The sequence below is a fragment of the Pleurodeles waltl genome, chromosome 10, assembly GCF_031143425.1.
Source record: "Pleurodeles waltl isolate 20211129_DDA chromosome 10, aPleWal1.hap1.20221129, whole genome shotgun sequence".
NCBI classification, from domain to species: Eukaryota; Metazoa; Chordata; class Amphibia; order Caudata; family Salamandridae; genus Pleurodeles; species Pleurodeles waltl.
This window is the reverse complement of record NC_090449.1, coordinates 970,902,343-971,046,521: the sequence shown is the minus strand read 5'-3', so window position 1 is coordinate 971,046,521 and position 144,179 is coordinate 970,902,343.

Genomic DNA, 144,179 nt, shown 5'->3' with positions numbered 1-144,179 from the left:
AGGGTCCGGAGCCTGTTTATTCACTACAGTTTATTCCATTTGGTAAAGCGAACAAGAACTTTGTTATTGGGCTCATTTAAACTGGGAGCATTCAAGGCTTTCGCAGTTGGTGAAGGATATTTGCACATGGCATTTATATTGCGTGGGGAATTAAGATTTTTACATGCTCATAGGGACGATGTTTTGAGACTGTTTGAGTTTGGAAGATGATTTTTTATATCAGCAAGTATGCTATGAGCATGAATATTCCCGGATTTATCAACATATATGACTGTTTTCAAATCAGCTACGTGTGAGTAATTAATGGGAGAAATTGCCTTGATTGCATACAGGTGAAAAGTGAACTATAAATACCAGAATGCCGCTTACCTAATCATGACGGCAGAGTTCTAGCAGGAAGGCGTGCAGGAAGTGTTTCACGGAGTGTATGTATTGAAGGCATGGAGGGCCTGAAAGACGGATTAAGCTCGGATGCCAAGATTTCGGAGAAGGTGATTCCACAGATCTTTTTTGAAAAACAATGACTTTTTGGGTCAGATTGACACGCATATATGACACCAAAGTTGGAATAATGCCTCACTTATTGGTAAATGGAGAAACTCTGTGGATTTCATATGCCGCCAGTTTATGAAAGCGATAACCACTTGAAAAAGAAAGATAATTCGAAACGCGTCGTGGTGCTGGACTGAACTTTAAACTAACATGAAGATTACCTTATCATTGTGAATAAATGATGAGTTTATTTGCAGACTCTGGGAGTGCAGCGTTTTTGCTTTCTTCGTGACATATAGGGTTTGGTCCTTTACCCTGACGCAGCACCAGCAGTTAGGCACGCCGCTGTGTAGGACCACATTTTTTTAATTATATATATATATATATATATATATGAAAGAAAAGATGTCCTGATCTGCGTGTTACGGCGCACTTAATTCTCCGGTGGTGCTGGTTTGAGGCAGGACAACCATATTTTCAAAAAACAAGATTCTCTTTCTTGTTTTAGCAAGAGAAAACCGCACTCTGTCGTTGTGCCAAAAATACCTTAACTTTTAATACATTAGTGAGATCATAAACAAACAAACAGGAATCCCCTATCATAAACAAACAAACAGGAATCCCCTATCATTCCTGTATGTATTAAAAGTTAAGGTATTTTTGGCACAACGACAGAGTGCGGTTTTCTCTTGCTAAAACAGAAAGAGAATCTTGTTTTTTGAATATATATATATATATATATATATATATATATATATATATATATAAAACACGTCCCTGTAACCTCTGGTTTTGTAAGTGAATATGTATATGTATATATTCACTTACAAAACCAAAGGGTTACAGGGACGCTATAGTTAGGTTCTGAATTTACTAATAAAAAACCAAAGAAATTCAGCAGAGTTCTTTCAAGTAACTACTATAACTCGCGCCCTGAGGCCACCATGCACAGTTATCTGATCAATAATTTTACTGCAAGTGTTACAGTGCCACTATCAATAATGATGTTATCAAAGATGTCATGAGTGCGACCACCCACTTTATTATTCAAAACACATTCTGTGGTCTCTTACACAGAATAAACAGGACCACACTCATGTCAGAGTATTCTTATTTATTAAAAGATAGCAGTGAGGAAAAAACATACAAGGCGTTTCAAACAAGAGCCATACACAACCCCAGGGGATGTGATCCTCGAGGTTGTACTATGGTTCAGAGAGAGTCACACAGCCCCTCCAAAACCTGAACAAATTGTCTCCAGGGGATGGTGTCCCCAGTGACTGTATAAGGTTAGAAGGATCAGGGAAGGGGCCCATGCGCCCCCTCCCCTAAATAAAATAATCAGCACCAGAAAATGGGGTCCTCAGGCCTCTAGAATGGTCAGGGTGTGTGTGTGCCCCTCCCTTAAAACAAAATCCCATCAACTACCTCGGCATGACCCTCCCCCTTAAAGCTCCAAAAAGTGGAAAAGTGGGAAACCTGTCACTTTTTATCTTCATGTCAGGAGTCCGTCAGCCCTCCGAAGATCGACCGTACCTTAAAAAAAGAAAAAAGAAAAACATTATTGGCTCTGACCCAGGGGGTGGGGTGGGGTTGGGATGGGGTGGATTCCCTCTGGGAGCCTCCCACCAGGCCCAGGGGGACTGGGTATACTTATTCTGTTCCCTATATGTTTTTAACTTATTTTTTCAGTACAGGCAGCTAAATCCCTGAGTCCTAATTGGCTTCCACCACATCTTTGTTGATGCGGTGGCAGACAATCACATCTTATCATTAGATCTATCAGCTGTACGCATCCATTGTTGCATGATACATAGATGCATTTTTAAATGTAATTTCTCAAAGACTGTTTAAAGGATTCAGCCCAAATCACAAAAATCCCACTTTCTTGGCCAAAATCGAGCTTTCTGCCAATTTGGTGTAATTCTCTTTAACTATTTTGACTGTAGCTATGTCTAATTTTCAGATGGAAAATTCCCTGGAAAATCTGCTGTGGGGCCCCCTGATGATGGATCTCCCCAAAACCTTCCTGGAATAGCTGAGGTGAATTAACATTTCTTTTGTAAAGATTTATGAATGTTTGTCAATTGATGCCAAAGTTATAAGCAAACCAAAAAAACAATGTCCTATGGAAACAAGGGCCTAACTATAACTAACCAATGTCAACCAGCCCTCAGGTGTGTGCCAACTGCGTCTGGAGCCTCAATGCCCCCACCCCCTTTTGGAAAATCGACCTGGCCCAGGGGAGTGGTTGTAACCGGGGCCGTAAAAGCCCTGGGAGGTGGGTCCCAGGATGTTAGTATGCCAATTATGGAGCAATGCAGGTTATCCAGCCTCCATAGGTCCCTTTTTCCTTTCTCCATAAGTAGGGCTAAATTGGTTTCTACTATTTGGTCTATGTTAGAAATGGGGTCTTTGGTTGACAGTCAGGTTACCCCCTGTTCAAGCAAGGACCCTCACTCTAGTCAGGGTAAAAGAGAATCAACCTCAGCTAACCCCTGCTTACCCCCTTGGTAGCTTGGCAGAGCAGTAGGCTTAACTTCAGAGCGCTAGGTGTAAAGTATTTGTACCAACACACACAGCAACTTAATGAAAACACTACAAAATGACACAACACCGGTTTAGAAAAATAGGAAATATTTATCTAAACAAAACAAGACCAAAACTACAAAAATCCGACATACACAAGTCAAGTTATGAATTTTTAAAGATTAAACTCAAAAATAGCACTTAGAAACCAAAATGCTTCAATGAGATGTTAACACGGCGTCGTGACGGAGTCGTTCCCAACAAGCCGACACCAGCGGTGCCGGACACGGAGTCGTGTAGACCCCCAAGTACAGTACCTTTGGTGTAGAGTGAAAACAAGCCGAGGCGCGAAGTCAGGAATCGCGGCGTCAGTGCAAAACGTTGAATCCGTGAACTTCAAGCGGCGTCAGTCACGAGGTGGTGCGGCGACTTCCACGGAGTCGCGGACTTCAGCGGGGCTGCTGCAGCGACGGGCCTGCGAAGAGCGTCGCGTTCCAGCGAAGGTCACGGCGTCCGGTGCAGGCGGCGTTACCGGATTCAGCAGCGGCGGCGGTCCGAAGTCGTCCGAAGTCGATTTCCTTGGATTTCCACCAGCTTTCCTTTCAAGGGCCCAGGGACTGGATAGGGCACCACTTGTCAGAGCAGGAGTCTCTCCAGAGACTCCAGGTGCTGGCAGAGAGAAGTCTTTGCTGTCCCTGAGACTTCAAACAACAGGAGGCAAGCTCTAAATCAAGCCCTTGGAGATTTCTTCACAAGATGGAAGGCACACAAAGTCCAGTCTTTGCCCTCTTACTCTGGCAGTAGCAGCACTGCAGGAAAGCTCCACAAAGCACAGTCACAGGCAGGGCAGCACTTCTTCCTCAGCTATCAGCGCTTCTCCAGGCAGAGGTTCCTCTTGGTTCCAGAAGTGTTTCTAAAGTCTGTAGATTTGGGTGCCCTTCTTATACCCATTTTAGTCTTTGAAGTCACCTTTCTTCAAAGGGGACTCACACCTACTTGTGAAATCCTGCCTTGCCCAGGCAAGTCATCAGACACACAGCAGGGGGTTGGAGCCGGCATTGTCAGAGGCAGGCACAGTCCTTTCAGATGAGAGTGACCACTCCACCCCTCCCTCCTAGCAGAGATGGCTAATCAGGAAATGCAGGTTACACCCCAGCCCCCTTTGTGTCACTGTCTGGTGTGAGGTGAAAAACAACCCAACTGTCAAACTGACCCAGACAGGGAATCCACAAACACGGCAGAGTCACAGAATGGTTTAAGCAAGGAAATGCTCACTTTCTAAAAGTGGCATTTTCAAACGCACAATCTTAAAATCAACTTTACTAAAAGATGTATTTTTAAATTGTGAGTTCAGGGACCCCAAACTCCACATGTCCATCTACTCTCTAGGGGAATCTACACTTTAATCATATTTAAAGGTAGCCCCCATATTATCCTATGAGAGAGACAGGCCTTGCAACAGTGAAAAACGAAATTGGCAGTATTTCACTGTCAGGATATATAAACCACATTATTATATGTCCTACCTTATCCATACACTGCACCCTGCCCTTGGGGCTACCTAGGGCCTTCCTTAGGGGTGCCGTACATGTAAGGGAAGGTTTAGGCCTGGCAAGTGGGTACACTTGCCAAGTCGAATTTACAGTGTAAAAATACACACACAGACACTGCAGTGGCAGGTCTGAGACATGATTACAGAGCTACTTATGTGGGTGGCACAACCAGTGCTGCAGGCCCACTAGTAGCATTTGATTTACAGGCCCTGGCACCTCTAGTGCACCTTACTAGGGACTTACTAGTAAATCAAATATGCCAATCATGGATAAACCAATTACATACAATTTACACGGAGAGCATATGCACTTTAGCACTGGTTAGCAGTGGTAAAGTGCTCAGAGTTGAAAAGCCAACAGCAACAGGTCAGAAACAAATAGGAGGCAAAAAGACTGGGGATGACCCTGCATAAGCAAAAGTCCAACACGACCCCCTACCAGCCTAAAGCCAGGGGAGAACAATCAATACCTTGATGTACTTCCCTGATTGGGGCGATAGAACAAGGACCCAGGCCCACAACAGCAGGGGAATGTTCCAGTTCTACGCCTTCCTGACTCCAGTTGGATCCCTCTGTCCATACTCTCAGGGCCCACTAAGCTAACCCATGGGGAACCCTTCTCCACATCTGCAGACACCATCTGTGCAGCGCCTAACTTTACTTTGCTCACAGATGTATTGCAATGGGCAGATAGTACCACCAGGGCCAACACAGTGGTGTTTCCCACTCCACCCCTGGGGTGTAACTCTTGTTCCCCCCCCAGGGGCAGCTCTGTCCACCAGGACAGCAAGCCACAGTGACCCCTGACAACTGTCAGGGATGAGAGCCTGACCTCAGGCCTCTCCAACCACTGTCACTGTGGAGAGTGGGGGGCGGTAGCCCCAGGTGCCTGACACCCTTTGACCACTCTACCTTCCACCAGGTCAGAGAAGATAACCTGACCCTGGCCCTCCCCTCTGGGGCTCTGTACCCTCCCTGCAGAAGCGGCACCCCTAGAGTCAAAAACTGTCAGGGTGCTTGTAGAAGCAGTCCTGCACAATTCTTCCACCAGTGTAGGGCTGGTAACCTGCAACTGGTCCGCCAAACTGGGGTCTGTACCTTCAGGTTGGACCAGGGTCAAGGGTGAGGCTTCCCTCCCCCTGCCCTCCCTTCTGGGGTCCTGCACCCCCCAACTAGGAGTGGCCCCCTCAGAAGGCAACATGGGATGGGCACTGTTAGCAGTAGCCCCTTCTTCCAGGTCAGGGGGGACACCCTGAACCTGATCCTCCAGTCCAGGGTCTGTACCTACAGACTGGACCACCTCCTGGCAACCCAGGACTTCCTGGGGGGCATACCTACCCCCCACCAGGTCAGAGTTTACCCTCTGAACCTGGTCACCCAACCTAGAGTCACCACCCTGCGGTTGAACCACTGTCTGGCACACCAGGACTTCCTTGGGAGCACACTTACCCCCCATCAGGTCAGAGTTTACCCCCTGAACCTGATCATTCAAACCAGAGTCACCACCCTGTGGTTGAACCTTTGCCTGGCACACCAGGACTTCCAGGGGGGCACACTTACCCCCCTCTAGGGACACACTGTCCCCAAGGGCCACACAAGAGTCTGGCTGGCGCAGGTCCCCTGACCTCTGCCCATCTGACAGAGTCTGGATTCCCCCCAACCCAGAAATGGTCTCACCAAGGTCATTCCTGGGGGGCTCTGCTCTCAGAGCTGACCACTGGCCCTCCAGGTTCTCCACTGGGGTCCTCAACCCCCTCTCAACCCTCTGTCTGGAGTTCTGCACCCCCTCACTAGGAGTGGTACGGCCAGACACCAGAACTGGTGGGACGCTGGCTACAGCCGCCCCCCCAAGTTCTCCTGACACTGTGGGGTCTCCCTCAACAGATGGCCCTATGGTACAGGCTAGGCTCCCCTCCTGGTGTTCCCTCATGGAACCCTCCAGGACCTGGGACCGGATCTCGGGCACCTTGGGCCTCAGCCCATCCCCATTCCCTCTCCTCTGAGACTGGACATGGGGTCCCTCACCCATCCCACTACACTGGGACCTACCTGGGACACTACAATCCTTCCCTACCTCACCTGGTTGGGAACTACCTAGACCACTCCTCTCAGGAGCACCCCCAAATGCTTCATCAGACTCTCTGGTACTCACCCAGAAGTCTGCCTCCATTGTAAGCTCCCTGGGGTCAGAGAACTCACACTCCACCTGGTGTTGGCATAGCTCTGGAAAATAAGGACAAGACATATGCTCTCCAGCAATTACATCACTCAGCCCCTTACATGAATTAACCAAAGTACCCTTCACCCAACCATCCAGTGACTCTGCCTTGAAAAAGCATCCCACATCACCCTCCTGAGACTGGTGAGACAGTACCTGACTGTCCCTGACACTCAACCCACACTCTTCTGGGATGTCTTCACACTCCATAACCAGTACTTCTACCTTGGGTGAACCCCTCTCCCTGTCACTCTCACCTAGAGTCAGTAGAGTGTCCCTCCCACCAGTAGGAATATGAGTCCCCATGCCAGTTCCCCAATCCACCTCAGGGACCCTGTGCATCACTGGAGCTACCTCATACCCCTGAACCTCCTGGCGTGTGTTAACTCCCTCCTTCAAGTAGGGCACCACATCTCTGGGCATGTGCACTTCTTCAGCAGTACTGGATACAAGATTGTTGCTGCCACCATTCCAGCTGGATTCAGCCCTCATGACTTCCTGCTCCTTCATTTTGAGCTCATAATCCCAAATCCTCTTTTTGATCTCTAAGTCCCTCCTCCTTTCTTCCAACTCCTTCTCCCTTTGCATCCTCAACTCCTTGAACCGGCGAGCCCTCTCTGCCTGTCTGTCCTGTAACTCTTCAGAAGTCAGACCCTTGGATGACACCCTGCTACCCCTCTTGGGGACCCTCCCCCCAGGCGTAACAGGTACCTCCACTACACCACTGTGTATCCTCTGCACTACCCCACCCATATCCTCCTCCTCTGTGTGCCCTCCAGCCTCCTTGACTGTAACCCAGGCCCTGTGTGCCTTTTGCAGCTCCCCCTCCCTGGTGGAGCTCTCAGTGGGAAAGTCAAGATCTTTAAGGAACTGTTTCAATTGAGCAACTGGGTACTCCTTCAGTTTCTCTATTTCAAACACAGCTCCAGCTGTTGCATCTCCAGATTGAGACATGATGGTCACAAGTGCAAAGTTCCAAAGGCAGGAAATAAGTTCCCAAAGAAGTAAAAAGAATCAGTCAAGGGATCAGCAAAATCATGGAAGTAGAATAAAAAGGAGTCCTTAAGAGAAAAAGCAAAAGATCACCAAACAAGTAGTATGTGGTCACGTAGTGGTCTGAACTCAAACAGTAGTGTACACTTAATTACTGTATGTCAAGTACAAATACAAGTCCAATCCCAACCGCTGATCACCAATGTTAGAAATGGGGTCTTTGGTTGACAGTCAGGTTACCCCCTGTTCAAGCAAGGACTCTCACTCTAGTCAGGGTAAAAGAGAATCACCCTCAGCTAACCCCTGCTTACCCCCTTGGTAGCTTGGCAGAGCAGTAGGCTTAACTTCAGAGCGCTAGGTGTAAAGTATTTGTACCAACACACACAGCAACTTAATGAAAACACTACAAAATGACACAACACCGGTTTAGAAAAATAGGAAATATTTATCTAAACAAAACAAGACCAAAACTACAAAAATCCGACATACACAAGTCAAGTTATGAATTTTTAAAGATTAAACTCAAAAATAGCGCTTAGAAACCAAAATGCTTCAATGAGATGTTAACACGGCGTCGTGACGGAGTCGTTCCCAACAAGCCGACACCAGCGGCGCCTGACACGGAGTCGTGTAGACCCCCAAGTACAGTACCTTTGGTGTAGAGTGAAAACAAGCCGAGGCGCGAAGTCAGGAATCGCGCCGTCTGTGCAAAACGTTGAATCCGTGCACTTCAAGCGGCGTCAGTCACGACGTGGTGCGGCGACTTCCACGGAGTCGCGGACTTCAGCGGGGCTGCTGCAGCGACGGGCCTGCGAAGAGCGTCACGTTCCAGCGAAGGTCACGACGTCCGGTACAGGCGGCGTTACCGGATTCAGCAGCGGCGTCGGTCCGAAGTCGTCCGAAGTCGATTTCCTTGGATTTCCACCAGCTTTCCTTTTAAGGGCCCAGGGACTGGATAGGGCACCACTTGTCAGAGCAGGAGTCTCTCCAGAGACTCCAGGTGCTGGCAGAGAGAAGTCTTTGCTGTCCCTGAGACTTCAAACAACAGGAGGCAAGCTCTAAATCAAGCCCTTGGAGATTTCTTCACAAGATGGAAGGCACACAAAGTCCAGTCTTTGCCCTCTTACTCTGGCAGAAGCAGCCCTGCAGGAAAGCTCCACAAAGCACAGTCACAGGCAGGGCAGCACTTCTTCCTCAGCTATCAGCTCTTCTCCAGGCAGAGGTTCCTCTTGGTTCCAGAAGTGTTTCTAAAGTCTGTAGATTTGGGTGCCCTTCTTATACCCATTTTAGTCTTTGAAGTCACCTTTCTTCAAAGGGGACTCACACCTACTTGTGAAATCCTGCCTTGCCCAGGCAAGTCATCAGACACACAGCAGGGGGTTGGAGCCGGCATTGTCAGAGGCAGGCACAGTCCTTTCAGATGAGAGTGACCACTCCACCCCTCCCTCCTAGCAGAGATGGCTAATCAGGAAATGCAGGTTACACCCCAGCCCCCTTTGTGTCACTGTCTGGTGTGAGGTGAAAAACAACCCAACTGTCAAACTGACCCAGACAGGGAATCCACAAACACGGCAGAGTCACAGAATGGTTTAAGCAAGGAAATGCTCACTTTCTAAAAGTGGCATTTTCAAACGCACAATCTTAAAATCAACTTTACTAAAAGATGTATTTTTAAATTGTGAGTTCAGGGACCCCAAACTCCACATGTCCATCTACTCTCTAGGGGAATCTACACTTTAATCATATTTAAAGGTAGCCCCCATATTATCCTATGAGAGAGACAGGCCTTGCAACAGTGAAAAACGAAATTGGCAGTATTTCACTGTCAGGATATATAAACCACATTATTATATGTCCTACCTTATCCATACACTGCACCCTGCCCTTGGGGCTACCTAGGGCCTTCCTTAGGGGTGCCGTACATGTAAGAAAAGGGAAGGTTTAGGCCTGGCAAGTGGGTACACTTGCCAAGTCGAATTTACAGTGTAAAAATACACACACAGACACTGCAGTGGCAGGTCTGAGACATGATTACAGAGCTACTTATGTGGGTGGCACAACCAGTGCTGCAGGCCCACTAGTAGCATTTGTTTTACAGGCCCTGGCACCTCTAGTGCACCTTACTAGGGACTTACTAGTAAATCAAATATGCCAATCATGGATAAACCAATTACATACAATTTACACGGAGAGCATATGCACTTTAGCACTGGTTAGCAGTGGTAAAGTGCTCAGAGTTGAAAAGCCAACAGCAACAGGTCAGAAAAAAATAGGAGGCAGGAGGCAAAAAGACTGGACCCTGCATAAGCAAAAGTCCAACGGTCTACATTAGCAACCATATTAACACCCAGATACGCAGCTTCTTTGACAAACCGAATATCACTGAATTGTGTGCCTCTATTTATAACTATCTGGGTTTTGCTCTAGCCAGAGAATTTCCTGAAGACCCAGGCCTCCTTTCCAACCTCACTCAATGCTTCCCTGGATTGGGCATAACCACAGCGATATCATTCGCATAGACAAGGGCTTTAGTGTCCCAGCCATGATATCACAATGGTACTATTGAGAAATTAGTATCAAGCTCACAATTTAGGGGATTGATATAGAGAGCATAAAGCAGAGGGAGCAGGGACACCCAGCCTTGTATCCCTTTGAATTTGTATTTACTCAGCCTGGCCCTCCCATAATCTGAAGCCTAGCAGTAGGGCTACGATAAACTGCATGTACAGCATTAATGTAACCGGGCCAATTTCCAAACCAGCTCGTGGTTGGCCATAGATACCTCCAGGAGACCCTATCAAACACTTAATCCATGTCTAATAAAATCAAAGCCATAGGGTCCCCATAGACAACAGAAGCATCAAAAACTGTAATAACCCGGTGGGAATGATCCATGGTCCTTCGCCCTGGTATAAATCTGTGTTGTCTGGGCGAGACAACCTTGCCAATAATTTGTCTCAGTCGCATGGCCAATACTTTGGTATATATCTTGGTGTCACTTGTAATCAGGGTGACTGGTCAATATAAACCAGACTCTTGTGAAGGTTTGCTTTTTTTCAGAAACACTACTATATTTGTGGAAGATTACGACTCTGGATCCAAATGCCCCTCTGGTATATGCAAGAATATCTCCATCAAAACTGAGCCTAGGAGGGACGGAGCAAGATGTCGCACCCATAATGGTGAAGGGGTGAAGAGGGCTATGCATGTGAAGTTACCCCTGTTGGAGGCGCGATCAACCTGGCAGATCACCTGTGAAGTGAAGGTCCGGGTGCTGATTCTGTCAGCTGTTTTGGTTTCCCAGGCTGCACGCTAGGCAGTCGAAGCCTTAGTTTGCACCTTGCTACGGAGTCCTGCGGTGAGGAATATGCCACTGAAGAGTGCAAGGGTGGTCCAAGATTGGAATGAGGCTTCAGTGCCTGCGCAGCATGAAGTCAGACAAGCTCGCTTGAAGGCAGACTGCAGCAGTGCGGGAGCGAGGAGAACGGAGGCAAGTGTCCATAAGGACTCAGAAGCTCATGTTCGAGTCTCAGAATTAAGGAAAGCTCCTCCTACCAGGAAAACCATCAGTGGGGGCAGTGGGGCTCAGCCTCTCAGCCACTGCCTTCAATTGTTGACTTTCTTGCCATGGTGCCAGCACCCGGGGATACTCGTGTGGTGGCAGAGCTGGTGTCCATCACTGAGAAGGAACAAGTGTTACGGGTTATGGACGCTCACGAGACTACCCCCGATCTGTATGAGGGAGTGATCTCTACAGATGCAGCCTCATTGTCATGTTCCCATGGTGGAGAAGGACATGAATTGCCTATTGAGGTGTCTGATGGACTCTGGGGCAAGAACCAGTGGCTGGTATGCAAGATTCAACACAGGTGGGAGAGGGGCACTTGGTAGTGGAGGGATGCTCTCTGAATTCTGAAGTGGCAGGCTAGAATGTGGCCCCATTTGATGGAATGGAATACACTGCTCAGGGGGACAGTAACTCTGGGAAAGTTCAGGGGGCACACTCCCATGAAACAGCACCCACACCAACTGTTGCCATTCCTGTCCCTCCTAAGCCTGATAAGGCGAGAAAGAGTACTAAGCTGAGAGTGGCAGCCTTGGGCCCTTTGATATCTGCCCCCCCGATGTTGAGTTATGATCCCTTGATGAAAGTGTCAGAAGGGTCAAAACTATGGAGGACACCCCTGATCATGGGGATTAATTATTTTCACTCACCGGCAAATCAGAATCCTCTTGACCACTATTTGCACTCTTCTGCCTCAGGTACTAGTTCAAGTAGCACACCCAATGTGCCATGCGCTATTGCAAGGTGAGTGAAATATCGGAAAAAGGGGAAAGAGGCGAAACGAACTGGAGGGGTTGAAGTAGATGAAGTTGATAACAATTCTTCTGGAGGGCAAACACTCAATCCCTGTGGCAGGATCAGAAGAACTCTTGCTTAGGCTCATTTATAATTCCATAAAACAACTTCAGGAGGAAAGTTGTAATGACAGCCACAGGGCCTGGTTAGCTACAAATTAATTGCCAGGGGTGATCAGGAAGGTCAACAAAACTTGTGCAGAAATAGGAAATAGGACCTCCTCAGTAGAACAGTGCGCTACAGCATTGGAACTAGGTGTAGGAGCACTTAAAGGTAAGTCTGCTGTTTATGAGTCCCGGATGACAGACATATTCTGGGAAATGGCAGACTCTGAGAATTGACAGCGGCGGAACAATTTCAGATTTTTATGGACAGTAGAAGGTGCGGAAGGTTGCCATATCAGGGCCTTCATGCTGAATCTTCTCAAGGGGGCTTTTCCTGAGCTGACAACATGGATCAGGGATTTGGAGGTCCAGCACATTAAGGGGCATATTTATACTCTGTTTGCGCCGAACGAGTGTCAAAAATTTTGACGCACAATCGGCGCAAACCCTGCCCCATATTTATACTTTGACGTCCGACCCTGCAGGCGTCAAAATTCCGCCATGTGCGTCATTTTTTGGAAGGGGGAACCAGCCGTGCGTTAATTATATGCAAGGTAGGCATTCCCTTCCAAAAAATGACTTTAAGGCCTGTGCCCCATATTTATACTCTGACGTCATTTTGACGCACAGGAGGGGGTGGGCCTTAAAAAACGACGCACAGCCTGATGGGCACAGTTTTTTAACGCCTGGGTCAGGGCAGGCGTTGAGGGACCTGTGGGCTCGGAAGGAGCCCAGAGGTGCCCTTGCCTGCCCCCAGGGACACCCCCTGCCACCCTTGCCCACCCCAGGAGGACACCCAAGGATGGAGGGACCCATCCCAGGGAAGTAAAGGTAAGTTCGGGTAAGTATTTATTTCAGATTTTTTTTGTGGCATAGGGGGGCCTGATTTGGGCCCCCCTACATGCCACTATACCCAATGACCATGCCCAGGGGACCTAAGTCCCCTGGGCATGGCCATTGGGCAAGGGGGCATGACTCCTGTCTTTGCTAAGACAGGAGTCATGTCAATGGAGGTTGGGCGTAAAAAAAAATGGCGCAAATCCGGTTTGAGGCCTGAGTTTTGCCTCAGACCTGACTTGCCCCATTTTTTTACGCACAACCCCCATTTTCCCATACGCCGGCGCTGCCTGGTGTGAGTCATCTTTTTTTTACGCACACCAGTCCGCAGCGCCGGGTAACATCATTCCATAAATAAGGCGCCCGCATGGCGCGTTGGAATGGCGTTAGCCGGCGTAAAAAAAAATTACGCACAACTGCGTTGGCGCAGTTGTGCGTCAAAAAGTATAAATATGGGCCTAATTGCTCCCCATTGAGGCTTTAAAAATACATCACAAAGAGCAGGCTGGCAGACCCAGAGCTATTGTGGTGTACTTTGGGAGCTACAAATGCAAGAAATCTTTGAAAAGGCTTGACCTGATGCCAAACTGAGTCAAAATGGGAATACCTATTTTTCCGGCCTGACTTCTGTCATGCTACGGTGGAGAGGAGATTGAGGCTCAGACAGCTCATCAAGCCATTTCATGATCTCGGTGGTGAAGCATTTTTGATGAACCCTGCCTGGCTGAAGGTCAATTTTAAGGGCAAGACTCAGTCCTTCACTTCTGAGGTTAAGGCTAAAGAGTATTTGAATGATCTTGCTCCTGGGAGCTGAAAGCTCTATTAGTTGGGGGAATTTTCTTAAGTTGATGATGTACCTTTATCTTTATCTTGAACGTTAACTGTGTAAGTGTTTAGAATGAAATCATTTTGTGGGGTTTAGTAGTTGTTTGGATGTTATTGTTGGTAGGAATTCTTGCACAGAGGCGGGTGGCTTGGTGTGCCTCTATACCTTTTCTTTTATCTGGAGGGAGAATTAGTTTTTCCTGTGTCTTTTCCTCTTGCACAGTTCTGGTGGTAGCTGGGGAAGTGCATAGACATTGGTCTCAGGAACCATCACTCAGGCGATGGATGGCCTGACTGCTTCTTGGTTTTGGTGTGGAGGAGGGAGATAGTGAGGTGAGAGTGGGGAAGGGTGAAAGAGGGGTGGGTTCTGGTGTGGGAGTTCGGGGTCTATGTTGGGGGAGTTGGGTGATTGGTGGGGGGTTCAACACAAGAGACAAATCAAGATATATGCATGTTTGGCAACAGAAGGAGTTGGGGAGGTTAATTTGTGAAAAGGAGTAGACCAGCCATGAGTAAGCTCTGCATTGCAACACTGAATATTTGTGGGCTGAATGACAGTTGTAAAAGACATAATGTGGCACAGGACCTAAAGGTACTACAGGCTGCCATACTTTGCCTACAGGAGATGCACATTGAGGGGACAAGGAGGCACCTGCTAGAATCTCTGTGCTTCCCATTTGTGGGATGTATGGCCCAAGGCACAAGGACCCGGGGATTGGCTATAATGACACAGAGAAATATATGTAGTTTTAAACTGTTCCTGGTCTACAAGTTTGGCAGGTGAGTGATCACTGAATGCCATCACTCCCGGGGATCATTTACTCTGTGTTCTGTGTATGGCTCCATTATTGACGTTCCTGCAGTCTTTGATTGGCTGGATACTGAACTGGTGTTCTGGCCTATCTCAATCATAGTTTGTAGTGACTTCAACATCAATGTAGTGGGAGGGCTGCTTGAAGTTGGTGTTGACTCCTCTTCTGGTCGGTCGCACAAAGTATTTAGATCTCTGTTCTGTCTGGGGAAGGATCATGGGCTAGTCAATTCTTGGCATAAGATAAAAATGCCAGACCCTGGCTTCACCTTTTTTCTGCTCCGCATGGGGCACATGCTTGCCTGGATTATTTGTTCATCTCTGATAGCCTGCACCAAGGATGTAAAATTGAAAAATTTCCCCAGGTCATGTCCGGCCACAACCCACTGTTCTTAGAGGTCATAGTGGCTGGCCTGGGCAGGAACGTGCAGAATTGGTCTTTTGAGCGGGCCTTTCTTACCGACAAATATTATATTCAGCATCTGAGTAATTCGATCATAGAATTTTTTTTGCAGAATAGAAAGAGCGCCCGAGTTGTGGCAGTGTAGGATGCTTTTAAAGCTGGCGTGGGGGAGAGAAACTAAGCTTTAGCCTAAACAGCAAACAACCCCACAATTTGCAGTTCATGGAGCTGTAGAGGGCACTGGGGAAGCCAAATCCCAATTAATTGTGTCTGCGTCGGAGGGGGCTTGTCTTGAGAGGGCTCAACACAAGGGGGCACTAGCCAAAGCTGTGATTAACAATATATCTGCAAAAAAAGCAGTGGATGAATACCCTTCCTGGAAGTGGGAATGTTTTGATTACACTGAACAGGTGGGTCATCTGTTGGCTGTCCACATTAGACATAAAAGACATGGAAGGCGAGAGAACCGAACTGAGGGATATCGAGCATGGCCTAATCACTGACTCAGAGGGAATTAGAGAGGTCTTTTGGGGGTATTGTGAGGGTCTATCTAGAGAAGAAGAGGAGCAGGATGATGATGATATATTGCAGTATCTGGAGTCAATCCCAGCAAGGAAGGTGAGTGCCGAAGATCATGAATTCTTGGACACTCCCTTCTCCCGGGAGGAAATCCTGGCTGCTCTTCAAAGCCTGCCCTCAGGGAAAGCTGTAAAGGTGGATAGGATCTCTGGAAGCATACAGTTTTGATGCATTACCAGGTTTACACAGCTTTGTAAATCTGGGTATGCATCAAAACCTGTGGGTTTTGCATGGGGAAACCCATCACAATGACCATGGGCGCCCCCCGATGCAGTGTGGGGCAATGCATTGTGTTGCCTTGCACCATAACTAAGAGGCCATGGAAAGCCTCGCCAAGTGGCTTTGCAGTGCCTTTTAGATATGGGGCTGCACTCTGTGCTTCAGGAGCATCAAAAAAGTGCTGCACCGGCAGTGAAAAGGGCTTGTAAATATGTTCCTAGGTGATCCAGTGGGTTAAATGCCTATGTTTGCATCATGAGAAAATCTATCGCGCTTGACACAGATTTAAGAAAAGTGACACTTCACATCTTGAAGCGCCACTTTTCTTGCGCTGCCCTGTTCCCCCCTAATGCCACAATGTGTGCACCGTATTTAAGATATGGTGCACCATGGTGGTATTAGGAACAATAGCGTCAAAATGTTTGCCGCTATTGTGGCGCTTTGCTCCACTAGCGTCTAACATTCTGAAGCTAGTAGAGCAAAGTGCATGGAGGCCCATTGATTCTAATGACTGCATCAAAGGCAGCAGGCATAAGAAATGATGCCAAAAATGGCGCAATGAAATCTTGTAGATTTCATTGCGCCATTTTTGCCGGCATCCTTGCGCCTGAACACCCCTTTTGCATACATTATGCATGGCGCATGCATAATGTGGCACAAAGGGTTGCAAAGTGGCGCAGTGCATGCATTGCGCCACTTTGTAGATATGGCGCAACATTTTTGGCAATTTAGGGCCATATTTATACTTTTTGATGCAAAACTGCGCTAACGCAGTTTTGCGTAAAAAAAATTAGCGCCGGCTAACGCCATTCTGAAGCACCATGCGAGCGCCGTATTTAATCAATGACGTTAGCCGGCGTAGGGGGATATGGAGCTTGGGCGTCAAAAAATGGGGCAAGTCAGGCTGAGGCAAATTTTTCGCCTCAACCCGATTTGCGCAGTTTTTTTCGACTCCCAACCCCCATAGAAATGACTCCTGTCTTAGCAAAGACAGGAGTCATGCCCCCTTGCCCAATGGCCATGCCCAGGGGACTTCTGTCCCCTGGGCATGGTCATTGGGCATAGTGGCATGTAGGGGGGCACAAATCAGGCCCCCCTATGCCACAAAAAAAACAACAAAAAAAAACCTACCTGAACTTACCTTAATGTCCCTGGGATGGGTCCCTCCAGCCTTGGGTGTTCTCCTGGGGTGGGCAAGGGTGACAGGGGGTGTCCCTGGGGGCATGGGAGGGCACCTCTGGGCTCCTTCAGAGCCCACAGGTCCCTTAACGCCTGCCTTTTCCAGGCGCTAAAAAACGGCGCAAAAGCGGCCGTACGTCATTTTTTTTGACCCGCCCACTCCCAGGCGTGAATTTTGCCCGGGAGTGTAAATACGGCGCACATGCCTCGGAGTCGATTTTTTAGACGGGAACGCCTACCTTGCATGTCATTAACGCAAAGTAGGTGTCCACGCTAAAAAATTACGCAAACTCCATGGACTTTGGCGCTAGACGCGTCTAACGCCAAAGTATAAATATGGAGTTGGATTTGCACCGGAATTGCGTAAAAAAAAACAACGCAATTCCGGCGCAAACAGAGTATAAATATGCCCCTTAACGTCACATTAGCATCAAAACAATGATGCTAATGTGGCATTACATGGCACAAGGCCATCCTTAAATTTGTGCCTTGATGTGCTGAAGACAAAGGTTTTCATGGAGGGGATTCACATGCCTATTAAACAAGTGACACGAGCACGGCGCTGCCTGCATAAGGAACAGGGACTGACTGGTCCCCTATCCTAGGCAAGTCCTTCCCTTTAGCCTGTAGTACACGGTCTAGCACATTAAAAAGAAACAGAAACGGGGGTTAAAATACATCTATTATCTAAACCCCTTGTTGTCCTTAAAGAGAGGCGTAAATTCCCCATTAGGGATGTAACATACTTGACCCAGTGCAGACACTGAAAGGGTTCAATGAGAGAAATGTCTACCCCTGCTTTACTCATTAGAGCTCACCACCCGCCCCTGTAAACCAGGTCAAACCAGGTCAAACACACTGGAAAGGTCCATGAAAGCTATATGTAATGAGCCTTCCTTGGCCCTAAAGTATTTTCTAGTGATCAGGAGCAGGTTGAGGGACTGCTCTACTGTACCCTCCCCGGGACAAAAACCAAACTGAACTTCAGAAAGAAAACCTTTATCGTCTTTTCAAACTTCCAATTTCTGAAGATTTTGATGGACGAGTCCAGAAGGATCATCAGGCTATAGCATGTAGGGTTCCCTCTGTCAGCTTTCTTGAAAATAGGGAATATTGCTGATTTTTTCCAGGAGCTGTGAATTTCGGCTATAATAGCAGCAGGAAACACATTCAAAAGCAGGGCAGCCAAAAATGGTTGGCTTTTGCCTAAATGCATCGATGAGGACCCCATCTGGGCCCAGAGTCATGCCCTGGATGCTTTTTAAAATGGCCAAGGTTACGTCACTAACATCAATTGAATGGGCAAGGGAGTACCTGCCTCTCATAGGGGGTACAAAGAAGTTGTTACTAGCTAGGGAGAAATTGAAACAACCTGGGACAGTTAGATTAGGAGACTTCTCTTTGAAAATGCTTTAAAAATGGACAACCAGCCTTCAGAGAGACATGGCATTCAACTTTAGAATTTTTATTTTCAACAAAAAAGGATGATTTATCACATCCCAGAAGGCTTTAGAGTTTCTAAATCGTACAGCTACTTGTAAATACTCCAAAGGCCATCTCTCTAGTTTCTGTTTTTCTAGATTCGAGAATCATCTTCCTTGCTTACCTAATTTCCTCAATGTTTCTGGGGATAGTTCCAACTGCCCGCTTTAAGTTCTTGTAGGCAGCCAAACATGCATTGTTGATTCAACGGTGGATAGGGGGTTCATCCGTTGTTCTTTTAGAAACCATCAAACTGGACATTAATTTACAAAGGCCATTGAACCTACCCAAAACTGCTTGCAGTTCAGCTAGATCAGATAAGCAACACACCACGTCCTCCCTCCTCTCCTTAACTAAATCAAAACAAAACTTATTGTGATCCAATTTTTCACATTTCATGCATATTCCTTTATTTTTGGTGTGTGACGGGACATACAGGGACAGGTGTTTCAATAGCTGGGCAGGATACACAAAACACAAGTGGATTATGATCACTAGTATTTGATGACAGGATTGTTGATTCCAAAACCAGGAGAGACAAAAGGGGAGAAAAAAGGATAGAATCAATGGTGGACCCTCCACCTCTTGGGTGAGGCACCTCACCATTGTTGATTAAATCCAGATTACACAATCTTTTTGTACTTGAGGATGATCTGATTCAGTGTGTGTCCCCATAGGGATAATGCTAAAAATGGGATAGACCCTCGCACTGCCAGTCATTTAGATGTTGCCACCTGATAATGAACATTGTTATATTAACCCCTTAGCTGCTGGGCCTTTTCCCCCCCCAGTGCTGAGCCCTTTTTTGGCTATTTGGGGTAGTTCGCGCTTAGGGCTTCATAACTTTTTGTTCACATAAGCTAACCACGCCAAATTTGCGTCCTTTTTTTCCAACATCCTAGGGATTCTAATGGTACCCAGAGTTGGTGGTTTCCCCTGGAGGAGACCAAGAAAATAGCCAAAATACAGTGTAAATTTTGTTTTTTCCAAAAAAATGGGAAAAAAGGGCTGCCGAAGAAGGCTTGTGGTTTTTTCCCTGAAAATGCCATCAACAAAGGGTTTCTGGTGCTGAAATCACTATCTTCCCACCTTTCAGGAACGGGCAGACTTGAATCAGAAAACCAAATTTTTCAACACAAATTTGGCATTTTACTGGGACATACCCCATTTCTACTATATTTGGTGCTTTCAGCCTCCTTCCAGTTAGTGACAGGAATGGGTGTGAAACCAATGCTGGATGCCGGAATGCTAAACATTTCTGAAAACTAGACAAAATTCTGAATTCAGCAAGGGGTCATTTGTGTAGATCCTACAAGGTTTTCCTGCAGAAAATAACAGCTGAAATAAAAAAATATTGAAATTGAGCTGAAAACAACTGCCATTTTTCTTTATGTTTTACTCTGTAACTTTTTCCTGCGATGTCAGATTTCTGAAAGCAATATACCGTTTTGTCTGCTGGACTCTTCTGGTTGCGGGGATATAAAGGGCTTGTAGGTTCATCAAGAACCCTAGGTACCCAGAGCCAATAAATGAGCTGCACCCTGCAGTTGGTTTTCATTCTATACTGGGTATACAGCAATTCATTTGCTGAAATATGAAGAGTGAAAAAGAGATATCAAGAAAACCTTTGCATTTCCAAAATGGGATCAAGATAAGGTTTTGAGGAGCAGTGGTTATTTGCACATCGCTGAATTCCGAGGTGCCCATACTAGCATGTGAATTGCAGGGCATTTCTCAAATAGACGTCTTTTTTACACACTCTCTTATATTTGGAAGGAAAAAATGTAGAGAAAGATAAGGGGCAATAACACTTGTTTTGCTATTCTATGTTCCCCCAAGTCTCCCGATAAAAATGATACCTCACTTGTGTGGGTAGGCCTAGCGCCCGCGACAGGAGACGCCCCAAAGCGCAACGTTGACACATCCAAATTTTTTGAAGAAAACAGAGGTGTTTTTTGCGAAGTGCCTACCTGTAGATTTTGGCCTCTAGCTCAGCCGGCACCTAGGGAAACCTACCAAACCTGTGCATTGCTGAAAACTAGAGACCTAGGGGAATCCAAGGAGGGGTGACTTGCGGGGCTCGGACCAGGTTCTGTTACCCAGAATCCTTTGCAAACCTCAAAAAGTGGCTAAAAAAACAAGTTTTCCTCACATTTCGGTGACAGAAAGTTCTGGAATCTGAGAGGATCCTCAAATTTCCTTCCACCCAGTGTTCCCCCAAGTCTCCCGATAAAAATTATACCTCACTTGTGTGGGTAGGCCTAGCGCCCGCGACAGGAAACGCCCCAAAGCGCAACGTTGACACATCCACATTTTTTGAAGAAAACAGAGGTGTTTTTTGCGAAGTGCCTTCCTGTAGATTTTGGCCTCTAGCTCAGCCGGCACCTAGGGAAACCTACCAAACCTGTGCATTTCTGAAAACTAGAGACCTAGGGGAATCCAAGGAGGGGTGACTTGCGGGGCTCGGACCAGGTTCTGTTACCCAGAATCCTTTGCAAACCTCAAAAAGTGGCTAAAAAAACAAGTTTTCCTCACATTTCGGTGACAGAAAGTTCTGGAATCTGAGAGGATCCTTAAATTTCCTTCCACCCAGCGTTCCCCCAAGTCTCCCGATAAAAATGATACCTCACTTGTGTGGGTAGGCCTAGCGCCCGCGACAGGAAACGCCCCAAAGCGCAACGTTGACACATCCAAATTTTTTGAAGAAAACAGAGGTGTTTTTTGCGAAGTGCCTTCCTGTAGATTTTGGCCTCTAGCTCAGCCGGCACCTAGGGAAACCTACCAAACCTGTGCATTTCTGAAAACTAGAGACCTAGGGGAATCCAAGGAGGGGTGACTTGCGGGGTTCGGACCAGGTTCTGTTACCCAGAATCCTTTGCAAACCTCAAAAAGTGGCTAAAAAAACAAGTTTTCCTCACATTTCGGTGACAGAAAGTTCTGGAATCTGAGAGGATCCTCAAATTTCCTTCCACCCAGCGTTCCCCCAAGTCTCCCGATAAAAATGATACCTCACTTGTGTGGGTAGGCCTAGCGCCCGCGACAGGAAACGCCCCAAAGCGCAACGTTGACACATCCAAATTTTTTTAAGAAAACAGAGGTGTTTTTTGCGAAGTGCCTACCTGTAGATTTTGGCCTCTAGCTCAGCCGGCACGTAGGGAAACCTACCAAATCTGTGCATTTCGGAAAACTAGAGACCTAGGGGAATCCAAGGAGGGGTGACTTGCGGGGCTCGGACCAGGTTCTGTTACCCAGAATCCTTTGCAAACCTCAAAAAGTGGCTAAAAAAACAAGTTTTCCTCACATTTCGGTGACAGAAAGTTCTGGAATCTGAGAGGATCCTCAAATTTCCTTCCACCCAGCGTTCCCCCAAGTCTCCCGATAAAAATGATACCTCACTTGTGTGGGTAGGCCTAGCGCCCGCGACAGGAAACGCCTCAAAGCGCAACGTTGACACATCCAAATTTTTTGAAGAAAACAGAGGTGTTTTTTGCGAAGTGCCTACCTGTAGATTTTGGCCTCTAGCTCAGCCGGCACCTAGGGAAACCTACCAAACCTGTGCATTTCTGAAAACTAGAGACCTAGCGGAATCCAAGGAGGGGTGACTTGCGGGGCTCGGACCAGGTTCTGTTACCCAGAATCCTTTGCAAACCTCAAAAAGTGGCTAAAAAAACAAGTTTTCCTCACATTTCGGTGACAGAAAGTTCTGGAATCTGAGAGGAGCCACAAATTTCCTTCCACCCGGCGTTCCCCCAAGTCTCCCGATAAAAATGATACCTCACTTGTGTGGGTAGGCCTAGCGCCCGCGACAGGAAATGCCCCAAAACAGAACGTGGACACATCACATTTTTTCATAGAAAACAGTGCCTACCTGTGGATTTTGGCCTCTAGCTCAGCCGGCACCTGGGGAAACCTAGCAAACCAGCACATTTTTGAAAACTAGAAACCCAGGGGAATCCAAGATGAGGTGACTTGTGGGGCTCGGACCAGGTTCTGTTACCCAGAATCCTTTGCAAACCTCAAAATGTGGCTAAAATAACACGTTTTCCTCACATTTCGGTGACAGAAAGTTCTGGAATCTGAGAGGAGCCACAAATTTCCTTCCACCCAGCGTTCCCCCAAGTCTCCCGATAAATATGATACCTCACTTGTGTGGTTAGGCCTGGTGCCTGCAACAGGAATAGATCACACAACGGTCAATGTTGGTCCTTACGTGAGGCAGCTGTTGACCCTGGGGTGATCCATTCCTGACACAGGCACTAGATGTAGGCACTCAAGTGGGGTAGTGTTTTTATCAGGACAGGTGAGGAGTCACTGGGTGGTAGGAATGTTGTGGATCCCAGCATATTCCTGTAGTTTGTGTGACAGAAATGCGAGAAAGATAGAGTTTTTTTTCAACATTTCAGCTTTGCAGGGTATTCTGGGTAAGAAAACTTTGGGGAATCCACACAAGTCACACCTCTGTGGACTCCCCCGAATGTCTAGTTTCCAGAAATGTTTGGGTTTAGTGTGTTTCTCTATATGGCCGCCGAATCCAGGACCAAAAACACAGGTGCCTGCCTTACAAAACCAGTTTGTTTTGCCATAGACAATTTTGATGTCTCCACAATATGATTTGGGTGGTGGAATTTGGGGCTGAACTAAATTTGTGAGCTCCCAAGAGAGCACTCTCTCTCTGCTTGCCGCCGCATTCACCTGCTCTCTGGGTTGGCCTAACCCACTATTACCCAGTTGCACGAACAGCTTGCGAAGGGACAGCAGGACTGTCCTCATCACCTCCCTCATAATGTACTGGAAGAGGAGTTTTCGAATGGGACTCCTCTGACTGAAAAATCACTCCCAGAGTCTGCGCCATTATCCTATCCCTCAGATGCTGTCTCAGTATCTGATGTCTCAGTCTCTGATCCTATGTCAGAGCGGTCCTCTATAACCCGAGTGCAGGCAGCAGTCATCCATCAAGATGCCATCTCTGCTATTGGCTAAACTGTTGCTCTAAAACACTAGCCTACGTAGACAGTCACAAAATCGATGGTGTATGTGAGATACGTGCAACAGTAGAGGCCACCTTACCTGCGCTTCTTCCCTCAATCAGCACGTACTTTCAAGACACTCAAAAAACACCTTGTCACATACCATTCGTCACAGTCTTTAGCACCTCCTGCGCCCAGTCCAACAATCATTATTGGTGCTCCCACTCCCTCCTCCTCGGATTCCCTCATTACCACCCAGCAAAAGTGCCCTTCATCTCTCCATAGACTTTACTAATGTACTCAGCTATTTACATAAAATACAGCTGTGCTCTTTGCAGTAGGCATATAAACCTTCTGCGCTTCTTTATGGCACTAAAACTGCCACTAGACAAGTCGGACCCTTTTCCCCCCAGGGAAACCACACACATATTGACAAAAGTGATATATATATGACAGCCAACCACCTGAAACTCAACTCATGCAAAACCGAAATAATCCTCTTTGGCCCACACAAAAACACCTGGGACCCCCCATGGTGTCCCACCACGCTAGGCCCTGCACCCACCCCCGCCAACCACGCACGCAACCTCAGCATCATCCTAGACTCCTCCCTCTCGATGACCCAACAAATCAACGCTCTTACCTCCTCATGCTTCAACAAACTCTGTATACTGAAAAACATTCAAATGGATCCCCACAGAGACCAGAAAAACTGTCACTCACGCACTCATTAGCAGCAGGCTTGATTACGGAAACGCCCTCTACGCCGGCACCACTCTAAAACTCAAGCGCAAACTACACGCATCCAGAACTCAGCAGCACGACTCATCCTCGACCTCCGCCGACACAAACACATCTCTCCACACCTCAAATCCCTCCACTGGCTCCCCATTGTCAAAAGGATCACCTTCAAGATCCTCATCCTCGCACACAAATCACTCCACAACACAGGCCCTGCCTACCTCAACGAGAGTCAACTTCCACACCCCCACACGAAACGTCCGCTCAGCTGACCTCTCTCTCGCCTCTGTCCCCCGCATCAAACACACCACCACCGGGGGCAGATCCTTCTCCTACCTTGCACCCAAAACCTGGAACGCACTCACAACCCACTTTCGCAAGACCCAAAACCTACTTCTTTTCAGAAAGGGCCTCAAAACCTGGCTTTTTGAACAGTGAACCTCCCAGCCCCTTTCCCTCCCCCCGCCCCCCACCCCCCCAGCGCCTTGAGACCCTCACAGGTGAGTAGCGCACTTTATAAATCTCTTTGATACAGATCTACCTCTCTCTCTATATATATATATATATATATATATATATCTACATAGATATATCTATAGATATATCCATGTACCTAGATATATCTATCTACATCGATATATATAGATATATACAGCTGCGATCGGGGGCCAGAAACAGTTTCAGAAGGCCTCGTAAGAAAGGGGAGAGTCTCCCCTTTCTTACGAGGCCTTTTCAAAGTGTTTCCTGGCCCCCCCGATCGCAGCACAGCTGCGATCGGGGGGGCCAGGAAACCTGAAAGTGTTTCCTGGCCCCCGATCACAGCACAGCTGCGACCGGGGGCCAGGAAACACTTTCAGGAAGGCCTTGTAAGAAAGGGGAGTGTCTTCCCTTTCTTACGAGGCCTCCCTGAAAGTGTTTCCTGGCCCCCGATCGCAGCTGTGCTGCGATCGGGGGCCAGGAAACACTTTCAGGAAGGCCTCGTAAGAAAGGGGAGACTCTCCCCTTTCTTACGAGGCCTTCCCGAACGTGTAAAAGGCCGTTTTCCCCATCAAAGCAGGAAGCGGCCGCAAGGCTGCTTCCTGCTTTGATGGGGAAAACACCTTTGCAACGTCAGCGCGCCTCGCAGCGCGCTGACGTCACAAAGGGGCGGGTGGGGGGCGGGGGGAGACACGGTAGCTTCCGTGTCTCCCCAGGGAAGTAAAAAAATAAAAATAAAATCCTCGGGTGCGACGCACCTGAGGATTTATTAATGCCCTTCCTGGTGTCGGCCACTGGTCGTGACCCGTACCAGGGAGGGTGTGTGGGCGTCGGCCAGTGGCCGACGCCCGCACCAAAGCGGTTAAGATCCCCCAGCCACATAATAGTCACCCTTTTTTGGCAGTTCACTATGACATCTGAAATAAACATATCTAATTCCCAGATCAGTTTGACTGGGTAATTTTCAAAAAAGTTAAAATAGAAATGAATCAAGAGGAAGGCAAAAAAGCCTGCAAAACTCATTAATAAAATTTGCTACCAAGAAGTGCACTTTAACACTTTAGTTGTTACATCACTCAGATTAAGGGAAATTGGCAGTCCTAGTACTCCCTTAGGTCGGTCGGCGGCGAGAGTATAGTTTGTGCACAAAAGAATTGGAAATCATTAACAACAAATTGTTCACAGCCCAGGTTCCTTGGCAACAAACCCTGTCAATCGAGTTAACGATTTGTAGCCAATCTACGTCCAGTTTCTTGCCAATGCCTGCTACAAAAGGAAACATAAAACGTCTTTCCTAGCTATCTTCGTTTGGGTTTTAATAATAGTAGGCAAAATCTGTGTTAACTGAACTATTTCTGGCCAAAGGTGAAGATTTGAAAGCAGAATCTGGCAAGGGAGTGAGTTAATCAATGTCTGAGAGGCCAGAGAGGAGATATGAATAGGTTTTTGTGAACATGGACATTTATTAAATGATTGGGCAGAAGAGCTCTTTAATTAAGCTTCCCACTGTGCTGGCCTGCTGGAAATGGTGGCTGGTAGATAAAGCCCAGTGGGAGTGCAGATATCTTGGCGTGGCTAGACAGTCCAAGCGGTGCAGTAGGGAGCTTACCAACTGGGGGCTTCTAAAAATTACAGCCACACAGTCCCCTTGAATTGACTTGGTCCCTACTCAAATTTTGCCTAGTTTGAATGTTGGATTGGGGTGGGTGACTAGGCAAGAATTGGCTGGTATCACTGGCAGTTGGTAGAGTACCTGTTGCATTTGGTAGAGGTATGGGGCCAGGCCTAGATTGAGGTGGCTGGCACGGATGAATCTGCTCAGAATTACGCTGACAATCATACAAACATTGATTTTTTTAATTTAGCAGGCTAAATTGTGTGGAGGCAGCTCTTTGGAAATCCTTCAGTAACGATTCCAAATTGTTGAAAAAGGGTTTGCAGATATTCGCTAAAATGGTACTTAAATCAAAATCGTTGCCAAGAAGGGAGGCTTAATTGTGAGCTGGAACGACAATCTGAGGTCTGGACTTTCACACCTTAGCCTCTCCCCCCTGCATTTTGCCTTTATTTCTCTTGTACTTGGGAGGTGGTTGTTTGGGAGCGCTTGATTTGGAACTAATTGAGCCAACAATAGGAATATCTTCAATGGGCTTGTGTACAATTCAGGGGTTTGAAATTTGGGCAGAGGTCACTCTCTCAGAATTGTTAACAGTATTATTTGGGTGTGCAACATTTCCCCCTCCCAATGATGAATTGGATGGAGACCCCAGAGGAACATTAATCAGTTTTTGTACGGCATCAAAGCGAGTTTCCACTAGTTTGAGTTCCGTGGAAATGAACGTCACAGCAGAGGATAAATAGGAGGTAATTAGTGGAGATTGAGCAATTCTTGTGGATTACACTTTAGATTGCTGTGCAGGCTTTTTATTCCCCTTCATATGTATATTGGTCTGCAGGTAGAGGTCCAAGGGTAAAACTAAAACATGCAATCCTACCTTACTGTTATGAGATTCAGGCCGAAAACCAAGAGAGGAGGACCAGCCTAGCTTCGTCCTGCTGTGGCAGAGACTGGTCTGCTCTTGGCCTGGTCTTCACAAGGGCATGTGCCTGGGGGTGTCAGATGCTGCGGTGTGCAGAAAACACTTTATAGTGAATTTACAAGCAGTGCCCCCTTCTTGACAGAGACACCACTGTGGGGGGTTAAATCCCACCCCAGGGAAAGTGCAAGGTGCTTGACATGGCTGAATAGTGTCTTAAGTTAAAAGCCACATCCACACCGAAAGGGACTCATATGTCTCAGCAATTCATGTTCATTTGTCTCTAATGAGCAATTCATTTGATTAAGTGTACACTGGAAGGGCAACCATGACACATGACACATATCACATATATCAAAATGGTCACCTGAAGCATCAAAGTGTATGAGCCTTAAACTTTATGATCTAGCAACCAGTCTAAAGTGTGATCTGTATGATGTATGTTGGGTTTATCAATATGTACAAAATTAGGGAAAGTGTCCACCACAAGGAAAAGCTATTCTGCATCTCTCATCACCCGACACTGCTCCTGCTAGGTGAAATGATAATTTTACAAAAGTAACGCAATATACATTATTTATTCCAACAGTGGACAGTCACATGGAGGACGAAAGAGGAAAATGCAAGATACCCAAAATGTTGCTGACATGACACGTAAAAAGAAAACTTTGGCGATGGAAGCATTATGGATCAAATTGAATTTGCAGAGCATAGGGTCCTTGCTGCTTCCAATTGTTGGTTTATGATAACTGAAATTAACAGCTTTATCTTGGAGCATTGCTAAAGACGTGTCAAGGCCGGAAACATCCTCTAACTTGCTTTTAGTTATGATAAAAATACATATGCTTATTATCTGCCCAAGTGAATGAATCCTTAACTTACAAGTCTTGACACATATGAAAATGAAGAAATTAAATAACTTGGACCTACAGAAGACTAACAGTTTTGAAGAAGTGGGGAGACCCTGATCTGCTCGTATTGAAACCTGTATCAACATCCAGCTGAGCACAGGCACTAAAGTAAACATATCTACATGAAAAAACCACCTAAAACAACCTAGACCCAAGAAATGCACAAGAATATGCCATAGCCTTACGAGGTATGTTGTTGGTGGGTTGTTAGAAATTGAGTTTCTGGTTGACAGAGGTGTGCATCCAGGTCAAGCAGGAATCACAATCGTATTCAGGGTAAGTCACAAACATATCCTAAATTAACTCATGCTCACGTTCTGGTAGCTTGGCACAGAGCAGTCAGGCTCTAACTTAGGAGGCAATATGTAAAGCATTTGTGCAACACTTCAAACAGTAATACAGATGAATCCACCACACAAAAACATACCACACCTGGATAGAAAAATACAACTTAGTTTAATAAATAGGACAAGACCAAATAACAAAAATCCAATAAACAGAACTTGAGGCATACATTTTTAAAGATAAAACTGTAAAATAGGCCTCTCTTAGAGTCTACCCCACTTGAAAGGACCTTGAAGTGCACAGAGCCCCTGCGCTTCCTGCCTTGGATCCATACTCACTACAGGGAGTTATGCAGCCCTTTGTGTGGGATCATGACACAGCCCATTGAAGTGTGTCAGCTCCTCCCTGCTGCCTTGCCTAGGAAAGCCCATCAGGCTGTGGATGGCCCATCAGTCACACCTAAGCTCCCTTTGCGTGTGGCTGCCTGCACAAGATCCTACCTGTCACCCATCCAGACATGTATTCAGAGACAGACAGAAAGCACCAGATGGTTAAAGTAAGAAAATTCCAACTTTCTAAAATTGGTATTTTCAGCATTACAAAACATCTGACCTCATCATAATTTGTGATTTTAAATTGTGATTCCAGAGACACCTATCTTGGGGGTCCCATTCTTTCCAGTTGGTAATACACTGCACCCTGTCCTTGTGCTTTGTAGTGTCTACCTTAGCTGTGACTTATATGTATTAAAAGAAGGTTTGGGCCTGTCAAGAGGGTTAATATGCCAGATCAATGGCGGTTTAAATCTGCACACACAGGCTCTGAAATGGCAGGCCTGAGTCATGTTTTAAAGGCTACTGAAATGGGTAACACCATTAGTGCTGCAAGCCCACCAGTAACATTTATTGTACATGCCCTTGTACATGTAGTGCACTTTACTAGGGAGTTGTAATTTAATTAAATATACCAATTGTGGATAGGCCAATGTTACCATGGTTTAAGCAGAGAGCACAGGCACTTTAGCACTGGCTAGCAGTGGTAAAGTGCCCAGACTTCTAAAGCCAACAAAAACAAATTCAGCAAAAAGTGAAGGGTAAAAATCTAAAAGTTAGGGGATGACCCTACAGAAAGGGCCGGGTCCAACATTTGTGCTGGACTTTAGAAGTTAACTTTTCCAGCTGGACTAACCTGGTCCCTGTATCCTGCCCATGCCTCATTGCGGATGGCGAGAACTTGTGACTTTCATCCGGTCTCACACAACCAGACATCAGCGAGTGGCCCTTTGTACCTTTGGATTCTATATTTACCTTAAGTCTTTATATTTTTCTAAATTTCACTTAATTACTGTTTGGGTGCCGCATAAATACTTTATACATTACCTCTAGGTTAAGCCTGACTGTGCTGCGCCAAGCTATCAAAGGGGTAAGCACAGTTTAGTTTAGTGTCTTTTGTGGTTCACTCTGACAATGGATTGTGGATGTTGCTTCAGAAGAGCTCACACCCCCTTCCACCAAAACCCCAGTTTTTCACACTTTACTTGTCCTACTTGACCATATGGGGCCACTGACATCATTAAACATCATAAATCCGTACGGATGACTTCCTTCTGTTAGCGCGTCGGACCTTATTTGATCAATTTGCATTAATTTATAAGGGGACGCGTTCATAGGTCGATGAACCTTTTGACTGTGCTTAGAGTAGTTCCCACCATGAGACCCCGTACCAATACAAATTAATAACAATAACAACCCATAGCTTTAACAATCATAGGAGCCAGTAATTTCCACACACCATGACCTTTCAGTCATGGATAACAAAACTTTATGTAAAAGTTAGAATATTTGGTTCCTTATATTAATAATGCTAATGTACAAATGAATAGCAATAATAACTGTGCAAACGAGATGACATACATTTAGAGTCAACAACGAAAAGACATCAACTGTTATTACATCAAATGAGCATCATCAGTGAGTACCCTAACTAACTTTCAGATTAGAATAGCATGTTTGGACTTCATGCAAAACAATTTTAGTCAACACAAATTTGGAGAACATCTAGCTATGGCTCTATCAAAATTAGCAGTTGGTACCTAGGGACAAATGCAAATAGTCATAACAATCAGTAACATCATCTTATACCTTGCCTCAGTATGGTTCAGCAAGCTGTGACAGTCTTTGTCAACTGGACATCAGTTTGGTCAGCAAGGCATTGGAATTCAGCATTAAAGTTCAGTAAAACAAGGTATTTTCATTAAGTTCGGAAAGAATAACTAGACACTTAAAAGCAATGGGGACAATGGCCTGCCTCCTTTCGGTGCCGTCTGGCTAAGTTAGATTTCCTAAAACTACTTCCCACATTGCTATTGGTCAAAGAATTGTACGATTACACGTAGTCCAATGAAAGTAGAACCCCAAATCTAAGAATTTACTAGTGCACAGTTCACATGTCGGTGATTGGCTCAACTTCTCCTGTTCCCGTTGTTGGGCTTGTCAGGTATCAATATTGCATCAACTTATACTCCAGTGAGTGTGTCGATTGTCTTCTCCTGGGAAGGTTGGCTTTACACACAATATGTTATACAATGTATCCCTAGCTAGTACGGCATATTCTAGCAAGCAGTTCTCATGAGAAAGAATTTCAGCTACTAACATTCAGTCAATGCAGTGGAAAATCATAATTATAATTCTCTAAGCAGCCATTTTATAAATCGCCTAAGCAATGCACCTTGACATGAGGCCTTGCAACTACGCCCAAGACCTTGCTAAATTAAGGCCTATGATTAATAAAGCAAATACATAATACATAATCACTAATATAACATACTACTATATTAATCCAAACATGAGCTCAACAATTTACATTAATAAGCAGTAAAATAAGTACACTTTGTGAACATTGGTGGTCACTCAAGTAGGCACATAATGTGTGCATTATTTCTCTACGTTAACTCATTTTCTATGCAAATTCAACACTCAGAATACATAAATATTCATTAGTAAAATTCAGCGTTAATACTTCCAGTCACTTTCAAGGAGTAAAAAGAGTACCTCACTGTCAACCAAGCCAATAAATACCCTCTGGAGTTCCCTAGAGGTATTCTGTCCACTATTATTTTCCTGTCTATCTCCTAATAAAATTTTGGCAACGACTTCCAGAAGTGCATCAACAATCTTGTTTATTTATTTAGGAACTTATATAGTGTGCTCGTCCAAACAGATAGAAGGACGCTTTACATCATAACCATAAAATTGACAGTTATATCATAAAGGATGAATACATGAGCAAGTTAATGAATGCAGATTAATGATCAATCGGAAATTAAGATAGATGAAGAGGTGAATATAACCATCTGATTGGTTAGGGTTGTAGTGGAGTAGATACACACGATACTGTCAGCTGAGCACTCTTCATCCAATATTAAAATAATTATTCTCTTAACCGAAGAGTGCCAGGCGATCATTAGCTCACCTAAAACTGGTCGTGAATGGTTAGAAGAGGGAAAACACCTCACTAGATCTATCATAACCTTGCCGTCTCGGTTTCTAATGATCGAAATCATTGGGTGCTCCATTTTGGGCTGCCTCGTCACACAATAAAAGGGTCTGATTTCAAAACAATGCTGTCAATTTAAATAAACCGACTGGTTGCCTTTCATCCTTCTGAGTCTGATAAATGGAATACCATTAAATTGGGTAACAATAACATTTAGAAACATCAAAAACTGTGCTACTGATCCATATAAATAAATCATTATATTAATGAAATTGTTAGCACTACGTAAGTGATATTAGTAGCGCTGCACGTGGCCAAATAAAATTGTCTTTTTAAATAAAGATTTATTTTTTTAACTCATGGATGATTGCATGCCAATTTATTTCCCAGACCAGTTAATTTTCTTCCGTTGCTGTGGATTAATTTGGAAAGGTCTCTGTAAATAGAAGGGGCAACGCTGCCAGAAAATCATTAGTGTTAATGCCCACGTGGAATAAAAAAAAAAAAAAAAAGATAACTTCGGGTAGAACACAATAATTTCAGTTAAGCAGAGGCTACATAAAATTGAAACCTGTTAAAAATGTAATGTCTCTTGTGCACTGCCCATGTCTTAATCATTCTCACCATACTTGATAGAGGAAGGCAGAATAGTATCTAAAATACATTTTTCGGGTTTGCGTAATCATTAAATATTGTGTTTTTTCAGGAACAAATATATTTACTCCAGATCTTTGCACAAAGATATTTCTCAACCAAAATAGTGACCCTATCCAGAAGGACTCCTCTAAATGAAAGTAATCAGTAAAACTTAAATGGCCTGCCACATTCAAAAGACAGATCCCTGGTGTAAGAAGCCCAAACAACACCCCTCTCCTCCCTCGCACCCCTCCATCCACCTCTCCAATGGGTGTTTTCCTCACTTCATGCAATATGAGCCTGCAACATTTCCGCAGGTGTTTTGTCTCCCCGGCTCGCCAAGTTTAAGACAATAGGATGTAAATATAATGGGGAAGAGAAGGCGTCTTCTTATTGAGAACGATCATACAGCTAAACACCCTTTGTACCCCTTTAAAGAGGGCCCCTGTTAGATATATGTGAGATAGGCGGCAGAGACAGACACCGTGTCACAAGGAAAGCGTCGGGAAGCGTGGTCACTGACAGTAAATGGTTATTGACAGAACCCCGACAGATGCCGCGGATTTAAAGCAGACTACCGGGTCCCTTTTAAGGGTTGTCTGCAGTCGCAGGGCTGGTAGCCTAGACATCCCCTTTCCCTTTGCATGCTCAATTAAGCTTTCAGCATTTTGTTTCTGTAAGCCAGCTCCTATTCATCTTTCAGTTTATCTTCCGACACAGTTCAAATAACTTTAGCCGAAGGCAAGATCCTGAGTTTACTGTATAGGAAAAGCTGTCTTTCTGCTCTGAAAAAATAGACTGGGACACAGCAGCAAGTAAATACGTTTTTTGTGTGCTGAAAATGCTTTCCTTATTCATTAGAACCCCTCTCTGCATTTGTGTAAGTAGTTCATTCCATATACAATTCCAGTACAAGTACGTCTACTAAAAACGGCGAATTAGATAAGAGAAACGTGAACAAATAATTGTGATGAACTTTATTTTTTAAATGAACTTTTTCTCTTTCACGGTTGGTTCTGTAGCAAACATCTGTACAATTTCACTACAGCCGTGGCAAAAATACTGCATAAAACATGAGACAAGCTCAGGTATAAAACATTAGAGCACTTGAACAAAAAATGGGGTATACTTTGCTTGCAAGAAAATGTTAGTAGACTACGAGACAGTATATGGAGATCTCGTTAGTTCCTATGTGTCATCGTGTCGCCTGACCTAACAGTAAATCTTAACATCAGTTTAAAAGAAGAATGATTTTATGCTCCAAGCAACTTGACACCTTAGCTCTGACCATTTGAAATATGTACCATCCCAAAGATGCACTGGTTAGCGTTACTGAGCCACTTAGCATTGACAAAGCTTGTTTTGCACAAATTGGCTGGCTTTGTGAATGCAAAAAATGCTTCGCATAAAAGTATGATTGAATGGCAAAAGTTTTTTCAACTTTCAATGTCATCAATATAACTCTTATAATACACAAGACAAGGTGGGTTCTGCACTCCTTTGCACTTGTAAGGAAAGATATCAATGGTTTCCAACCAATCTTGTGGTCACAAATGGTATGGCATAATAGCGTGGTTTAGGCGTCATGGAAGATGGCCGCATTCAATTGAAGCTCTGCCGCATCTCTGCTCCCGTAACCAAGGATGCAACCAAAAACAAAAAAATTTAATGACTCTAGGTGAATTATTTGCCTGTTAGGGTGGCTACCGGCTCTCCGTGAACTTTTGGGACATTATTAATAACTGAAAGGGTGGGTTTTCTATGCTTCTTGACTCATGGAGAGTCCATTCCCTGACATTTCCTCCAACTTTAATTTACCATTCTCACAGCTTAAAAAAATTAAATTATTAAATGAAAAAAGAAATCCCCTGCTTGTAGATATTTCTCAACCTCCCTCGGACCCATCTAATTGCAGAAAGTTTCAATAGGTGGTACAATTCAGAGTAAAACATCTATTATTTGTAATTTGATTGGAACTTCACATTTTTTTAGAACTAAAACTAAGATTGAAACCCTCTGGGAAGCAGACTTAGCTTGCGTATGGTCGGTAGATTTGTGGGATAAGATCTGGTTGAAGCTTCATTCCACTGCGCATTCTGTCTCTCTAACGCAAACTCTTCACTTCTTTAGAACAGGCTCTACTACACACCTGAAAAACTATCTCAATGTATACTTATGGGCCAACAGACATGTTGGAGATGTAATAGTCTGGATGGTTCATATGTGCACATATTTTTGGATTGCCCTAATGTATTAGATCCCTGGAGGTCAGTCTCGTTTAAAATGAATGATATTACAAAGGTGTTCTCAACTTTTTCATTACAGAGGGTTTTCATGAGAGGGTTACATGATATTTGGACTCATGATTGTCTTCTTGGTCAACTGATAGACTTGCTAATTGATATTGCCATTCAAGTGTTTGCATCTAACTTCGAAATAAAAGAAGATGTCTCAATTAAACAAAGGTGGATTTTAATGTGTTACAGTCATAGATTGGGCACTTATCACCTTCATGCAACCTGCTAGATTGTGGTCTCCTATTATAAATGAATTATGATAAACATCATTTTGCGTTATTGTACCCTCTAAACATGTTTATTTTACTTAGAGAAATTATGGTTGCTCCGTTAAGGTTTACAACATTTGTATATAATTCTTATAGTTATTGGACAGTATCATTGTTTTTTAGTTTTACAATTATATTGTCATAAGTTTTTATGACCCTTTTCCTTTTCCTTTCCCTCTTTCTTTCTGTCATCTTAACTCTTATTTTTAAAACCCTTCTGATATTGATATAAATATTGTACTTGTGCTCATTTGTGTTACGTTCTACTGCATTACTGAAATATTAATATATACTGTACCATTCTTATGTTTTATTGGATAAATATATTTAATTAAGAAAAAACAAATGGTATGGCACCAGAATCTGGTTGGGGGAAATCGTCTTACATAAATATTGTGTCTTAAATATGGTTTACAAAAATATCAATAATTGGAACAAATAATAATAAATCTACACCTAATGGGGCTATATTTTTGAAAATTTAATTTAGGATACAATTCATATGTGAGACAATATTTCTGTATTCAGTATCCTGTCATTCAACCGTTAGAAGGCACTGAAAGCTTCCCACTCTGATTGTCAGCTGGCAATTATTAGTTTATCACAAGTTATATGTGAAAGCTGGCACTCAATTGTGTGTCACAATGTCAAGGTCAATAATATCGACCTGTACTTTTATTGGTTTATATTGATTACACAGTACTGAATAACACTATATATGTCAAAGTAAACATATATGGGGAAGCTGAAATTTACAATTCTTTATCAGCATGCAGGGCAAACATTTTTCAGTGACCTATGAATTTGGTTGTGTAGCATGTTAAGTGATGTGATGACATTCTGTTTGTTACTTCGAATTAGGAACCATAGCATAGCAAGTAGACATCACAGTAGTTTTATTAATAATGTATTACAAGAATGTATGGTCTGTAATTCAATTGACCTTTACATTGTACAAGTGTTGAAAATTTTTACCTTGATTGACAAACTGACAGGACTCTCAGATTTATCAAACTTAATAGGATGCACATGCATGTGTTTTATTTTTATCTTTGAAAAACAAACCTTAACTTTCATGCAGTTAATATAGAAACGTTACCACTGAGGAAGGACTTCCATAATTGTTTGGCCAATAATTTTTTACTCTGTTCTAATACTCCCAGTGGAAGATTAACACAGAGAAATAAATATGCCTTTTACTTCCGAGATTGTAATAAATACATTTCTCTGTTATGATAAAAACTAAGTGATAACATTTTGCTGTCCTCCAGATGAGGCTACAAACTATAAGGAAATTATATAACCAGTTGGAATGTGTGCAGAGAATAAAAGGAATGCAAGATATTTTGGCAATATATCACCCTGATTTAAAAGGTCATACAGTGTTTCAGATAAGAATGTTATAAAATGAATAACCACTTTTTAGTCAACCCACAAGTTTTTACTAGCATTATTTGTGAAAAGTCTCGTCCCTTTTATGAAGGCAGAGTTCACATTTCAGAAAGAAGCAAACCCCTTCATTTGAGTGCCATTTTCGACAGTTCAGCTGCGATGCCTAGGACAGACTGGTCAGACTGGTCAGAAAATGTGTAGTGCTTATAAAAAGCACAATGTATTAGCAGTGTTCTCGCTGTGCGGGCCGGTCAGCTGTTATCAGCTGTTTGTTGTGCCGCGCACGCAGCGGAGACACTGACACGCAGCAGTGTCTTGGTTTCTCAGGGTTCCTTGCGCTAAATTATGCAACGAGGAACACCGGAGATTCTAGGGCAACGGTCGGACGCACTGTTTGGAGCTGCGACATCGGAGGGCCGCCTGCTGTGCGCTGGGGTGATGTTATTCGTAAAGGGATAGAGTGCTCAGGGTACCTAGAAGGTATCGTTGAAGGGGATTTGTTTAAGTTGAATTTTTAGATACATTTTTCAATACTTGGCATGTATAGCTATCAAACGTTTGTTTGTTTCCTTTAGGGGTATATGTTTATAAGTTTTTTTTTGTTTTTGTTGTTTTGTTTTTTTTGTTGTTAAAAAGGAAAACTAATTGTAGTGCTTATAAAAAGCACAATGTATTAGCAGCGTTCTCGCTGCGTGGGCCGGTCAGCTGTTATCAGCTGTTTGATGTGCCGCGCGTGCAGCGGAGACGCTGACACGCGGCCGTGTCTTGGTTTCTCGGGGTTCCTTGCGCTAAATTACGCAACAAGGAACACCAGAGATTCTAGGGCAACGGTCGGACGCAGTGTTTGGAGCTGCGACATCGGAGGGCCGCCTGCTGCACGCTGGGGTGATGTTATTCGTTTAATGTTTATTTTATTTAAATAAACATTTGAAAGTGGAACTCACCAAGCTCTGCTTGCGTTGTTTCTAGCTCACTTCAAAATGTTACTTCATTGAATACCCTCAAACAATCTCCTACTCTTTCCTTAACCAATTTATTTTACATTTGAGTATAGATCTAAATGGCTGAAGTTGTCACTTCAGTAAACATATGACCATGATTTGGTGTAGACAAAATAAGAGGCCAACCATAAACTAACGTGCAGGTTTCCTATTATGGATTGCTTAAAATGAGAACAGATACTTACTGCTTACACAAGATATTGAATTAAGGGAGGGCCAGGGTAATTTTGAATAGTGACTCATTACAGGTAATTGTGCTAGTGTCTTGCAGCATTGCTATACTTACCTATTTCATTCCTATTACAATGACATGTTTTCTGCTTTGTTACCACATCCTGGATTGTCCGTCTAGTTATTTACTTTTCAAAACTGATTGATTTTTAGTGTGTTAGTTTCTATGCCCTGCCATTTATTATATTGATTGATGTCAAATACAATATCACTTTTATTTCACAACCAACTCTATCCATAGAATATTTTTTTATTTCATTCCAAAAGCTCTATTATTTTCCATTTCTTATTTTAAAGTGGGATGTATGATGGAACAACGCATGCACTTACAACGCATGCCTTTCCAACGTGATAAGTACATGGTCATAACCACGCAGGCTCTTACCACAGAATGTTTTTACCATGCATATGCTTTTACCACGCATGTCTTTACCATGAAAATTTCGTAGTAAAGTCATAGTTAGTAAAGGCATATGCATGGTAAAAAGTAGAGGTAAGTATGAGATGCATTATATATATATATATATATATATATATATATATATATATATATATATACACACACAGACACCTTTCCACCCAAAAACCCTACCTACCCTAAACCCTAAAAATTACCTTACCTTACCACCCCAAAACCCATACCCAACCAAAAACCGAAAAATGCCCTTACCACCTCAAAACCCATACCCACCCTAAAACCTAAAAATGCCCTTACCACCCCAAAACACCTTGCACACCCTTAAACCTAAAAATATCCTTACCACCCCAAATCCCATACCCACCCTAAAACCTAACAATGCCCTGCCACCCCAAAACCCATACCACCCTAAAACCTAAAAATGCCTTTACCACCCCAAATTCCATACCCACCCTAAAACCTAAAAATGCCCTTACCACTCCAAAACCCATACCCACCCTCAAACCTAAAAATGCCCTTACCACCACAAAACCCATTCCCACACTTAAATCTAAAAAATCCTAACCAAACTAAATCCCATACCCATCCAAAAACCCATACCCACCTTAAAACCTAAAAATGCCCTTAACACCTCTCAAATCCCAGATCCACCCTAAAACCTAAAAATGCCCTTTCCACCTCAAAACCCATACCCACCCTAAAACCTATAAATACCCTTACCATTCCAATATCCATACCCACCCTAAAACCTAAAAAAACCCTTACCACCCCAAAACCCATACCCACCCTAAAACCTAAAAATGCCCTTACCACCACAAAACCCATTCCCACCCTTAAATCTAAAATATCCTAACCAAACCAAATCCCATACCCATCCAAAAACCCATACCCACCTTAAAACCTAAAAATGCCCTTAACACCTCAAATCCCAAATCCACCCTAAAACCTAAAAATGCCCTTTCCACCTCAAAACCCATACCCACCCTAAAACCTAAAAATTCCCTTACCATCCCAAAATCCATACCCACCCTAAAACCTAAAAATTATCTTACCATCCCAAAACCCATACCAACCCTAAAACCTGAAAATGCTCTTATCACCCAAAAGGCCATACCCAACCTAAAACTGCTCTTACCACCCAATAAGCCCACCCCACAACTGAAAAATGCCCTTACCACCCCAAATCCCATAGTCACCCTAAAATTACATTTACCACCAATAACACTGTTACCCACCCTACAAGCCTTTATTTATATGTATATATATATATATATATATGTGAATATATATATATATATAATCACTCAACCCACTTAATACTTACCTGCACTTACCTTTAAAACCTTTACCACGCATGCACCTTTACCATTCATCCCTTTACAATGAAATTCGTTGTAAAGGCATGTGTTGTAAAGGCATGAATGGAAAAGGTATATTCGTGGTAAAGGTATGCATGGTAAAGCCATGGTGGTAAACGGATATGTGTGTTAAAGTCATCGTGGTAAATGCATCTTGTTGCATTTGCCGCGTTGTAAGTGATGTTTACCATTAAAGTGCATATCTTTCAGGCTGAAATTCATGGTGGGTCTCTTTGCATACTATTATTGCAGAAATGCTCCTCCCTTTCCTTGTAAAGAAGTGGAGCTTGGGGTAAGTCTGAGGTAATACTTTTGCTTTGTGGTTGGTCTAATTTTTCAGCACACATGATGGACAGACATCTTGTTCACTTTTAAAAGTCTGGTGATTAATTATTGTAAGGTGATTGTTTCCTTCATCTTATTGGGTTGGTAATTGGGTAATGCAGCAGATATACAAGATGCAAGCTATTATGTCAGTTAAAGGTACAATTGAAGAAGTGAGATCAGAAAGACCATCCATAAGGGGAAGATGACCTCACATTGTTATCAGATGTATTGCAAAAATCAAAATAGCTGTTAGCTGCCGCTCCCTCAAGGATTTGTGACTATGTGAGTCCTCAGCAGCCTCCTCAAAAATCAAATACCTTGCAAGATATTATGCAAAATGTAAATTTTTTAACACTTTGGTGACCTGGTGTAAAGATTGTCTTTCCCAATCACGAGGTCTATAGCATCCTTTATCAAAGCTGAAGAAAAGAGTAGGAGAAGCCTTAAAATATGGGGCACTATTGGCATAGGAGGAGGAGCAGCATATGAAAAACTGTGTAGTTTAATATTGGGACATAATGCCACTGTGTTTCTATTTACTTTAACATGATGAGCAGGGTATTGTATTAGTTAAATTATATTATAGAGTTATAAATTAAAAAAGACTGTCTGTGAAAAAACAAAAGCCAATAATTTGATTGCATATAAAATAGTTATAAACTACCTGTAACAGCTTTTTAACGTTCATGAATATGGGAGGTCCAAAAAGGCAGGAAAACATCAACAAGGTTGCACAACTCCAAGATCCACGACTGGCCCTCCCCAAAGAAATTAAGTCACTCCCCATTTAACAGTGAAGAAACCAGGCCCCAGGTGACAAGGCAGTTTATGTAGGTGGGGGCCATTCCGGCTTTTGAAATAGCACAGCACATGCTGCATCAGTGGCTGTATGTAATGTTTTTTAATCCTACGGACCCTGGGGACCGCTTGTTCTTGGGACATGGTTAAATAGTTAAGCAGTTTATAATCACTGGTAGAGTTCTGTCACATTATATGATATGGCATGAATGTATCCTGGATAATCGAACCCCCACTACAGACAACAGCGCACTACGGTTGGATCTGTGCACATTACAGATTAAAAAACAGTAAACTGTTGGACGGCTCATGCGTTACCCTGGGCTGTGAATATGGTTCCAACTGAGCTGATATAAGTAATAGTTTCAAATGTACACAATGGTAAATGTCACTTCTATTGAATGCTTGCAATGATGTAATGTATCCAGAAGACTGTGTTATCCCTTGAAAATGCCAATAAAAATACATAAACAAAAATCAATAATGTTTTTGAATAATGTGATTAGTGGCCTCTATGTCCCCTGGTTTGGCCTGACGGAGCAGTGCAAAGAGAAAATACACATTTGGCTCTTGCAGAAATGGCATCAGTTATAAAGTTATAAAATCTAATTTGGTCAATTACTTCTTTATAAAGTTATAAAATCTAACTTAGTCAACTACTTCTTTCACTTTCTTCTAACATTTGTCTAAGTCACACACAACATTGTTTTACGTCTAACAAAGTGTGTAATAATGTTCCACAGTTGCCTTTTGTCTGAAATCTCTAACCCTGCATTCAGGATCCAACATTGGTGATTTATATTTCCACACTTCTCTGCATCCACAATAAATGTCACTTACAGTTGCAAAATGTTGGCTAACTGTGGACATAGCAAAAGTGAAATGGGGTAAGAGAGAAAACAGAAACACTGGAAATCATCACTTTGACTTATTATTCTGGTTTATATTAATGTATCTGGTTCGAATTGAATAATTAAAGACAAGATGAACCATTTAATGCCCAGCAATTACAGCTGTTCACCTATCATTTCTTACAGAACTGATAAACATACAGAATATCAATAGATATCAGGTACTTAGTTTTGAACCTCTGACTCACTGTAATATAAATATTTTTAGAATAACATTTATTATAAACTAACTTGCCTTATAGTAAGGCAGCTGTATTGTAAAGTATTTCTGTAAGAAGGCAATGTCATATTTATCCATATTAAGTTTATAATTATATTTCTGTGAAAAAGCCTCTACCTCCTAAAAAAGAAAACTGAAACATCTTTTGGATCATACACATATAAAAAATATATCAAAAAATGGAACATTTAAATTCTTTACTTGCAAAAAAAAACAACCCTTTAATACTCACAGTTTAACTTATTTTAGTAAAACAAAATGTTCAAGTGATAACACAAACAGTGAAAGACGACATTCCTGATGAGTACCACTTTGTAATTGAAAAAAAGGTGACTGAATACAATTCTATCACCCAAACCAGGCAATTTAAAACTTTACCTCTGTATTTCCATCCCAGGCAATCAAAGCATCTGAGGAGATTGTGGAAACAGGATAATTTGAGGTAGAATGTTGTCTTTTAACTTTTAAAAATTCACAAGTATTGGCTGAGAACAGTCTACTCCTGAAAAAAACAGTCTATTCACTCTTAATGACACTAGGAATCATAAGTTCCAAACGTGATGCAACATTTTTTATATAAATGTTACTAACTGAGTACACAGCATAGTATCTTTATCAGACTTTTTAATAAGGCATTTGACTGCAGCCAAAAAGGAAGGAGTCCACTGCACACGTTTTAGGTTTCACAGTCAGGAGGGGCCACGCAGTGTAGCATGTCACTCCACTGTCGGGGGAAGTTATCTGTTTTCAGGGGAACCCCCCAGGTGATTCACTACCTGAAAAAAACACCCTCAATTGGGCTCTTCAGGTTACCAAACTCATACTATGGGCCTGATTACGATTTCATCGGACGGAAAAGCCCGTCTGCCGAAATTCCAAAGGGTAGGTTGCTGCCAGTGTGGCAGCCTCCCCACTAGAGCCGTTACAAGTTTCCCCCAGGGTCAGCAGGTGGAACCTCAGTTTCCGCCAACTGGTCCAGTGGGAAATGGCCTACAGCATTGTCTCTGCCCTGTAATAGAGCAAGAGGCAATGCTGTAGTGCATAAAGTTCACCAGCACCCGTCACAATGTTCACTGTCTGCAAAACAGACAGTGAACTTTGCGATGGTGCTGGCCATGGGGGCCCCTGCACTGCTCATGCCAAGTGCATGGGCAGTGCGGGACTCCCCTGGTCCCCCTGCACCCTATCTACCCCGGCCTTTTTATGGTGGTGTTACAGCCATGAAATCGCTGGTGGAGAAGAGGGGTCGTAATCCCCAGGGCAGCACTGCTTGCAGCAATGCCCTGGCATATTATGACTGCCACGACCGCCGGGAAGACTAATCCTGGCAGTGCTGGCGGTCCAACGAGGCGCAGCCATTGCAGTTATAATGTGGCGGCCGGACTGCCGCATTGGCGGTGGTCCGACTGCCACTGCGAGTCTGGCAGTCAGTAGGCCACCAGATGCGCAATGATGCCCTATGTGTCAGCTGTACTGTATCTATTTCATTCCTAATAGGTCGTTGTGGTGGTTTGCCTTTATTAATACATTTCAATGAACAGGCTATATCCTGAATGCAGTGCTTTCAAGGATTGCCATAAGTGCCACAAGTCTAAACGAAAATTTCAGCTTTTTGCTATTGCTTTGGCAATATTTTGGGAAATGAAGAATTAACTATAATGCTTTTTGGTTTGAAAAAAACCTTGAGAGTTCTCTGCTTTTCTGCCAATCATGTGATCTATTTGAATGCTGAGGTTAGAAAGCTTTGAGACACCTATAAGTCTTTGGTGCAAGAATTTTACAAGTGCCATCATGTTATCATTCTCCACATTCTCATAATGCCTTTCTTCTGCTTCCAACTTAGAAACTTTACTAGCAATGACCTCTGCATCATTAACCATTTGCTCAACAATAAAAACTCTGTTTTCTAATAAAGACCATTTGTCATCAATTCTATCAGTTCTCTTGTTTGATTCCAGCAAATAAAGCTTCAAAGCTCTGATTTCCTCGGAGGGAATGCCCATAGTATGATTAGAACAACAGAGGATACTTCTTCGCTCACTTAGCAGATTATGAAGTAGACATATTCTTCATGTTGGACCTGACCCTCACTGAAGGGACACCCCTAAATGTTTTGCCTTGACCCTCCACTTTTTGCTGAATTTGTTTTTGCTGCCCTCAGAACACTGAGCACCCAACCACTGCTAATCAGTGTAACATGCTTGTGTTCTCTCTTTTATACACGGGAGAATTTGTTTACACCCAACTGGTATATTTAATTTACCTTTAGGTCCCTAGTAAAGTGGTACTACATGTATCTACTACATGTATCCAGGGCCTGTGAACCAAATGCTACTAACGGGCCTACACACCCACAAACGTAGTCCTTGAAACATGTCTCAGGCCTGCAATTGCAGCCCGTGAGTGCATTTTTAAACTGCCAAGTTGACCTAGCAAAATAAACCTTTTGTCAGGCCCAAACGTTCCTTTTTAAGTCTAAGGGTAGGCCTTCAGTTGCCGGTTCAGTCCTTCTCACCCAGGCCTTCTGACGGAGCCTCAGGATCGAGGAACCAACAACATTGAAATCAGCACATGGACTCTGCCATGTGTGAGTCCTACCCTGTCTATTGGTGCTTTCCCAATCCGGGAACCTTGGAAGTGAGCCCAGAGGTCAGAATGCAGTGTATTTTAAAAGTTGGACATATGCATTTTAGCTGTGCATGTCCCAGTAGTGAACAACTCTTAAATTTGTTTTTCACTACTTCAAGGCCTATCTCTCCCATTTGATAACATTAGAGTTGACTTATTACATTTAATAAGCTGTAACTTCCAAATGGTAATGGGCCATCAGTTCATGTTTAGTGTCTTTGGAATTGTAATGAAAAATCCCCTCTTATGGTAAAGTCGTATTTTGAATTATAATTTTTAAAATGCCACTTTTAGACAGTTGGCAATTTCCTGCCTCAGTCTTTTAGTGCCTGTAACCTGCCTTTGGGTCACATGACTGGGTGTAGCTAACAGTTGAGCTTTGTGTGTTCCTCCTAGACAACCACATGCAATAGAGAGCTTAGGTGTGCCTGGATAGGCAATCAATGACAGGATAGCAGGGTGGAGCTGGGCACAATCCTACTTACACCTGAATATGCTGTGTCATGTCTTCACACAAATGGGTACATACCCCCTGTAGTTAGCCTTGGGCCAGGGGAGGGAAGGCACGATACTTGTTCCTGCATTGCAGCATCACAGCTCCTTGGAACTGATGACTGATGCATAATCTCAACTGTGTCAACACCGAACTTTGCACCACAAGCCTTTGTTGATGGGATATGCGACAATGATGCAGCACCTCACATCGCAGAGTTTCTCAGCACCTAGAAACCAACACATCGGCTCAGCTGCACAACGCATTCTCAGTGCGTGAATTCACATTTCTTGTTAATCTGGATTTAAGATACTCTTGTTCAGTGATCCTAACTGGGTCCCTGTAGCTAGCCTGCACTCCATCACGATTTGCCTGAACTCATGACTTTGTCTTGGTCTGGCTTGACCAGATATTCACAGTTGGCACTTCGTGTTCTTTTGCAATATTTTCGCTGGAATAATAAAACCTGCATATCTGCAGTTCTACTGATTGGATTTTTGTCGTTTTGGTCTTGTTTTATTTAATAACAATTACTCTATTTTTCTAATCTGGTGTGGGGTCCCTTTGTGTTATGTTTTCACTTTGTTGGAGTGTGAAGTGCTGCACAAAAACTTTCCACATTGCCTCTGAGTTAAACCTGACTGTTATGTGCCTAGCTACTCAATGGTTGAGCACAGGTTAATTTAGGGTTTTACTTGTGACTTCACTCAGGCATGGATTGTGGTTCCCGCTTGAGTAGACGTTAACTCCTCCAACCAGAAACCCAATATCTTACAATCCCCTTTTGAAGAACCTGCTTTGAATGTGGAGAAATGTGATTTTAGAGAGCTAGAAATAGGAATATCCACTATAGAACAATCAATGATATAGGGGGTTATTACAACTTTGGAGGAGGTGTTAATCCGTCCCAAATGTGACGGATATACCACCAGCCGTACTACGAGTTTCATAGGATATAATGGACTCGTAATACATCTGGTGGTATATCCGTCACTTTACCGTCACTTTTGGGACGGATTAACACCTCCTCCAAAGTTGTAATAACCCCCATAATGTTTTAACTGATTGCAAGCAAGTTATATGAGAAGAATTAACTCTCCTTCTTTTTCCCATGCAAGCATATAAGATTAAACAAGTATCGAGCATTGGGGGCTTATAGCCATGACTTAAGTCCACAGGAGGCCTGAAGGTAATTGACAACAACTAAATCAACTAACAATTAGCTCCTTTGCTTTGCTCAAGGAAATATCTACCACTAAACATATGAGTAAAATGTATTTCAGTCTAACTCCAATCAGAAAAATGATTAGGAAGCATCCTTCAAATTTGAAACCAAAAATAGACTCCCCCAAAACACCTTAATAAATGTTCCTGGGGAGGACACAGAGTTTAAAGAAAGAGTACTGCAGAAAATTGAAATCCAATCAAAAATGCAGATATTTTTGTGCCTGAAAGTTTGCAATGTCCACAATACAAAATGGCATCTGCCATTAAAAGATGTGTGAAGTGAAGTTATAGCCTTCATAAATTAAAGGAGAGCCTTGCCGCCCAAAGGACTGAGTACACATACGTAGAGACTGCAAGATTCAATGTAAATCATACGGGAAAAGGGCAATACTCAAAAGAAGCTGACCGAACCAGAGTTTCACCACTACCCCCCTTTCCGCATAATGCCTGGCAATATCTAAAGCAGCTACCTTCTAATTTTAAGTACATGCTGTCTGCTATCGTGACCTATAGTCAACATAGCCAATGGCAACCTGAAATGGAATGAATATTCTCCAATCAAACATTTCAAATTGAATATCAATTAGTTCCTTCTCTAAACATCACCTCTACATCAAGTGCATTATGTGCATTGTTAATATTTCAAGAGTGTTTTCACAAAAACAAAATATCTTCTGTTGCTTATTGTAATAAGATCCAGTAATATTAAACAAATAATAAAAGGGTCTGCTGTAATAAAAGAGATGTACTTTGAATTTCTGTGACCTAATTTTGATTTTATGATGCAACCAATGTACTAATATGTGGCATCACAAAATTTCCAGTCACAGGATGGTCACAGAACAAGCTCTCAAATTAATATTATTAGATGGGTCATGGCTATATTTGCTCTCCGCTGTGATTGGCCACAAACACAGGAAAGGTGGCCTGCATGCAACAGCAGACCACCACCACGTCTTTAAATTCTCACATGGAATGTTTTATAAGAAAATAATTTCCATCTACATTCTCCCCCGAGATTGTCTTGTTGTGTAGTTATTTTAGTCATAGCTCCATGCAGGTTATTTTAACACACTAGGCCGCTGTGCACTTTAACCTAGACATCTTTTATTCAGCGTCGTCTGATTATTGTTAGAATAACCAGTTTTACGGTCTTGTTTTATTTCCGTCTATCTAACTGTTTTTGCCCAGGTCAGCACTCAGTTCTCAAACAAGACATTCTCGATCACTCTGTGCTTTTTCCAAGGCTACAGCACGGTACATTGCTGATGAATGTGGTAGAAGTTTAGTCTCCAACATTCGTAGAAAATACACATCTTTACATAGGGACACTTTCTCAGAATATCAGCTGGGTTATTATAAAAACACTTCCTTGTCCCTTATACATTAGAGGGAGATTCCAGCCAGGAAACCACAACTGTATGCTGATTGCCGAATGCTTCGATACAGATGCTAAAGCAGACTGCAGGCCTTTGCTCAGGTATCATTAGAATAATGACAGCCTACGCGACAGTCTAATGCAATTTACAAAGGGTAAGGTTCTCAAGAGAACTCTTCCTCATCGTGAATTAGGTATTACCTCCTTTGGGGTGCTGGTATCTGATCGAAAACCATTGCTACTCACAATTATGAGGGGATGCTCATTTTATTGCCCCTTCCTAATTGTGATACAGAATGGATAACAACATCCATTTTGTGAGCTGGAAAGGCTTTTCCAACTCACAGAGTTGATTTAGTGGATTGTACATTACACCATAGCAGCGGTTTTGAACCTTCTGAATTTCGTGGACACCCCATTATTCACAAGTGGAATCCAGCCACACACCCCTAAGCAATTTCAATATTCCCATCCGCAAAACAATAAACTAAAAACCGAAACAAATGTACATCAAATACACAAATTATGAAATATTAATTTTCACAAACAAAATTCAAAATGCCATTTTATTTTATTTGGGAGGTTGGAGTGTTTCATAATGTGGTTTTATTTCTAAATGTCAAAGTGATATGCTAGATTCCAGCATATCATTTTCTCTTCTCTGTCCCAAATGCATGATCTGTTTTTTTGGGGTGTTTACCAGTGCTTTACTCGGGTCCATTAATGATCCATGCTAGATACCTTTTGCTGTACTTGTGCTATTCCCACATATCCAGTAAAGGATGCCAACTTACATTTTCCAAATTGTTTGAAAATTTTCAATTTTGCTTGTTTTTGTATGCATACTTCCTCAATCTATAAATATTATTTAATTTTTAAACAGTGGTGAACCCAAAGAGTAGCCTGTCCCTAATGTCCAGAGGTCAGGAACCACTGCACAGCAAGTGCAAATGCAAATGTGTTTATTATTTCAGGCCTCTAGTTCTGTACTACTACAACAGTTTAGATTCACTACCTCAAAACATTAAGGTTTGTTTCTCCAAATATGACAGTATGTTCTTGGAATATTTCTCTGTGTTAAACTTCCATGTTTCTACTTATGCTTCAAAGAAAGGTCAACAGTCTATAAGGTATCCACAAGAACTGGAATCAAGGTCCTGACTTCACTAACATAGCATCTTTATTGCCTACCAAGGGTGTTGTGAGTCACAATGCCCAAATACGTTAAAAATGGCCTTCATCATTTACCAATAACATGAGACTTCAATGGAATCATGGGAAATTCAGTTTGTGTTTGAGGCCTGATGTGTAGTGAGTCCTCCAGTTATGTCCCTGACATTTTTTAGTACTCCAGACTTTCCTCCTTTGTAAGGTGCTTGATGTGAGCGAGTTTGGAGTATATACCTTGCACGCATGCCAAGTAAGCTTTAGATCATGACAACTTTCAATTTTAGAAGGCATTATTTGAAGTACAAATACGTTGTGAGGGCCAATAACGTGGCAGAACTGCATGATCCAGGGAACACTTGTCCTCTGGTTGCATGCCAAGGCCCAGCTGATTTCCTGCTCACAGAAACTTCCAACTTCTGAAAAAACAGAACCTTAGAAAGGCATAAAAAGGTGTTGCATGGATCCTGGAGGAGAATGAGAAACTATAACGATCTCCAAAGTATCAAAAGCCATTTATTAGAAAGGTAAATGGCAACTGCTAGATTCAATAATTGAATTCCAGGAGCATTGTCACTATGACAAACTTGATTTGTCCTTGCCAGGGAGAGAAGTAAATGAGTTGTGGCACTTCTTATCTTGTAAGCTAAAAACATCCCCCGAAGTGTGCCTGGAACGCTGCACCAGATGAAGGTTTCTAGGTGAACTTGCACAAGTCATTTCAATGTATCCCATGGGCTCCTTTTTTCCCATGTGCGTAAATCTACATGGTGTAGATTTAAACACAGGGGAATGAACCCCACTGTGCAAATCTACATTTCTCTATTCGGAGGTGATCCACCCTTCCCTTCCATCCCAGAAGGGGTGTTATTCCAGGAGGAGTACATTTCCAATGATTTCAAGGGTGGAAAAGGGTCAGGTCAGAGATTGGCAATGCCCATAAACATACAAGTTTTTGGATGATCCCAAACTTACAAGGCTAATTACACCTGGCAATGTCCTTTACCCAACCCCAGTGTTGGATTTACTACAGTAGATTTCTTTAATAATAAACGCATTTAGGCCTGCTGGAATACCTTTTGAATTCCTAGCAAGAAGAAGTGTAGATAATTTGGGCTGCAAACTTACATTTATGGCCGAGCATACCTTTGAGAAATGACAATTGTTAATTAAGCTATTTGCTTAGGTAAGCCTGAATGTGCGAATACATTTAAGAATGAGGCCCAAAGTATTTTTTGTATTTTTTTTGTGATTTCTCTAAGTCTGTTGACTGAAGGGCATATTTACAAGGGGAGGTGTGTTACTCTTGCACCACGCAACGTGGTGCAAGTGCGACGCAAGCCCAATATGTGATTTACAAAGCCACACAATGCTATCTTGTGCAGCCCTTAGTAGCTTTGTAAATCTGGAGTAAAGCAAATCGCTGCATTACGTTACTCTGCTCCAGGGATTCCCAAGCAACATCCATGGACTTTGACATGTTTCCTGATTTACCGGAAGTGGTAGACCTGGGATGTGCCAAAATGCTACTACTTTCTGGGGAGGCGAAAGCGAGGAGAAATTTTCTACAGCACTCATAGAAAGAGGTAAATGACTCAGGGGATTATTTTTGCACAGGAAGGAGTCCCTTCCTGCCCAAAAACAATCCTCCTTACAACGCAGGAACCCTTGCACTATGGAGAAAGGGTGCATGCATTGGCGCAAGGCTGCCTAAACGGTGCCAGGCAGGGACAAAGGCAGGAATATGCTGAGTCTTTTAAATATGGCACATTCCTTCCCGTTCACTGTCATGCAGCGCAGGAAGCTTCCTGCGCTGCGTGACTTGGTCATACATGCCTCTAAATTTATAGACAAAGTGGTAAACGTATGCACCATATTCGTAAATTTTTCAAATGAATATACACACCCACTACTTACATGTAGAGCTAAAGCCTGCATTTTCAAAGCACTGGCATCAATAATTCCTTACATCTCTATAAATAAATATTAATGCTGAGTATTTCTTCAGAAGAATCGGCCATTGTTCATGGCACATTTTACTTCGGTTTGTTTGGTGGAAGAGAAACAGACCCACTTTTTGTGACTGGAGAGTAAGCGCACATATCTAAAACAGGAATGTCAGTGGTTTCTTTAAAAGAGGAAGTCCCCAATTATCATATTTGTAATTAGAACCGTATTTTGGACACTGCTGGCTTTCCGGCCGCACATCTTATTGGAATGCAGTCTGCATCTGATTAGCCAGGAAGTCTCATCCGCCGTTCCACAGGATGAAAAGCTGAGCCTGACAGGGACATGGTGGTTATTGTTGTAACAGTGCTGGAGCTTAGGCAGTTTTCCAGGGCCTAATTATTTATTTGTGGTGTAAATGTTTATATGCCAGAAGACGAGGTTTAACACTGTATAATATGACTTATTGTTAAGGTTTTAATGAAAAGCAAGAATTGACAGTCCGACAAGCCAACATTTAAGGATTTGTCGGTATATATCTAAACAGCTACTCCATAGCAAATGTATTTGTTTTAAAAAGTTGCCAAAATTGTAACCACTGAAGAACACAATGAAACCTCTTAAAACATTTTATTCATTAGGGAACTGACATAACAGCCATATTGATGGCTTGACGACATTCTGATTGATAACTTGTTTACAATGCGTACTTAATGGTTTTATGAATCTTTTTTGACTTGAATATCGTTTGCCACCTGAAAACAGCCAGGTGATGTCATATGTCTTGAAAACAAGCAGTGAATATTTAAAATATACAAATTAAGTAGCGAAAAATAAAAACTGTTAAAATAGCGCAGATTGCTGCCTTTACCAGTGTTAACAACTTAAGTTGCACATTTCTGTCCAGGAAGTATTCCTTTTTTTTTTTTAACAATACCCTCAGTGCACACCACTCAATAACATGTCGGTAAATCAGCATAGAACCAGAAATTGGGAATTTGCATCGTGAAACGACATATATCATCGGGCAGAGGAATGAATAATCAATATGGTGCCACATTTCTTCTAGTATTTCTTCTGATTGAAGGCTTTGGAACTGATTCTAAGGCTATCTGATAATGGCAAAGATGCCTTCCATCAAATAGGAACCCAAAGCCAAAAGCTGACGTGACATGTGAGCAAAGGACAGATGACCAAGGTCATAGAAAGTGCAAGTAAAGGTCGCAAAAACATAGCAGAGACCTAGTAATTAGCCCACCACGCTACATCCACCAACACGCCACTATGAATGCATAACCAAACAATAAACCCTTCCCGATCCCACTGTATGTGAGTACTGCTGCAAAACTATCAATACATCTGACTACTGCAAACACCAAAATACAAAGGATAAAAACCCAAATGTTGTTCAAAACGAACATTATGTGCCAACAACTAGCACTATCAATATATGTGCACACACTGTATCACTTCACTGTTATAACAGGCACTGAGTATGTCACTATAACACCCCTGAAACCAGATCTAAGGATTATATGACAATGACCATCCAGTGGTGAGTGCACCTTTCTGAGCAGCAAGAAAATGCACCTGAAAACAACTCAACCCAATATCGTGGTCACAATCAGACCCAGGACCCTGTAGAGTATGGAGTGCTATGCCAAAGGAAAGGCATGACTATGTAAACTGTAACTTGATGGTGTTACTACAAAGAAAACAACAACTTGCATGTAGCTACCTTTGGACAGAGTTACTCCTAAATCCTCTTCACTGGTTATATTCCTCATGTATACATCCTAGGACAAGGAAGAGGCATGAAGTAATTCCCTGATTCTATGTGTAGTCTTCATTACACTAAGTGATACTCTTCCCTATCATGGTCCTACATCCTACTTTCCTGCTTAGGTGATAGCGAGCATGGTTCTCATCAGCTGTGCAGGAAGTGTCTCGAAGTTGTGGCATTATCATTTATAAAAGAGTTCGGGTCATTTACAAGGCCTGTGGCGCAAGGTGGCATAGCAACTGCCTTGCTGCGCACCCTGTGCCACTGGGAAAGGGCAGAAATGTGCTGTATCTATAAGATACGACACATTTCTGACCGCTCCCCCATGCTGGTGCACAAATAGCTGCCTAGAGCCAACTCAGGCACCCTTGCACCATCGTGCAAGGGTGCCTGCATTGTGGGGATGATTGTTTTTGTGCAGGAAGGGGTACCTTCCTTCACAAAAACAATCACAAGAGGTGTTTTCCTCTTTATATGTGTGCTGTAAAATGCAGCACACATGGAAAAAGAAAAAACGGAGAGAAATACAGATATTTCTCCCTGTTGGGTAACTCCTAAACCACCTCTAAGGTGGCGTAGGAATGTGACGCATTCCCAGACTTGTAAATCTGGGAATGCATCAGACTCCTTTGGGTTTCATGGGTGTTTCGTGGGAACACCCCAAGCAACACTCATGGAACGCTCCTTTCACGCAGTGTTATGCGTAAAAGGGGTCCATATTCACAAGGCCATGAAAAGCCACGCAAGGTGGTCTTGCGTGGCCTTGTAAATATGGGCTGGCACACTGCACAACTGGAGTGTCAAAACAACTTAACGCTCTGGTGACACAGTGTGTTGCTCGGGCCTCGTAAATGAGGCCCTTAGTGCTTATAATTGCCTGTCAATGGGTTGGACACACCTCACTGATAAAGACTGGATCAAGATTGAGCAGAACTAAAAATAATGAGGATTACTGGCAAGTAATGACAGGGTTCTCAATGGCCACTTATACCCTCTACAAGGAACAATGATGTACTCACTCTTAAGATATGACCATGAAACATCGTGCACATATAAAGAGTTGTTATAGTCCTCAGTTCCAGCAGCAAGCGCAAATAAACCCAAGACCTGATTCTGAAAATCAAAAAATACCATTTGTGACTGTTAGTGGCTGTTTTGGGCATGCACGGTAACTTAGCTCATCTTTGGTGTGTGAAAGGTGCTGTGAATTGGGATCCTACTTCACTTACTTCCTGAACAAACAAAAACAAAAGTACTAAAAAAGGAGAAAACTTTTGGGATACCCCACCCTGAAATGAGTGAAACGCTGGTTGTCTATTCAAAACAGACACACTTAAGTCTGTAAAACTGGAAAGTTACAATAAAACAGAGTATCTATAGTAAAAAAAAGTACAGCTTTTAAAAGCCATCTTCGCTGGTGCATTTATTTTTCAATGTGCCCTGAGAGCAGCAGAAATAGAGTGCACCTCATACTCTCGTATTTCTCTGACATGCTTTTAAGAAATATGTCTGTCCTGAGTGGTGCTAAAACATGCTCACTTCAACCTTTTATAAGCAGCTTAAATGCAATGACAGATCTGCTGTCTTCATTCCATCGTTTGGTATTTCTTTCATTTCATTTTTAAAGAAGGGGAGATGGGCTGATAATGGACAGTTCCCTTTTCTTTTGAAATGGCACAAATTCTTTGTTTGATAGCACTGTGAATAATCCTGTGAACATTTTGCTGTTTTGAAAGCCATCTGTCATCCAATCACTCAGCATCTAATACAAGCAGTATGTGCACTTAACTTCAACCCTTCTTTTCCTGCACGGGGAAAATAAATGACTCACTCCATTTTGCTTAGTTAGTCTCTCCATACATTTTTAGCCTCATGAGGGACTGAACTGTTGAATGTGCCGTTTGGAGTAAGGTTGAGTCATTGTGAAGACAAGCAACAGCACCCAAAGTGATATTTTGCCACTCCCCAGCTAGCTGTTGACCCCCCTGATGTCTCTCATCCCTGCTTGTAGCTTCTAAGGCAGCCACCTAGGATGCAGCACTAGCCCTGCAGCAACTCCCAACATCTTTTGTGCTGCAGACCAGATAGAATTTTACTCTTTTTGGGTGATAGTGCACTTTACAAATACACATAACATAACATCAAAGAGTTTATTAAGGTTAGGATATATATTTTGTAATTAAACAGGCCTGCTTCCCTTGATTATTTTGTTTTAAGCTTTAGCTGCGAAAAACAAAAATTCTACAAACAAATATACATCAAAGCTAGTTACAAAAATATCTAAGATATAATACAACATTTTATGGCATATCCAATTTAACACTTAAATAACTCACTTAAACTGTACTTTCAGATGCTTTTTCATATGTATGCTTCCAGGTAAACACACAAATATGTTGAATGGTTTGGGTATCGTGCAACGTAGGTATACAACCTTTATAGCCCTGAGGGTGATGGGATACACAATTGTTGACTACTTTTGATGTGTTGCCCTCATTTGTTGTCAGATAGGGATTTCAATTTCAGCATCCAGTCTCATGTTAGGTGCAGTAGATTGGTTTTTAGTTATTTGGTGTTATATAAGTATTCTGTGGTCGCAAGAGGAGGAAGGAAAAACCAGTAGGTTTTTGTAGCACAGCACAACCAGTAAAAGCTGTGGTCAGGGTTCCACTGACCAACAATTCTACCACGACCATCACATTTCTTAGATGATGTGGTGGGGTTCTGTGATGCTGTGAAATCACATTATACCTATATTCACCACACGAAGGCATGGTTAAACTGTGTTCAGATCCTGTAGCTGCAGAGCCATGTCTCGAGTTTCAATTAAATCCAACTGCAAGCAGAATTAACTAATGTTTCAAACTGTCTCTGAAACATCAGTGAGATGTCTGTGGAATCACTGAGATGCCGTTGCATACATCTTGCAATTAAATTATGTTATATCCTGACCTGTACTCGTCATGCTGCAATAATTGTCCACACCACCCCAATCCGACTGCATCTGCATGATGATTAGACCATGCATCCCATTAGTAGCCCCTCCACAATAAGTGACAAAGATAGCAGATATCCAGAGCATGAAATGAGTAGGTTTACAACAAAAAACCTATTTCACTAATATATTTCTCATGGTATCTGAGGCCGGCACAAATACTTCACAATCCACACTCTTCTGCGCTCTGTTGCCTTATGGACCCTAATGTGCACTCATTGGCCTCTCAAATAATCTACCTGGACCTTTCATTTCTCAGTGAGAAACTCCAGAAATATAATGCTAGATATACACTACTCTCAGTTCACTAACACCAGCTCAAAATTCCTAAAACTAGTTTAGATGGTCTTTGTCTAACAACCAAGCTTTATAGTAGTCTATCAGTGATGATCAGTAATAGCTCTGCCTAGTTTCAGATAATGCTGAAGACCGTTTTATTCCCAGAACCAGAACATTGACCATTAGCCTGGCAGAATAAACATATAGCAGCACAAACATGCCAAGCCAGATTAGCACTGTCTTATATAAATTGGGATAACATAACAAAGTACACAAATAGCATAGTTTGGGCTACTGCAATAAATTAGGACCAATTAGACCACTACTAGATTTAGCTCATAATATGTCCCGTTAATGATCACCATTGTTTACTAAGAAGAGCGATTAGATATATTACAAATTTTAAGCATACAAAAGCAAAACAAGCCTCTTCAGCCTAATATCAGATGCTGATCTAACCAAAGAATTCAAACAATCTTCGAAAAACACCTGCAGGTGCTGGTATATATTTTTCAGAAATTTTAATCTTTTACATTTTGTAACTGGTCATTTTTTCTGGAAGTGACTACTGGTTTAGTGATAGAATTTCCCTTGATTGTTTTTGAACTGAAAATAGAATGAGCTGTGACCAAAGACCCATGGACTAGCACTCGAGCCTCTAGAAACCATTTGTAACTGATTTACCAGTGAATATAGAGTTGAATCCTAAGTGCAAGAAATCTATAGTATTTTGCACAACAGTACATTGGAATTACTTATGGAACTTAATGAAGTGCTCGCCTTTCGAAGCCAGATGCTTAATGGCTGTCCACAAATGTAAATGATTAGCTGAATAATGGAACATATTAAAGTGCTGACATTATAGAAAATGTTTAGTTAGATGGAAATTATTAAATAAGAAGATGTGTTTAGTTACCTCCATGCTTTGTTATGGTTACTTTAGGGACCTAGGCCAATGTAATCTACAGTAGGGAAAGCCATAGACTTTGGAAAGGTCATACATACCACTTCCACTCCAGACTTGGCAACAGCAAGGAGAGTGCTGAGCTTTGAGGAGTCAGATATATTGCTCTCACTTCCAAACTGAACAACATTGGTAAAGTGTTGGACTTTTGAGGAGTTTTGTTCACTATTCTCACTCTAACGGAAGCAACAGTAGGGAAACTATTGGATTTGGAGAGGCTAGGTTTCCTATTCTGACTCCAAACTGAGTGCACCAGTAGGTAAATTGTTTGACTTTGATAGGGTCATATTTACTCTTCCCAATTCAAACAGAAAAACATTGGCGAAAATGTTCTAATTTGGAAGGCTAAATGTACTATTACTGCTCAAACTTTAACAGCAGTAGAGAAAGGGTTAGATTTTGAAGTTGTCATGTTTAATATTTCCAATCCAACCTAACCAGCAGAAAATGTTAGACCTTTGCAGAAATCGCATTAATATTCTATTATAATTAAAAATAAACTAAATCAAATGAAAGTACTATATGTATATAACAATCTAATAATGAAGAAGGAAGACACTCCACTGCAATCTCACCATGGGTATTTTTGGTGCAAGAAACACAACACTTTTCGAATTTCCAAATATGCTGATCACATATCACTGAGTGAACATTATAAGTTTTAAGTGATGCATATTTGCTGCTCACATTTTAAATACATTTTCACCAATCATCAAGTCGATTTTGAATGTAGGCGTACATATATGATTATCTCTTTTCTTTTTAGGATTATTAGGGGTATATCTAAGAATCCCTGTGCAATGCAGTCCTGAAGATGGTCTTGTTTATTAAATACACTACAGACAGAAACATCAATAGTGTTGTCAAACTCTCTACTGACGTTCCAATTCCAAAGCTGATGTGTTACATTCTTTGAACTATTTTCATAATAAGAGTGAATCATCATGCATTTATAAATAGGTGATTAACAGATTAGTGTATATGGTGCTTGTTATCTGCCCACAGCAAATGTTTGATTTTTACTGGTTTTTGTACCCTATGTTGATTCATTTTTCGGATTCAGTTTGAAAGCTCACTAACTGACTGCCTTATTTTTTTACATCTTTTTGTTTTATCTTACGTTTTCTGATTCTACTGATCACATGGATATTGATTATCTCAGAGATCAATTTCTTATTTTTTGTATAGACATGCAAATAGTTGTACAAATCATCTCTTAACTTACTCGTAATTGGTCTTGTTGGACCTTTACCTCAGTAAATTTTAAAAGAAGCTAAAAGACAAAATCAAAAATGTTTAGCAATGTTTTATGATAAATTTAAGGACAGTATTGCTCAAATTTCAAATCTGGTTACGGACTGTTCAGATGTTATCAATCTCTCATATTTGATGTACAAAACGATTTTACAATTGCAAGTCTTTAGTTCACAAAATCACAAGGCTTGCCACTGTAAAAGAGTGTTTTAAAAAGTACAAAATCATTTTTGTGAAACAGAGAAAAAATCTTTGTGGCTTGCAAAATAATTCTTGAATGTCCTAAGGAATCACAATTAGGAAAAGGACGTTCCCCCTCTTGCTGTAATTCGCAGTAACTTGTGTAAATACTTTGCAGGACCTAATTCATTGATCACATAGTGACACCTCAAAAAAAAAAGAGCAAAAGATATATTGTCCCCGTGGAACAGCTTCCTTTTGGCAAATTCTTATGGGCAGGATGGGGGTCTGCTGTTCCTTGCACGAACATCCCTGCATTCACATTGCTCAAAGGGGCTTGTGATCTGTCTAATTAATATTCATTAGGCAGGTTGTTTTGTGATGATCTTAAAATGTGCAAGTTGTGACACGTCCTTTAAATACATAGGTAACATTGCAAACTGCAAACCCAATTTTCAAACCTGTCAGTGTGCAAATTGCATATTCACGGTTTGCAAACAGGCACAGTACATTAGGCTCCATGTTCCTGCATTAGAGAACTGGTTGGCCAAGATCACACAAAAGGAAAGATTTGACTTTTGATCCCCACCTGCATATTTTGATAATTTGCAGAGAAGGTCTTCTGGAAGTAATTCAGGACCAAGCATGCTTTATTCAAAGACAAATAATTTGAAAATGTTAAGCAATAACCTGTGCCAATATTGCAATATTATGAGACAGTTTCTTAGTGAGCATCCCTAGAGACGCTTAACAAGCTGGATAGAAAATGACGGCGCTTAGTCATTAGCAGTGTTAACAAGTATTTAATTTGTGCATGCAGTGGACACCAACACTGATTGTTGGTTGCCAATATCCTATTTTTCATCATCAGACTTTGATCCAATTTTATTTTATGTAAATTGATGTTTTAAAGCACAGAGCTACTCTGAGAAATTCGGTTACTGGTTGACTGGGATGTGAGCCTTGGTCAAGCAGCAACTACAGTCCTTCTCAGGTTAAGGCACAAGCAATACCCAAATTAACCTGTGCTCAGGCCCCTTGTAGCTTGGCACAGAGCAGTCAGGCTTAAATTAGGGGCAATGAGTAAAATATTTGTGCAACACTTTACAGTAAAAACAATGGAAACCTCATACTAAAGATCCCACACCACAGTTAGAAAAACAGAGCAGAATTTAATAAATAAAACAAGACCAAAACAGCAAAAATGTAATCAGTAGAATCGTAGTTATTCGTTTTTTATGGAATAAACTGTAATATAGCACCTAAAAGCTTAACTCCTCAACCGCAGCTATCCGGTCGCACTGAAGTGGGTCAAAATCAAAAGTTCAGGCCAGCCGCAATGAAGAGCAGTTCAGGTACGTTCCCAGGAAAATAGTGTTTCAAAATTGGCATTTGATCTCTAAACTTGATAAATCGTTCAAGAGACCTTTGTTTGCCCTAAGAAAAGATCACAGTAAAGGGAATCAAGTGTTAAGAGCATGCACACCACACATTTCTGTTAGAAGTGATTTACACAACATCTGGAAATTGGCTCCAATTGAAGGACATCATAAATGTGGGTCTTGTGTTTGTTGTAGTAACACAAGTGAAGGGAAAGAGTTTGTGCATAAAGACATCAAATTGAGTCACCCTGAACTGTCAATCTGTAAAACCAAAAATGTTGTATATGGAATTGTTTGTTCTTGTAAAAAGGTGTATATTGGTAAGACCAACTAAGAAGTAAGACAGAAAATCACACAACAGATTCAGAATAGGATGTAGAGTCACAATGGCACCATTGGTTAATCATTTTTTAGAACATCATCACTCAAAGAATGATTTTAAATGGACAGTTGTGGCAATGGTAACTGTAGGTTTTAGGATTAGTGATTTAGATGGATTGTTAATGAGGAATGAAGCCCGTATAATTCTGAGATTCACCACTGCATTGGATGGCCTTAATGAATTTAATGAACTGCACAATTTATTATGAGTGGGGCATAAACTGTTTAGTGATAGCGCACTCGTGGCCATGGGAATTCCAGGGGGCTAAGCCCTTGGTTGGTAAGAACTATTATTCAACTATTCATTGGGAGACTTGTGTAATCCATTGTCTTGGGTTGACCAGATGATGCTGCAAGCCCTACTGGTGATCAAAGTGATACTATGGGTAGGGCCAGGTACCAATTGTTTAATGATAGAGCTAGCTTTAGAGTGAGCTGAGGAACACTACTGGTTCCAGAATCTACTAAACTAGTTCTAAGGCCCTTTAGCATAGGCGTTATTTTTTTGAGGATGCTAGTGTAATCTTGTGGTGAGGTGTCCTGTACAGTTCAGATTGGAATTGGTGCTTGATTTAGTCCCACTCGAATATGGATGCTACTAGAGGTGTCCGGCAGAGTCTCATCCCATGTTCACTACATGATCCAGAATCCCTTTAAAAAAAACTTTTTTCAGTAAGGTTTGGTGATTGTGATAGATTTGTGCACACATACTTACTGGGTACGTCGGTGTTGTTAGCTGGTCCTTCCATGTGTACAGGCAGTGTTAATTAGTTGATGAATATTTGTAGATGCTGGTGTATTCTCGTAGGAAGGTGTCCCATGTGGGTCAGATTGTAATTGGTGCATGCTTTGGCCCCACTCAATTGCAGGTTTGATTGGAGATTTTCAGCAGAGGCCTATGGCATGTTCACTATATGTCCCAGAATCCACCTTTTTCGGTAATTGTTGGTGATTTTGATGGATTTTCGCAAATAATTACTGAGTGCATCTGGGTTGTCAGCTGGTCTGACTATGTGGATTCGATGTAGTCGAAGATGTAAGAAAAGTGCACTTGTGGCATATTTCCTCCACGTCATCTGGACTTACCGTAGCCCTATTTAAGACTCAGAGTGCTTGAGCATGACCCTTTGCCTTCTCGGACTGTGAGGAGACTAGTCCGGGTGCATTCATCATGGAATTCTGTGTGAGAAGTTAGTGAGTATTATTAAGGAGTGTGGCATCTCAGACATATTGTGCACTGTTTGGTGAAGATCATGGAGTTAACATAGGTCTTTTTTACAAAGGAGATACTTTGAAGGTAGTTGCTCTGGATCAGTGTGACCTTTAGTAACTTCTTGTTTAAAAGTAAGATGCTTTTTCTTTTCCTTGTATTCATGGTTTTAGTGTGATGGTGGAGTTCAGAATAAGATAGGGGTGTTTGTAAATATGTGCTGTGAGGGTTTGCTTGGGTTGTCCGTTTTTACTGCTATGCAGAAATGTTGGTCACATTGATGTGTTGTTACACTGACACAACTGTAATGATGATTTCTTGAATGATTGTATCTTTTTGTGATCCAACTTTTGAAGGTGTAGCAGTGAGTCAAAGTGTACTGAAATGGTTTATGAATCTCTTTCAATTATTGTCTATGAAACACTGTATCTTTGTAAGATCTTTCAATTGATGGCATAGCACCTTAACAGTTGAAGTTGTAGTGGTTTGCTTACATGTATCAACACGGCTGCTGAAGCTTTTTTTGGCTTGGTTTATGAAACACTGAAAATATATATTTTTTTATCTAGTAGTTTATAGTATAGCTACTCGTTCACATCATTTCAGTGGCAGTACCTTGTTTTATAGTTAAGAGTGCGAGTTGGGCCCCGGGTGATTTGAGTCATGCCACAGTGTGTTAGACATTTCATTTTTTATTTTATTTTTTATTTTTATTTTCAGAATAGTGGTTGGCAGCATGCTACAGAATTTGCTACAAGGAAGGAAGTTTTCCCCTTTTATTAGCATTTGGTGCAGAACTGGCATTGTTTTCAGTTCCTTCTGATTTTGAAGTAACGTTTAGATTGGTGAAATCAGTAGACAGTAGGTAGGAGGCAATACAGGAGTTTAATGTCATTTGTATATGGTTCCCTTTCAGTGTATCCGAGAGTTCTGAGTCCTGAGGAAAACCCTTAAAATGTGTGGGTTTGAGGCACGTCAACCTTAGAGAGCACCCAAAGAGAACAAGTGAAGGTTATTAGGCTAACAGGGAGAATTAGAATTGTTGTTCTGGAATACACAGTACCATTGTTATTTGTCACATTTATTACTGAGAATGTTGGGCATTTGTACTAGGCTCTACAATTAGGAGCGGCAAATGAATTTAAAATATTAGGGCTCTTTTCTTGTCTTTTTTTGAGAACTTTTTCAGAATCCGGATACCAAGTTTTTATCAAAGTGTATTGATTGTATATATGTGATGTTATTAGATATATGTATGCGATATATATGTTTTGAGTAATGCAAATAATATGTTTGAGTTTTCTAAAAAAAAAAATGGTATATTCACTGTTGGTCTTTTGTGTTTCACACTATTGTTGAATACAATTGTCATATTTTATTCATATAGTTTAATAAAACATTGGGAACACCAATTTATTTTCTGCTCCCCCACATTAATAGAACATATTGATGAGTCAGCATTGACATTTCTTCTTATTTCATTATTATTGGTCCAGCCTCGCTGTCTTATCGACCAGACCCCTTTTTTTTGCAAGCAACTTTCTAAAGGTGGCATTTTCAGAATTGCAACCTAAAATCCAACTTCACCATGAGTTAGGATTTTAAATTGTGATTCCAGAGACACCTAACATGATCTGATTACCTATTCCCATTTGGAAATCACACTTATACAATTTAGTAAAGTAATTCCAGTGTTATCCTGTTATGCACACACCTGGTTCCAACCGTGGAGTTGATGCTGGACCTCCAACCCCAGCCGGGGCAGCTTAATGAAACAATTAACAACTGTTTGGCTCCAAAAACTCACCCCTGAGGGGAAAGGAGAATGGGATAAAACAAGAAAAGATGAACTTGTATTATTGAGGGAACTGCTTAGCTGTCTTGTACATTGACTATTGTGTGAGAAGCAGCAGAAACCGTTTCAAGAATAAACTGGTGATTCTCTTGCACTCTGAAGCATACAGGATTCCGATTTAAAGTCAAATACAAATTCAAAATGTAGAAGTTTCTTCCAAAATACTGGAAATAACTTAACAAGAAACACAGTGGCAACTTTCAGATCAGGTACAATAGAGTTCAAAGTGCTGATATGAAAGAGTCCAGAGCACTGGGCCTCATCGGGTTCAATACTTAAATAATGTCCAATATCTGGAAACATGCTTATGCCTTCAAGGGAAATCGTCTTTTGGAATATTTGGCTAACCTATGTATTAGTGTGCACTAATCTGAGGGGAGAGTACGTAGCCATGACAGTACTTGAATTGAAATTCGCAGATGACATGAGACTTGATGCAAGAAGCTCAGAAGAAGGCGGCATTGTAGCTCATGAAGGAAGACACTGGAAGTGTCACAGACACATAGATCTCAAAATCATCAGAAAGGCTTGGAAGACTAAAGTGCTAGAAGTTCTGGGTGACTCAGGAGGTGAGTGCAGGGTCTTGCTTGCACAGGACAGGAAAGTTGAAGCATCTGGGCCACTCTGGAGGTGGGTGCAGGGAGATTGCTTATGCAGGACGGTTACGAGACCAAGTACCGATGCAGCTTCAGTAGAGAATATAGACAGGAAGCAAAGAGTGTTCCAGAAAGGCACATGTCCTGCATGACAGCGTTGAATATTCCAATGAATCCTGAGGAAGATCACATGCTACATACAACATAACCCCAAGTGCATGATGGTACAATTCAGTGGCTTACAATGGAAATGTAACTTTCCTAAATAGACTTGATATCTGCAGGTGCACAGTAGACCAAACTTGCATAGCAACAGAACAGGAGGGTTAATGGTTCAGACTTCCTGGGAGGGGAATCGTGGAGTTCTTAAGACAGGAAGGCACCACAAGTGAAACATGACTTAGAGTGCTTGGTACAGAGGGGCATGACAAGGGAAGGGTAACATGAGCCCAGCGAGTAACACCCACAGCACATAGGGCACAAGATGGAGTCGTGACATATCCTATGGGAGAGGTAGGCCTTATGGTAGTAAAAAAATAATTTCAGGGCATGTAATACTTTAAAGTGCTTGTGCTACTTTTTAAATACATTGCACCCTGCCCTTTGGACTATTCAGGGTCCTTACTGGAGGTGACTTATATGTATTAAAAAAGGAAGGCTTTGGCCTGGCAAAAGGTTTATTTTGTCAGGTCGAAATGGCAGTTTAAAAGTGCACACACAGGCTGCAATGGCATGGCCTGAGCCATGTTTAAAGGGCTACTTATGTGGATGGCACTACCAGTGCTGCAGCCCCACTAATAGCCTTACGGGCCCAGGGCACTTGTAGTGCACTTTACTAGGGACTTATAATTAAATGAAATATACCAATTGGGTATAAATCAATGTTACCATGTTTTAAGCACAGAGCACAAGCACTTTAGCACCGGTTGTCAGTGGTGACGTGCACAGAGTCTTAATGACAGCAAACACAAATTCAGCAAAAATAGCAGGAGGGAAGGGAAAAAGTTTGGCTATGACTCTGTAGAAAGGACCAGGTGTAACAACATAGGTGTCCTAGCGCTGTGTAGTAAATAGACAGACTGAATTACAAACAGAAGGGGCATAAAGGTCATTGCCGGGGGAAGAGGCAGGTCTCCAGTCCCTTAATGGAACCAAAATGGTTCATTTCTGCATGTAGGTCTCCCTAAGTACCCGTGTCAGACCTAAAACAAAGCATTACAATAATATAACCTGGCTGAAATGAATGCTGATACCACTGGCCTCTGGCCGGCCACTGATAGAAATACATGTTGGCCAGTCTTCTCAATTGATAGAAAAAGGCAGAAGCAGTAAGTGTGTCATGAGAGGTTATATCGAAGGTCAAAGAAGGGCCAAACTGCCGCCTGTATCCAACATATCTCACCAATGATACACACAAGAGGTTTACATACTATGCTGTGCAGTTGTCATAAACCTGATTGAGGTAGGTCCAGCAGTTCTGTTTTCTTAATAATCTCTGACACAGACCTATTAACATGTATTTGATGTAGCATATCCTCCTTTACAGGATATATGCTAGGACAAGGTTCATGGATCTTTTCACCCAGCATGTAAGGGTGTGGAGACACCCAGCATAAAACTTCAAAAAATCAATTTCAATTTACAGTATAGCCCATTAAGTCACACGAATGTTACTCCAAGCTGAAACAAAGTTCAAATGGATTTATTACAAATAAATGCTCAGAGTTACATAAATGATTCTCAAAACAAGACTATACAGATACAGAATCAATATAGGATGTCTAAAAATAAATTCAGGCGAATTGACATTAAAAACACTAAACATTCAATGACAACACATAAGAGCAATACAAAAATCTGAAAATAATTTTAATAATAACATGTGCATCCTAATTCTATTAATCATTTAACTTGTTCTAAGCCTGCATTCTTTAGTAACCTTGACAAGGGGAAAACATACAAATTGGCAAATCTATTTAGCATGTGCTGGGACAAGCACATTTGGGCAAAGAGGCAAAAAGCACAAAAAGGACAAAAAAAAATTGAAAAAAGGAAATCTGGGGAATCAAAAAACAAACTAAGGCTGACAAAAAAGAGGTAAAAAGGGAAGGCATCAGCATGCCAGAAACTTGTTCAGGAGTCTTCTCTTTGCATCAAGGGAAAAATCTTACTAAATCTCAACAAGACATTCCAAAAGGGACAAAGGGTAGAGAGGAATAATCCTCTCTGAGTCCAAGAGTTTCAGCAAGCAGTGAGTAGATCTACAAAGGATTTTTCTGACCAAAGTCCAATTGGGGAACAATATATTAAAGTTCATAGGGAGAGTTGATGTCTTCATCCATCCCTCCATATGATAAAAAAGGTGAAATGTCCAATGGCAAGCAGTCATATGATTCAGACTGCAACATTAGTGAGAATTCTCACGATCTTCATGTGAATGGGCGTCACATGTACTCTTCCATGCTAATTTGAAATATTTTGTATATATTTATTTCACATTTCATGAATGTTCAAGTTTCAATGTTTAGCTCATAAGCCTGCTATGCATAAAACAATAAAATATCTACTTCCAACTGGCTTTCTCTTGAGAACGATATCTGAAAGAAAGTTCATGATAGCAGGATGGACTAAACATTTTCTGCACAGACACACAGCAGAGCCTTGCAGGCATCACTTAGGCTAATGCAAGTGAATTAAAACAGCACATTCATTTATGCATTAATTATACATTTAGCATCTTTAAACCTTAAACCCATTATTAGTAAGCTACAAGAGTTACTCGTGTTACAGCAAAATCAAAACAAACAGACTCTGTCAACCCTTTCATATAACTCTAATACATTTCTACATTCTCTTTTTGCATGTTACTTCTAAGACATTTTCTACATGAAACCAAATATCATTTTAATGCAAACTGTAAGTTAACATCATGAATTATAACATTCAACTAAAACAATTCTTCAAACATAAAGGTATTGATTGATTGTTTGATGAATCTTTATTCAATTCTAAAATTATAACCATAAAAGAGCATAAAAACACAGTAAAAAACAAACACATATCATAAACATATTTAAAAAAAAACACTTTTATAAAAATACAAAAATATGTAAAATCGTATAAATTAAAAATTCATGACCTTGTGCCAAGCCAGCACACCGTCCAGAAATGAAAGAACTGCCAAAGCTACCACTTCAGAATGTATGAATTGTAAAATCAAGAAAGCTGAATTAAACTGCCGGAAGCCCCTGGCCCTCAGGATTGGCAACAGAAACCTGCATCGTAACAATTCATAATAACTACAAAAAAAGAAAAAGTACTCCAAAGTCTGAGGTGAGCAACCATGAAAGGGACATACCTGTATCATATTTGTGTCATATTGACCCAGTGGGAAACATGTGAGAGTACGGATGGAGCCCAGTCAAAACATTGTTAGTAGTGATCAATCCCGAGGGCGCCTGACAAAACTAAGGTAGGGCTCTGGGCCAGTCACCATTTTCAAAAGCAAGAGAAGGCGAGTAGATGGTTTTACAAGAACATAATTTTTCCTCACTTCCCTTGCATGAGTCAAAAAAGCTTCCTTGATAGACACACCGTGGCCCATTGAACATCTCTGGGCAGCCTTAAGATCGGGTAACGGAATAGATGTACTGTAGCCAGGGAATCTTCAGGCTTTACTCACACCATAAACAATCCTATATATATATAAGGGCCTTGTTCAGGTCCATAGCATTCTCACTCCGCACAGATATCCATAATAACAATAGGTCTATCTTCACCTGGTCCTTTACAAAATCCAAACCTAGTTCTTCATGAACAAAGAATGTCGGGCTGGAAGAGCCCACCCCAGGAGTCTTCTGCAAAACTGGTTCTCGTCAATTTGTACGGCTCTGCTGTCACTAATTCCCCAGATGGCATCTCCATACATCAGCACATGGAGACACTTCATTCCATATACCTACAGTAAAGGTAAGACTGGTTTACTAACAATAGTGAGCGCAAATTCAAATAAAGCACCCCCGGAGTGACTAAAGTGGGAACATGGATTGAGACACTCGAAAAGGAGAAAGCTGCCACCCTTCTAATGACCTTGCTGTTAATGGTTATGCATCTATTTTTTTAATCTGTTTCCCACACACCACATAGTGAGTTTCTGAAATGTTTGTATCTAAACCCAACTCATCCATAAAATTTACAAATGAGACAACCAACCCTTTATAGCGATTTGCGGTATGGTCCAGTAACTGCATTATCTGCATACAACAGAGAGGGTACAAAGCTGGACTTAACTCTTGGCAAATCTTTTTCATTCATAATCAAATAATGTTTTAATCCATTGATATATAAAAGGAAAAGAATACAGGCCAGAACACACACCCTGCCTGACCATGCGTGGGAGATTAAATGGTTCAGTACATTCCCCTCCTACTCCATACCTGTCAGAGGCATTAGCCCTCATATGTAATGCTTTTAGGAGGTTAACCAGGGGCATAGGCATCCCCAGGGCTACAAGATGGTGCCAAAGCTTGGACCTAACTACACTGTTAAAGGCACAACCGAGGTTCATAAAAGCTAAGGAAATGGACCCCTATTTAGCCACCTCATATTTACCAATCAATAACTTCAAGTTAAAGCACTGCGGTGCCCCCCCCCCCAAAACCGAACTGTACAGGGCACAAAATGCTTTTTGCACTGACTCATTCCTCAAGTTGCTGCAGAATAATGTTCGCCAATATCCTTACAACAGAGTTTAACAGAAAAATGAGGTGATAGCACCTAGGGTCTTGTTGATCCCCCTTTTCAAAAACAGGAACAATCACTGCAGTTTTCCATGAATAGGGTATTCCCACCTGCACAGCCACATTTAGAACATTTGTTAACACAGGGGCCCAAACAGTGACCTTTCCTCTATAAAGGTCCATGGGTAAAACCTTATACCACATGGATTTCATGCTGCTGACCTAGAGTGAATGTACGTTAATATGACTTCAGTGCAGCATTTTACAACTAGACTATTTGTACTTTGGCTAACATAATGCATAGATTTGTCATGCATAGATGATGACTGTGACATGAGGGGTAATACTAAAATTTAAATTCCTGCTATATCATTTTCAAGGATTGTTTTGGGGACAGGAAGCAGAGAAATAGATCAGCAATCACAGAGGGTCAGCAGATGCAATGATCCAAAGTGACAAAGAGAATGACAAACAAGCATTTGCAATGCAATAGGGTCTCGCATTTCTCCGAGTTACAGCTATTAGCAGTTGTAAACTCCCAACCGGATTTTTCTTGCCACAGTGAATGGAAAAAAACAGCACGATCACGCTGGTACAGTTCACTCATAGTGAAACCTATCGGCAAAAGTGCAATTACCTATGTAGCCGGCAGAAGTGTAATTAACTATGTAACAGGGTCGATGTTATGCAAAGTGCTCAACTTCTGCCAAGCGAGATCACGCTGTGAACAAAAGATAAAAAGTAGTCCACAAACCTGACGGGAAATAGCGAGCCTCGCATGTTTTCAGTACTTGGTTGCTGCGCACGAGAAGGGCTAACCACCGGAAAAGGCATGACGTATGCATGCCTTCCACTAATGAAAGCAAGCAGATTTTAACAGGCAAGCCCACAAACCAATGAAAGACACTGACGTGACGTGGACGGGGCTCCGATGCCTTTTCTAAATCCTAAAGCGTCTCGCAAGCGAAACGCATGTGCAAGCGCCTGCATTGCAGGCTCAACCCTAAAAAGCAATAAGAATAAGGAAGAGAGAGATAATAACAAGTACAAAGAAAGAATGCAGAGATGCACAAGAACATGCTATAATTAGATAAATAGGCACAAAGTGCAGGGAGGTGGAAGAAAAAAACTGCACCCCTTCGTATTAGGCTATTTGGAATAAGCAGCAACAGCAGCAGGACCCTACAGCAATTGAACTTGTTATTTTACAAATTAAGCGCTAATCTTATGCTACTGAGCCTGTCAGATGCAAACATCTTTCTTAAAGAGACTTCTAAATACCATAACAACTTCATGGTAGCTGTGACGTTCTGCTGGGGATAGAGTCAATAGAAACTTCTTTAAATAGAAAGTTTCCAGATAATATTGGGGTAAGATCTATGACATAATTTTGCAAAGAAATGATTCTAACAGTCCAACACTGGGATATTTTCTTGAAAAGAGCCTGGAAATTGAGATTAGGGGCCTCATTACGAGTCTGGCGGTTCTGAGACCGCCAGACTCGTGGTGGAGATCGGACAGCAGCCAAAGCAGTGGTCTGGCCTCCACATTACGACCGTGGCGGAGCCGCCACAGTCCGGCCGCCAGAACCGCCAAGTTATAGATGGTTAGTCAAGCTAAAGGGTTTTTCTAACAAGATGTGCATGGTATTCTGTTAGCAGCACGCACATTACAGTAAAATCATGTGAGGTCCTGATATAGTTGGATGTCAAACTATTAGACATTTTTAGCCAAATACCACTAAATACTTGGATGTATAAAAGCAGATGTTATAGAAAGAAGAATGACAATCTAGTAGGTCTAGAAACCCCAGGATAAAGGACTCTTCTAGATGCAAATTAACATTACTAAGGTTACAAAATATTTAGAATATTTTAAAGTGTCTCTATGGTTGTACTTATGAAATCAAGGGCAAGGGCAATCTGGGTAGCAAGTAGGACAGGTGGGAAAGAAATGTATATCTTTAATTCCACATTAGATTACTGGCCGAATGAGAATTTGTGAGTGGTTTAATATTACTGCATATGGTGCTACCACAGTGTTTTTTGGGGCATATTCAAGAGGACAGACCTTGCAAAATTACGGACTAGTTGACTATTTAACACTAGAGACTGACCCACCTCAAATTAATTTACTTTCAACTTGACTTCACAAAATAAGTGTGCTGATTTAAAGTTTGGTGGAGAGGTTACTCTGTTGCAAAAGCAAAGGAGTAGCCTCTCTGCCACACTCAATGTCTGCCCGCCAGATTTAGAGGCGGGTGGGCCTTAGGTATGTCGCAAAGCTAACTCCATCTATGTTGCCAATATACTTTTCCGATGAGCCAAAACCTAATAATTAATTGAACCCCAATATTTTATGCACCCTGCTTTTTACATCAAGTAATCCGGTGCAGTAATTCTTGTTGATCTAGCTGTAAGAGACACAGCTCTCACAAATATCAGGCTCACAAATTAATAGAGTGAAATTCGAATAGGAACTGGGACCACTCAAGAACTAAGTACTAGCTCAAGAATACATTTAAAGGGTTTATTACATGATTTTTAATATGAACGAATCAGGGAACAGCATAGTCTGACATGAAAGCTCTAACTTAGAATAAAGAGTCATACATCCTTAGCAAAAATCTTTATTTAAGCAGTTAATTCTCTTCAGATTCTAAAGGCCAGATTTACCAGCCTTTGACACAACGCAGTGCAACAACGCAACTTGCTGCCCTGCAGCGCATACGTGAATTAATTGTGAATTAAATACTTATAAAGCACGCTGCCACTCACAAGAAGCATCCTGGCACTGCAAGTTTAAGTCTGATAGCCCAGATATAAGAGAAGGAGAAAAGAGAGACAATTATGCTGACTTTATAAGGGAGTTAGAGAGTGCATCAGGAGCAAAGAAAAGTCAGGTCTTTAAATGCTTTTCAAAAAGGGCTTCCAATTCTATAAACCCCAAATGGCTGAGAAGCTGATTCCATGCCTTGGATCATAGTATCAAGAACGATTTGCCACCTCTGGTTTCAAGTCTGAATGAGGGAGGCTTAAGAATATTCATGTGAGAGGATCTGAAGGTACTTTAGGGTGCATAGTGCATGAATCTGGCCTTCAAATATTTAGTTCCGGTGGCTTTGAATGCTCTAAAGACCAGGAAAAGGATCTTAAAAAGGATCCTTTTGTGTACTGGTAGCCAATGCAAAGTCTTGGGCACAGTGGAAGCAGCACTCCATCTGGGGAGTTTCAGCACCAGTCTGGCTGCCACATGTTACACCATCTGAAATTTGTGAAGTATACATTATGAGGGGGGATTGGTTTTGCTGGGCTGCAAGATGGCTGCTCACTAGAGGGCTCTGCCGGCCGACCACAATTACTCCACTTTAATCTGAACATCTATGTGAATTCAGCAGTACACATCGGTGGCCCAGAACCCCCTAAGATGCCGGAACCTGGTGAAAGTGAGTGTTACCTGCTGGTGGGGGGCAGAACTACCACTGGATTGGGACGGAGCTGGACGATGCGGGCCTGTTGGGGAGTGGGCATGTGATTGACTTTACTGGCAAAGTGGAGTTGGACCGGCAGCCGGCTAAGACCCCTAGAACTTTTGGGCCCCGTGCTTAGCCGGCCATGCCCCATCGGAGATTTTGGCGGGCGCATGGACCGACTCGGCACACTGGGGAGTGAGCGGCATTGTTGGGTGCCAGCAAGCCAGCGGGGGACCAAGAGTTCTGGTGGAGAGTGAGGAGCGGCCCAGAGGAGACCAGAGACTGCCACGTGGGCCCACTGCCAGAGAACTGGGGACGGCAGTTGACAGAGGGGCCAGTCAGGACCAGAGACGGTTTTGTGGGTGGAGGAGAAAGGCCCAAAGGCGATCAGCAGCTGCTGCGCTGATCTGCGACTGGAGCCAGACGTCAGCGGCTCATGATGGGTGAGTTGGGGCCTGGCCCCAAAACCGACAGTACGCACCAATGCCCATCACATAGCCTTTGGCCCCGCTCTGCCTAAATGTGCAAATTGACAGACCCCCCCCACTCTGTGGCAGATCGATTATAACTGAGCACTGGAGCACTGGTGAAATAACAGTCACTGATTAGGTTGATGCATTTATATACAATAAGGCCAGAAGAGGTGATCTACCTGTTGATTACTGGGCCCTATGATCCTGCGTGGCTCACGCTTGCCTCCAGGTGCTGCGCGGGGCTCTCTGCTGGCTGGACAGCCTGGGGCGGTTGATCCCCAGGACTCTCCAAAATAACTCCCTGTTAACATTGCAGGAGACTGGGCCTGGTTTGGAACTCTACGCTAAGAGGACGGCTATCTCACTGGCCACAAGAATGAAGACACTACTTGCTGGGAACCCTATGGCATGCGCCCGCCACGCGACATCAGCAAAGACTGCTCGTGCCCCCACCGAGAGGAGCGATTCAGGGTGTAGCAGGGCTCAGCTGAAACTCCACCTTGGCTCTTTGCCTGCCTACCAGGTCCCCCCGGCACACTGGTGAAGTTAATCGTGGTATCCTGGAGGGGCACTCCTACTTTCTCTTGTTATGTTTCACTCTGCTACTCAGACCATCATGGGCAAGCATGATGCCAAACAACCAAAGCTCACCATTGAGAGTAAATGATGCGCCCGACAGGCAGAGGGAGGGCTGGGACTGAGGGCCCTGGAGGCCACCCTGGACGACAAGGCCTTTCAGGAGATCAACCTCAAAATATTACTCCTGGATGTAAAACAAGTCTAGAAAGCATTGACACCAAGCAGGACCTCCTCACGGACTGCCTCATCCAGGTGAAGCAGCATGCAGACAAACATGAGTCCAGACTGGAGTACAGGAGCCTCTGTCTCAAATATCGATGACTTGCAAGCTGATACGACTTCTCAAAATGGACAAAATCCTTGAACTTACAAAAGTGGAGAATTAAATTTTAGAGGCTAGATCCGGGAGGAATAGCCTCCGCATTGCGGGTGTCCCAGACACCAGTGCAATCTCAAAAATGGAAGACTTTGTCAAATCCATGCCCCAGCACCTCTTTGGTGACAATCTGTCCACGATTTTCATCATGGAGCGAGCCCATCGCTCTCTTGATCCCCAACCACTCCCTTGCACACCTGCCAGACCAATAGTAGCCAGACTATTAAACTACCAGGATGTGGTGCTGGGGCTTGCCCCCGAAAAAGGCCAATACAATACCAATGCAGCAAAATATAATTTTTACCAGACTTTACGCAGACAGTGCAGGTGGTGCGATGGGACTTCCTTCCTGTTAAAAAACTGCTACAAAAGGCAGAGATTCCTTATGCCCTTCTATACCCTGCCAGGTTGAGGATCACCGTCAAGGGCAAGCCTAACTTCTTCACAGATGCCAGACCTGCAACAAAATTCATCAAGCATGACCAAAAAGTGCTGCCCCCTGGAGACTTGCCTGGGACCACGGATCGGACCTCCCTGAGCAAAAATGATTTAACTAACAAGATGATGGATCACAGATGACTGTAATACACACTTGAGTGGCCTCTCCCTATTCTGGGCTCAGGTGACTGGACTTGACCTGTGGCTCGGGAGGGCCATTGGTCCATACCTCCTAGAGCAGAGGATACCCTGGGTCTATTCACATTCATTTGCTCATCGCATGCACGGATGTTGTATGTTTTTTCTGGTTCGGCCACCCTGAATTATGTGATGGGCCATTGCTCAGTGTCACTGTGGCCTCAGGGATGTTTCGCAATATGGTTACCTCTATGTGGGGTTCGGGTTGTAACCTGTCACAAAAGTCAAGAGCAATCAAACAACTGGACTCATCTGTATGACGATGCTAATACGGACTGATTAGGAGTGCTGCTGTATCTCTAGGACTACATTCATGATGTCACTTCTGTGAGGCAATAATATGTGCTTCTGGGTAGCAAAGCATAACATCACCGTTTAGCAACCAGTACTTGTATAGTTTGATTGCTCTTGACGTTTGTGACGGGTTACAATTTTGGAGAAGTTTGAGGAGGTGCAGCCTTTGGTACCACTACTACCTATTATTCTCTATGAATTCCAGGAGAGACGGAAAGTGACCACTACCTCCACCAAGATGTCTAGGCATACCTTTGTGCACAAAAACAATCCCTTGAGGCATTATTTCCTCTTTCTGTGTGTGCGGAATTCAGCATAAATAGGAAGAGGAAATAATGAAGAGAAAAAAACGTGTTTCTCCTCATTACACCATCCTTTAGGAGCTGTAGTGATTTCATGCAATTCCAGGTTTACAAATCTTGTAAATCTAGGATTATGTGAAATTTGTGAGTGGATGCAGGGGAACAACCATGCTCTACCAATGAAATGCCTCCAAGAGCAAAGTGTAACACAAATCACCCTTTGCCTGGCTTTGTAAATCTGGCCCTAAGTGTCAAAGAATACTGACAACATTCGAAGGGAAAAAGAGAAACTCTCAAAATAATTGGGCAGAGTCTTGGGAGGAAAAAGGAGCTGTCCAGTGGCGGTTCCTCCTCTAGGGCAGAGGAGCATCGCCCCCCCTGCTGCAAGAGCAGCAGTACCATAAATTAATAAAATGTCAGATCATTACCATTTTATAACCATGTTCCACTGGTGAGTGTGAGGGTGGGGTGATTCCTGCTGATTGGCAGTAGCACGGATGACACTTAAAGTGTGGAGTGCGCATGTCAGATCAGTCGGCTGTCTTGCGATGGCCAGCCTGACATGAGCACTTCAGACCGTACCAATCTGAGCTATGTTGAACAGTAGAGGGATTGCAGACAGAGGCCCCCAGTCTCGAAAGGAGCACTGGATTAGTCTGCTTCAACCAATCCTGATGCTTCTCTTATGCTGAAAACAGCATGAAAGCAGCTCTAGGACTGATTAGGTTTGTGTTGGCTTTTGTAAGGAAGTCAACCACCTTCCTTCCCTCCCTTTCAAACTTGATGGCTCACTACTCTCATAACACACCCTCATGATCTCAAGGGTAAAAGAAACTCAGACAGCAGAATCTGTAAGTTTTTCAGAATCACACCACTACATGCTCTGATTCTGGGCAAATAAAACTATGCAATTTAATGTGACTTGTTTGTAATGTAATGTAACTGGTGCACTTTTGAAGCGCTCCAACAGCATCTGATCAAGTCTGTGTTATAGCATTAACATACATATTATCAATAACACTTGCCACTTTAACATCCAACAACAGCTAACCAATATTTTTTCATCACTGATAGGGCATGCTAAAGAATATATTTAACAAAAATCAAAACCACCGCCTGTTCTATTTCTTAAATCAAATTAAAAGCAGATATCTGTGGATGTACCAAGATACCATTGAATCAACACTTGTAATCTTTTAACTATGTTAGTGCCCTCCTCCCTTACCTCACGTTAGTAGTTCCAAGGCATGGCCGGTTCTTTTTAGGTCCTGTTTTCATGATTTCCATTTGTACAAAAATTCTTTACCATTACAATATGGACTGTGATTCATGAGTGCCCTGTCTTTCGACTTATCTCAACTCCACACTGTGTCACTCCAAAACACGAACCTCTCTGCCTCCACTCTACAACAGTCTATTGCACTCTATGAGTCTCTATGAGTCTCCATGCCACTCTCCTCTGTGCCACTAACTTCTGGCCAGGCTAAGCAGCAGCCACACTGGTGTACAACATGGCTAAACACATTGGCAAAGCCAGTAGATCTTGCTTAGGCGATACCTTTTGGCTTTGCCAGAGCTTGCTTTATTCAATAATATGTTCTGTGGTTTGGAGATACGATCCTCCTCGCGCGGTGAAGGCATCGGCTTCCGCCCCTTGGAACTGGTGAATAAATAACAAATAAGATAAGTGTGCAGGTGGTGGGAGGAGGAGGAGGCTGATGCCAAAGAGAGGGGACATTTAATTACTTTTCCTCGAGTACAAGAAGGGAATAAGGATCTACTTTTATTACCTTTTGATATAAGTACGTTCTAGTTACATTATTGAAGTAGCATTCACTGTTTATTTCACTTGACGTTTCTTCAGATTAAAAGTCTACGCACCCGGGACACTAGCAAGACACAGTGTAACATGAGAGTTTTACAAATACAATTAGGTCTTTATTCATTTATTGGCACACACCAAAGAAATTCCCCTGGAAATTATGCATAATCAGTGCTTAATTTGTAAGTAAAAATGTGCCAGTGCCCAAAGCTCTCCGATAAAACATGCGGCTGCTGCATTTAAATATGCCAACACGGAACACTGCGGCAGCGTAACCCTAAAGCCATCTCCGGCCTCTTTAATCCATTTACAAACACTCCCTGCCCCTTCAGCTCTCTTGCAGTTTTCTGCCTTTGTGACGCTTTTTTGTTTTTCTCTTCTTCCGTCTTTCCCATATGTGCCTTTTGCTTGCAGTAAATGCCTGATGCAGAAAAATAAGTGCCGGCCTTCAAAAATAAGTGCCGGTGCCCCGCACCGGAAACCACCAGCACAAATTAAGCATTGTAAATAGCAACAGAAGGGGGCACATAGGACTGGTTGGCACTGCAGCTCTGAGTGGATAGATAGGTGCCTGTGATAAGACGACGACAAGAAATAACAGTCTATGTATTCATTGTGTATACATGCGTGCAAGCTTATAGGGCAGATTAGTGCGAGAACTCTTATAACATGAAGCGTTCATTGAATTCAGATTTAAACAAGGCGAACAGAGGGAGTGAGTGAACTTCAGTAGTAGCTGCAAGGAAGAGTAGGTAGATGCTGACCCTTTCAAGCTTAAGGGTTCCCCAGCCGCTCTCACTGATAATCAAAGCAGGGAGCCTTAATATTGTGCATGGCAGACTCAAAAACGTGATGCCACACTACGTACCCAGGGCGCAACTCATTGGAGCAGTTTTTACTGGCGAGTGCAAAGCGCTCTGTCCCGTGTTTTAATCTCTCTCTGGGCTTCAAACCACGCCCATGTCACATCAGTTTCTTTCATTTGTTCGTGAGCTTGTCTTTTAAAACCTGCTTGATTTCATTAGTGAAAGGCATGCATAAGTCATGCCTTTTTCCGGTGTTTAGCCCTCCTCGAGTGCAGCGACCAAGTACTGAAAACATACGAGGCTCCATGTTTCGGTCCAGTTTCTGGACTACTTTTTCTCTTTTTTCACAGCGCGATCTTGCTGGGCAGAAGTCCAGCGCTTTGCATGACATCGACCCTGTTACATAGTTAATTGCACTTTTGCCGGTTACGTAGATAATTGCACTTTTGCCGGGTACATGGATAATTGCGCTTTTGCTGATAGGTTTCACTACGAGTGAACTTTTATTTCCCTTTGTGTGTCTGCTTTGCACTGATGGCGGCCGTGAGCTCGCTTATGCAAAACATTTACTTTTCAGTTTATATTGCAAGAAAAGTCCAGTTAGTTATGTGAAACTGTTTTATTTTCATTTTCAATTTATGTCGCAAGAAAAGTCCAGTTAGAAGTTTACAATGGTAATTGCTCTAGCTCAAGCAAACGCAAGACCGGTTGTATTGCAAATGCTTGTTTATTCTTTATCACAAACTTTGCACCGGCTTGGCACCCAATGCCTACATTGCAAAAAGTATCTTGCTGTTAAATCTTAACTAGCTGAGCGGTAACGAAGATGAGCGGGCTGCGATGTAAAGGCTGCGATAGAAACACTAATGTAGTTGCCTTTAATAGATTGTACTATGTTTGCTCTTGTCAGATTTGAAGCATTAGTGCTCAAGTGTATTAGGTTCAGATGCATGTCTGTGACCAAGATGCCTTATTTAACATTGAACCCATCCAGGTTTGTGCACAACTCACTCATAAATGGGAAGCAATAAAAAACGCTGCACAACTTTGGAGTTTTCATTTCCCCAATAAACTCATTTAACTCCCTTTAAAACGAAAGGTCAAGGGGTCAAGGGGTCAAGGGAGAGATAATGCATCCTTTATTACTGGTAATGGCATTACTCCTAGTCCTACTCCCTCCCCTTCCTTTCCCAACCAATGAGGCTCCTTGCCTCCCCCTAGATTCCTCTCTTCCCCTTTAAAAAGTCCCTCCCACTCCCACCACCTCCTGTTCAGAAACAAGCCCAAAACAGCAACTCAGACGTCCCATACAGGGAGAGCGGGAGGGAACGGAAAGGGGCGTCATCATCCGAGGAAGAGGATCCCTCCACCGCTCCGAGGGACGGGAGGCAGAAGAACGTCCAGGAGCCCCAGCGTGAAGGGCCTTAGACACAGCCACCTCAATCATGTCCTGACCTTCCTCCCTGGACATGAGAGGTGCTTGAACCCCCAGCGCAACCTGGTGCCCACCAGGAGTTTTGAGGGGAACCCCAACATCCTCTCCCTCCAAAGAAGAAGAAGAGACAATCCTGTACCGTTTGGAAGGACCCGGCCTTGACATGATCCAAACACAAAATGCACCCAAGACGCCAACAGCAGCCAGTAAAATAAAGGAGAAACTCCCCCCGTTCCAAGCAGCAAATGGAAACAGCGCAGTCATTAAACAAATAACAAGAAAAACGCGGGCACAAATGCCCCCCCTACCGCATCCAGGAAGATATGCACGACTGTAGAAGCAGCCCAGCATAAGTGAGGCTAAGACCCGGATGTGCAGCCCCAGCCACTAGAGAGCCGTCCGACTCCGTCAGTCGACCTGGAAGTAGCTTCCCTCAAGGTAGCATTGCCAACCCAGAGGAAGAAGCGACCGCCGGGGGACCCACCGCGAGGAGCACCGCACCCGCCGAGAGTCAACACGAGGCCCCCCTAGGCCCCGCCGTGGAGGAGGAAGAGAAGGTAAGTCTAGCGGGCTAGACAAAAAGAACAGGAGGTGGTGGGGGTGGGAGGGACTTTTCAAAGGGGAAGGGAGGGGTCTAGCGGGAGGCAAGGAGCCGCATTGATTGGGAAAGGAAGGCGAGGGAGGGACGGAAAGCAATGCTGCTCAATACAATACTCACTTCTCTTTCAGAAATCCGAAGGTTTTAATCTACGTTTTCTGCTGCCACCCACTTTTATTGGCTGATGGATAACAGAATGCTTTGTCATTTGTTTTTCGTGTGCCAGGCACACATATCTGCATATATTGACCCTTATTGTTTCGGCTAAGGTAGTTCAGTGGGTTACCGTGCCTGTTGCAATGATCACTGTATGACCTACAGATCTGGAAGCATTGGGCTCACGCATGCCATGGCATTCAGAACAGTCACTTAGGCCACACCACTTTTAAATGTCACCAAACGCCAGTGGAGATGTCGCAGACAAAACAAGTGTTTATATACTGATTTTATGCATAAACAATTAGAAAATCTGCAGATTACGTGTAACATGATCAACTTTACACTGCATTGGCAAATCACCTGGTTGCACAAGTAATATGTCTCCCAAATTTGCACATAAGCAAAAACGTTAACAAGAGTATGGGTCATCTGACTGCTTGCTTAATTTACACTGGGTGATCGGATGGCTTTTGATGGCTACACCATAGACGATCACTTTCATGGTGTGTGGATCATTAGTTTTTCCTTTTTTTTAAAACAAACTCCCACTTTGGGACTTTGTCTTTGAAAAATAAAAACTCTTGTAAACTTTTGACAGGTGGCCCTCGTGTTTGACAGAGTCGTCAGTCAAACTTTTTACAACATTGACAGTTGCTGCAGTGATGGTGGTTCAGGGCAATGTTTATAGCTGTCCACGGAGGTGGAAAAATCCAGCCCAAAAAATTAATTTAAATGAAAACTTTCGGAATAGCCAGAGAAGTTACAGAAGTTATAAACTACATATTTCTTTTTTTATGGTATGTGAAATTTCCCAATGTTGCAAAGTCTGTTTTTATTTCACCAATTGTGTTAACGTCACATGGTTGCTAATATACAAAATAGATCGTAAAACGTTCAGCAAATGTAAGGCATTTTGAGAGAAAAAAACTTTGCTTTTGGTGCCTAATTCATGTTTTCGGACAAATTTCATTGATATTTTAGTTTGCCTTAGGTTTCATTCAATGATAAATATTTGCATAGGCTGCAAACTTTGATACATTATTATATTGCAAAGTTGGACATTTTCTTAAAACATCAACAATGGGTGTATATTTTGGCACAACCGTAACTATATTGTCCTATTACTATTTCCCATCTCGATTTTTCAGTGTACGTAGTTGTATACATTCTGATGTAAATACCATTAGATAAAATAGCATCTGTAGAGACTTTTGCCTGTAGAAGATTTTTTGTAATGACCCAAGACTCATAAAGGAAGAATATCTGTATGGAAAAGCACAGCGTTATGCAAATAAATGTAGAAAAATGAATAATGCCCAGATGCAATAACATTATCATCATCTCATCTCATCTATTAATTTACGAATCAGGTCACTGGTCATATTATGCTCAATGTGTATATCAGCTCCTGTGCAGCAACATTCACGAATGAAGTATGTGTCTCTTTTCAGTGAAGCCCGGTACATTATTTAATTCTGCTTGCTGCAAGCGACTACGAGGGTACTAAACTAAATTGGCTCACAATCTAGATCATAGAAAGCTGGTGACCTTAGATTCTGAGAATTAAGATTTGCCCATAGCTATGTAAACTGAAACAAATAGATCGCTTAGGTATATTTGATGTGACCTAGTCATTCACTCTTGATGTCTTCTTTGACCAAAGTCCAAACAAGTAAAGGTGGGTGGTAAACTGCTATGCTTGAGCAAATCTCAAGTGAAATTTAAATTAGGAAAAAGAGTTTCATAAATTTTGATACATGTGGAAGTTGGTAGGAAAAAAATAATTCACATGGATATCCTAAGTTTCCTGTGAAAACTTCAGAATATGAGGTAGTCACTGTGTCCACTCCAAGGCATGGGTAACACCGGGGTGTGGAAAATACCCAACCTCTTTCCACCTCCTTTGGAATTAGGGTCAAAGTAAAGTAGCCAAAGTGGTAGGAACTATGTGTTATCTAAGGTGCAGTCGGAATATTCACACACTTTCTCTGGGAATTACCATTCCATGGCTTCCCGACATGGCACCTGGACAAGGGAATGCAATTTATGCAATGCTTTCAAATTGGGTTTGACAGTGTTGAGCATGCAGCACTTACAAATTGTATTTGAACATAAAGATCCTTCTAATGAAAAAAAACAGCTTGAAACTGCAATGAGTTTCTCACTTCAAATATCTGATGCCCACATAGGGGTCAATTCATATCAAGGAGAGTGGGCCGCCTGACGGACCGGACCACAACTCCACTAAGCCAGTGGAGAAGCTGGACTCCTTCCCATAGGTGGAGGACAGGCCACCACATTCAGAGCTCCCTGCCTGTTTGGCAGTGATCACTCTGCCTGCACTGCATCAGCCGGTGTGATGCATGCCCTGAAGGCAAAGCTCTTTAACAAGTGGGTGGAAGGTCTTTTGCCCCTGTAAGGCAACCTTTTTTGTCATAGGAAATTAAGGGCCATATGTACGAACACATTTTCCCATTGACACAGAATGGGAAAAACCCTTTGCTACATCTGGCCCTAAATTCACAAACTGGGACTTTGATTTTGTAAGACAAATGTCATTGGCCCCAAAAGGAGTTTTCTTCTGACAGTAAAGGGCCTTCGTTTGTTTTCTCTGCAAAGGACAACTGTGATTTGCGGTTCTGATCCTGGGAGATTCACTCTAAGCATTGTGATAAATCCATCTCCACAGCCTGGCAGCTCAACAGTGAATATGCTTCCAGGTGAAGAGTTTCCACTGCCAGAACCAGCTCAGACACTTCTTTTGGAAATCCTGCGATGCCCCACATGTAAATGGAACAGGAAATGTGATGTTGATAAATGGGCATTGGCAACTTTCTGGTGAAAGCTCGGCACGTGCCAACTTCTAAATGAGGAACTTCGGGGCTCATTTACAAGCCTCTTGCACCACCAATGCATCATTTGGTTTTATGCAACGGTGGCGCAAGCAGTGCTCTACACTGCTCCAAATTCACAAACTGATGCATTGGGCCCAATGCGTCAGATTGTAAAGCCTTGCGTCACATTATACCTGCGCCAGGTATAATGTATGCAAGGTAGGCATTCCCACGGGAAACGTCACACAGAATTGATGCCATGCAATTTACAACATTTCACTGCTTCATTCAGCACCTTCACTCTATCAGAATCAGAATCTTACTGTTTGCTCAGAGCAGGCGTAAACCTGATGCAGGGCTTTTCTGAATTGGGCCTCCTGGCATTGCTGAAGTAGCATAATTTTTTTGACGCTAGTCCAGCAATGCTGGACTACAGATGGTTCAGAATTTCTGACATATCTGTCAGACGTGCGCTGTGAAGCTCTGCATTATAAGAACAGTGCATCCAAAGTGCATCCAAAGTGTCGTTAGGGGATCGTAGGGGAGCACAAGAAATCTGATGCATCGAAGTCGATGCGTCAGATTCTTGTGAATGAGGCCCTTAGCCTTCATGCAGTTTGCACTGGATACCTTTGTCCTTCACAGTCACACTCACTTTGGCCTTTAACTGTTTGCTTTTAAGTCAAAACATGTATATCTATCCTCATTCATCTATTCTCACAGATTCTCAGAGACTGTTCAACTGAAGAGATAAGTGTTCTACATTCAACACTGAGAGGGTGTGTATTCTCATGTTTATTATCAGAGGTAGCAGGTTAGGTCCTGCCACACCTGAAACTGTATTTGCTGGCACTCTTCTGGTTCTGCAACAAGATTAAATGTTCTGTTTATTTTTTCCTTTTGGTCAATGTTGCTCTTAATTTATTATTGGCTTCTTCAGCTGGAAGCAATACAGATTGCACTCACTGGTTGCACTCAGATAGGACTCTTTGGGTGGGTGTTTTTTATCTCACACCTTGAAAGAACAACCACCTACAATGCACAGCGTTTGCCGCATCTTTATGCCTTATGCTCGTTATTTACTTTACTTCATAACCACTTAGCAGGTCTCACACACAAAGTCTACACATGCATGCAGGTAAAATACTTTAGTGGGGAATGTTCCTGCTCAACAGTGGTGTAATTCACAGTAAGAAAGTAGAGACATATTTTTAAAGAGAATTATATGTTATACACAGTTTATGTTTATTTATGTTTATATCGATTCCTCCTTGTGGGCCAACTGCATGGCGCCAAACACATTTCGTTCCACTTTGTGAAGTCAGAACACTACCGAGGCCTGACGTGTAGTTTGTCTCACCACAGTTCTTTTTTATGTAATCAATTCACAGTTTTATATGTTGTCTGTTAACTGGGTGCTCTGAAAAGGAGAGAACATGCTGTTATCCCAGTTCCTTTACCTGACGATATTTTGAGCTCCTATCCTGAGAAAATCCCCTTTATTCCACTTTTCCCTCACTTGCTTTATTTACCAAAAACATTGATTCACAAAAGTAAGCTTCCACCTTTGTGTACATTTACTAATAGTAATTTAGCTACTGCGAGTCGAGTCGAGCAGTCGAGGCGGTGAACTTCGCACATAAAAAGACAGGCTTATATTTTTATACCATAAACGGAGTCACAACCATGAATAACCACCATTAATACCAATGAAAACGAATATACTCTTATGCAAATATCAAACATCCATGCTCACACAGAGACTCTCACACCATCAGACACTTGTGTGAAGAAACAGCCCTGTGGGTAATTTGTATCATTTCCTTTATGTTAAGTACCCACATGTCCCCCCAAAATACACACAAAGTTGCAAAACAGGCTCCTAGGTTAGAGCGACCTGTATGTAATAGCGGCCCGGCCATTAGCAAAATTATAAGCTGACTTAGTTCTCCTCCATCCCCCCCATCACTTGGCATATTATGAAGACTTGGGGCAAGTGGCAGCTGCTTCGGTGAATGGTTCTAAGTCTCAAACAGCGAAACAGTCACACCGTCGGCCGTCTGAGGCCCAGCTCATCTTTAGAAAAATGGGGGTGAGGGAGGTCCGAGACAGTTGACAGTGGGCCTTGAACCTTGCTTGCTGTGTTACACAGGGTGACACAGTTGGCAGTTGTTCAATCATTATTAAAGCTGCACAGTTAAAAAACTCTGAAATGCACACAAAACTAAAGTTATTAGGTATTTTAGATTCAAGGGGCAATAGTGGAAACACCACAACACCATAAAAGAAAGGAAATTCAGAAAATAAGGCACTACTTTCATCTAATTCCACAATGGCCATAAAACTGAAAATTAACTGCCACAACACCACACACTCATAGCAAAGTCTAAGCTATTTATGTACTTTGTTACAAAAACAGTAATAAAACAAAGGCCACTGGTAATCATTGTAAATTGATGAAATCCTGTATCACGCAATACCTAAAGTTCTAACATAAAAGGTCTATTAAAGTCTATGAGTACTCCCAGTCCTGCCATAAAATTAGCCATAATACAGTGATAATACCATGAAGTACATTATTACTTACTACATAAGCATGGGATTGACATCTTTCATTACTACAACATCTAGAACCAACATGAAGTACACAAATGAGTATCAAGCAACAGCATAAAAGGAGTATGTAATAACGTATGCTAAAAACTCTGCCATCAGAAAAACCCAGTGACCAACCATGTCACCAGTGTCAGACATTTTTACAACATACCAGTGCCCCCTCCCATGAAATATTCAACAAATGTCATTTGTAATCAAATCGACTACTGTTATTTATTCCCCGAAATATACAAAATGGTTACACATGAAGCAACAAATTTACATCTCATTCCCACCTCTCAAAAAGTCATGCTTGGTGTGGGAAAAGGTGTTAGTTATTATCCAGGGTGTACACGATTGGGTGAAGGTATTGTCTTAACATGTGAATTTCTGCCATTGTTTAGACTTTCCGGCGTTGCCTCGGTCATCCCCTGTCAACTGTAACTTTCCTCTAAACTTTGTATTTTGGAGACATATTTGTTATGGTTGACATTACACAATTTTTAGGGCAAACGCCTCACTGGAATGCATGAACTAGAATGTAGGATTTGTATTTCTTACTAAGTAAGAAGTTATAAAAATTGACTTTTCCATAATGGCTTGCTTTACCACTACCTTTAGCATTATACCAAACTCTGATTTGAGTTTGAATCTTTTTTATTTCTGGGGCAAAGTTGTTTCGGGCTGAGCAAAGTTTAATTTTGAACTACAAATGTTTACCTTTGAAATCCACATTAAGTGCCACTGTCTATAAAATGGCATAACCATATATTAGTATATAGTATATAGTCTTACACTGTCTGCAGTGCTTAATTTGAGCCGGTGGTTGCCGGTTGGGGTCACCAGCACTCATTTTTGGGGACCGGCACTTATTTTTCATCATCAGACACTGGCTGCGGGCAAGAGATGGAAACACACACATAGGTGAAAGAAGTAGGAAGAGAAAGATGGAAAACAAGGCAAAAGGAGATCGCCGGACCCTGCAAGAGTGAGATAAAGGGTCAGGGATTATCTGATAGTGGATGGAGGAGCAATGGGGTCGATTCAAGATTACACAGCGTTGGTATTCGGTGCCCGACATTTAAAAACACTGGCTGTAAGTTTTAGGACAGAGCTTTGGGCACTGACGCTGATTCTATTACAAATTAAGCACTGACTATCTTGCTGCTAATCAGTTAAAGTATAGGAATAGCCAATTTTGGAATTCCCATTTAGGCATCTCTGTGCTGATGGCAAATAATTATATTTATTGAATAGTTTACACCAACATCAGAGCAGGATTTACTACAGAGAACATTTTGATTATAGAAGATGCATTATAGTGTTATTTGAGAATGCAAAAGTAATGTACAAATGTAAATGCTAAGTATGAGTAACTGTAGCTTTTATATGACATGGAATACATGTTTGGACTCCTTACAGAAATCCATTTAGTCCATATTAGTTTTGGCATAAGACAGTGATTTTAATGGCTGGTTTATGCTTAGACAAGTGGAGAGAGCTTGGGTGGGCTGAGCAAGTCTGTACAGTGGTGGCTCAGTACAGTACTTCTTTGTTAGAAAGGTAACTGTTCAGGTTTTTACAAGTACTTCATCAAAGGGACATCTGATTTGAATGTAATTTGATGTGGTCTCATTATTAGGTAAAAACATGTTGCAAATCAGAGTTTCACTAAAGGTAACTAAATAGAAATAAAGGGCACAAAGGGCAATTGTGCTTTGCATATTTTGTATGAATGTTTAATTGCTAATTTCCTTTGTTTTATCACCTCATTTTCCTCTATGGAGATTTTAAATTTTCTTAGGAAAATTTCACCTTACAATGTCTCAACGTTTATATAATAATGAAAATGTTTGCACCGCTGCCCTTGTTTCAGTAGAGTTGAGAAAGCAGAACGGAAGCAGTTAAAAACTTATTTTTATGTTTTGAAGATTAATTCTTCAGATAATGGAAGCAGATTTTTTGCCAGGTAAAGGCATATTTGCAGCACCAAACTTAACATTTTTATAGTAGATGTTGACAGGTGAGATATATTTCTATTGACCTTCTGACCGATTTTCTTTAGCTATTGAGGAACTCTATGATGCAAATTGTAAGTACACCATTCCTAGACCCAGATCTATGAAAAAGTGACACATCAGCTCTGATGCGCCACTTTTCCTACGCCACCCAACCGGCACCTAACGACACCATGGTTGCACCATATTTAAAACGGCACAACATGGCGGTAGTTAGGGCAATAGCCTCAAACGTTTTGCCGCTATTGTGGCGCTTTGTAACACTAGCGCCAATAATTGTGACACAGTTGTAGCAAAGTGCAAGGAGGCCCATTGATTACAACCGGTGCATCGTTTTAATGCCTGCTTTGAGCAGGCATTAAAAATTATGCCAAGAATGGTGCAGTGAAATCTCGTGGATTTCAACTGCACCATTTTTGCAAGCCTCCTAATCATGGAACGCTCCCCTTCCATACATTATGCCTGGTGCAGGCATGATGTGGCAAGGGGACACAAAGGCGTGGTGAAAATGGCCTCGTTGGGCCACATTAGGGAAAACAAATGATGCTAGAGTGGCAGAAGGAGGCTCGAAGCCTTTCCTAAATCTGTCCCCTAGTGTCATCAGTCCTGCACTTAAGCAAATCCAGCTTCCTCTAGTGGTGAACAGTTTACTGCCTTTGCCTGTGAAATGTTCAGAGTTTGACTCGCTGAGCAATTTACACGTGTATATTTTGGAAGGTCTGAGTGCACATTGACATAAAGTTAGACTTGTAAATATACTTACTTTAGTCATACTTAGGCCCAAATTTATGAAGGGCCTAGTGCCACCTAGTGCCACATTAGCGCCATTTATTTACGCTAATGTGGCATTAGGTTGGTAAAAACGCAGCCCCAAATTTACAAAGTGGTGCCATGCACCAACGGCGCCACTTTGTGAATCCTTGCACCACATAATACCTGTTCCAGGCATAATGTATGCAAGGGGGTGTTCCTCCGTTAGGAGGCCCAGAAATATGGTGCAGTTAATTTATGAGATTCCACTGTGACATTTTTCTCGTCATTTATAACGCTTACTCAGTGAAGGCTTTAATCTGAGGCACACCATTGTTTATAATAGGTCTCTATGTACAATATTTTGGTGCCAATCCTGCAAAGTATCACAATAGTATCAGAAATTATGATGCTATTGATCCTAACGTGCGCCATGGTGTGCCATATCATTAATACGACTCACACATTGTGGCACTAGGGGGAGCGCAATGGGGAGCAAGAAAATTGGCGCTTCATGTAATGAAAATCTGGGCCATAATATTTTACCAGCACAATGTGATATTTTATTGGGAGTAACTCTCCTGGGATTCCAGGATGAGGAGATTTTGGAATGTTTGTGTACTCTGCAAAATTGGGAGTCTCTGTGGTTTCTGTCCTTTGCTGAGCCTATTCCAACCCAGAAAGAGACAAATATTGTTTTCTGTCAGTGTGAAAATAGAGCTGTTTTCATGGTAGAAAGAAGAAATAATCCCAATCACCAAAACCGGTAAGGAAATTGAGAGAAAAAAAGAATACTGCCGTGGATTGAGCTTGCAATCTAATCCGTGATCTTTAAACTCGTAGCTAATTGGGATTCATTGGCATGCATATAATATCTCATGCTATGTGTGTGAAGTATGATTGCCAGAGGCTTCAGGTGCTAGCTAATCAAAATAGATGAGGTGGCCGAGCCATGATATGCATGACCACCAAAGATGGTGAGCAAATTGAAATAAACAAAACACTTATATCAGACAGGGTCTGAAGTTCAACTTCAGGTTGATGGTGTAACAAAGGTAGGTGGTCAGTTATGCTACAAAACACAGGGAGGAGTAACTGTTTGAGGATACCATCACTACCAACAACCAAATCCAGCACCAAAAGCACACTGTTCTTCTGACCATTTTTGGCCTAAAGCAAGTCTGGAAGTGATGCAGAGTACAGAAAGTTAGAGAGTGTTTTGTTGCTGTTCATTCCAGCATAATATTCAGGAGACATAAGATGGGTAAAAAGTAGACTATATAGTCCTGTGTATAATTCATGTGCTGGAGTCGACATCTTCTGCTTTGCACATAAGTGGCACATGCTCAACAGTATAAAAGCTATTCACGAAGTGTTTCTGGACTGTGCAGGAAACGTTAGCCATGACTTTCAAGAATCTGGGTGAACCTGGATCATGAGGAGGTACTTAGCAATACATAGTGTAAGAGGACAGTGATTTACATTTTTGGGAGAATTTTAAATGTCAGAAAGTAGCCCAAAATATCAGCTCGACTAAATCAATGGCTAGATAATTTGTAGAATAAAAAGATACAACCTTTAAATTGGCTCTGATCATACAACATTGTTCGTGAAAATATTTGAGAGCTTTTTATGAAGAACCTTTCATAGCATACTAGGTAAGGACAAAGTTGAGAGAGTTGTTAACTCTGTAACAGTAATGAATCCTTAAACATATTAGATGTTGAACATGTAAATCCTGGTGATTATTTCTACGCAGTGACTTTAATCATATTATTTGATTGGAATAGATTATCTTGGAAGAGAAAACAGAATCCAAGGAGAGTGACAGGATTATTCAAGTTTGGAGTTTGGGATTTTTCGCTATTAGGAGCTTTTGTGAACAATTTAAATGAGGGTTCTTGCTAAGAAATAGAAATATGTTTAATGATGTATGTGATATCCAAGCCATTGCCAGCAATTTCAGAAGCTAGATCATGAGATTAAATTTCAACTTGTTTGTCTAAAGGTAATTGCAATTTGAATAGTTCTAGTCTAGATCTATGATGTTCAAATACTACAGTTTTAAAATGAGCTACTAAGCCGTCGAACTCGAGTTTGGAGCTGTAGCTAGGCAGAAGGATTCACTGTTTCCAATAGCTGATTATGGTTTAGAAAATGCATAACTTTAAGCGAGGGCAGTGAAAATGGGTGGAAAGTTTGGTCATGATAAAAATTCAAATGAACCAAGGTCAGGATCCATCTAGCATGAAACAGTGTTCGCCCTTAAATCAGAATGAGACAAAGGGAATTCTAGTTGTGCAGCTGTGTAGCTGTTTGTGTGGCACTGCCGCATATTTCAAATGTGCAATTTTGCCAAATTATCATGTAAAACAAATGTACCAATCATATAGTACGAAGGAGCAATCAAGACAAAGCATGACTTCATAACCAATGTAGCATTAATTCAAGCAGCCATTTAGTACATTTTGGGGTAACTAAGTTAATGTATAGAAGTATTAGGACTCAACAGCACGTTCCGTAGACTAAGGGGCATATTTATACTCTGTTTGCGCCGGAATTGCGTCGTTTTTTTTGGCGCAATTCCGACGCAAAACTAACTCCATATTTATACTTTGGCGTTAGACGCGTCTAGCGCCAAAGTCCATGGAGTTTGCGTCATTTTTTAGCGTGGACACCTACTTTGCGTTAATGATATGCAAGGTAGGCGTTCCCATCTAAAAAATTGACTCCGAGGCATGTGCGCCGTATTTACACTCCCGGGCAAAACTCACGCCCGGGAGTGGGCGGGTCAAAAAAAATGACGTCCAGCCACTTTTGCGTTGTTTTTTAGCGCCTGGTCAGGGCAGGCGTTAAGGGACCTGTGGGCTCAGAAGGAGCCCAGAGGTGCCCTCCCATGCCCCCAGGGACACCCCCTGTCACCCTTGCCCACCCCAGGAGGACATCTAAGGATGGAGGGACCCATCCCAGAGTACATAAGGTAAGTTCAGGTAAGTAATAATTATTTTATTTTTTTGTGGCATAGGGGGGCCTGATTTGTGCCCCCCCTACATGCCACTATGCCCAATGACCATGCCCAGGGGACAGAAGTCCCCTGGGCATGGTCATTGGGCAAGGGGGCATGACTCCTGTCTTTGCTAAGACAGGAGTCATTTCAATGGGGTTGGGAGTCGGAAAAAATGGCGCAAATCGGGTTGAGGCGAAAAATTTGCCTCAGCCTGACTTGCCCCATTTTTTGGCGCCCAAGCTCCATATTCCCCTACGCCAGCGCTGCCTGGTGCACGTCATTTTTTTTCACGCACACCAGGCAGCGCCGCCGGCTAACGCCGGCTAACGTCATTGAATAAATACGGCGGGCACATGGCGCTTCAGAATGGCGTTAGCCGGCGCTAATTTTTTTGACGCAAAACTGCGTTAGCGCAGTTTTGCGTCAAAAAATATAAATATGGCCCTAAGTGAATGAGCCCAGGACTCTGACCTGAAGGCAGTTCCTCTAACCAACATCTAGGCACAAACTGGAGAGAAGAGTATTAACAGTTCCCAAAGTGCATGGTGTAAAACAAAAATGCAATTGGGTGGCCATCCAATGTATCTGGCTGTGGATGACTATATGTGGAAGATTGCTTCTGTCCAAGTACATTATGTGCAATTGTTAAACGTCATTATGTTTAACATTTACTGAGCATGGATAAAACATCAAGCTACAGTTGTCTTCCTGTACCACGTGCATATTAACTTACACCATTGGCTAGAAAACACGCTGAAAGCAATATCCCAATCAAAAATATTCCATCATTTTATAAAGGTCGAGTAAGGTTTTCAGTCTGAATACAGGCCACTATAGCTGTCTGAAAGATATCATAGCATTAATTCTTCAAAATGAAAGCAAATTAAGAAGTATATATATATATATATATATGTATGTATATATGAAGATAAAGAATTAATTCTATGTGAGTTGTCTTTAGCCATTGCCTTTCATGTTTTACATGGTTTGGCATTGCTTGGATGAGCTGTTCATCAAGATTGTGGCATCTTAAGTGAGCTAAATTATTCCATTGGTGTTTTGTTTTGGTAATGGCGTACCAAGCAGCCCTTTTGTTAGATTGCAGATCTAACAAGAGCGTAACTTTTAATTGAGACTTAGTGTGTGTTCTTAGATGTATTTACTTTACTGACACCACAACATTTCAATTGAAGATCATGTGTTTGCTTTGTTTAGGAAGTGTATGTTTTTGGATGGCCTGCTCTGTCATTAAGGCAGTGCTGTTCAATAATCACCCTTGCACGTTCATTTGTTTTATCTTGCTCTTATGATAAATTGTCGCTGGATATACAGTTTTTTCACAAAGGAAAGACATGTATTCACATAGGGTTTTGTAAAGATGCAAACAACTACTCTCACTTTGTCAAACGTATCTAGTATCCAATATTTTGATTTGTATGCCTTTTCAGATCACCACTTAGTATGTAAACTTCATTGTGTGACTACTTTTCATAACACTCTTCTTTGAGGGTACAGCTTACCTTTGATGTTAGTGTAGCAAAGGGCCTCCCCCCAGTTGCCATATTGTTGTAACCCATGATGTAACCATCATGGGATTTTCTTTCCAGGACTGTGTGAGAAATTGGGTTGTTGGTTGACTGGGGTGTGAGCCCTGGTCAAGCAAAAGCCACAGTCCCTGGCAGGGTGAACCACAAAAAGTCACTAAACTAACCTCTGCTTAGCCCTGGGTAGCTTGGCATAAAAAGCAGTCAGGCTTAACGTAGAGTCAATGTGTAAATGTATTTATGAAGCACACACACATTAATAAAGAGAAAACACAACACAAGCAACATTCCACACCAATTTAGAAAAATACAGTGTATTTTAATAAATTATTTGCCACCACAACAACAAAAATCAAATCATTAGAACTGGAGTTATGATTATTTAGAAGTTTTATAGTAAAAACTAGTTCCTAAAAGATCAATGTGCCAACCATGGACATCCTGTCATGCAAGACAGCTCAAAGCATAAAAATATGGTTGACCTTATGGAGCAGAGGCCAGGTGCAAAAAGTGAATTGGTTCCGGTCAGCACTTACCTTCGGTCTTAAAGAATTTCCAAGAAAAATGTTCTGAGGAGGTAAAGTTCAGGGGACAAGCCTGCAGGTGGTGTCCAAAAAAGAAAGCATTGTCGTCGTGGAGCTTCTTGACAAATTTATGGTGGTGATTCTACATTCGGATGTAGGGCCTGATTTAGATTTTGGGGTACAGGTTACTCCATCACAAGGGTGACAGATACCCTATCTGCCAAAATGTAAATCCCATTATTTCCTATGAGATTTATATTTCGGCCACTGGGATATCCGGCACTGTTGTGACAGAGTACACCGTCTGCTGAAATCTAAACCAGGCCCTTAGTTACTTTTTTGGAAGTTGAAAATCTCCAGTGGGACAAGGCTGGCAACTATAGCTGATGAGTTACAGAAGGCTGAATATCCTTTTATTGAAGGAGCGGTGAACAGGATTTGCAGCTGTGGAGAAGAATGTAGTCAGAGCAGTTGCAAAGTCAGGCCATATGGCGATGCACCTTGAGTGGATAGACGAGAAGGTCCCCAGCCTTCCCTCAGTTCTCAGAGCAGTTTTTAAACCAAAAGTTTTCAAGTCCCAAGTTTTGGATTTGATTATCTGGGTACATTTAGCATCTTCAACTATGGTCCAGGACTAGAGGAGCACCACTTGAAGGGTTAGAACTCACTCAGGCTGGGTCCTGGTGCGGGTTCAATGTAGTGGGAGCCTGTAATGTCCCTGTGGCTCTGAACAGGAAGCCAGCAAAGTAACCCTTGGAGTCACTCTGACAGTTCTGTGTTCAGGTTCTTGCTCTAGCAGCAAGGCAGGCCTCTGAGAGTTCAAGGCCAGCTGCAGGCAGCAATGCAGTACTTCCTAATACAGCAAAGCAGTCTTGTGAAGTACACAGCAGGCCACAGCAGGAGGCAATCCTCTGAGAGTCCTTCCACAGGTCCTTAAAGATAAATGAAGAGTGAGTCTGGAGATTCCATACCTGGTACCTTCTTTGAAGTAGGATATATTTTTTGAGGTTTCTCTTTGAAGTGCTTGGAATTTCCTGACTCCAGGCTGGCTGCAGGAAAAATGCAGTGGTGGCAAGCCCTTTGAAGTCAGAACACAGCCTATTCAGTTGCAAATGCGGCTGTGTCCAGCCCCTCCATCCTGCCAGCAGATGGCCCATTGAGGCACACCTAATCCCTCTATTGTGTGACAGTCTGGGAGGAATTCACAAAGTCTAACTGTCAGCTATACCCAGATATGTGACATAGGACAGACTGTAGACACAAAATGGCTAAGGGCAGGAAATTGACAACTTTCTAAAAGTGTTATTTTCATAATTTTAATTTAAAATCCAGCGTTATCATCAAAGAGGATCTCTAATTGCAATCCATAAATACTACACATGAAATGCTTATCTTTCCTCAATCAAAAATATTTAGTAACATATGACACATTCCTTCTGTCTCTCTGTGCTGGTGCACACAGTGAACCCTACCACCAACACAGGCACCCATGCGTCATGGTGAAAGAGTGCCTGCATTATAGGCAGGATTGTTTTGTGCAGAAAGGGACACATTCCTACACAAAAACAATCCTCAGAGGTATAGAAAGAGAATATTATGAGGTAAAATAAACATATTTTATCAATGCACCTCTGTTGGTAAGGCATAACATTTTGATGCATTCACAGAGTTAATAGTCTTTTGAAATCTGGGAATGCACCCAAACTCCATGGGTGGTTGCATGGGTACACCCACGCTCCATCCATGGAACACCTTCTTATTGCAGAGTAATTACAAGGTGCCCAATTTGAACTACCTTGTGTGACTCTGGATTTATTAAGCCACGTAAAGGCAAGAAATGGTGCGTTTCCATGGCTTCGTGAATCTCACTGAAGCTCTTGCATTGCCTTGAGTTGCCTTGTGTGATGCAGTGGCAACACAAGGGCTTCATAAATATGGGCCAAGCTTCTAACTGATCCATTAACCATTGCCCAAAGGGTGTTTGCCTCCCAGTTTTCTCCAGGCAAGGCATGGAGCAAATTGTTAGGGCAAACTTTGCACATTCTAAGTTTGTGTACCCCGGAGCAGCGGAAATAAAAACATATTTGTGAGTTATCCCCCATCCCAAGGTCCAAAACTTGCAATGGTGACGCAATTGTACATCCAGTAAATATTGCCTCACTAATGTGTCTTCGTTTACCTAAACGTTATCTTACTTGCTTAGAAAGTCTTGTTTATTTGCAACAAATACGAATGCCTTTCAATTTAGTCTGCATTATGTGTCATTGTGTGGCATCAAATTAAATAGTGAAGACCTCTGAAACAGAGCAACATTTGGAAAAACAGAAACTGTACGCATGTCTTGTATACGCTTCTACTCGAGTGCTCTCATCTGGGCCTCGTGCTTGTAGGTGCTGCTGTGATTTAATGCATTTAAAAAATAACATATTGGAGATGAGAAGTTTTACCATTTCTGGGTCTGCTAGAGCAAAAGCATACATTTTAAAGGACATTCCACTTTAGTGCATGTTTTATACTATTGACATATGCTATTCCATTTTACATTTCATAATGATCATCTGCTCTCACATTGTATTGTTTTCTAACTTTGTTCACCTTAAATATAAAAAACTATAAGTGTATGTACATCCTGTGCTGTCTATTGTAACGAATAATTAGACAAATTATTCATGAATGTATCTCAAGATTTCGTCCTGTGTTCTCCAGCTGCATGTGATCCTAAACTCACAGTTGTTTTCTATCATATGCTCATGCACAGAAATCACGGGCCAGATGTATGAAGCTATTTAGTTGTCACAACCCATGCGATTTGCTAAGTCACAGCATTTGTGACAGCTGATGACTTTTCAGTATGTGCTAAACCAATTTGATATTCACCAAGTACTTACCGAATCACAAAATGGCTTTAGAAATGAATAATAAATTGCTAGTTGGAAGAGGTGTGTTTAGGGCTTCCCTTCCTTTATGGAAAGATATGCATAAATGGTTTGTGAGCGCAATTTCGGTCGCAAATGATTGACAGGTGACCAATTGCACAAAGGAAGTATTGACCCATTCACAAAGTGGAAGGGGTTCATTTGTGAGTGTGTTTGGGATTGGGCAGTGGACCATGAGACCAATGCCAACTCCTAAACAAACCTTTTACTGGAAGTATTTTTTTTAAATGCAGCACAAGTTCCTCCAGCAGGACACCATCCCTGTGATTGGCACCCATTGGAGTAAGTCAGAATGTACGATCTATGTCATGAATAGTAGTGAGGCAGGTTTTGTTGCTCGCCACTCAAGTCTCTATTTTGTGAATTGACATATCAATTCATAGGCTGGTTTGAAAAGCTATTTCGTGGTGGCTGAAATATTGGTCACAAATTGCAACCAGCATTTGCCATTAGGTCTTTGTACATCTGCCCCATGTTAGTAATCTGTGATCACCATATGTAAAATTACAGTTATGTGGAATAGATCATCAATCGCGGCTCGCTGCTCTAACAAGGGGCGGGGCGGGTGCGGCCCAAGGGAAGAGGGTACATTTAATACATTTTTAAAAATGTTTTAAAAACTACCTGATCTGCTGACCCACACTGCACAGCTCCCCTTTCCATTGTTGCTGCAGGAACAGGCTCCCAGCCTGCCCTGCGGCCAAACCTGACGCAGCTCAGAGCAGCGTCAGGATTGGCTGGGAGTGCCTAGCCATGGCGCTCCCATGCAGACTAGGAGTTACAGAGCATGTGTGTGTGAAATGCCCAAGATGGTTTATTATCCTTTTTTTCTGAAAGATTTTTAGCTTCTGCTGCTGGTGGGGGGGGGGGGGTGCTCCTCCGCCCTAACAGAGGATCCGCCCCTGTAAATTACAGCTCCAGTTGTAATTGTGGGTAGGGAGGAGTTAAGAGAGCAAAACCCTTGTTGCACAGAGTAGAAGTCGGTGGATTGGCAGTGGGGTACACATGTTGGGCCACAAACTTATGACTAAAACACCATTCACATGTAGATCCAGACAGTAGTCGTTCTAAATCTGGGCACTGTTTTTCCTTACTGCCTGACTTAAGTAATTCCTAAACAAATTTCATGTCCGACAGAGTGAAGGAAAAGCACTGATTATATGCACGAGGCAGAGTCCAATACCTGTTACTGTTTTCACATGCTCTGTAGCTGGTAATCTATTGCTGGATAACCAGTAGGAGCCCTGACTGGGTTTCTGGATAGAATGTTTTTTAAAGAGCAGATTTGTTGTTACTCATTGTTGGTCACATGGTTGTAGGACAGTCTTGAAAATGCTGCTGCCATGGATCCTTGGGGTCCTGTAAGGAAAGAGTTGCTTTGAAACTAAAAAGTTTTTTTCCCATTTTATTTGGAATAGTGAAGTAATTGTGCTCCTAGAATATGTTATACCTGAGTATTGGCATTCACCAGATGCACAATTACCACCTGGTATTTTCCAGCGAATGGAATGATCCCAGGCAATTCAACAAGACAGAGTGTGGACACCCAAGCAGTTTTGGCTCTCTGATTCACAAAGTCTTTTCAAAGTTACTGCATTTGCCTCATCTAATAAAGAATATATCTTGGAGAATTTTGGGATATATTCGAACTGAGAGAAAACACAATTTTCCTAAATGTTCCTGTAACTGGCATCCATTGTTATTCTTAATACTTGTAACATTTTTAGGTGGAAAGCACAAATTGCCTTACGCCACGGCCCTTCAGAAAAAGCAAGCTAGGGAACACAAATCGATCTACAAATTCTGCACCATCGTGGGTTCATGGAAGCTGCAAGTCAGGATTTACAAATGTGGTTAGTTATTTGTATATTGTGATACGGCCCAAAAGCTGCCATCTTACATAACCATCACCTACCTCTCAATGTTTGTGTTTAATCATTATATCACAGTAGACTGTTGATTGTTTCTGTAGCTTGTTAAAGTTCCTTGGCAATGGTTCTGGGGTCAGAGCATTGACACTGATGGTCATCCAGAATCTAGCCCTTAGATGGGGTAACTTAACAGACCTAGAAAGAAACATGCATCATGCTTAGTAGGCCTCTCTTGCTTCCAGGTCTCGAGTGTGTGTATTTCTTCACTCAACATGTTTATATCAAGATATAAAGGAGCAATTATATTTCAATGGGCTTTAAGCTCCACTTGGAATGCTGTAAAATCATAATCAGGGAAATTAGAAAAGATAGGAAAGCAAACATGTCTGGAATATGTCAATATCAGCAAAATATTCTAGTTTGTTCAGAGGTCACACTCAGGTAATGTGTAATCAAGCAAAGAGCTTGCAAATACCTCTTGAAAGCCCAGGTGAAAACAATGGGTCCACTGTGTTCATCCGAGAGGCATAAAGAAACAGCCCAGTGATAGTTTCAGCTGTTTAAACAGCCTGCATTCAGAGAGAGAGTGCTAAGCTCTGGGTATTTTCTTTGTAAAAAAGGAGAGAACCCGGAAGGAACATGCTAGTGTATTGCTCAAATATATGTGTGATTCTGAAATACAAAATAAAACCTACACATAAGCAGCGAGGAGACATCCACAGTTCAACATTGAGTCGCATTGACCTTATGCAGCCACATTAAAGTGTAACAGTTAGTCCACAATAAAGGTACAAAGTTCATTCTCAGAGGAAGTACTTTAAGGCCATGGCTTCCAGAACATCTGTTTAACATTTCAGTCCCAAATAAAAGGATTGATAGGAAAACTGCATAGCTCTGCTTTTATACTGTATATTTAAGAAATACTGTAAGGTTGGCACGAGTATGTTAGGGTTGTATGATGGAACCATCCATGCGGCAACCATGCATGCCTGAACAATGCGGTCGGAACAACGACTGCATTGATTCCACGCATGCCTTTATCACACATGCCTTTATAATGATTTTTCATTTTAAAGGCATGCCTAGCAAAGTGGTTGTCGCATGCCAACCCCCCACCCTAAAAACAGAAGTACCACGACCCCCCCACCTTTAAAAACTACCCTGATACCTCCACCCACCCTGAGCCCTAAAACCGACCCCACCCCCAAAAATAAAACAACCCAACCCTTTAAAAAAAAATTACCCCGACCCCCCCCACCGCCCCACCCTAAAAACAGAAGTTCCCCGACCCCCCACTGTTAAAAACTACCCCAATACCCCTACCCACCCTGGTCCCTAAAACCGACCCCCACCCCCCAAAAATAAAACTACCCAACTCCTAAAAACAAAACTACCCCAAACCCCCCACTCCGCCCCTAAAAACCTGACCCCCCAACCTGCCTTAAATACAAAAACTCCCCCGAGCCCCCACCCCTAAAAACCCGCACAATAAATACAAAATTACCCCGATCCCACCAACCGCACTACTAATAACCCACCCCATCTGCCCTAAATGCAAAATTACCCCAACCCCCACCCCTGCCCCTAAAACCCAACCCTCCAGCCAGCCCTGAATACAAATTACCCCAACCCCCACCTCGCCCCTAAAAACCCGACCCCCCACCTGCCCTAAACACAACATTACCCCAACCCCACCCCTAAAAACCCACCCGCCCTAAATACAAAATTACCTCGCCCCCCCACCCCTAATATCCTGCCCACTCACCCGCCCTAAATACAAAATTACCCCTACCCCACCCCTAAAACCCACCCTGCTCTAAAAACATAATTACCCCAACTCCCAAAACAAAAATTACCCTGACCCCCCACCCCACCCCTAAAATCCCAACCCCCACCCGCCCTAAATACAAAATTACCTTGAACCCTCACCCCTAAAAACCCAGCCCCACCCCTAAATACAAAATGACCCTGACCCACCCCCCCAAAAACCCACCCCCATCCGCCCAAAAAACATAATTATCCCAACCCCCAAAACAAAATTTACCCTGACCCCCACCCCACCCCTAAAAACCCAACCCCCACCCACCCTAAATACAATATTACCCTGACCCATCACCCCTAAAAACCCAACCCCCACCCCCAAATACAAAATTAGCCCCACCCCTGCCCCTAAAAACAAAATAACCCCGACCCCCCACCCCGCCCGAAAAAACCATAGTACCGACCACCCCGACACCTGCTCCTTAAAAAAAAAAATAATAATAACCTAACCACCCCAACCCCTTCCCCCCACCTCTAAAAACTACATCCAACCCTGCCCCAGCTCCACTTACCTGACCGCAACCTCTCCCGATGGATCTTCCTTTTTCTCTGCCTTAACCACGCCTGTGTGTTGTTCAGCACATGCGTGGTTAAAGCAGAGAAAAAGGCCTGCATTGTTCAGTCAAGTGTTGTTCCGCTTAAGTGAACAACGCAGGCGTGGGTTCCGGACACGTTGTTCCGGATCTTTCCCATATGTTAGCATCACTCTCTGGGTTAGTAATACCTTGTTAAGATTCACTTACTAACAGCAGTAGCTTTGTGCTGCCAAAATATATTTTTTAACTAGTACACTTTGAGTGAGCTTTGGCCCTCCCTTACACATGATTTAATAGCTTTCCTGTCTATCTCAGTTCCCTGCTTCTGGTTCAATTGTTTTACTCCCCTTTCCTGTGCTTGTTCCATCCAGGAGATCATTTCGTCTTGGTTTTTTTTTTGCAACGTTTATTTATAGTTTGAGTAGGCCATTGTGGAGTAGTATTGGTAAAAGAAACTGTTTCTATTTCCTAATTGTACTAAAGAGTCGAAGCAGGACAGGTCCCAACAGTGCTAACAGGTACATACAATACCCTAAGACCTGTTAGTATCGTAATAACAGTAAATGGGGAACGAATGGAGAAAAAGGCTAGGAACTAGGCTAGAAAGGGATTAGGGATGGGAAAGGGAAGTTGAACAATAAAACAGTCGCAACAGTAGGCAAACCTCATGGCATTACGTTTCATCTAAATGCTTCAATGCAACACTCAACTGTGATATGATAGCTGAATTATTGTTAGCTCTAAAGGAAACGTTTGAAACGGAGGCACTCTTTAAAGAACAGGCAATGAAGTAAGAGTGCAGCTCTACCCAAAAATGCACTCAAAATTAGAAAAGCGAATAAAAGAAGGAGAGAACTTAATTGTAAATACAGGAGGATGAGTGGGCAAATTAGTGGGAATACAGGCAGCAGAGTGTCATCCCGTCCCCCTGTGCACCCTCAGCAGCACCACAGGAGCCCGACAGTTACACAGTGCTACATCTACTGTGCCCTATAAGCAGAAATATAAAAGATGCAGGTCATAACGATGGAAGCCTTTTGTACTATGGATCAGCTCGGGGGATAACTCATACAGGGGCACAAAAATAGAGGGAAACACAATGGACCTATAGCATCCCAGAATTAGATGACAATAAGAGGTTGGTCAAAAGCAACAGCAAGTATCTAGTCAGTAAGCAATTAAGCACATGGATTATCTGCCAGTAAAGGCAGAAGAAGCATGCTCCATACCCTATCATAGGTGCCCAATTTTTTGTTATGTTTGTACGTACAGTGTCCATGCATTGCTACCCTAAGCAATTCAGTATTCTACACCTGGCCCATCAGAGTTGTAATCTGTAGCCAATGGCGGAGGATAAATACCTCTGAAATTTCCAAAGAGGTGTCCAGCCAGTGGAGAGCATGGGAATCTATGTCAGAGATATCAGATGTACAGGATGAGGTGAAGGAACTGATGTCACGGTGCTGTAGAGTCCCAAGTGGGCCAACACCAACATCCAACAAGCTTGTAAAGTTCTTCAGAACATACAATATGACAGAGATTACAGTTATTGTCCTCACAGTTCCAACACAGATCATGGGCCAATAATCGCACCAAGTACAACTTCTGGGGTGTCCAGTACTAGTCAGGTAGGGTCACTGGTGAAGAGCCTAAAACAGCCCGAAGGCAGTGGGTCAATTGTCTGAATCTCCAATGATCCATGGCAGGAAGGTTAAACTCCCCTCTCACTGCCTGATATGATTTAAGGAGACAATCCTGATATAACTAGTCTATGCATTGCACCACTCTGTGGTGCCAAGAAGTGAAATAGAATGGAGCATTTCTTATGCGTAAGGCAGATCTGAAACACATTGGTGCTTTGCTGAGAAGGAACAGGACCTAAAAGCATATATGCGGAGAAGCATGCTGCTGCAGTGGCATTGAGAATCAGGTTCTCTGCCAGAGAACGATGTAAAGTAGATAAGTACAACAGCAGACAGTTGTCAGGACATACTAAGATGTGTCACTCAATACCAGTGGGAAGAGGTAGACTTCCACCATGCAGGTGAGCCCTCTGTTAATACAGATACCCAGATATAAAAGGCCATTCGGGACCAACTGCATGTTGTACACCTGTATGCAAGCACTGGTGGTAACCTCAGACATAGAGTGCCTCACATTTTGATCAGGTAATCTTTATAACCAGATAGGTATGAGAAGTGATCATCGACAGATATAACTGCCAGTTTGGAGGACGCCGGATTACACAGAAGGAATAGAATATCATCACTGTAAAGTCATCCTTTCACTTCACTTTCACCCATGTAAATAACCTCAACTCTGTGGAGAAATGCAACCAGAGATAGGTGTGTTAGGGCCATTTGGTAGAGGAGTAGCGATAGGGGACATCCTTGGTGGGTGCATCAATGATTTGGGAATGTATGCAACATTAAGCCACCACAGTTGACATCTTCTGTAGGAGAATCACACAGTAATCTGACGTTGGCAATGAAGTTCTCACCTTGTTACATGTTAGTCTTCACCAGAAACAAGTAAGGCCATTCCATATGGTTAAATGCCTTCTCAGCATCCAATGAGAGGGCCAGTTTGTGTTCCAAGTCAACCTTTGTGTGCCATAGTAAGTGGGTTAGGGTTCGGAGATGGTTATGAGAGCTACGACCAAGGACAAAGCCTACCTGCGATTCATGATTAAGTTTTGGGATCAACTTATGTCACCAGATAGCATGCAATTTGGCTGTTTTTTCAAGTAAACATTGGTCAGGGAGATCCGACGGTAACTAGCACAATCTAAAGGTCCCCTTATTTTCTTTGCAGAGTGAGATTGAAGTTTTATTAGGGATATTTCCCAAAGAGACAGCAACAGTGGCTTCTTGAAAGGCCTGTGTCAAATGTGGCACTGGGAGGTGTTTACCAATCTTATAAAATTCACCTAGATAGTCATCCTCTCCAGGCAAATCACTCATTGGTAGGGAGAAGATGTCCTCTACAACCTTGTTTTCAGAGAAATCCCTCTCCACGTGCTCCCGGCCCTCAGCATTAAGGGTGGGGAGATGCAAAAACTCCAAGAAGGCATTGATGTGTGCAGGCGTGGGTTGATACTCTTAGGTACAGACAAAAGAGTAATACAAGGCAAAGTGATTAGCAATGTCTAGGACATGGGCTAAGACAGCGCCAGGTGCATCTCGGATTACCAGGATAACCATACGGAACTTGCTGTCACGTTGTAGGTACTCCTCAGACTCGGTGTGATGCAAATAAGGTCCACCTCCCGACACCACCAAGTCACCGATAAAAACCACGGTGTATTGGAGTCATCAGGTGAGGGAAGGAAGGGGAAGGAACAGCAGGGACGGGATAACTGTAAAGAAAAAATACACAGTGTTAATTATCACATTGCCTATCTATTCTCATAAAGTCTCACTAAAATACCCACGACCGTCCCTGCCCATAACTCAGGTGGGCAGAACTAGTCCAACGCCTGTCTATTCTCCACCTAAATCATCGATGGATGCCCAGGCCGACTACGAACACCACTAGTCACTTAAGGGTTTTTCAAAACCCGATGTTTATGCAAATTAATCCTGTAGCTAGGTTGCAACAAAAAAGAAAAAAAAATAATATATAATAAGGAAAAGAACTTGTCCCGCACTTCTTCTTTTGATTCAATTAAAACATTGAGCCTCTAAGTAATGTCACGCACTTGAAGAAGTCACCCCTTCCTAATTCATAGAATAAGATAAACGGACAAATGTTCCCGGCTGTTTGACTTCTGCAAACAGTACGTCTTGATCCTGAGTTGCCACGAAGAAAACAAAGGTTCTGTCCTGAACTACCACCATTCATGTTTCACGAGGATCTCTAATTTTTGTGCACCATCTCTGAAGTACACCAAATGTCGGATCACTAGATCCAAAACCATACCGGAAGGCGAAAGCCTCCGGCAAGAAACCGGCTCGCCTCTTACCACCGGTTCCAATTCTCGAAGGGAGGCAGCTCGAATCTCCAGCTGCCTTGAAATGCTGATCTCCGTGAGGGTTCCGGATGCCTTCAGTTCGTCGTTGTGGACGTGGTGACTTCCCCCATGGGAACGCCGTCCACCCTGCCCTCGTTGTGCCTCCGACGGGGAATGAGGAAAGAATAACGCGCAACCGCTTCCGGGAAGTGCCGGAGTTATGCGGTCTTCCCGCGCGAAGCGTCATGGGATATGTAGTCCCTAAGGACTACAAAATCCCGATCGCCAGGTAGGCGCCTGTTACCCCCTGACAGTACGCCCCCCTCCAACGCGCCTCCTAGGGCCAGGTTTAGTGGGATGGCGAGCATGAAACCGTTGCACCGCCCTAGGGGCATGGATATTGCCCTCCGGCTCCCATGAATCCTCCTCGGCAGTGTACCCTTTCCATGAAACCAAGTACCATAACTTACCCCCTCTCCGCTTGGAATCTAACACACTGCGCACTTCATACTCCAGCTGCCCATCTCTAACCACCGGAGGTACCGCCCGTTGGGCCGTTGAAAGAGCTGGTTTCAAAAGGCTGCAGTGAAACACCGGATGGATCCTTAAGGAAGCAGGTAAGTTAAGACGGTAAGCCACAGGGTTTACCTGGCGTGATACCACATAGGGACCAATGTAACGAGGATGAAAGACGCTACGTATCTTGAAGCGTATATACTTGGTGGAAAGCCACACTCGATCCCCTGGTTGATACACCGGCGCCTCACGCCGGTGCTCATCACCCCATTTCTTATACTGTTCCTTGGCCTTCTCCAGATTGAATCGTATCTTTTTGTGCATGGATTGGAGGTTCTTAATCATAGCATGGACCGTAGGTTGATCCGTGACATTCCGAGGTATGATTAAAGGTAACATCTCCGCGTGGAATCCCGTGTTAGCACGGAAAGGAGACTCCTTTATCGAGCTATGCCAAGCATTGTTGTATGATAGTTCGGCCAGCCACAGCAACGCTACCCAAGATTCCTGGGCGTCCTTTGCATAGCATCTCAGATATTTCTTCAGGGTTTGGTTGAGGCGCTCCGTCTGGCCATCGGTTTGTGGGTGGAAACTGGTGGATAGGGCGGATTCAATGCGCAGAACCTTGCACCACATGCGCCAAAACCTAGCGACGAACTGGGGGCCTCTGTCCGAAATAATGGTTCTTGGTAGGCCATGTAACCGCACCACTTGCGACAGAATTAGATGGGCGGTTTGGCTTGCTGTAGGTAGGTTTCTGCAAGGGAGAAAGTGACCCATCTTGGTAAGACTATCGATTACCACCATGATAGCGTTGTACCCCTGATCCATTGGTAATCCCACCACAAAATCCACGCTGATGGTTTGCCAGGGTTTCTCCGGAGTGGGCAAAGGCATCAACTTGCCCTGGCTTTTTGCGTTTTCTCCCTTGGCTCGAGCACATATCTCACACCGAGCCACCCATGTCGCAACGTCTTTAGCCCAACCTTCCCACCGGAAATGTCGTTGAACTATTTGCGCGGTTTTGGTGTATCCTGGATGACCAGCCGTTACTGCATCATGACACCACTTGAGGGCTTGTACTCGGAGTTCATGTGTTGGTAAATATAAACGATTACCTTGCAACGGTATTCCATGCTTAAGGGTACGGTCCTGACTTACTTCGGCCCATTTCTTCCATTGAGCAGCAGACTTATGCTTCGAAACCTTTTCTAGGAAATGGGAGACATGAAGGGCACAAATCACTCTTTCAGGTTGGATGATTGCTTCATCAGGTCTTGAAGCGATTTCTTTCACATCCTCTTGTCGAGACAGTGAATCTGCCTTGCGATTATCAACCCCAGGACGGAAGGTGACTACAAACTCATATTCTGAAAAAAACAGCATCCACCTCATTTGTCGCTGGGTAAGCTGCCTAGCCTCCTTCATATACTGAAGGTTTCGGTGATCAGTATATACCGTGACCGGGTGTTGGGCCCCCCACAGATAGTGTCGCCATTCCTGAAAAGCCTTTTTTATGGCTAGCAGTTCCTTTTCTGCTACCGTATAGTTGAGTTCCGCAGCGGATAGCTTCCTAGATAGAAATGCAACAGGATGAAGCTGTCCGGTGGTTTTGTTTCTTTGGGATAACACAGCCCCAATCGCTATGTCCGAGGCATCTGCTTCGACTATAAAAGGTACGTCTGGCTGTGGATGTTGAAGTATAGGTGCTGAGCAAAAGGCCTGTTTTAAAAAGCAAAAGGCCTTCTCTGCCTCCTCTGACCAAACAAAAGACACACCCTTTCTTAGCAACCTTGTTATAGGTGACACAATGTGGGAAAAACGACAAATGAATCTCCTGTAATAATTGGAGAACCCAAGGAAGCACTGCACGTCTCTCACACTAGTGGGTACTGGCCACCCTTGAACGGCCTGTATTTTTCTTGTCGACATGCCGAACCCTTCAGGGCTTAAATCCACTCCCAAGAACTCAACCTTCTGGACATGGAACTCGCATTTGCTCAGTTTGCAATAAAGACTGTGATGTCGCAATGCTTGAAGTACTAAGGAAACATGTTCAAGGTGGCGCTCCAAGGATGTAGAATACACCAGAATGTCATCTATATAAACGATCACGAAATGGTCTATGTATTCTTTGAGAACATCATTCAGAAAATACTGGAAAGCCGCCGGGGCGTTACACAACCCGAACGGCATTACCAAGTACTCAAACAGGCCATAGCGAGTTTTGAACGCTGTCTTCCACTCATCCCCTTCGCGGATTCTGACCAGATGGTAAGCTCCCTTCAGGTCCAACCTTGTATATATTACTGCCTCTTTCACCTGTTCCAATAGCACAGGAATGAGGGGAAGAGGGTATCTATTCCTTATCGTGTTCTTGTTCAACATTCGATAATCGATGCAGGTTCTCAACTCTTTATTAGCCTTAGCTATGAAAAAGAGTGGGGAGGCTGCCGGAGAACAAGAGGGTCTAATGAACCCGATTTCCAGGAAGTGGTCCAAATAATTTCTCAAATGCTTGGTTTCTGGGTTGGATAGAGCATATACCCTACAAGAAGGAAGGAGTGCTCCAGGAATCAGATCTATCTTGCAGTCATATATACGATGGGGTGGCAACGTCTCAGCCTGACCTTCGTCAAACAAATCCTTGAACTCGGCATACACAGAGGGTAATATCACTGCTTTCTCCACCACTGTGGCCAACTGTAGCCCTTGAGCCAATGCTAACGTGGGGGGATTGTCGCACAAGAAACAGACGCTCTCACACCTCAAGGACTGAAAACTAACCGTCTTGGTTTGCCAATTGATAACAGGATTGTGTATTCTTAACCAAGGCATCCCCAAAATTATTTCATACTGAGGAGCCTCTATTATATCTAGCCTGATCCTTTCTTTATGGGCAGGAGATACCCCTTTAAAAACCAATTCAACGTCCTCAGTTTGTTCTGTAAGGGGTCCAGATTTCAGTGGTGTACCATCAACTGCCAGTACTATTTCGGGTTCCTTCCTGGGAATGCTAGGAAGTCCCAGTCTCTTAACCAAACCTGCATCTATGAAATTTCCCGTGGCTCCGGAGTCTATCATTGCCCTTACTGGATAGTTTCGATCTCGGGACCCCAGCTCTACTGCTAACAAGAGATGTGACGCCTTTTCCTCTTGTGGAGCAAGGGTTAAAGAAGTTAACCGTAACCCCGGTTGGAAATCTATAAGAGACAAATCCTCTTTCTCTGAAGTCTTCCCTGAAGTAACCGCTGCCTTTTGAGTGGGGAAGTAGGATAACCTTTTTTTTGGTTTTTGGGGACACTCTCTCACATAATGACCCTTCCTGCCACAGTACATGCACAACCCCTGTACCCTCCTGGTCTCCTTCTCGGTCTTTGACAGGGGTGCCCTAACGGCTCCCACTTCCATAGGTTCCCCACTCAAATCATTGGGATTAGGAACTGGTTGCCCCTCCTTTTCTGGAATGACAGGTCGCCGATCACCTGCTCTACGCTCAACTCTTCGTTCTGCTATTCTGTGATTCAATCTTAGAGTAAGATTCACAAGATCCGTACAAGTGGAAGGCTGCGGATCTATTTGAGCTAGTATGTCTTTCATGTCGTCTCGTAAGCCTTGATAATAGAGAGACATTCGCTTCTCCTCTGGCCACCCTGATTCCGCCACCAGTCTATTGAAGGTCGTAAGATAAGTGACCAGGTCAGATCTCCCCTGTCTCAGCTCCAATAATTCCCTATCAGCGCTAAAGGTGGTTGTTCTATGATCAAACACCCTCTCGAAGGCCGCCCGAAAGGCATTCCAATCCGCTAATAAGGGGTCATCGTTTCTGACTAACGGCACTGCCCAGTTAGCTGCGTCTCCCGAGAGATAAGAAATAGCGAACATTACCCGGGAAAGGTTAGAGGGAAAAGACGCAGGCTTACAAGAGAATTGAAGAGACAACTGGGTTAAAAAGGCCTGAACTCTCCTGGGGTCCCCTGAAAACCGTTCCGGACTGGCCAAAGGGATTGGAGGGGAGACGTTCACGGTTATCTGCGGTGTAGATGTTGAGGCATCGAAGGGATTCCTAGTAAGCCTTTCTACTTTTTCCCTTAGGGTCGCCGTCTCGGCCCTAGAATTAGCTAACTCTTGTTGCACCACCACCAACGCCTGTAATACGTCATCCATAGATGCCATTTTGCATTACACCGAGCGGGAGGAGTATTATTCGTGGGCGCGTTATTCTGTCACGTTGTAGGTACTCCTCAGACTCTGTGTGATGCAAATAAGGTCCACCTCCCGACACCACCAAGTCACCGATAAAAACCACGGTGTATTGGAGTCATCAGGTGAGGGAAGGAAGGGGAAGGAACAGCAGGGACGGGATAACTGTAAAGAAAAAATACACAGTGTTAATTATCACATTGCCTATCTATTCTCATAAAGTCTCACTAAAATACCCACGACCGTCCCTGCCCATAACTCAGGTGGGCAGAACTAGTCCAACGCCTGTCTATTCTCCACCTAAATCATCGATGGATGCCCAGGCCGACTACGAACACCACTAGTCACTTAAGGGTTTTTCAAAACCCGATGTTTATGCAAATTAATCCTGTAGCTAGGTTGCAACAAAAAAGAAAAAAAAATAATATATAATAAGGAAAAGAACTTGTCCCGCACTTCTTCTTTTGATTCAATTAAAACATTGAGCCTCTAAGTAATGTCACGCACTTGAAGAAGTCACCCCTTCCTAATTCATAGAATAAGATAAACGGACAAATGTTCCCGGCTGTTTGACTTCTGCAAACAGTACGTCTTGATCCTGAGTTGCCACGAAGAAAACAAAGGTTCTGTCCTGAACTACCACCATTCATGTTTCACGAGGATCTCTAATTTTTGTGCACCATCTCTGAAGTACACCAAATGTCGGATCACTAGATCCAAAACCATACCGGAAGGCGAAAGCCTCCGGCAAGAAACCGGCTCGCCTCTTACCACCGGTTCCAATTCTCGAAGGGAGGCAGCTCGAATCTCCAGCTGCCTTGAAATGCTGATCTCCGTGAGGGTTCCGGATGCCTTCAGTTCGTCGTTGTGGACGTGGTGACTTCCCCCATGGGAACGCCGTCCACCCTGCCCTCGTTGTGCCTCCGACGGGGAATGAGGAAAGAATAACGCGCAACCGCTTCCGGGAAGTGCCGGAGTTATGCGGTCTTCCCGCGCGAAGCGTCATGGGATATGTAGTCCCTAAGGACTACAAAATCCCGATCGGCCAGGTAGGCGCCTGTTACCCCCTGACACTTGCTGTCATAACTGGGAAGCCATTAGACTCCTTTGTTTTCGCTGTAATTGTATCTCCACCATTGCAGCTTAACCAAGGCTTTTCAGCTGCCTCAGTGAAGTGGAATTTGAGGCATGGTTTGACTTGTTCACACTCCCTTATGAGGGTGAGTGTGTGAGAAACTGGGTTTCTGGTTGGCAGAGGTATGCTCCCTGTCCAAGCAGGAATCACAATCCTAGTCAAGGTAAGTGAGATACACACAATAAATTAACCTGTGCTCATCCACTGGTAGGTTGGCACAGAGCAGTCCGCTTAACCTAAGAGGCAATGTGCAAATCTTTTGTGCAACACTTCAAACAGTAACACAGTGAAAAAGCTGCACAAAAAGTCACCATACCTGATTAGTGAAATAGGGCTTATTTGTATGAACACAACAAGCCCAAAACAACAAAAATCCAATAAGTACAATGTGAGATATGATTTTTTTAAATATTAAAATGCACTATAGTGCTTAGAAGCATAAAGTGGCAAATGGGGATATCTGTTCAAGATAGACTGGGTTGGATACATACCCAGATAAGTCCAGCTGAAGGTTTACCTTTTCAAGAATTGAGCCAAGAGACCAGTTTGTGGGGCAAAGACGTTCAAGGAGCAAGGAGAGTATCGCTGGTGATAGTCCCTGGGTGCAAAGCTTTAGCTGGGCATTGTGGACAGATGGGCTGGAGCCTCACAATTGCGAGTGGCGATACATGCTGTGTATAAAGAGACAAACTTGCGGCAGCTCGTTCTGATTCTTCAAGCAGGCTGCTTGGTTCCGGTGTGAGCTGGCCTGTTCACTGTCACGAAGAGCCCAAAAGCTTGATTTCAGGACCCAAAAGCCACTTCCAATGGCCCAGGAATGGAGGAGTGCCTCTTGGGGGTCAGGAGCTGGTTGAAGATGGGTCCAGGAGCTGTAACAGGTGAGTTGGCAGCCTTTTCTGTTCCTGAGTCTTAAGAAAATAGGAGGCAAGCCTTCAAGCCCTTGGTGTCACATTGGTTCTGGGATGTAGAGATGTAGGTCTAGTCCTCCTCACTCCCAGGGAAGTGGGCAGCAGGTCAGCACAGCAAAGCAAGATTCCAGCCAGAGTCCAGCAGAGTGACAGTCTTGTATGAGCACCGCAGCTCTTCTTCCTGGCAGAGTATCGACAGGTCCAAAAATGTACTGAGGTGGTGGAGTCAGAGAACCAATACTTATACCCAGTTGGGTCTATGAAGTGGGGGAGACTTCAAAGAAAGGTCTTTGAAGTACACAGAGGTCCTCCCTTCCTGCCCTGGCTCCAGACTCACTATAGGAGGGTATGCAGCCCTTTGTATGGGGCTGGACACTGCAGTTTAAGGTGTAAGTGTCATCCCCTCCCTCCCATTCTGCCCAGAATGGCTCATCTGGCTGTGGATGACCCCTTAGTCACACCTAAATACCCTTTGTTTGTGGCTGAGGAAAGGGAATACACAAGCCCAGCTGTCACCACACACCAGAAATGTATTGAAGACAGGCAGCAGACACAAGATGGCTAAACTAAGAAAAAGCCTTATTGAAAGTGGCATTTTCAGAACTGCAATTTAAAATCTGACTTCACCACAAGTTGCAATTTTAAACTGTGATTCCAGCGACACCAAACTTGACAAACTCATTTCTTCCACATTGTGAATTACACTTATAATATATAATAAGGTAATTCTTATGTTATCCTTGGGGAGTGATAGCCCTTGCAATAGTGAAAAAAACAAATTTGGGAGTTTTTTACAGTACCGGGGCTTAAAAGTACATGTCTTACCTTTTAAATACATTGTACCCTGCCCTTTGAGTCCTACAAGGCCTACCTTAGGAGTGACTTAGATATTATAAAAATGGAAGGTTCCAATCAATCAGGGATTAATAAAGCACAGCAAATCACCCATGAGGGTCTCAATGAGCTGGAGTTGCTAGCTGATGCATGGTGATCTGTTCATTTGAACAGCCAGATCTAGAGTCCTTTCCTGATCTATTGGCACAATGAGGTGGTCCTGAGGTGTAAGGGAATGACATTCTCAGCTTTGACCACCAGGTGTGAAAAGGAGCATCCGTCAGCAGATCCAGGGGGTGTCTGCAAGGAAGAGGAAGGTGGATCATAGATGTCGGGTCAGTTGGTGGATGGTCATGCATTTGATAATGTATGATGGTCCTTCTTTGTGGAGGGCTATGTATGCCTGGGTCAATACCTCGAACGGGGGCCAGTGTAACTTCTTGCGGTGGAGTGTAACGTGGGTTCACCTGGGGAGGTCAAGGATGAATCTAGCCACTGAGTTCTGCATTGTCTGTAATCTTTGCAGGAGGCGTGTGGTGATTCGTACATAGAGTGTGGTCCCGTAGTCCAGCTTGCTGGTGACGAGGGCCTGCATGACAGTCCTGGTGTCGACTGGGAGACATCTGAAGATCTTGCACAGCATGTGTAGGATGTGGAAACAGGCTGATGTGACTGTGTTGACCTGTTTTTTATAGATAGCTTATTGTCCAAGATAATGCTGAGGTTATGGGCGTGGTCAGTTGGGGTGGGAGATAGGCCACGTTCAGTAGGCTGTTATGCATTGTTCCATGGAGAAGTGTTGTTCCCAAAGATAAGGCCTTCAATCTTGCCCATGTGGAGCTTGAGACAGTTGCCCCTCATTCAGTCTGCAACGGTCATCTTACATCTGTGGAAATTGGCTTTGGTGGTAGAGGGGTCTTCTGACAGGGAGAGGATGGGCAGGGTGTTGTCAACGTAGGAGATAATGTTGAGTCTGTGCGATCTGATGTGATGGCCAGAGGGGTCATGTACGTGTTGAAGAGGGTGGGACTGAGGGATCATCCTTTGGGGATGCCACAGATGATTTTCTTGGGTTCAGAGGTAAACAGTGGGAGACTGATTCTCTGGGTTCTTCCGGTAAGGTATGAGGTGATCCATTTGAGGATGTTTCCTTAGATTCCAATGTGATGAAGTCTGTTGAGCAAGATGTGATGGGAGATGGCGTTGAAGGAGACTGACAGGTCCAGGAGGATGAGGGCAGACATTTTGCCATTGTCCAGGAGCGTACTTGTGTCATCCATGATAGTGATCAGGGATGTCTTGGCGCTGTGGTTGGTATTAAATTCAGATTGAGAGGGGTCCAAGAGGTTGTTGTGTTCCATGTGTTTAGTGGGTTGCTAGTTGACGGCCTTCTTGAGAACCATACTGGAAAAGGAAGCAGGGAGATGGGTCAGTAGTTCTTCAGTTCTGCTGGGTCGGACAATGGTTTCTTCAGGATTGGCCTCACTTCAGCATGTTTCCAGTCCTCAAGGAAGGAGGCACATCGATGGAGGTGTTCAGGACTTTCTTGAGCTTGTTTCCAATCGTCTTTCTCCAGAGGTGGAAGACGTGGTGGGGAGAGGGGTCTGTGGGTGCTCCCAAGTGCACCTGAGGTCATAATGGAGCTAGTGGCTTGAGTAGTAAGAGGGTCCCAGTTGGTGAGCAGGTGTTTGGGGTTTGAGTTCATGGATGTGAGCAGGCTGATAGTGTCGGTGGAAGAGGGTAGAGGTTTAAAGTTTTCCTAGATGGCTGGGATCTTATTGTGGGTGAAGTCTACTGGGGGTGTCACACATCTCTTGAAAGGTGGTGATGTCATTCCTGGCAGCTGCAGGGTTGGAGAACTCCTTCACAATGGCAGAGAGCTCCTTGCTGCAGTTAGCACTGCCATCTATTCGGTCTGCTAGGGTGTTTTGTACAAAGGTTCAGGCCTGGCAAGAGGTATATCTTGCGAGGTCGAAGTGACAGAGTAAACTTCACAGACGGGCTCTGCAACAGCAAGCCTGGGACAAGGTTAAGGGCCTTCTTATGAGGGGGTGCTGCAGGCCTAGTTGTAACATTTAATTTACAGGCCCGGAGTACAAGTAATGCACTTTACTACGGACTTATAAAGACATTAAATATTCCAATTGTGTATGAGCCAATGTTATCATGACTAAGGGGAGAGAGCACAAACACCCTAGCACTGGCTAGCAGTGGTAAAGAGCATGGAGTCCTAAAGCTAGAAAAACACTCAGTTGGATTTGTCAGTATTTGAACTATAGATCACAGTATCTTTCTGCAACAACTGTTCAACTCACAGAGCCACCCCCGTTGCAACTTCCCCTCTGCCTGGTCTGCAACTAACAAACCCATGAAAGGGAATAGCACACACAAATGTGCTGATCTTTCATTTGAACAAAGCCACTCCATGCATGTGCGCCTTCAGAGTAAGATAATCACATGAAATTTATTGGTGGTATCTGAACATTTTGCACAATTTCTTCACTGAACACATGTAATGAAGAGAAGAAATGTAGTATTAGGAGCCTACGGTAGATATCATCATCTAAAAAAAAGTGAAGAACATAGGGCCACATGTACGTACGGTCCAATTTCTGATGAACTAATCAGGATTTTTTGTGGATCGCACGTAGGTAATCCCTAATCAGCATGTACATAGTGAAAAACAATTTTGTTTGCTACTTACAATTTACATTTTTGAAATTTGCAATTACCTAGATTGTGACAGTGGTCACAAATTGCAAATGCAATTTTAAAAAGCGAAAGACTTCCTGGTCCAAGTGTTACACATTAAGGCTCAACACCTGAACCAGTAAGTGTTTCTCATTGGCTGCCAGTTAAGCTGAGAGAGAGAGATAGGGAGGAGCAGAAACCTGCTTTCGAGAACAGCTGTCTGTTGTGCCTTGAACAAACTCCACCCCCAGCCCCCAAACATGGGAAGTCAGGAAGGAGATAGGGGACAGGAAAAGACAAGCATTTGCAGTGCACTAGGGTCTCGCATTTGTCAGAGTTACAGCTGTTCACAGTTGTAAACTCCCAACCGGTAAAAAATAGCGCGATCGCGCTGCTACAGTGCACACGTAATAATACCTAATGGCAAAAGTGCAATTATGAACGTAACCGGCAAAAGTGCAATTAACTGTGTAACAAGGTCGATAGTATGCGAAGCGCTCGACTTCTGCCCAGCGAGATCGCACTGCGAAAATAGAGAAAAAGTAGTCCACAATCCCAGTGAGCCTCGCATGTTTTCTGTACTTGGTTGCTGTGCTCGAGGAGGGCTAACCACCGGAAAAGGCATGACGTATGCGTGCCTTCCACTAATCAAAAGAAGCGGATTCTAACAGGCAAGCCAACTTGCCAATGAAAGACACTGACGTGACGTCGACTGGACTTCAAGCCCTTTTCTAATACCTAAGGTGTCTCGCTAGCAATACGCATGCGCGAGCGCATGCGACACAGGCTGGACCCTAAAAAACAAGCATTTGCAATGCAATGGGGCTCACATTTGCTCGAGTTAGAGATACTGGCGTTGTAAATTCCTAACTGGACTATTCTTGCCACATAACTTGAAAATGAAATGTTAAACAGTTGACATAGGCGAGCTGATTCAAAGCACCACAGCTGCCATGAGCGTGAGGCGAAAGAGAGACACAAAAGGAAAAAGAAGTTCACTTGTAGTCAAAAGTGCAATTATCCATGTAACAGGGTCGGTGTCCAAGGCCGTAACAAAACAGCCCACAGGAGGGACAAACATAAAGCATTTAACGTTTGATAACAAAGGATTTTTGAAAGGCAAGCCCACGAACGAGTGAAAGGGGACGTGCAATGGAAGTGCTTATAGGTCCACATAGATACTAACACGTCGGAAAAGCAGTGCTTGCGCGCCGTTATGCTTAACCTAAAAACCGATTTATAAATACTATAAGTGTACTGTGCGTCTGCTGTGCGGTGCTCCGATGCACACGAGGCCTGGTCGGCGCTATACGAAACTATGTAGATAAATGCAGCCCGTCAAAGATAAACCTTACGGTTTCACACATTGCACCGAAGAACCAAGGAGGTGCCACAGTGGAGATTATATCACTAAACTCAGAGACTAGACGCAATTAAGTGATGGACACAATCTCACCAGGTGAACAATGGGTCGTACCAGAGGAAGCTGCTGAACACCTGGCAGTGTGTGACAGTGACAGACACCTAATCATCTCGTCATCGAACACTAGAATACCTGGCAGTCTGTGACAGTGACACACACCTAAACATCTCACCATCGAACCATAGAACACCTGGCAGTCTGTGACAGTGACAGACACCTAAACATCTCACCATCGAACACTAGAACACCTGGCAGTCTGTGACAGTGAGCGACACCTAAACGTCTCATCGTAGAACCCAAGAATGCCTGGCAGCCTGTGACAGTGACAGACACCTAATCATCTCGTCATCGACCACTAGAATACCTGGCAGTCTGTGACAGTGACAGACACCTAAACATCTCACCATCGAACCCTAGAACACCTGGCAGTCTGTGACAGTGACACACACCTAAACATCTCACCATCGAACCATAGAACACCTGGCAGTCTGTGACAGTGACAGACACCTAAACATCTCACCATCGAACCCTAGAACACCTGGCAGTCTGTGACAGTGAGCGACACCTAAACGTCTCATCGTAGAACCCAAGAATGCCTGGCAGCCTGTGACAGTGACAGACACCTAATCATCTCGTCATCGAACACTAGAATACCTGTCAGTCTGTGACAATGACAGACACCTAAACATCTCGTCATCAATCCCTAGAATACCTGGCAGTCTGTGCAGTGACACACACCTATTCATCTCACCATCGAACCCTAGAACACCTGGCAGTCTGTGACAGTGACACACACCTAAACGTCTTACCGTAGAACCCGAGAATGCCTGGCAGCCTGTGACAGCGAGAGACATTTAATTTAAACGTCTCAGCCTAGAATACTTAGCAGCGCGTGCCAGTGAGAGACATTTAAATGTCTCACCCTAGAATACCTGGCAGCGTGTGACAGTCAGAGCCACCTAAATGGATGGTTTAAGTAGAATCATTGGCAGCGTTTGACAGTATGAGACATGCAAATGTCTTAGTAGAATACATAGAAATGAGTGACAGTGAGAGACACCTACACATCTCGTCAGTGAATCCTAGAATATCTGGCGGAATGTGAGAGACACCTAAATGTTTTGCCAGAGATCCCTATAATAACAAAATGCATTTGACAGAATGAGACACCTAATTGTCTCAACCTAGAAAACTTAGCAGCATGTGACACTAGACACCTAAACGTCTTGTCAGAGGACGCAGAATACCTGGAGGTGTTGGACATTATGAGGCACCTTGATGTCTCATCATAGAATCCTAGTATGCCTGGCAGCGGGCGAAACTCGGAGACACTTAATTGTGTCATATAACCCTAGAGCACCAGGCAGCCGGTGGCAGTGAGAGACACCGAAACAGCAGAGTTTGGTAGTATGTGACATGCAAATGTCTCAGTAGAATACCTAGAAGTGTGTGACAGTGAGAGACAGCTAAACATCTCATCAGTGAATCCCGGAATACATGCCGGAATGTGACAGTAAGACACACCTAAATATTTTGCCACAGAATACTGGAATACCCAGGCGCATTTGACAGAATGGGAGAATTGTCTCGACCTAGAAGTCTAGAACACATAACAGAATGTGACAGTGAGAGACACCGAAACAGCAGAGTTTGACAGTATGAGACACATACATTTCTCAGTGAAATACCTAGAAGTGTCACCCTTCACCCTTCCTCGGCAGGGATCGGAGAACCTAGGAGGTACCCCCATATGAAAAGAATGTGCCAGACACGGCTTACTTTACAGATCATGCTTCCCAGCATCTTCAACTAGTTTATTGGAGCTAAGGCTGCCGCGTGACGCCATCACTAACGAGGCAGGGCTGGCAGAACTCCAGTGTTTTTATTTTTAAAAGCTACTGTACTCTGGGAACTGTAGTCCAGGTTAATTTTAGTTGCGCGACTTGAACGAAAGCACCCAAAAAGAGACTGTAAAAGAATCACCAAGGGCTCATTACGTCCCTGGCGACACTGGGTCCTAAAACAACTTTACACATGGGCCCATGCCGTGTTTATTACATGTCAGGCAGCCTGTCAGATAAGACGCCTACGAAGACTTAAGAATGGCGCAAGGGCATCTGTGAAGGTCTGATAATGTGCTACGGCGTCGCTGAGGGTTCAATGATAGGAGATACAAGTGCAGGCCCCTAGTGTTTACAAAGCCCCAATAGAGGACGCAACAAGGTCCACAAGGTCCGCTGAATGAGCATAGACCATCTTCATGACAAGAGCTTTGCATTCTGGGACTTGTAGTCCCTATTTCCAAAGGAGATAAAACAAATGCAATATGAAAACCGGGACGAGATGGACCATTATTTCACGAATCTAAGAAACTGGACAGCTACCTGAGCATCATAGCAAGGATTAAAAAATGCAATAATCCATGTAACAGGGTCGATGTAATGCAAAGTGCTCGATTACTGCCCAGCGAGATCGCACTGCGTAATAAATACATAGAAAAAGTAGTCAAGAAACCATACGGAAAACATGGAGCCTCGTATGTTTTCAGTAGTTTACCGGTCCTGTAGAGGAGGACTAAACACCAGAAAAGGCATAAGGTACACATGCCTTTCACCAATGAAATCAAGTGACTTTTAAAAGGCAAGTTCATAAACCAACTAAAGTCATGGGTGTGGTTGAAAGCCGACAGAGAGATTACAACAGGGGCCAGAGCGATTGCTCGCACTCAACCCTAATGACCAATGCTGCACCCACCATGATTTGATTTGCTCTTTGGGAAGGTCTCCATAACTGTCCCTGAGGCACAGAAAAAATCTGTAGTGACATGCAGGCCAAAATAAACACAGTCAGAGTCACATAGCGCTCTATGGAGGAAAGCCGCAAAAGATGTTACAACCTCGTTTTTAGTGTCGACTTACCGCCTGAAGTAATGTGTTTCAAAATGATCCCTTCACCTTTTCCCCTCCACTGGTCTGCTCTCAACTGTAGGCTGCGGCACTGGTGGCACAAAATTGTCATCCTCGGTTTCTCAGGCTGACACAGCGATGTGTAGGCCTCTCCTTGTGGCTATGTTGTGTAGGATGGCACGCATTGCTACTATCTTACAAACAAATTCTGGAGCATATTGTAAGGTATCCCCATAGTTGTGAGTTTTCAGCAGACCAAATGTCTACTCAATCACACTCCTGGTGTGACAATGTGTATTGTTATATTGCAGTTCATTTGGGTGGTTGGGGCAAGGTCTGGTGTGAGGATCCAGGGATGTAGGGCATATGCACTATCACCTGCAAAACAGACATTGGTGTGAGGCTACATAATAATTAGACTAGGAGACAACAAACACATATTTGTATGTACATTTATTTTCGGTACCTAATAGATATCCATCATCAAACGCTCCTTTTTCCAGCGGTCTGTTTATTCTGCTGTCCCTGAACATGAAGTAATCGTGGGTGCTTCCTGGGTATTGTGACACAATATCATTAATAGTGACACAATATCAGTGGTAGTGTTGGCCATTACAGATCACTTGAAAATTTAGTGAATGTGTATTCTTCCTGTTCCTGAAAAGATATTCCAGATGGAATGGGGGCTATATAGGCACATATGTCCTATCTATACACCCTATGACATGAAGAAAATTGGCAATCATGTAAAAGCACAATTTTGTGCTTTGCATTTCCTGTGCCTTCCATGGTAGGTAAATGTGGCAGTGAATGTAGAGCAGCATGGCATCTACGAATGCATGGAAGAAACATGATAATGCCTTCTGAGACACCCTCCTGCTATAGCAATCACACCCTGGTACCTGCTAGAGGCCAATATGTGTAAAGAGCACAACACCTGAACCTGAGTGGGAATAGAATTGCTGCGCTGTGTCCTGCTTTCTAGATGAGGCTGAGAGAGGGTAATTATTTCCAGTATGACTGCTACTTAACCAGTATTTGTCACATATCTCTTCCTCTGTTTGTTGAAAAATAGTCAGCCTGACACTGTGTCGTTCACTAAAAATACCGACTCACAAAACAGTTGCATCGCAAATTTTGGATTGCAGATGGGTTCTGTACATCACAAAATGCCATTTTTGCATTTGCAAAGTACTTTGCAATTGTTTTGCGAGTCACTATTGTTTTGTACGTGTCCCACACTGCAGTAAGTAAGCAGTCTGAATAGTGCATATGTCAGTGAAATTAGCACTTGCGCAATATAATGTCAGTGCAAAATTGTGTTAGCATCTTTGTAAGCTACGTAAAAAATAGAGGTGGGTGAAAAATGCTGCTCTGCTGGCAGACTTTGCGAAGTTTGCCCACTCTGTGTTCTGCTAGGAGCGCAGAGTTCTGGCAAAACTCTGCCAACCGCTGCGTTTTGGAATTTTTTCTCATGTCACTAACTTAATGTTGGCAATCAGTAATTTGAGTCAGTGTCTGGGTGCTAGAACACCTCCTGGCAAGAATTCTCAATGCAGGCCCTTGCAGCAGGTTACAACCGTTCACGTAGAGAGACCTAGGGCCAGATGTAGGAAGCCTTTTGCGCCTCACAAACGGCGAAAAACGCAGTTTGCGAGGCACAAAAGGCTGAACGCGACGCACAACCTCAAATTGCAAGTCGGTACCGACTCGCAATTTGAGGCTGCGACTCACAAATAGGAAGGGGTGTTCCCTTCCTATTTGCGACCGCATCGCCATGCAGAGTTGGTTTGTGACCGCGAATGCGATCGCAAACCAACTCGCAGTTACCATCCACTTGAAGTGGATGGTAACTCATTCGCAAAAGGGAAGGGGTCCCCAGGGGACCCCTTCCCCTTTGTGAATGCTCACAAAAATATTTTTTCAGAGCAGGCAGTGGTCCATAGGAAACTGGTTTCGGATTTTTTTTTTTTTTTGCAGCTCGTTTTCCTTTAAGGGAAACGGGCTGCAAAAAGAAAAAAAACAACTGCTTTATTAAAAAAGCAGTCATGGACATGGTGGTCTGCTGTCTCCAACAGGCCACCATCCCTGTGAGTGCCTAGACTCGCTATGGGGTCGCAAACTGCGACCCACCTCATTAATATTCATGAGGTGGGTCTTTGCGACCCCATAGCGAGTCGCAGAAGGTGTCTGAGACACCTCTCTGCATCTCGGATTGCGAGTTGCAATTTGCGAGTCGTTATGACTCGCAAATTGCAATTCGCAATTTGATACCTACCTACAGCAGAAAATCTCCTCAAACAGCAGAAAAAAGCACGCCTTCTGGTGCTCCATGTGGGCTCTTTGCACTTATTTTACAGGAGAGAAGAAGCTCTTGGCGCTAAAATCAGCATTAGCAGCGCAAAATACCGGAAATCCACCCACTCACTAAATCTTGCGAAGTTTTTATGAAACGCCGCAGAATTCTGCAGAGTGAAACTCAGAGAGTTCAGCCCGCTCCTAGTAAAAAGCTCTTGAAATTTTGATTCATGCTGCTACCACCATCCTTCTGCTTTCAGCCATATCATATATGCTGCTGAGAGTTTTCTGCTTGAGCTGTCCCTCTTTTTTGAACGTCACGTATCCCTCTGGGTGTTGAAAGGCAAATCTTTAAGCACACACATCACGTGGTCTGCAGGATCTGAGGGCACGTTATACCTGTCTTGTTAGAAACTAGCCACAAATCTTGGAGGTACGTCCTAAAACAATGGAAATATGATATCACGTTCCGGTGATATCTGCGGACAAGAAAAGACAAGCAAAATAACATGCATGTTGCATTTGTAAGATATATATTTCCTGCTCATCGGTGCTCTAAGCTTTACAAATTGCTGCGAAATGTTGGAGTTTTTTTGTTTTTTAATCGATATTAAAATGTGCAGTCAAAATTTGAAACGATAAAAAAATCAAAATATATTTATGAACTAAGCACAATCAATCACCATCATAATTTTCAATCTCCTTTTGTGTCTCGGAGCAAAATGTTCACAATAATAATTCGACATTAAAGTCTTTTATATTAGATCTATGTCTCAAAACCAAATCATTGAATCGACAATTATTTTTCTCTAATGGGTGTGGGATAAAGTATATAAAGGTATGGAAAACGATGTCCAAATATAAAAATGTAAAAAAAGGTTTTGCAGCACAACTGCCAGAAGTGAGAAATATGAAGTCTAACCACTTTCCAAAATACAGTTCTAAATCAGCGTGGCAGCCATAAATAGAACTTGTTACTTACGATAAAAAATATCAGGAAATGTTTATATTGTAGCTATAATGTAGCCATTTCTCTTCCAGGTTTACATGCCAGCCAAAGGTTCGCTGGCAGACTTTGCTGATGGGGCTTTGAAAATACAGAGACATCTCTGTCACCATCAGCGACGTCTTGGCTCCATTCCCTGTTTCATTTGAGGATTTATTTCAGCGTTTACACTCGTGGAATATAACTCTGCTCGCCAACTGCTCCTGCCTATCGTCTCACATTCAGGTGGTCTTAGAAAACAAGAGGCGAGCTGTGCGCCGCGGGTGCCTCTGGGTAAGGGGGGATTGTGTCATACCCCAGTGCACGCAATACATTATTAAAAACATCTTGTATTTTTTTTGTATTATGAGCAAGATCTGACATCAAATGCACCAAAGGGAAAACTAGTTATCGAACCTTTTAAGGAGACTAGTCTCTTGTATAGTATTCACATCCTAAAGGCATTGGGTATCTTTGGGTGGAGTACAGTTGGTCTGAAATACCGCTTAAATGACGCTGGGACCTTGAAATATCCGAAGAAGAAGAATGTCAATGATATGCAAGGAACATGGGTGAGTGAATTGTTCTGCAGATCTTTTACATGTTCACGCTAGTGCTTAGTCTGGCAGATCAGGCCCCAATTGGAGGTTTAAAATGGCTGTAAAGGTCAGGGGTGCACTCCAGTCACTGATACTGATCAGATAATTCATTGGAGGTCGGCCTAAAAACAGAGCTAGCTTGCAGTCTCATCAAGAGAAGCAGTAATGGTTATTTCTTTCCCTTGAAACATGTATTGGCAACGCCAGTAGGTCTGGATTATAAATGAGCCGCTTAAGTCACTGATCAGTTTATGCACTCAGTAAGTCATCATGCATGCATGCTCTCTTTTCACTCATCCTTGCATTCATACATACATTTAGCTGCAAGACACTAAAATAAACAGGAGAATAGAATAAATGAAGTGAGACATATAAAAGGAAACACTAGAAAAGTCGAGTACTGACCGCTGTGCAAGCAATGGAGCACAGTGATTTTCAGGCAGATGTGCATGTGATAAGGCCAAACGCTGTTGGTCACAGGGTAATAGAGCCAGCGATAGAAATGGGGTAACCGATTGCCCCATGTAGTATGTTGTCCTAGGAGAAGCACATTGAGAATGGCACTTGAACAGACACAAAAGTGCTAGCCCAAAAAGCTCTATGCATTTTACATGTAATGTCTTTTTCATTTTTAACAAGGGTCTACCTGACACTACCCTACTTAGGAAAGTCTAACAAGGACTGCAAAATTGCTAACCTTTGACCAAAAAACTTTTATCCAAGGAGGTAAGAAACAGCAAAATCCTGTTTACTAAATTAATCTGTGAGATTCCGTGTAACAAATCACCTGTCTACAGCCTACAACACAGTGTGATAATAACCCACCCTTAAAGGACAATTGACTTAAATTAATCAATTTCACAATATGTAAGTAAGACGTTTTCTTAACTTTATCATAACTTTTCATAATAAGCAGATCAGACATATACCATCTAACATATCTTTTACCCAATGAACTAGTCGAGGTCATAGCCTTCACTATTGTCTTGTCTTATGTTGTCTTGTCACCTTAATAAACTGAGGCCTAATGTATTGCACAAAACCTGACAACCGTCAGAAAATAAAATAAAATTACAAATATAAACAAAATTGTAGTTGACAAAATAATAGACAACTTCAGTGAAAAGGGCCTAACTAGGATTATTTTATTGCAAATCCTGAGCTCAAAGTGTTCGTCAGAGGTGGTCACAGATACAAAAGCCACTGTCTACTAAGGTAATTTGTAAGATTTCATGTAAGAAAATATCTTTCTACAGACTTTAAAGCAGTGGAGTGACAATCTACCCTAAAAGTCCTTTTGTGTGAGCAAACACTTTTCACAATAAGCGTGTGTGGCGTACTGCCTTTGTCATGATTGCTCATTATAAACTTATCAGACCTAGGCATCTGACCTAAAATTTCTCAAAGAACCAATTAGGTCTACTGCTATTATCATTAGCTCGTCAGCATAACCAACTCAAGACTACCCTATTATGCATTTGTTTTCCCACAAGTCAACCCTCAGGCATACAGTCAGAAAATGTTACACAAAAATTACAGTTGGCAAAGCAATATTCAACCACTTCTAAGAGGATTAAAGAGAATTATCAATGTGCAGATCTTCTACCCTCTGCGTTTGTCAGAGAGGGAAAACAGAAGTGAAAACAAACACCAAAACCTTTGCCTATGACAGTGATCTATGAAAATCCTTTAACACAATACCTGTTTGCAGACTGTAGCATAGTGTAATAACAATCCACACTTAATTACTAAGTGACTTAAATGTTTAGACGCAGCATCCTTGGTGTGGTTTCCCCTTATGGCTGAAAGATGCAGCATGAAACATAGTGAGCTCCTGATTGGAAAATCGCCAAAAAGAACAAGAAAATGGTGTCGCAGTGATCTAGAGTTCCCATGTTTTACTCTGCATCTTTCAGCCTAATTAGCCTCATTGGAGGCATTCAGCCAACTTGCTAATACTCACTGCATTTCCCTGAGTATCCTCCTTATCCTTATTATTTGGTGCCTTGGGTGTTTTTCCAATGTTGGGCACCTCCTGGACCCCTTTCAATGGGGCTGGCTTCAAAAGACTAAGACTTCTTGTTTTGAGGCCCTATTGAATGGGCATCTGATGAGATCCTGGTATCTGTGTATGGGTCGAAACGCTGTCAACACCTGAAAAGACAGATCTCTGAGTTGATCATCTCAAATAGGACATTACCCTGTGTGATCATTTGTATTTCAAACATTTGTGAGTGTCTGAATATTATGTACTAATACATAAATTACTTCACAATACTCGGAACCTCTTGTCTTAGTTTTGGTTTGTTTCACTTGGGGTGCACTTATCACTATCTCACTCCTTTACCACTAAAGAAGTATTTTCCTTTGACATTTATGAATAAAATCCTTGTTTAAGATTACTATAAATACTGGTTCCTTTGTTCATTATGGATTTGTGTCTGGCAGAACGCATACTGTCTTAATGGAAACATTCTACTGCTGATTGACTCTGCAGGATTTCCTGCCTCATCATATACTTATTGTAAATGAGCTTCACATGAACAGTTGTTTTATGTTGTAGCCAGTGGGTGTGCCTTTCTTAATTTCTTGTTATATAACCATAAAGGACAGGACTGATATTGAAACTATGTTTGAAAGTGGAAAGAGGTTAACTGTGAAAGTTGAAATACACACATATAAAAAGGATCATTTTGGGCCTCATTATAACCCTGGAGGCCGGCGGTAAGCTGACGGTAACACCGCCAACAGGCTGGCAGTGTTCCGCCAGCTATTATGACTGTGGCGTAATAGCCACGGCCATACCGCCGGCCCCTCCACTATACTGACGGGTTTCCGCCTAGCAGTCATAATCCCCACAGCAGTGGGGCAAGCACTGCTGCCCTGGGGATTATGAGTCCCCGACTGCCAGCCTGGCCACCATGTTAAACACTGCCATGGAAATGCTGGTGGTAAGGGGGACTTGGGGTGCCCCTGGGGGCCCCTGCACTGCCCATGCACTTGGCATGGGCAGTGCAAGGCCCCCCAGGCATAGCCCCATTGTGCATTTCACTGCCTGAATTTCAGGCACTGAAAGGCGCGATGGGTGCTACTGCACCCGCTGCACATCAACATTGCCACTGGCTCTATTACGAGCTGGCAGCAATTTTAATGTGACTTTTCCGCTGGGCCAGCAGACGGTAACACTGTTACCGTCCGCTGGCCCAGCGGAAAAGTCATAATAGAGAGCCAGAAATACTGCCAGCACTGGTGGTATTCTGGCACCCGCAGCCTCGGCGGTCTTTGGTAATGAGGGCCTTAGTCCCTTTTAATATAAACCACAAGTTAACAATAACCTCTATAAAAACAACATGAGAACTACAGGATCTACTTTTTTGGAGGTAATTAATAGTGGAAACAGTCAGATAAGCCAATTAGAAATGTCTTGGTACTTTCTGAAACACTTTTCGACTTTAACACAATCAGTTATAAATCAGTCTTGGAAATTAATTCAGTTGAAAAGTACAGTGCAAAAGGAACCATATGAGATACCTCTCTGCTTGAAGTTGTCAGGGAAATTAAAAATATATGGATAAAAGTTAGCTTCAGTCAGTCCTGTAAGAGACGGTGACATCCAGATGACATCCCTACCAAAAAAAATCATGATCAAAACAAGGAACAATTTCTCCTCCCGATATGTCTGATTCACTCCCTGAAATCCTATATTTCTTTGAAAGAGAGAATATCTATGGGTGTGCGTATTTAGTCCAAAAACTCTGCTAGCCATGCCAGTGGAGCGGAGCTCACCCGGTGCACGCTTCAGCCCACTTATGGGCTGCACATCGCAAGAGCAGACAGTCTGTGCTTGCGATGTGCAGCCCTTAACTGGGCTGCAGCGCACACCAGAGCCCAGGAGCAGAGGCCAGAGGAAGGCAGCCGTGCAGACTCATCGCCGTCAGATGACAAAGAGAGGAGGACCCCCTGGAAGACCCAGGTAAGTCCTTTCTCTTTCTTTTGTCACTGTTTGTGCACACTGGTGCACAAACAAGGAATGAAATGGCAGCTTTTGCTGATTTCAGGCCAGGGCCGTAGGCAGAGAAAGAAAGCTGCAGTTTCAGGCCTCTTGTGCACTGGTCTTCCCGGTGTGCACTGCACACAGGACAGGACAGTTCAGAAGAGCCTGAAACAGCAGCATTCACTGCCTACAGCCCTCTCCTGAATGTGCCAGATCTTGGAAGCACTAAGCAGGGTCGGGCCTGGATAACCAGTCCCGACCCTGCTCACCGCTTCCAAGAGTGGGTGTATTCAGGACTCCACGGGTCATGGAACTCCACCTCCATAAAATTCCACAGAGTTGTTATTCAACTCCACAAACTCCGTAAACTCCGACCAGGCCTAAAAATATCTTAAATACCCAATAAAAGAAACTGTATGGGAAATGCCCAGTCACCATAAGCTATAATTGAACAATTAATAGTGTCCTCAAATATGCTGACAAGTTAAAATACTAATATTCTAGAATGTATATTGACATGTCTGAGTAGAATAAAGAACAACTCTGATCAAAAATCGATCTAGTAACAGAAATATTGTTGACATTAGTAGATCTAATGCAGGCAAAATCAGAAGGTGTGACAAGCTGAATACTGAAGGACGTTAAAGGGCTTAAAAGAGCCTGGGTAATTTTTGAGAGGGACTAAAGGATAAAGTGGGACTAGATAAAGAAATGGATAATGTAACTTCTGTGGAACAAACCAGAATTTAAGTACTCAAAATTTTGTAAGATATTGGGATATTGAAAATAGGTCAAAGACAAACTTCTACAGATATATTTGCCATCAGTAAAAAACAAAGAATTAAAAAAATGCTGTCATAAAGCAAAAGAAAGGAAGAAAAGGGATCTTATGAAGGGGAGCCTGACTGTTGCATTTTGGAAATATCTCTGCTGATAAAGCACAAGATAAAGAGGCAAAGAAGGTTGTAACTTAAGCCCCTGGCAAAATGATTTTCCACTGACATAAGGAATAACATTATAGTACAAACTTAGAGAGAGAAAAATAATTAATGAATAAAAGTACTCGGATTTATGAGAAAACCTGCATGGTTGGGAACAAATCAGTTGAGATTCCGCGTAACGTTGACTGTATGGATGAAGATGAAATAACATTGCTCAACAAAGAGTTGAAAAAAAGTATGAATATGCAAGGTAAAATATCCAGATGCCCTAATTTATTATAAATGTCACAGTGTGTAGATGCGTACTGACACAGGGTTATTATTCAATAGTTCTTAAATGTTGTCCATGTTAAGCTCTGTCCATGTGTTAAAGGTAATAGCAGCTAAAGATAGCTTGGTATCTCATTGTAAGGGCGCAGTTTATATTGTGTAGTGGCGCAATGCAATGGTGGACTTTTACTTGGGAGCGGTTGTTGAGGAAATACTAATACTAAAGGCAGGCTATGGATAATGTTCCTTGGCTATGACATAAATCAAAGGAATCACTTTGAGAAGCGCTCTCAAACCCATGATTACGTCAGCCATGGGAATTTAAGTTGATCATGATCATACAAAGAAAGTCTATCAGAAAATCAGCTCTGCAACCCTATGTACAAAGGAGGTACAGCGCCATGAATATATGTAATGAGAACATCAGAGACATTAATCCGTGCAGAAGATATGAATGAATTAACTTGGGAAACAGAGGCATATGATTGGAAATAGATTGCTAAGGCAATTTAACCTGTCAAACCAGTTTCAAAACATTTTGATTCCTGAGGTTTTCATATTGAAACGGATGCCCTGGAATACTGCTGGAATGAGGAGAAATAAAAAATGTTTGGGGTCTGAATTAGTAGAAAACAGAATTACAATAGCTTCACTTTAAGGGAATGTACAGTCTACATCCGTAAAGCTGAAATTGAAGTTTATTGAAAAGGGTATTTAGAAGGACTGGCTAGGGCTCTCAACTTGCTTTGCAAATTGACCTTTAAGACGGGAATTGGGCTTGATAGACATATTATTTAAATACTGGCAATAAGTACTAAACTATTGGTATCACACTAAAAAGGAAAGTGAAGGATCATTGCGGCACATGATCAAAGATTTTTCACTAATCTATGAAAAATTGGTGGGACTATAACATGAAATAAATCATGTTGATATTAGGCACTGATAGTTTACAGTAGCAAGCCCAAACTCTGTTAGGATAACAGTCTGCAGGAAACCTGTGACTTGATAAATGGACATTTGGTGGAAAACTAATTACAGTGATGCATACAATCACCAAAATATGCACATGTAGCTAACACAAAATATAGGGTTTATCTGCAATTATATTTGAAACACATTCAATCCAATGGTGTTCAAAGGTGGATGATAAAACTGGTGCGAGTTGCCTAAAATAATATTTGGAATTTTAAAGCAGTAAATAAAACTAACAACATCTGTATGAAAAATTGTTGTCTAACTTTGTCCCTTGTGCTATCACATTATTGTACTTCAATATATTTTGCACACGTTTTACTGAGACACAGAAAGACGTATTGTTTCCAGTTTTTTTGATGTTCCCAGCTAGGTAGAGTTAGCAAATTGCTTTCAATTGTCATGAAATGTGGAAATTATAAACTATGTTCCAAATTGTGTAGAAAAAGCTATCCAATATGGATTTTAGAACAATGATTTGTATTTGAATGATGATTCTAATGCACTTGTATAGTGTTTGGAATTTAATGGCTGTAGCGTCAGAATGGCATAAAATTGAACAATAAATAAACTTCAGAAACTGTTCACATAAATACAAAAGTATTTTTCTTTATGACAGAGTATTGTCTATTAGGTTGATTCACAGTATGCAAATAAAATACACAGTTGTGGCTTCCATCTTCACCTTTTGAGTTAATACTACCCCATATCATAATCACTAGCATCCAGAGTAATACATACCAGCAGGTTTGGATCAAAAGGTTTAATTAACTGAACTTCTGATAACATTTACTTGAACAGACATAGAGATTGTTGATGTTTTGTGCTCCACAATTTTGTTAAAGGGTCACTCTGGTCGAAACATTTTCAACAAGCTTTGTGTAAAACTCACACACCCAAGAAAAGAAAGTAGTGTTTCCTTAATCACAGAAACTGGATCCTCAACAATGGCTTTTATCAATTCACATCCCCAACAATCACATATCCTAAATACTCAGGTTGTTCCTTTTACAATTCACATTTATTACTGCAATAAATAAATACACAGGCCTTTCTCCAATCGATAGTAGCACTCTTCCCAATTTTCCCCACTTACTAGAAGACCATCATGGAATGTGAGCTCACCCTTACACCATTTCATCTGTTTGGGGATAACCAGCGGAAACTCAGCTGCTTCATATGTTAATCAGAGTGATATCTTAAATGAAAAACACCATTGTGTGTGAAGAAAGCTGCTAAATGCTTACAATCATCAGTCAGCAGTCTGATGATACACAGAGTTAAAATCCACTTTTGTAAAACACTTCCTTTCTTCAACTATAGCAATCAAATCATTAATTTTCGAGATAGGGAGTTCATCAGGCCAAATTTCTCAATTGAGAATATGCTGGTCTACACCACAAATATGGGTGACAACAACGTGAATGATTCTCCTGGTTCAATTATTCCGTCCTTGCAGGTGTTCTCCGATAGCTCCGACAATTAATTTACTAAGATTAATGAAACACACTGCAACTTTTGTTACATGAGAATAGAGTTATCTAATAATTTGATGTAATGTGGAAAACGTTTAAGCTCTCCTAAGCCATCATCAAATCATTGTACTGCTTGTCAAGCAACTTCTCCACACCCTATTCATCAAATAACTTGGATTCCACTGACAAAACTCTTTCTCATAATACTAAGCACATGAAGCCACCCCAAAATGTTTTACAACTTATCAGCAAAATGCACTTTCCCTGAGTATTTCATAACTGCTATTTTTGTCTCAAAATATCTAATTAGGTCTAATTCGAACCCCATTTGCTTCAGGTTTCACATCTGTTTCCTTCAGTTCTTTTTCTTCCCATACTTGTTCACACCTTATCAACTACAACCTACACAACAAGATCTCTATACTGACGTTTCAAATAATTTTCAGTTCCATTCTCCACGTTTACAGTAAACACCAGATTCTCCAAAATCTCTTGCAATTTACTCTCCTCACTTCTCCTCTGCTGAGCTATTCCTAGGCAAAATTGCACAATTACAGAACTCTTTCTAAGTTGCTGGACAGAATCAGATTTAGCCATATGCCTCAAAGATGCACACCTATAACACACTTCTCCATTGGTGCAGCATGCATTTTGTACTTGATTTCTTTTGAATTCTCCTTTCACCGCATTCCTCACAGCCTATATCACACACACTCCCAATCTGTATTAATAACTTTGGGATCAATTTACACATTCTAAATACTATTTACCGTTTACCTTTGGTAACAATGGATTTTTTGCACAACAACAGTTTTCCTAGAACTTCTTATAACAGCACAAGCTGAGCCCTTGTGAGGTGCTCTGTGAAGTTCTCAAATTAACGTACAGCTGCTAAGATCTGTAACATCACCACATACAAGCCTTCGATTTCACATGGTCTTTGCTCTTTCAGGAAAAATCTATGGGGCATATTCACAAAATATATACAGTAGTACTACAACAGTGCTACTAAAGTACTACAAATGATATTCACAAACCTACTCATGTAAACCGACACCTCAATTTCTCTTGTCTTGTCTATGGGGAGATCCTCACATATATAAGTTTACTATGTAGTAGTAAATGTTGGGAGAATGGCTGGAAAACACGGCCTCCTTGCTACTTAATGGGAGGGTTTTAGAGAGGAGTAAAGAGGGGTTTGGAGAGGGACAGGGAGTGCTTTAAAGGGGCATATGCACCCATCCTCAAATGAGTAAGCTTTTTGCTAGTCACAAGCCGCACTTCTAAAGTTACTACCTTAGTAAATTACTTAAAGCTGGTGTAAGTCCAGCACCACACCTGGCCACCCAACCATAAAAAATAATGGAGGTTGGGACTTCAAATGAATCCCTTTAGGAAATAACATTAACTAAAAAACAAATATTTTAAATAGTTTAAAATATAAATAAATATACTTTTTAAACTATTTCTTGGTGGTTGCAGATGGTACAGTACAGTAATATCACATCATGGCAAGAAGAACAGTTCAGTATATATTTGTCTATTGGGCAGGACTGCTTGCTCCATGATAAACAGCTAAATCATGGATACTGAGCCTAGTGTCTGAAAGACTATAAGCTAGATAAGTGTAGTCATAGGCAGCTCGACCAGTCACAGAAGGCCAATATAGGTTGTAGTTAGGCTTGTCTACAACCATTTCAACAGGTAACTATAATGTAACTGTAGGCATTTGGTCCAGGGTAACCTATTGTTTTTGTTTGTGTTTGTTGTTTTCCTCTCACCATATCTGTGTGTGTACCTGGATGGCACTTGGAGGCTGGCCATTGACCCCCTCATGCCAGGTCCATCCACACCCTGGTGGATTAGCTGCAGGAGCTCCAATTTACCACCTCCACCCTCACAAAAGCATTCAGAATGGATGCCCATTCATTTGCTATTGGTTGGAATTGCAGACCCTTCTTTCTTCATCCCTCAATGCAGATTCCTCCACTAGCGCCCATTGCTTAACCTCCTTCTTCCACCTGCAATGGGGACATCCCCCTGGGGGACCTCTTGTGCATTGCAAGAGCCTGTCTGGCCAAAATCAGAGCCAAGCTCAAGAATCTAGCTCTCACTCTTGTCATTTTCAGAGTGGGAGATAATCCTAAGAGATATACTTCCATCTGCCTAAGTTCGGTCCGGTCCAGTGTGTGCTCCAAGTCAGCGGTCATCTCCCGGCAGTACTGTGTGATCCCCAAATAAGACAAAGCCATATGTATAACGTCAGTGTCTGGTTCATGACATCTCAAACATTTCTTGGCAGTAGTGCCCAGTATCATGTTCAGCCGGTGTGGAGTGAAGTATATAATATGGAGAAAATTAAACTAAGGGTAATGAAATCTAGTGTTGTGTGATGCAGTATGGACATGCTCCAACACTCTGGTCCATTCCTTATTGTACAAGTCACAGTTTAGTGCAGTCTCCCATCATTGCCAGAGCATTGTTAAGTCTACCTAGCTCTGGAGTAAAGCTGATTTATAGAGTCAGGAAACTCGCAAAGCTGAAAACAATTTGGTAGACCTTGTGCTTCAGCGGCTCGGTGTGTGTCATCTTCCACAGTACGTGTATTGACCAGGTAAATGCTGCACACCTTGGGAATTTTGAGGCAGACAGGCCAGTGTCTGTCATGAGTCCATCTATCAGTCTCAGTCTTCTGTCTTCAAAACAGTCACCAACCATAAGCAGGTTTGCAGCAGTCCAGGTGGGTAGTCTGCAGGCTGTGAGGGGTCTGTCTCAGGACGTCAGAAGGTCCATCAGTGGTAAGAATATGGTTGGGAGTGACCCACAAACTTGGTGTATTTTCCCCAACAGTGTAAGGTTATTCTGATTACTTCGGGGAGTAGGCTTAGTTTAGTACACTCCCCAAAAAGAAGGGATCATAATGTCTCATGTCTCTTTCACTGGTGGGGTACTATAACATCCCAGTTCTTCCCAAGAGAGGTCAGCATGCCATTAGGCCAGCCACTGCACCTGAGCTGTGATATAGCACAGCTCGTCCCACTTCCCTGGCTGGATGTTGGGAGTGCTCAGGGAGGTCCTACACCTGTCTCCGTTCCATATTAGCTCGTGCATCAAAGTGTCCAGGGATCTGAACCAAGATCTGGTTGTCCTGAGCGGGAGGTTCACAAAGAAGTATAGTACCCTGGGCAAGACGATCATTTTAATGAGTGCTATTCTTGCCATTAGTAGAGCTGCAATGTGCACCAGAATGCCACACTACCTCTCAAAGAGTAAACACCCCCATTCTAATTACACTCCCGACTGTCTATCTCTTTGTAGCAAATTTTGACCCTGGTGTACTGGAAAGTCTAGGGCTCCAGTGGGATGTCCCAGTCTCGAATGACCTGTGGGATTTCTTCATGACCACTACACACTGGAAAGGTACAAGTCTTCTCACAGTTTATGTGGAGGCCTATTGCATCACTCAATAGGTGGAGTACAGAAGCCTCCAGGGTATATCTACCTCTGCATCTCGTAGAAATAAGCACATATTATCAGCATAAAGGGAGATGTGTTTGTGTAGTAGTATGCCCCTACTCAAGCTATTCTTTTTGATAATGCCAAAAAAGGCTCAATGGCCAATTCAAGTAATGGGGGCAGGCGGCATCCCTGTCTTGCACCTGTTCAAATCTCAAAGGACTCTGAGATACTGTACCATCTTCACCATTGCTTGTGCCCCATTGTATAACATTGCCACTCATTTAGCCCACTCGGGTCCTAGGTTCATGTGCTGCATCACGGCTTGCATGTACCTCAAACTGTAGAGTATGGAAGGGCTTCCATAGGTCAATTGAGAGAACGACCACATCGGGGAAGGCATCTGATATTTAGGGAAGTGTTTTGGTGTGGGATAAAAACTGTTTTAGTGATGTATATCAGCAAGTGCAGGTGAGGTTGCAGGTGACTGACCAGGATTTTACCAAGTATCAAAGGACAATAGGAAGAGTTCTCCTTTGGTTTTTCACATGGCTTGTGCAGAGATATCAGTAAGGCCTTTCAACAGGATAGAGGCAGGGTGCCTGTCTCTCAGGCTAACTTCCACCAAGTGGGATGCAAGAAGAGGGGAAAATGTCTGGTAAAACTCCGACAGGGGGCCATCCACCCCAGGGGCCCTCTCAGCTGCCAGATCCTTAATGGCCCCTCTAATTTCTTTTACTGTAATTGGTTTCCCGAGGAATTGTAGGACGTCATCTGAGAGTCTGGGGACTTACCTCCTCTAGAAATGTTCTGATTACTTTGTCCTCAGCTAGATAGGACCTGCTGTATACCTCTCTGTGATGCTGTAAAACACATCGTGAATGTTGGTCTGCATGTGCTTTAGTGTACCATTGTTTGCGTTGAGCACCCGTGCCTTGTCTGCGTGATGCTCTGGGGTGACAAGCCAGAAGTCACCCCACTCTGCCTCCCATAGAATGTCTTAGCCATGTGTTTTCTGTATGAGAAGCAACTCAGTCTCCCCACCAATTCAACATACAACATCCGTGCTGCCAGGAGTTTCAGATGCCTGTTAGGGTCCAGCAGTACCGTAGCCTCTAGATCTCACAGACCGGACTCTAACTGGATGAGCTCAGCCTCCAGAGATCTGCGGACTGCTATCTGTTTGCCAAATATGTTGCCCCGGATAACTATTTTAAATGCCTCCCAGACCACATATGTGGGTGCAGTAGACTTGATTTTTTGGCATCTCGGAGAGAGTTCCTGAAGACTGGGTCATTAGCAGTTCTGGGTGGAGCCTCCAGGAAGGGATTGGGTCAACCTCCTTCCCCAGCCTAAGCACATCAGGAGTTGGATGTTGTCAAAGAATGTACAGACTAAGAATCTATCTGGAAATTCATTCCCACCATGCCTAGAGAGGCTAGTATCTTGTCAAGTCTAACATGTAGATTTTGCACTGGGAATTAAAACAAGTGCTCCAGTACCTGTCCATATCTGTGTCTTCAGAGGTCTAGGAGGACCCAGTTCTCCGTCCATGTCTGAAAGTAGCTGGCCACCCTCCGAGTCAGGTAGTCAAGTAGCGGAGGGGTGGACAGATCAAGCAAGAAGTCTGCTATGCTGGTAAAGTTAAAGTCAGTTGCAGCACTAAGGACTCCCGAAATTAATTCTGGTTAACAATGGGGGCATAGAAACTGTTTAACTCAAGGGGCTTTCCATCTATGGTCCCTGGAATGAACATATAAATGCCTTCTTTATCAATATGCTGTGATGTGCAGCTAAATGGGACCCTCACTCAGATCCAGATGAGTATGCCCTTGGCGAAAGAGGAGCAACCGGTCTCGAAGACCTATACCTTCTATCTCTGGTGTAAGGTAGTGAGGTCAGACACCGCTAAGTGTACTTCTTGGAGTAGTGCAATATTGACACATCTTCGTTTCAGGTAGGAGTATATCTAATGGTGTTTGCAGGTGAATGCATACTGTTAACATTCTGGGTGAGTACGGTGTAGTTAGGTACCAGGGATGCCATTATGGAGATTGTGCAGTCGGCGGGACTCTGCCAGCCATCCCCATGTGTCCAGGTCCATGGCCAGTGCCTGTGTGAGAGCTGACATTGGATCGAGCTTTACATGTGAAGATGACCCCCTGATATGTGCTAGTCTGGACATCATATGGATTGTAAGCTTGAACAATCCCCATCTCTCACTACCCAAGGCACATTGACAATGATAAAGCGCCCAGATTCCATAAAATCAATAACCTGGATACAACATTGCACCAATGGCAAATATGCTTTAAGGAGCTTCAGCGAGGGGTGACCAATCTCCGTGAACCTACAAATGTGCAGGCCGCCTGTCGCTCGCCATGTCTATGTTCAGTGCAACATGTAGTGCTCTACCTCTTCTGTTGTGAGCGCTGAGGAAATAGTCAAAGAGGCCTGCAGACTGTCCCTCTCCTCAGGCCCCCATCCAGCAATGACAAATGACAACAACAAGAGGTGAGTCAGAGGCCATCAGCTGAGCACATGGCCAGGAGTGAGCCCTGAGTGGGCCCCTCCATGGCGAGGTCTAAAACAGTGCCAGCATGGGTAGTGTCAGAGACGCAATCCCTCTTTGGTGCATAAGCTGGACTACTGAGGTGGCTCACGGCCATCAGAGCAGGCCCTCTTTCAAGGTACATCTGCCTTCTGGTTGAGCGCCCCCTGCTGAGAGTATTCTTCAGGGTTGCTTACGCCTCTGTTGTTTGGGTGGGTGAAAAGGGAGAGCACTGTCCAGATCATTATGGTTCCTCTTGATCCATTCCCATACAACTGATGTGTTGAAGAAGTCAGAATGGTCATCGCGATTACCTTGAGGAGGGCGGGAAACAGCAGCATATACTGGAGGCCTTGACCCCAGAGTGCGCATTTCACTTCCAGAAATCAGGTCCTCTTGCATTAGACTGCCAGTGTGTAGCCTGGAAAGAGAGTGAACATGCTAATGTCAACTCTAAAGGGGCTAAGTGACTGGGCCATGTGCAGTAGGACATCTATGTCTCTGTAATTGAGTAGCCTGGCTACCACAGGATGTGGTGGTGCTCTGGCAGTGGGAGGTCTCGCTGGCACATGGTGTGCCCTCTCCAGAATGATGAATTGGGAAAGTCTCAGAGTGGTTATTTCGGTGCAGAGGCATGCCTCATTTTAGGTCACCATGTTGTTGCCCTTCACCCACCACTCTAACATTACTGTATCTGCTGGCACCTTCTGCATCTTCTGCACTTTGATTTTTAAATTTTTTGGTGAGGGATGCAACCTGTCTTTCTGGTTCAACTACGATTGGGTTCACAATGTGGAGGGCAGTTTCACTGGACTACATTTTGTCTGCAAATGTGCAGTGGTCGCCCTGCAAGATGGTCATATCTATAGCCACACGCTGCGTGAGGTGGTGAGGTGCCTGGCCCTGACTAGGTGCTCCACCCTGGTTCCTTGGTCAATCTTGTATGACCTATACATGGCAAGACTAAGGCCAAGGCAGCAGCACGACCCGGATAAGTGTCCAAGAAAGAAGCTTTGGGAACCTTTGCCTATCCCCGATCACAGCAGCCTGTGGATCCAGAAGTGTCCAGTGTCTGGGGGTGTCACTGCAGCTGCAAGGCACACAGGTTAAGGAGAAGGGGGGCAGTGTAGCCCGCAGGGACTCAGTGGATTAGCTGGGTGGTTTCCCCAGCATCAGTTTATTGTCTGTGCTCCTGGAGTACGACCAGTATGTTGCCCCTAGTTTCTTTATTTGCTGAGCCATAGGTATGATCCGATGCTGCAGGTCTGGATGGATTTGCCCCAGGGCCCCCTCTTGCTGCATCACACTGCACCTGAAAGAGCCTGCGGGAGGCCGATGGGCATCAGTGGAGGTTGACACAGGGAGACAGTGTATGCTTTGGTTCTCTGCAGGTGGGGAGGGATCTATACTCAATTCCTCCTAGCCCCGTTGTCCTGCAGGCCGTGTTCACAGTAGTTGCAGGTCACTGCACAGCTTCAGGTGGTCACTGTTGGGGTCCCCAGGACTCAAGGGTCTGACTGGTCATGCTGATAGAGCAGGGACGGTGAGTCAGTCAGTGTGGGGGACTGTAGACCATCCCGGCCCCTTACAAAAAGTACACAACATCACATAGCCTTGCTGCAGTGGATGATGGAATTATAGGTGCAATGGTCCCAGGTTGATCAAGGAGTCCTACAATATGATTTTCACATGTGTAGACCTACTACAACTAGTGAGGATGTGAAAAACAGACATCTTCCAGAGTGTGAAGTGACTTTAAATGGTCATATTCCTGTTTCAAAGCCACTTTGTAAGTCCGTACACCTGGGTGTTGGAGGCGTAGAAATTTTGACGCATTGCAGGCCATGTTTGACACATCTTGAAGAAGCGTCAAAAGATGAAAATCTTGTAAATATCACTATGTCTGTTGTAAGCGACTTTTTCTGACGGAACGCCCACTCTTCATACAGTAAAATCAGAGTTATGCAGCTGGATTCCACACAGGTTTGTTTTGACGCAGGGCCATGAAAAGTTACGCATTGGGCCAAAAGCGTCACATTGTAAATATGAAGTTAACAGAGCACTGCCACTGCGTAAAAAAAAGTATGCTGCAGTAGCACAAGCTCCTTGTAAGTAAGCGCCTGAGTGTGTGTACGTAGTGCCTCGATATCTCCATATTAAAAAATTCTCTGAATTGCAGCATAAGCTATGGAGTATTTCTTTTTGGTACAACTGCCGGTTGTGGAGACCCATCTGAGTAAAATATGCCCTTATACTCATTTATGCATACAGTATTCAGAATACATGGAATATGTTTTTTATGTTGCAAACATAAAATGCTTGTAGATTAACTTTTTGAAACATCAAGTCATAGTTACCATATCATGAAGGGCCACACATGAATAGGTAGGCAAGTTCGAGCTGTTAAAATTACATTGTGGGACTTGTATTTGTTAAAACAAATCAGGAAAACTGCACAACAAGTCACATTATGCCACAAATAAAACATAGGGTGCTTTACATAGTGACACATGCAACATATGAAGATAGAAGTTAAAATTAAGTAGGGTGTGTGTGATTAAAGTCTTACTTGGTATCACATTGTATTGGTTGTAAGAGGCAGCTCACGTAGCAGGCATGGGTGGATGTTGAAGGGGATTCCTTCTCGAGGAGGGCGACATAGAGATGGGCTCCAGTTGCTCCACCAGGAAGAGCTCAAGCAAGCTCAGGCATGGAGAACTTCTTCATCCATCTTCCCTCATCTTTTTTCTTCATATCCCCGTTGACCAGACCTCCTCCCTCAATTCATTTACAGCATCAATCACCTCCTGCCACAAGACTGCCTTCTGAGCTTCATTGCAGTAGAAGGGAGTCAGCCAATACAGTGTTTTTTAGGTTTGGACTAAGAACTTCCCTACATGGACTGTTTCCTCCTCAGTGAAATGTCTCTTTTTTCTCAGCACAGACACCATAATTTCCTCTGTCAGTGTCCCATACAGGTTCCCAGGATGTACCACAAGGATAGCAGAAGGAAAATGCTGAGGAGAAAATAAACACATTTTAGATTGTGGCCTAGATAGGTGTGGCTGGAAGTAAATGTATGTCAGATGCACCTGACTCATTTCAGGTGTACCTCCATTTCCAGAGGCTTGTCATGTGTAAGTTTAAAATTCACTACTGTGTGGAGATCTCTGTGTTCAGAGATTCTGCCCCATATGCAGAGACTCCTATTCATACCCGTGCGGGGTATCTGTCCTGTATCAATTAAGTTACTGGTTGACTGGGGTGTGATCTCTGGTCAAGTAACAATAACAATCCTTGTCAGGGTAAGGTACAAGCAAACCCCAAATTAGCCCGTACTCAAACACCAGGTAGTTTGGCACAGTACAGTCAGGCTTGCCTTAGAGGCAATGTGTGAAGTATTTGTGCAGCACTTCAAACAGTAAAGCAGTGACAACACCACAGAATAAGTATCTCACACCAGGTTAGACAAACAGACTAAATGTAATGAATATAACAAGACCAAAATGTCATAAATCCAATCAGTAGAACCAGAGTTATACATTTCTGAAGAATAATTCGTAAAATAGAGCCTAATAATTCGTAAAATAGAGCCTAAAAGCATAAAGGGCCAACTGGGGATTTCTGGTAGCACTGGACCACAGCAAGTTCAAAAGTTCTAGCTGACCACAATGGGGCACATGTCTGATATAGTCCTGGATTAGTCGCGTCAAAGGTTTCCCTTCTTAATTTTCGTGCCAAGAGTCCTGTTTGCATGGAAAAGGATTGCTACGAGCAAAGACAGCAATGTTGGCTGTTTTCGGTAAGGCATGTGGAGAATGCCGGGCATTGAGGATAGGTGGGCTGGAGTCTCAGTGCTTGCTGTGTGAGGAGATAAACCTGTGACAAGTTTCTGTTTGAGTGTAGAGCCTGTGAGTGCAGTTTTACCCTGACATGTCTGCCTGGCAAAATAAACCTTTTGTCAGGCATAAACCTTCCTTTTTAATACAGACAAGTCACCCTAAGGTAGGTGTAGAACAGCCTTAAGGGCAGGGTACAATGTATTTGAAACATTGGGCATATACGTTTTAGTTTTACATGTTACTACTGCAGGGCCTATCTCTCCAATAGCATAAACATTAGAGTTGCTGTTTTACATTTTATAAGTGCAATTTCCAAATTGGAAGAGATATTCCCTTCAAATTTGGTGTCTCTGGAATCACAATTTAAAATCCTAACTTATGGTGATGTTGGATTTTAAATTGTAATTCTGAAAACGACTCATTTAGAAAGTTGGTATTTTCTTGCCTTTGCCTTTTGGTGCCTACAGCCTGTCTCTGATCACATGACTGGATGTAGTTGGCAGTTGGGCTTTGTGTATTCCTCCTAGACAGCCAAATACAATGGATGCTTAGGTGTGATTGGACGGGCCATCACTGGCACGATGGGAAAGAAGAGTTGGGCCCAGCCTCACTTACACCTGAAAAGGCTGTCCTGTCTTCTCACAAAGGGCTTAACAATCATGCATTGTCGCTTCAGCCAGGTGAGAGCCAGGGCAGTGGAGACAGGGAATACCACACCCTTCAAAGATGCTGTCTGGAAGCTTCTCTCCCTTTCAGAACCAGGGCACCAGTGGGTAAAACAAGGACCTCAGACACCACCACTTTATAACAGTTCTAGATCTGTAGACCTGTAGACCTCTGCCAGGAGGAAGTGTATATGTGCTGCTACAAAGACTGCCTCTCTGCTGGGTTGCTACTCTGAAGGAGCTGCTGCCTTGCTGACCTGCTGCCTGCTGTCCTCTTGCCTGGGGAAGAAGAACTGAACGTGCAGCTCCATCTTGTGACCAGGACGCCAGAGTGACTCAACTGGCTTGTCTTCTGGGCTCCTAATTTGAGCCTCAGTGACATAGCAGTCTTCCCAACAGTTTCTGGACCCATCTTTAGAGACTTACTGACTTCCAAGACACATATGTCAGGTCCTGGGTCAGTGGTGTGGCTCTAGAGGTCTTGTTCCAGGCCCTACCCTGGCAGGGCAGGGTTGTAAGGGCTACATAAGTGGGTGGCACAATCAGTGCTGCAGGCCCACTAATAGCAGTTAATTAACAGACCCTGGGCACAGGTAGTGCATTTCACTAAGGACTGATAAGTAAATTAAATATGCTAACTGGGTATAAGCCAGTGCTACCATGTTTTAGGGAGAGAGCACAAGCACTTTTAGCACTAGTTAGCAATGGTAAAGTGCACAGAGTCCTAAAGACAACACAAATGAATAAAGCTAAAAAATGGAGCAGTAAAAGCAAAAGGTTTAGGGATGACCCTGCTGAGGGGGCCATTTCTAACTCATCCGGAGAGCAGAATCTCTACCAGAATTTTGAGTCTCCTCCAGTGAGAAAATATGGTTGCAAGATAGATACCAACAATTATTTACTGTAATTTATAAACATCCAGACTCCACCCCCTCAACTGAGGAACTGAGGGGGTAGAGACATGCAAGCAGAGACTTGCAAGAAGTTTACACTCATAGTTTGTGAATACAAAAAGTGGTAACTTACTCCAATGTATAAACGGACTCAAACGTGTACGTTTACCTTAGTGAATCAGGCCTGTTGAGTCCCTTCCCTTTGGTATCAATGTATTTTATCTTGCACTGCTATGCACAAATGGGAGTGAAGGTGAAAGTCCAGTTTGGCTTCTTCATTGCCCACCAGCTATCTGCTTTGAAAGCCTGCACTGCAAGGCCACTAGGTGGGTCATAGAATCCTAAGCAGTGATAACTGGTACCATGCTCATTTTTACTGTGACCCATGACCCAATTATTCTCCTGGCGGCCTGGCTGACCATATACACTGTGTAATCAAGCAGTTACCAAGGTAAAGGGTTGGGCATGGGTTCAAATAGTAGCCTTGGGGGTCATTTAGAGGTTGACAGGGTGGGAGCACAACCAACAATTGTTGGCGGTCGCACCCCAACTTGTTGTTCCCCTGTATATTTAGTGTTCGGTTGCTGCCGGCTAGCCAATAGTGGATCCTCAGATAACTCTGTTAAAGGATCCCCTTTTCCCTGTGGCCCATTCACCACAAGACAGCTGGGTAACAATGTCACTAGCATTGCTCTTTTGCAGATGTGGCTTCTCCGTCTGAATTTCCTTAGCTGAGTCTCATTTGTGAGGCATGGTGGACCCAGGCAGGGAAAACAAACAGCCCTGAAACGCAGGCAGAAATCTTCCCATGCATCTGTGCCATCAATGTTTTGTTTTTAATAAACAAACTCCTACTTTGTGAGTTTGTTGCTGAAAAACAAAAGAGGAATGCTGAGTGGACCAAGAAGTCACCTGCGTGGCATTTAGCTATGCCTACAATGCATCTGTAGCATTGACAGATGCAATGTAAACGCACAAATCCCCGTCAGGCAGCCAGGAATCTATAATTATGGTAGGCGGTGCTCTGCTCGGGGGTTTTGGAGGGGTGTGTTGGGAAGAGGGATGGTTATGAAGGCCTTTGGTGAACTGATGAGTTTGATTGCCATAGAATCTATGGGTGTGATATGTGCTTAACATGGTTTTATCATATATTGCATTCTGTCATTTAGATAGGACAAATTAGGGTGGGTAGTAGTATATTTCTCATCAAACTGTTGTTGCTTCTTGCTCAGTTCAGACTTCGTTGGTGGCATTTAGATTTCATTTACATATTCGATTGTGTGGCCTATGGGAATTTTGTTATATCTATGGGAGTATTGTTAAACATGCTTTTAGGTATTTGCAAGATCACTATTTGTGAGTCATCCAGAGTTCAATTTGTAAATTGCTTTGCCCAACTTTTATTCTATTCGTTATTTGTTATAGTTCTTTATCTTGCACTGATTTCTCACACTTGTATAACGCACATTTATTTAGGAAAACATTTAATTATTTAGGATAATATTTATTTGATCTTGCAAATTGGGCTGGAGGATGGAAGAAAGGGAAGTGGTCTCTCCCCCATTAAGTGTTGTGTCATTGCTGTGACATTAATAGTTGGGGAAAAAGACCTGGAAAAAAAAGAAATAAAGTTTGGCCTTTTGGATAAATAATGCAATTTAAAACTGGAAGTACAGTTTTACAATCAACTGTTAAAAAAGTTACATTAATGTTGTTTCCATTAATACTAACCTGTGCACCATTCATCTTATCTGAAAGCATCATTCTTTGCTAATTGTAAAGTTAAAAAGAAATAATGAACTTACTTAGTGGGTTCTTAAAATGTCTGGAAATTCTACATTCGTCCTAGGCATACTCAATCGCCATTGCTTATCTGTTTGGGCCACGTGAAGCTTCCTTAGTACAATTGTAACTGGCTCGTATTCAGAAATTGTGATTGTAATTCATTTCTTTATCTAAAATCCTTATCAAATCTGCAATATATATTATAGAAAAGGTGTTGTAGGCATGCAGAAGAATGTGCAATACGTGTCTTTGAAGTCCTCTATCTGAACCCAAATCTATCCATTTTTATCAACAACTTGGCTGAACTACCCTCCTAGGTTCAGTGTTCCTTCTGCACATACAAATACCCTATTCAATTCTTAGTTGTACAAGTGGTGTGCCCATGGTTAGCTGCATATGAAAATCCAAATGTTAATATATCAGACATAACCTATTGTTCACCAGAGAATACCGCCATCTTCATGAGTAATCAGTTCTAAGACACTGACTTTCAGAGAACTGTGAAACAATGCTGCCACCACAAAGGTGTTGGTGGAAATCAAAGCATGTACCTAGGTGCAATAGTAAAGTAACTTCTCAACCTCCATATCTTCTTAGCACCCCTAATGTAACTTTCATTTTTATTTCACTGGACTATATTTGACCTAGTAGTCTGTTTGATTCTTTGGACTTTACAAGCTGCAAAGGAGGGAGTGCAAAGATATTGAAATGAATGGGGATGGCTCCTGTGGAGCTCAACATTACACCTAATGTGCAAAAAGTTTAACTGACCCAATTTGAAGTTATTGACTAAGGCCCTCATTACAACCCTGGTGGTAAATCATGCTGACCACCGTGCCGAAGGCCGGCAATATACCATGTCCGCTGCAGAAATCTACTATGGGTATTATGACCCACATTTAGAAATCCTCCACTAAACAGACACCCGCACAAGTCTGCCACACCAAAGGTCAGTGATAAACTGGTGGTACCAAAACCCACACCGTTACGCCAACAGGAATACGCCCACACTATCACGACCCATGAATCAACACAGCGGTCATTCAACCTCAGTAAACCATTGGCGGTACACACCGCCGCACTCAAAATACACACACACTTACAAAACACAACCACATTGGACAATTCAAAATACACACACCTGACACACATACACACACCACACCCACACACCCAATCCAA